This window comes from Bactrocera dorsalis, chromosome 1 (assembly GCF_023373825.1).
Source record: "Bactrocera dorsalis isolate Fly_Bdor chromosome 1, ASM2337382v1, whole genome shotgun sequence".
Lineage (NCBI taxonomy): Eukaryota > Metazoa > Arthropoda > Insecta > Diptera > Tephritidae > Bactrocera > Bactrocera dorsalis.
Window position 1 is genome coordinate 19259106 of NC_064303.1, and position 121801 is coordinate 19380906.

General features: G+C 38.5%; 8 protein-coding genes and 1 pseudogene across 8 annotated transcripts; all 9 read left to right on the forward strand.

Moving 5' to 3' along the window:
- Positions 1–25395: 25395 nt before the first annotated feature.
- Positions 25396–25950, forward strand: LOC125775857 (phospholipase A2 inhibitor-like). Its single transcript, XM_049446894.1, has one exon. The coding sequence runs from the start codon at positions 25396–25398 to the stop codon at positions 25948–25950; it is 555 nt and encodes a 184-aa protein (XP_049302851.1).
- Positions 25951–25986: 36 nt separating this feature from the next.
- LOC125775858 (protein toll-like) lies at positions 25987–35609 on the forward strand (the record flags this gene model as incomplete). Its single annotated transcript, XM_049446896.1, has 2 exons — positions 25987–27507; positions 35184–35609. Coding segments are annotated over exons 1-2 (1947 nt in total), but the record flags the coding sequence as incomplete, so codon positions are not given.
- Positions 35610–35616: 7 nt separating this feature from the next.
- Positions 35617–37070, forward strand: LOC125775859 (protein toll-like; annotated as a pseudogene).
- Positions 37071–47099: 10029 nt separating this feature from the next.
- Positions 47100–48375, forward strand: LOC125775860 (leucine-rich repeat-containing protein 15-like). Its single transcript, XM_049446901.1, has 2 exons — positions 47100–48272; positions 48364–48375. The coding sequence occupies exons 1-2, from the start codon at positions 47100–47102 to the stop codon at positions 48373–48375; spliced, it is 1185 nt and encodes a 394-aa protein (XP_049302858.1).
- Positions 48376–48414: 39 nt separating this feature from the next.
- LOC125778725 (protein toll-like) lies at positions 48415–49849 on the forward strand. The gene has a single exon (XM_049457861.1). It carries the CDS (start codon positions 48441–48443, stop codon positions 49806–49808), a length of 1368 nt encoding a protein of 455 aa, XP_049313818.1. The 5' UTR covers positions 48415–48440; the 3' UTR covers positions 49809–49849.
- Positions 49850–52045: 2196 nt separating this feature from the next.
- On the forward strand, positions 52046–60379 carry LOC125775862 (uncharacterized). Its single transcript, XM_049446902.1, has 2 exons — positions 52046–53137; positions 60373–60379. Exons 1-2 carry the CDS (start codon positions 52197–52199, stop codon positions 60377–60379), a joined length of 948 nt encoding a protein of 315 aa, XP_049302859.1. The 5' UTR covers positions 52046–52196.
- A 9250-nt stretch (positions 60380–69629) lies between these two features.
- On the forward strand, positions 69630–71742 carry LOC125775863 (leucine-rich repeat-containing protein 15-like). The gene is made up of 2 exons (XM_049446905.1): positions 69630–71694; positions 71738–71742. The coding sequence occupies exons 1-2, from the start codon at positions 70092–70094 to the stop codon at positions 71740–71742; spliced, it is 1608 nt and encodes a 535-aa protein (XP_049302862.1). The 5' UTR covers positions 69630–70091.
- On the forward strand, positions 71681–72964 carry LOC125778735 (protein toll-like). Its single transcript, XM_049457882.1, has 2 exons — positions 71681–72766; positions 72832–72964. Exon 1 carries the CDS (start codon positions 71745–71747, stop codon positions 72720–72722), a length of 978 nt encoding a protein of 325 aa, XP_049313839.1. The 5' UTR covers positions 71681–71744; the 3' UTR covers positions 72723–72766; positions 72832–72964.
- A 14932-nt stretch (positions 72965–87896) lies between these two features.
- Positions 87897–112037, forward strand: LOC125777905 (uncharacterized). Its single transcript, XM_049454188.1, is given in 5 exon segments — positions 87897–89325; positions 89327–89549; positions 100339–102545; positions 110086–111714; positions 111716–112037. Coding segments are annotated over 5 exon segments (5562 nt in total). The 5' UTR covers positions 87897–88059; the 3' UTR covers positions 111953–112037.
- The last annotated feature ends 9764 nt before the right edge of the window (positions 112038–121801 follow it).

The window sequence follows — 121801 nt, forward strand, 5'->3', positions numbered from 1 at the left end:
TTCTTTAGAACTTGTCAAGTTTTCTGCTTAGAGTGCCTTCCTCAAAATAGTAGATAAGACAATTTCAGCTGATGATGGGAAATTTTTAGGATCATCATAGTTTCGAAAGCCTTAACTGCTTTTGAAGTCTCTAATATATGGAAATGTATTTTTTTATTTGACATACCTCAGTGAGTTTCTTTAGATATAGTTATCAGTGACGGATTCAGACGGGGGAACTATCTGGCAAAGGCATTAAATATGATAGATGCGCTGCTTGTAACATTCCGAAATCGAAGACCATATTTTCAATCCATTTACTCAGACACGAAAAAAGGCAGCAGAACTGAAAGTTGACGAAGAAAATCCAAATATCTGCGGTCGACAAACAAAACGCGAAGATTTTTGCGTGAGAATTTGTGAAGAATACTAGAGGGTTTCAGCGTACATTCCTCTGTTGGATACAATCGGCGAAGATTTGAAGACGCGCTTTTCTAGAGAAGTATTGGATGGATTTCAACTGAGTTTGCTGCTTCCAGAAAAGGTATGTGCTTTGAAAACCAAAGAAATGGAAAATCTTATTGATAGATAGATTCAAAGGACTTTTGGATAATGACAACGTCGTGCGGCGTTTGAATCTCAAAGGTGAACTTGATCACTGGCAGTGCAATGGAAGCAGAAGACAACAAGTTACCGACTAATGCGTTGGAAGAACTGCAATGTAGACCCATATCCCATTATTCATAGTTTTCTTCGCTTATTCTGCACACCTCCTGTGACTGTGAGTGCGAGCTTTGAATGCTCTTTTTCGACACCTCGCCGCATGAAAACGTGGCCGAGGGCGAACATGCTACAAGATATATTGCTCAGCCAGACGCTGCTGCACAGGCATTAGGACATTGAAGTCACTGCAAAACAAGTTCTCGGAAGATTCTCAAATCTTGGTCCATCTCGTGTGTCAAATAAATGTTTATTTCCGCCCTCAAAAAACTATTTCTGGATCAGCCCCTGTAATTATGTAAAATTAATCATCAGGGCTTATGGTGTGGAAGCCGGGATCTATTACGCGAAGCTAGATCTCGGGCGATACTTCAAGCGAAATACAATACTCAAGTATGTATATTCCAGGCGGAAGAGATGCTGAGATTGTTAATAACGCAGGAAACGGAAAAAGAACTTCAATTTATAATCAATAATCTCACATCATATTGCTTCAGATAATGTTTGTAGAAGCAGGGAAGCAATAGATATGGTGGCTGCCGGAGAGCGGCTGCATTTATAATGGATTCCGGACCAGAAGAGAATTCAAGGAGCTAAATAGCTGATCAGATTGCCAAAAGCGCCATCTGCTTAGGTTGACAAAGTGGGATGAAATTCCTAAAGGACATGCAAGGTTTACAAGGAAGGGTTCGGAAGAAAAATACGCATTTTACTCACTTTCGAAAAAATTGAAAGCCTAGTCACAATATACTGGCATCACATGCACTAGTAACAACGACACATGTAAGAAGTGCAGGGAAGATATCTATGTGCTTCGCAGTTCAGGGTATTTGATGAAGTATCAAAATTAGATATACAGACTCTTTTAACTTTGCAAGAAGTGCTGACTTCCTGTACGACGTAAACTTCAACTTGTATTAAACTAACCCTCCATATGGCATTATCAGACCTACGTATGAATTTCCAAACCTCAGAAAATCTAAAACAACCTCTACAATGATGTTGAGCAAATCACAAATCAAGAGTCAAGTACCCAAAAATTTCTCTTCCGTTTGACGTAATCAAAATAAACTCGAAAATTTGTTGTTTTAAATTTTAGATAAACATAATTACTCAACAAGTAACTTAAAATAGACTCATCATCATTGCCTTCTTCCATAGTTTGTTTACTCACTGGCGGCGTATAAGTGCTTAAAAAAGGAAGGAAGCCGTTATTACGCCTAAAAGCGCACTAAAGTTTTTGGTAAACAATAAATAGCGACTGTTGTTGATTTTATTTATTTACGCTGTAGAGAATCTCGCACACAAAACAAAAATTTTTAAGTAAATAAATATTTGCAGCTTTGCAGACGAAGTAATTGTTAGACTGATTACTTATTTAGCATTATTTGTTGGGGAGTAATAGAGGCGGCTTTGGGGTATTATGACTGAGTAAAGTAGAATCGTCTATGATTTGATAATTATAAAAGAGCGATGGAATTTATTAGGTAATTGCATTGGTAATCTTATTTGTAATATTAATGTAATGATTATTGCAAAGTTAATGTAAAATATAATAGTACTTGTGTGTATTTTTTGGAATGGTAATGGTAAGGATAATGGTAATGATAGCGATAATGATAATCATAATGACAGTGATAATGAAAATTATAGTGATAATGGTAATGGTAATGATAATGATAATGACAATGATAATGATAATGATAATGATAATGATAATGATAATGATAATGATAATGATAATGATAATAACAATGATAATGATAATGATAATGATAATGATAATGGTAATGATAATGATAATAATAATGATAATGATAATGATAATGATAATGATAATGATAATGATATGATAATGATAATGATAATGATAATGATAATGATAATGATAATGATAAGATAATGATAATGATAATGATAATGATAATGATAATGATAATGATAATGATAATGATAATGATAATGATAATGATAATGATAATGATAATGATAATGATAATGATAATGATAATGATAATGATAATGATAATGATAATGATAATGATAATGATAATGATAATGATAATGATAATGATAATGATAATGATAATGATAATTATAATGATAATGATAATGATAATGATAATAATGATAATGATAATGATAATGATAATGATAATGATAAGATAATGATAATTATAATGATAATGATAATGATATTGATAATGATAATGATAATGATAATGATAATGATAATGATAATGATAATGATAATGATAATGATAATGATAATGATAATGATAATGATAATGATAATGATAATGATAATGATAATGATAATGATAATGATAATAACAATGATAATGATAATGATATTGATAATGATAATGATAATGATAATAACAATGATAATGATATTGATAATGATAATGATAATGATAATGATAATGATAATGATAATGATAATGACAATGATAATGATAGTGATAATGATAATGATAATGATAATGATAATGATAATGATAATAACAATATTTAAAAACTTGAACAATGAGAGCCCTATAGCAAATATTGATGAAAAGTATGTATGGGATAAAAACTGGGATCGAAAACATCAAAATAATGGGATGTAGTTGTTCTTCTGAGTTACGGGTATAGGATTACACCCAATTCCCACTCTTTCGTCCTCGCCGCACACCCAGGAAACGTGTGTATCCTTATATAAGATACGGTAGCCAACCTCTGCAGAGCCTGGTGTCACGGCTAAAAAAGAGGAACGGAGCTACTTCGATATATTCAGATTTAGAGTTCATTGGCGTCGATCTTGACACAAGCGACTCGCTATATAAATGTGTAGAAAACTCTATACTATTCATCACGAAGTCACCGCTACCAAGAAAATTAAAACAATAGCTTCGGATGAAAGACCCCACTTTTGCTGACGACCCCAGGAAACGTAATAAGGAGTATGATTTAAGGACATGTACCTGAAATGTTCTTTCCTTAAATTGGGAAAGTGCCGAAGCTCAGCTGGTTGATGTACTCGTAAATGTTTAGGCTGACATCACCGCCGTCCACAAAATGCAATAGACTAGACCAGGACGGAGACGACTAGGTTCTTGTGACGTTTACCAGAGTGGCCATATACGAGTCAAGGAGCACAAATTCAGTGTGGGATTCGTGGTGGGTGAAGGATTCTGTCTTAGAATCCTGGCATTCACTCCGGTGGATAAACGTCTAACCAAAATTCGCATCAAAGCAAAGTTCTTCAACGTATGGCTGATTTGCGTCTGCGCCCCAACGGAAGAGAAGAACGATATGACTAAAGATGTCTTCTATAAGCGCTTCTATGACAGCTCCCCCACCACGATGTCAAAATCGACGGGCGTCCTTAACGCCAGGGTGAGCAGAGAAGGTATGCTTGGTACAATAGTCGGAAAATTCAGTTTCCATGGTGAAACCTCTCCAAATGTGTTGAGGTTGATCGAATTCACCGGAGCCCGAAATATAGTTATCTGTAGTACATGAAAATTCATCAAGCTACTTGGCTGTCTCCGGATTGAAAATTTCGTAACCAGAACGATCTAACATCAACTCGGACCACTATCTTCTACAGCAAAGCTCGCCCGTCGACAAACACAGGGAAGGTACGACATCGAGAAGCTAGTAATAAATACTGTAATTAATATAACGGGTGATTTTTTTGAGGTTAGGATTTTCATGCATTAGTATTTGACAGATCACGTGGGATTTCAGACATGGTGTCAAAGAGAAAGATGCTCAGTATGCTTTGACATTTCATCATGAATAGACTTACTAACGAGCAACGCTTGCAAATCATTGAATTTTATTACCAAAATCAGTGTTCGGTTCGAAATGTGTTTATCGACAAATTTTGTTCAGCGATGAGGCTCATTTCTGGTTGAATGGCTACGTAAATAAGCAAAATTGCCGCATTTGGGGTGAAGAGCAACCAGAAGCCGTTCAAGAACTGCCCATGCATCCCGAAAAAAAAAAAATGCACTGTTTGGTGTGGTTTGTACGCTGGTGGAAATCATTGGACCGTATTTTTTTCAAAGAGCTGTTGGACGCAACGTTACGGTGAATGGCGATCGCTATCGTTCGATGCTAACAAACTTTTTGTTGCCAAAAATGGAAGAACTGAACTTGGTTGACATGTGGTTTCAACAAGATGGCGCTACATGCCACACAGCTCGCGATTCTATGGCCATTTTGAGGGAAAACTTCGGACAACAATTCATCTCAAGAAATGGACCCGTAAGTTGGCCACCAAAGACCATGCGATTTAACGCCTTTAGACTATTTTTTTGTGGGGCTACGTCAAGTCTAAAGTCTACAGAAATAAGCCAGCAACTATTCCAGCTTTGGAAGACAACATTTCCGAAGAAATTCGGGCTATTCCGGCCGAAATGCTCGAAAAAGTTGCCCAAAATTGGACTTTCCGAATGGACCACCTAAGACGCAGCCGCGGTCAACATTTAAATGAAATTATCTTCAAAAAGTAAATGTCATGAACCAATCTAACGTTTCAAATAAAGAACCGATGAGATTTTGCAAATTTTATGCGTTTTTTTTTTAAAAAAAGTTATCAAGCTCTTAAAAAATCACCCTTTAGTAATCATAATGGTAATCGTAATTAGTGTAATGAGAATATTTGAAAAATTAAAGTAGTTATGATAATAAATACTGTAATGGATATAGTAATCATAATGGTAATCGTAATTAGTATAGTGAAAAAACTTGTGAAATGAAAGTAGTTATGGTAATAAATACTGTAATTAATATAGTAATCATAACGGTAATGGTAATTAGTGTAATGACAATATTTGAAATGTGTAAGTAGTTATTGTAATAAATACTGTAATGAAAATAGTAATCGTAATGGTAATTAGAATAATGAAAAAACTTGCAAAATGAAAGTAGTTATGGTAATAAATACTGTAATGAATATAATAATCGCAATTGTAATCGTAATTAGAATAATGAAAAACTTGCAATATGAAAGTAGTTATGGTAATAAATACTGTAATGAATATAATAATCGCAATTGTAATCGTAATTAGAATAATGAAAAACTTGCAATATGAAAGTAGTTATGGTAATAAATACTGTAATGAATATATAGGGTGATTTTTTAAGAGCTTGATAACTTTTTTTAAAAAAAAACCCATAAAATTTGCAAAATCTCATCGGTTCTTTATTTGAAACGTTAGATTGGTTCATGACATTTACTTTTTGAAGATAATTTCATTTAAATGTTGACCGCGGCTGCGTCTTAGGTGGTCCATTCGGAAAGTCCAATGTTGGGCAACTTTTTCGAGCATTTCGGCCGGAATAGCCCGAATTTCTTCGGAAATGTTGTCTTCCAAAGCTGGAATAGTTGCTGGCTTATTTCTGTAGACTTTAGACTTGACGTAGGCCCACAAAAAATAGTCTAAAGGCGTTAAATCGCATGATCTTGGTGGCCAACTTACGGGTCCATTTCTTGAGATGAATTGTTGTCCGAAGTTTTCCCTCAAAATGGCCATAGAATCGCGTGTGCGAGCTGTGTGGCATGTAGCGCCATCTTGTTGAAACCACATGTCAACCAAAGTTCAGTTCTTCCATTTTTGGCAACAAAAAGTTTGTTAGCATCGAACGATAGCGATCGCCCATTCACCGTAAACGTTGCGTCCAACAGCATCTTTGAAAAAATACGGTCCAATGATTCCACCAGCGTACAAACCACACCCAAACAGTGCATTTTTCGGGATGCATGGGCAGTTCTTGAACGGCTTCTGGTTGCTCTTCACCCCAAATGCGGCAATTTTGCTTATTTACGTAGCCATTTCAACCAGAAATGAGGCCTCATCGCTTGAACAAAATTTTGTCGATAAACACATTTCGAAACCGAAACACTGATTTTGGTAATAAAATTCAATGATTTGCAAGCGTTGCTCGTTATAGTAAGAGTCTATTCATGATGAAAATGTCAAAGCATACTGAGCATCTTTCTCTTTGACACCATGTCTGAAATCCCACGTGATCTGTCAAATACTAATGCATGAAAATCCTAACCTCAAAAAAATCACCCGTTATAATAGTAATCACATTGGTGGTCGAAATTAGTATGATGAAAAAACTTGCAATATGTCTGGGTTTTTTCACCCTTCCCTTTTTACAGAGTACTATAGGTATAGTCATGTCGTGTATTTAAGTAATGTCATTTTATATAGTAGGGGGGCGCTTGTAGTGAACTTTTGTGCGTGATTTGTTAGAGTGACTTTATATAATATTACAATATCTAATCAAATTTTCAAATTTAGATATTTTATTTGCATTACAATTTATTACACCTCATTAAAATGCTTTCTAAAAGTTGCGTACGTTTTTGTTTCAATCATCAAATGGCCAATCAATTTCACAGGCATGACTAAGCTGCCAAAAAGTCAAGCATTCTGAAAAATTACTGTAGGCAATAAAAAAAATATACAGACAGCCCGCAAATACTAAAAAAAACGAACAAATTGAGCAAAGAAATCTACTTAGTAAAATAAAAATGCTCGTAAAAAACTGTTTACAACATGCCGACAACATCATTATCCCTTGTCAGTACAAATCACGGCCACTAAACGCACACACTTACAAATACCCTTTCTTACACCACTCTTTCACGGCCGCTTAGTCAATCCTTTTCACGCCCACTCACCAGCGCTAATAGTCCAATGCAGTACAGTTCAACCCATTCACTTACACTCCTCACTAACGCAATCATAACAATTTGTTTGTTTATGTTTTACCCAATGTTTTACCCATTCTCAACTCTCTCAAATTATTATTCCACTCAAACGCTTCACTCACCATTTGCTTCGACTCTGACGTCCATAAAAATGACGCACTTCATTGCCGATGCGTTCGAGCGGAAACAATTGACTATAGTATTACAATAAGGCAAAGTAACAGTATTAATTTACAAGTAACAACAACAAAAACAATATGTTCATATGAAAACGAAACGTACAAGATAAGAAGAGACAACAACGGCGATTATTGGAAGACTACGCTACGGCACGCGGTGAGTGCGGCGTATGGTGTGAATTGTTTGTTAGCCGGCTATTGGAGGCACGTGCTCGGCATTATGAAACATTGTTTTTTTTAACTTTGCGGGTTCTTTTTCAAATTTGCCTCGCTGCGCTTTTTTCAATCGGATGTTTAGTTGTTGTTGGTTTAATATTTTTCATATCTCTTACAACTCTTTTTTATTTTGTTTACATCTTTGTTACTTTCACGGATTGTAGTGTTACTTATATAAAGCCATTATATAGTGAGCATATTTGTCGCATACTCTTAATAACTAGATAGGACTCTTAAATTACCCAGCAGCGAAATGCCACAGGAGGAGTCATAACTTCAGCTTATGTATCTTCTTATTAATACAAAAAAATGTTGAGGACAAGTTTTTTGGAAATATCTGGGGTGAACCCTAGATACTTGACCCTATGATGTCACTCGTTCTTCCTTTTCGCTGTTTGGTTTCGAGATTTCAGGTCCTTTTCCACTTGGCCTTTCGAATGGATTGGAGGTCTTTCACTTTCTCTGCTTCCCCCGGCGGTAGGTATATATTTTTGAAATGAGTTAAGAGTTGGCGTTGTTTCTGGCCAACCTATGACGTGAAGGAAAGAAGAAGAGAAGAATTTTCCAAATTATTTAAATGCTAATGATAGCAGCGATGATGTTGATGGGGGAAGAGAATCTAAATTTGGTGGTGACTATGAAACGATACCCAGTGACCAATCGGACTACGGAGATGATAATGCTTAGCCCATTAGACATCCACGTTTCGACGACTATATCCACGAGGAAGCTGCTATAGATATGGACCCTGACGAAAGCAGATTTGATTTGTCAAATACGGCTATTGTAGGTAATCGTGGAGCAAACTATTGTGATCAGGGAAGGTACAATGAAACTATTTGGTGGTCAAAGCCAAACCAAACAGAAAAACGGCAAACGGAACTGGCATTGGAAATGCGCAGACAATCAACGTCACTATGCACGTAAAGGTTTGAATCTAAAAGCGATACCTTCATACGCGTTTTTCCAGTGTCACTTGTTGAAGGTACAGCTCCAAAAAAATAAGATATTGGCAAGATACAAATGGGGATGAACTACATATATGTATGCTTCTATTGGAATAATTATATACTCGGGAGCTGATAAGGCAAACTTTAATCATGTTTTTCACAAAACGAACATGCCCTTTATAGAGCAGTGATGTCACCGCATCGGTTTGAGCAATTATGTCGTTTTATACTCTTTGACAATTCCCGGATTCGCAAATATTAATTTGGCGCCTATAAGTCATTTTCACAAGCTACATATAACTTGGCGGAAGATTTGCTAGTGCAGAGAATACCACCTTGGTGGGTACAATACGAGGCAATAAGCTTGTAAGTGGCGAGCTCGCGTCCAGCAATACAGATAAGCTTTCATAATTCATTCAATTTCACATATTTTTCAGCATTTTCTTTTCTTGCCACAGATTAACACTTTGAGCCGGCGGTGCAAAATTGATAAGATGTCGTTTATTAGATTTTTTTTTAATTAATCTTTGGGATACTCAAAAGAGGGTTGGCATAGTGAAGCATCGTGCTTTGCAGTTCAGATGAGATTTTGGTGGCATTCCCACGAGAATGGAGGCGATTATGAGGTTGGTAAACAAACGTTTGCCGAAAAAGACCGTACCACCGAGATCCGTAGGTGGGTGTTCAAGAAACAACCGCGGCTATTTGCATCGTCAACTCAGGCAAAATCAACGCAACTTATCGACGGAACTTAGAAGTAGCACACAGTCATCGTCAAAAGGATAGTTCGTGATGACTTGAACTTGAACAAGCCGGTTAAACCGTTTAGATTTGCCTATTCGTCTGGAATTTCGCCAAAAATGATTGACATGGCCGAAGAAGACAATAACTTGTTAAAATGTTACTTTTTGTTCGATGAGCTCCATTTTGATCTACACGGAAATTTAAGTAAGCAAAATTGTCATGAATCAAATCCAGAGATAATCCACCAGGCGGAACTTCGTACAGAACGAGCCACTATGTGCTGCTCAGTTTCATCGAGCTGTATTTTCAGGCCTTACTCCTTTTTGGGAAAATGTTGTAACGGCAACTGTCAATGAGCTGGTTATTTAAAGATTTTAAAAGAGTTTTTTTTTACCCAGCGACTTTCAATAGCGTTTGGTTCCAGCAAGATGGAGCAACTACACCCAGAGCCAGACCGGTTATTGTGGAGCTCCAATGAAATTTTGAAAACAAATTAATACCTAGAAATTCGAATTACCGCTGTCTCTAACGGCACCTGACCTGACGGCACCAGGCTTTGTTTTGTGGGGTTATGTCAAGCCAAACAAAACCCGGAAGTCTGATTGAATTGAAGCATATGTGTGTTAGAGCATGGAGGGCATTTTTGGTCCATAATTTTCAAAAATAATTGATTATATAAAATTAAATAAAATTTGCATTGATTTATAGAATAGTTATAATGGTTTGGGTTTGTAACACATTATATTTTCTAACTCCTTAGATTTTAATTTTAAAAGGAATTCATCTGGAACCTCAGATTTTATGAAGGAACCGCTTTGTTAGAATATTTTTTTACGAAAGTTACATTTAATTTTTGAACATTTTGGGAAAATAATATCTAATATTTTCTTACATAATTTTCTCACACAAAAACAATACGCGGTTACAAACAAACCAGTTACTCCGTAGTTACAAACACACTAGTTTGCGTCAAGTTAGTTCTACTGCATAATCATTTTAATAATAATTTATGTTTTATAAAACGCACAAAAACATTTCCATTTCCAACTCTTTTGTAAGCATCATAAACAAATATTTACGCTATTTTTCAATATCGGAATTGATATTGTCTGTATGTATTTACATACATAAATCCATATTGCTTCCAACTAGTGAGAGTTTTCAACAGCCACTATACAAGTTCCCGATAAGCAGCGTTGCATACGAGTAGCTTTCAATTTACTTCCAGCCGATTGAGTGGATAAACCAAGGCTTTATGGTTATGTGTGTGTATGTATATGCATTTTGTTACATCCAGGTATGAATGGGCTTAGAAAAAGATTTATGTGTTTATGTAACTCTTTTGCATTTTGGGCATTTTGATTTAATAAGTGCTGATTGCTTTTATGTATAGATGGCGATGGAGATGGATGAGCACAAAATTTTCATCACTTTATTTGATTTTAGTTTATGTACCTTTTTCCAATTTGCTACACTTTCTGTCCTATAAAGTATTAGTTTAAGGCGTTTATGGTTTTGCTTTCATATTGATCATGTGTCAATATTAATGGGGGAGGATTTGGTGTTATTCTATTATAATAAGCCTCAATTGCTAAGGGAATATATTTATCATTGCTAAAGTGGAGCAGAAGTGGTATAAATTTTCGAGGATAACCTTGCTTCAGAAGCCTGCAGGAGATTTCGAAAGTTATATCAGTTGATATATATATATTTAAGGAATAAGCTAAATAGATATAGATTATATAGATTTTTGTTCAGAAGAGACAACAGAATCAGATTGAAAGTTCTCATTTCTACAGGCCAATATGCGTAGATGTAAAGCTGCTGAGGCTCAATTCTCTTAGTTGGCGATGAAGAACTAATTATCGTAATACAACAATAAAAAAAAAGAGAGCGAAACCTGGCTAGAAGATAGCAGTTCAACCGCCGCTATATATGGCTACCTCCAAGAAGTAACTCCATCATTACAGATAAAAGGAGTAGGAACGGTTTCTTATGGGCCAGATGCGATCTTTTCTCAATAATTTGACGCCAAAGTGACCACATATAAGATTTTCAAGAAAAGCTCGACAATATAGAATATACAGCCATGACTATAGAAGTTCAAATTATCATTTTCGGAGATCTTAATTCGAAAGCCAAAGAGTGGGGCATGTCAAACACGGATTCGGGAGGAAAGCGCATTGTAGAAATGGCTGTGTAGCTTGGTCTAAAAGTTCTCAATATGGGGAACGCAACCACTTTCAGAAGACCGGGATACGAGGAAACTACACCAGATGTTACTTTAGCATCAGAAATATAGGGAATAAGTCAAGTATGTATATGGGGGCTAATAGAAGTATTAGCCCCATTCAAACAATTTTTGACATAAAGACAAACTATTGACAGAAAAGGATTCGGTCTGAACTGCAATTGTATATCTCAGAAATTTACCAATATTTTCGGTCAAATGTCAACTATGGGTACTGGTGTTTACATATTCGGCACCTAGGGGCTTGAACAGTTTTGGTTGGATTTGGACAGTTTTTAGTCATTCTTTAAAAACTTTCAAAATAAGCTGCTTCTGCGTCGATGCAGCGCTGCCAGAGCGATTTGCAAGCATTGAAGCCTTCCCCAAAATAGCCTTGAAAGCCGGAGAGCATGCTGCTTGGATCCCCTCTGTCGTCTCAAAATGTTTGCCCTTCATTAGCCTTCTCAGGCAAGAAAACCAAAAACAGACCGGAGGCCACATATGGAACATATGAGCTGTAGAGCGACTATGAAAGCATTGGGATGCCGGCCTTGGTTAGGTAGCTCTTCACAAGAAAGGCGATGAGAGCCGGGGCGTTGTCGTGATGCAACTTCCAATGTCATATGCAACGTCAAAAAGTCATGAACCACAGATTTTGATAAATTTTTGTATGGTTTTCATCAGCAACCTCTTCTCGGCCCTCCAAAAAGGCCTGGTGCCACCGAAACACACCACTTCGCGCTAAAGCAATATTTGGGTAAGTCTGCTTGATCATATCAAACGTCTCTGTCGCAGATTGAGCGAATTTCACAAAGAATTTAATCGCGTACCTCTGCTCTAACAAACGCTGCTTTTTCGGCTTGCATCAAAGAAACACCTCGCGCAAAAATGTTTATCCTGACTCTCCAGGTTCTCGGAGACAACTAATCAGCCGCTCGTTCGTTAGCTAGGAATGCCCTCTACCGAATCCAGTCGGTGCGTATACGCTCCGAAGTACAGTCGCTACTGAAGAAAGTCAGCTCTATTACATACTGGACAAGCCTTGTAAAATGGCATACTTTAAACAAATTATTGGTGCAAAATTATATTCCGTTATACTAATTACTTCTTGATTTGTGTGAAAGATTTAAATGGAATTTAAAATTATGTTATATGGGAAATAGACGTGGTTGTAGTCCGATTTTCATTTTTACAACGTGATATAGGAATATGAAAAAAATGCCACATACGAAATTTTGTCGAAATCGGTTGGTCGGATCCCGAGATATGGGAATTCACCAAAAAGAGGGCGGTACTATGCCCATCGTCCAATTTTCACACCGGCTCTCATAAATCTGTCGTGTACCATCTTGAAGGTAAAATTTATTGTCTCTGGCGTATTTTGTTGTTGATTTATCGCGATTTTTGTAGTTTTAACAGTACCGTTATATTGAGAGAGAGCGGTGTTATCATTCGATTTTATTCATTTTCACACTATCGGTAAGAGTTATTATAGTATTTGTAGTATACTCTATGTTTTAGGAAATATGTACCACTGTTGCTAAACCATAGAACTTAAAGCATAGAGAAGGTGCAAATTGAGTTAAAAATGTGACAACTTGTGACAAGGACGGGGGGAGGGGTTAAAAAGTCCTTAAATTCGTGTGACGTAATTTATGGATGGCCCCCTACTACAAATTTGTTTCTAAAAATTTTTTCAAAAGTAAGTATTTCATATAATTTAATCAGCTGTTTTGAAGCAAACTTTACACCCACTACTGATGTACAGAAAAGAGTATGTTCACAGTTGAGTGTTTTAACGAAGTATCAACTAACGAACTACCAAATTAACAAGTTCGGTCTGAATACCCCAATTATAAATCGACAACAGCTATGTTGCCACTTTTTTCTTAGAACAAACACCCGAAAGTTGTGCAATTTATGATTTTTAGCTTTTGCCATCGTCGCGAAAAGACGCTGGCTGGGTTACGGCGTCTGTTTTTATGAATGAAGCGAGGTCGCTTGTGGAATATGCGCCTGCGTTTATGAGTGAAATCGTTTTTGTTGTCAAATTCACTACAGATGCTTCTGCTATTTGAGACAATTGTTGTTTTTGTAGAACAATCTTTCAATTTTTTGTTGGTGGCATATTTACATGTGTACGCATATGTATGTATGTTTGTATGCTTGTGCATTATTTCTTCGGCAATGTATACAAATATACGTATGTACATGTAAGTTTATATGAATGTGTCAACACGCACATTTACCTATACATACACACATACATTGATAAGTGATAACATCAAAACTTGAATTTCTGAACGCGCACATGCGTTTACAATACATACATTCATATGAGCATGTGCAGAGACATACGATTAATATGACAGAAGATGTACATATTTATAAGTACATATGTATGTATGTAAATTGTTGTGATAAATATAATTTCTATTAGTAAGAAATATGTACGAGTATAATACAAAAACATTTATTAGTAGAGTATACTATATAAAAACCAAATAAAAAAATAAAATTATTAAATATGCAAGTCCAAATTGACTAAAAATATTACAATGCATGCATTCATACAAAATTATACTCATATCATAAAACGGCAAAACGAATTTCCTTACATTCGTACATTGCGTATGAAGGGAATTCCCTGGTTGAAAGCTAACATGAAGCATGAAAACATGATAATGGTGTTAATGTTATTTCTCTTCAAATTCACTGATTGAGTACGTGAGAGAACTGTAAGCAATGTCAATATTTCACAGCGAGAATTCTGTGGTTGTGAGGTGAATTCCGTACTTCAATTCTAACAAATGTTCGATATCGAACCTGCACCTTCTCTACATTTTAAGTTCTCTGGCAAAACTTATTAGAGGGCGAGGCCAAGCCCACATGTCCTGAGTCTGATTTTATTACTTAATTAAGTGCTAAGCTATGGCACTTTAAACTTTTTCCATTAATTCCGATTTGCGGGCGTGCCAGTGGTCCAGTTACCCCTAGCTTCGAACTCGTAATTTTTTTGTACTTAGAAATCCGTATACCAAGCGTTGCGTCAAGCGACATCCTTTGAACATAAATACTAAATTTTTGAAATATAATACTTAACTAATGTAAATGCATTAATTTTATATTAAATATTTGAGTTAAAATGTTAAAGTTCAGTTTATATAAAATACTCACCCTAATAATATGGTTTTATATACTCACCATATCTTTCTACCACAATGTAACGAAATGTATTCTACTTCCCCTTTTTGTAAATACATACTTACGCGTCCCGTTAGATCATAAAATTTCTATAATAAACAATTCAATTGTGTAAGAAGAGCAAACGCGATCGGTCGTTTATATTTTTCGGTGCAGGCAATCTAGTTTTCCCGCATTCTCAAGTGACTAATTTTTCTCAAAAAAGCTTGATATTTTTCATGGCGCCCGAGTAGGGACTCAATGCGTGATAAAAGTTTAACAAATAATACTAACAATTTTTGTGCATATCGTATTTTCGTAAATAAAATTTTAGGTTTTAATTAATCGACTATTGTCGGTTGTCGTCGGCTAACTAAAAGTGAAAAATATTTAAACAAATTCAAAGGTAAATTCATAAACAAGGTCTATACAAACAAAAAAAAGTGTACAAAACTTATTTAAAGGTCCGTATCTAGCTCTTAAGTAATTGCTCAAAAAAACATTATTTTCTCAAGTAATTTTGTCAACTGTTTACGCAGTGTGAATGATCCACATTAGAAGAGCGAGAGAGAATAAACAAAGAAAATTAACTTTGTGTGTCATATATGTATATCTATGTATGTATGTACGTGTGTAGTAACATAAATATTTTCCTTGCGATTTAAGGAATGATGTTGATGATTGGTAAGTTTTATACAACTTTTCAGAATGAAATATGCCTCATAATAATGATTTTAACTAAGATGAATTTAACGATTACTTTGAATTTCCTTCAAGAAACAATTATTGCTTTCATGTTTCTTCGCAAAACCATATTCGCATTTTATTGAAAAAAATAGGGGTATTCGCTTGCTCTTGCAAAACCCTTGCACGGTGCAAGAATTGCTTATGTTTCCTCTTGGTGCGCCGGCACAACAACAAACACACGCAGAAAATTATTTGCAATGGCAGTAAAATATGTCAGACCAAAACCCATGTATGTATATTTGCTTGCAATGTCACGCAAAAATATAATTGCAACCCTGTTTTAGCTGTAATTTTACATAAAGACATACTGTGTCGGTAAATTGTTGAGGGCGGTAAGTTTTAAAGAAATTATATAATTTTTATTTAAATTATGAAGATTTGTTACAGTTTTTTTGTTAAAAATGTATGCAGAAGGTGCGCCAATTCACAATAGCCATGCATAATAGTCATTCACAATAAATTGACCGAATCAGCCGTTCATATATCACTAGATTCTGCAATGGGTGCTCTCGTGCCCTTGTATATTTCGGTATAGTATTTTTGCAATCTGCAATCTTGCAAGAGCAAGCGAATACCCCTAATGTATTAAAAATTAGTACTAGATTTCTGTAGAGCTGCATACTAGCACAAGAAAATTTCCTGCGGTAAATTTTCTTGACCATTTCTTATGCGTTTTTTGTATGAAGTTGTTACACTTCTTGAGAGCTGGATACTAAGCTTAAGTTTACAAAAAGTTGTATTACAAATTATTGCTGTGCAAGTGAAAAGATTCACAGAGCGTACCCAGCAAAATTTGCGTGACTTTTACACAATTTTTACTTGTCACTAATTGTCGAATTTGACGTTTGCTTGTTCGTTGTGACAGATTGAATTCGAAGAAAAAAAATTTCGGTTAGACCCGCGTCGTGAAAAGAATTGGCATATTTTTGAAAAATTATTTAAAGTAAATATTTAAATCTCTTCGAATTGTGTTTTGTTTAACATTTGTGAACATTTTGTTCCTGCAATAATATTTGGAAAAGGGGTGAGTAGAAGAAATAATAATTCAATATGAAGAAAAATGCATTTAGTGCATATAACGGGTGATTTTTTTGAGGTTAGGATTTTCATGCATTAGTATTTGACAGATCACGTGGGATTTCAGACATGGTGTCAAAGAGAAAGATGCTCAGTATGCTTTGACATTTCATCATGAATAGACTTACTAACGAGCAAACGCTTGCAAATCATTGAATTTTATTACCAAAATCAGTGTTCGGTTCGAAATGTGTTTCGAAAATCCGCTTTTTTATCGACAAATTTTGTTCAGCGATGAGGCTCATTTCTGGTTGAATGGCTACGTAAATAAGCAAAATTGCCGCATTTGGGGTGAAGAGCAACCAGAAGCCGTTCAAGAACTGCCCATGCATCCCGAAAAATGCACTGTTTGGTGTGGTTTGTACGCTGGTGGAATCATTGGACCGTATTTTTTCAAAGATGCTGTTGGACGCAACGTTACGGTGAATGGCGATCGCTATCGTTCGATGCTAACAAACTTTTTGTTGCCAAAAATGGAAGAACTGAACTTGGTTGACATGTGGTTTCAACAAGATGGCGCTACATGCCACACAGCTCGCGATTCTATGGCCATTTTGAGGGAAAACTTCGGACAACAATTCATCTCAAGAAATGGACCCGTAAGTTGGCCACCAAGATCATGCGATTTAACGCCTTTAGACTATTTTTTGTGGGGCTACGTCAAGTCTAAAGTCTACAGAAATAAGCCAGCAACTATTCCAGCTTTGGAAGACAACATTTCCGAAGAAATTCGGGCTATTCCGGCCGAAATGCTCGAAAAAGTTGCCCAAAACTGGCTATTCCGGCCGAAATGCTCGAAAAGTTGCCCAAAATTGGACTTTCCGAATGGACCACCTAAGACGCAGCCGCGGTCAACATTTAAATGAAATTATCTTCAAAAAGTAAATGTCATGAACCAATCTAACGTTTCAAATAAAGAACCGATGAGATTTTGCAAATTTTATGCGTTTTTTTTTAAAAAAGTTATCAAGCTCTTAAAAAATCACCCTTTACATAAAAGTATGTATGAGCCGGGAAAAAGGCTTATAATCTAAGTGTCATCTAAATTTGAGAAAATTTATAAAATAGATGTAGATTTTGATTGTGATCTTTATTTTTGAATCAGATGGATTCACCAGCGCTATTCGATAAAACCTATTTGGATAAATGCCCAACTTCGACTTCGACTCCCGTAAAAGATACATGTAAAATTGTCATTATACTCTCGCAACAAAGTTGCTAAAGAGAGTATTATAGTTTTGTTCACATAACGGTTGTTTGTAAGTCCTAAAACTAAAAGAGTCAGATATAGGGTTATATATACCAAAGTGATCAGGGTGACGAGTAGAGTTGAAATCCGGATGTCTGTCTGTCCGTGCGTCCGTCTGTCCGTCCGTCCGTGCAAACTGTAACTTGCGTAAAAATTGAGATATCATGATGAAACTTGGTACACGTATTTCCTGACTCCATAAGAAGGTTAAGTTCGAAGATGGGCAAAACTGTCACGTCCACAAAATGGCGGAAACCGAAAACCTATAAAGTGTCATAACTAAGCCATAAATAAAGATATTAAAGTGAAATTTGGCACAAAGGATCGCATTAGGGAGGGGCATATTTGGACGTAATTTTTTTGGAAAGCTACTAAGTTGTTTGTACATATCTCGGAAACTACTATAAACTCTATACAGTCGTTTCCTTCAGGCATTTCCATATACAGTTCAAAAATGGAAGAAATCGGATAATAACCACGCCCACCTCCCATACAAAGGTTATGTTGAAAATCACTAAAAGTGCGTTAACCGACTAACAAAAAATGTCAGAAACACTAAATTTTACGGAAGAGATGGCAGAAGGACGTTGCGCCCAGACTTTTTTAAAAACTGAAAATGGGCGTGGCGTCGCCCACTTATGGACCAAAAACCATATCTCAGGAACTACTCGACCGATTTCAGTGAAACTCGGTTTATAATATTTTTTTAACACCCTGATGACATGTACGAAATATGGGCAAAATCGGTTCACAACCACGCCTTCTTCCAATATAACGTTATTTTGAAATCCATCTGATGCCTTCTCTGTATAATACGAGTATGTATATACATTAGGAACCAAAATGAAAAAAATTTGTAAATGACGGATAATGAAATCTCGATTATCACCTTATCATGCGAGAGTATAAAATGTTCGGTGACACCCGAACTTAGCCCTTCCTTACTTGTTTTAGTTTTCAATTTATTTTTACACATTTGTTATTGTAGAACAATTGACATCAAAACGGAAGAAGTTCAACATTTCTAGTTGCTACAACTCAGAGCCAAGCTTCTCAAAGCAACAAGTAAAAAATTATCCTGTTCTTTTTAGAAATTTTAATTTAAACAAATAAAAATGAGCAAGCCAAAGCAAACCATCACCAACCTCTCTCAAAGTAAGGAGTTGATCGACTTAAAATCATTAAAGCGTCAAAGAACGGTGCCGAAAAGAAGCATTTTGCGTGTAAAGACGGGCCTTCTGGAAGAAGCCATGTCGTTAGATCCAATTGAGTTGGAATGTCGTCTCGATGTATTGAAGTCGCACAGTGAAAAGTTGCTGGAATGTCATCTAAAATTGTAGAGATTGATGAAGACGACATGGCCCGAGGGTAGTTAGAGGACATATTGTAGAAACAAAATCTATAATTAAAACAATTTAGCGTCTATTGTGGACACATCTTTCGTAACATCTCATAGCTCAAGGCTCCCAAAAATGAATCTGCTGAAATTCAAGAAAGAATATACCGAATCTAAAAATTTCATTAGTTTGTTTGAGAGTTTGGTTCACAATGATCCAAACATATTAGATAATGAAAAATTTAACCATCTGGTTAATAGTCTATCTGGAGAGGCTTTGGGTACGGTAAGAGCGTTTCAAATGTCGGATGAAAATTATCCGAAGGCGTTGGCAAGTCTCAAAAAAGTCTACGATAATAAATTGTTGATATTTTTCAATACAATTTCGAAACTTTTTGAGTTGCCAACTATACAAAAGCCATTGGAACCCTCATTGCGAGCGATGATGGACAAAGTGTCGGCTGCGTATGACCCATTGCTATCGCTGGGTGATGAGAAATCAATTACAATTGCGATAATCATACACATAGGTTAGGTTAGGTTAGATGGCTGATCAAAGATCGCACGTGGATTAATAGATGTAGTCCTTTGTGATGCCATAGAAAATAGAACTCCCGTGCATGTACTTACAGATCGGCAAAACGCTTACTAGTCAATGCAAATTTGCAAAGGCAAATATATGTAATATCTACATCCACCGGCAGGATATCTGAAGGTATGTGCCCCCAAGTAGTCTTGACCTCCCAAATGCAGAAAAGTATAGAACGAAGTGCTGGCTAGTTTCTGCCGCATCTTCTTCTAAGCAGCTTCTGCATACGGCGTCCGGTAAGATTCCCAGTCTTACAGCATGGTGTCCAATAGGGCAGTGGCCCGTCAAGAGCCCAACTACTAAAGAGAGGTTAGCCTTACTGAGGGCAAAGAGATCGCTAGATCTCCTGCGATCTATCTTGGGCCAGAATGCTTTTGCGACCGCGCAAGTACCAGTGCTGGCCCAGCGTTGACCAAGCATCTGCGAGGCCCAACTATCCAGTAGTAGAACACAAGAGGACACAGGAGCACCGACCCTTTCCCATTCTACCGATAGCGACTCTAGGGTGCCTTTCCTTGCTAGCTCATCAGCTTTGCATTTACCTGCTATTCCACTGTGGCCCGGCACCAATACAAGTTTTACAATAAATACTGTCGCCGCCAGGGACAGTGACGCCAGACACTCCTCAAACAGCTCAATCATACACATGGTCATAACAAAAGTTGACTTTGCCACCCGATCAAAGTGGGAGGAACAACTGGATTACGACAAGCTACCATTGTGAAGCCACTCTGAATAGAAGATTTCATCAATTATCAGCAGAACGGGCTTCATGTTCGAGAACGAAACCCGGAGCTACAATCAGCACGAGTCATATGACAGGAACCAAATCGGACAGAACCAAACCGTCGTTAGTAGCTGCAAATACAAAGAAGCCTCTTTGTCAACAGTGTAAATAAAAGGACCACTACAACTTTAAAACTTTCTCTGTGCAACAAAGATTTGAGTATGTCAAATTGGGGCTTCGTATGCATAAATTTTTTGCGTAAGGGACATACGGTCTCCAAGTGCAGAGCGGATCGATGTCGTGTGTGCAACACATCCCATCATACGTTACTGCACCAGTATCCCGTTTCCTTTACTGCGGAATCTCATCAGCAACCAACAACAACTACACACTTATCGTCTAAAGATTCAGTAGTCCGAAAATTCTGAGCTCTGGAGGAGCTTCCTTTATAAATAAATGGCAAAAAGTTCACACCAGAACAAAGTAGTGTGAACAATTTTTCGTTAACACAACTGAAGTATTGCCTTCAAAACGGCTTCAAGTCAGAATGCCCTTTAAATCTGACCGTAAGTTACACTGTCACTCCTATGAAACCGCAGTTCAGCGGCTTCAGGCCCTGAAGAGGAAAACATTGAAGGATCGAGAACTTCGTAAAATGTATCTGGACTTTATGAATGAGTATAGAGCACTGGGTTACATGAGCCCAACGAGCATTTAGATCCCGAGTGAGCTACACTACTTCATTATTAAATTAGATGCTGTCTTTAATGCTTCGAGTCTATCTCCAACTCAAATAGTATTAAATGAACTTTTGATGGTGGGTCCAACCATCCAAGGAGAGTTATACTCAACGCTCGCTCGTTTTCGCTTACATACATAAGTATGTACTAACAGCGGACATTACTAAAATGTATCGCCAAATAATTATGCATGAAGAAGATAGAAATTGTCAACCTATTGTGTGGAGAGAGCTCCTTCAGAGCAAATACAAATTTTTTTATTTAACACCGTAACTTACGGCACTGCGCCTGCACCATTTCTCGCAACACGGTGTTTGCAAATGCTCAGTGATGCCAATACAATGAAATATCCACTCGGTTCTTTGGCCATTAAAAGAGACTTTTATGTTCATGATTTATTAAAGAGATCCGATAATTTCGAGTCTCTAGATCTTTTGAGAAGTGAGGTAATTAAAATGTTAAACTCGGCCGGATACACCTTAAGGAAATGACATTGAACAGTCATTAAGCTTCAATGACAAAAATTCCACTAAAACGTTGGGAATCCATTGGTTTCCGAAAGAACATTTGTTTCGATTTCGTTTTAGATGACAATTTTAGTGATCTGCGAGCAACTAAACGAAACATATTGTCAGTTTCTCCTCGCCTTTTCGATCCTCTTGGACTATTAGCCCTACCAGTTACCACAGCAAAAATCGTATTACAAGAGTTTTGGTTTCAAAAATTGGGATGAGTCAATTTCATTGCGCCTCGACACTGGTTGGCAGAATTTTAAACCCAACCCAATGGTTTCGTTACGTAAACGTAGAGTCGAGTACCATCTGCCAAATACATGGCTTCAATAAGGGCGTACGGTTGCTGATTATATGTACGAAGCCAATCTACTAGTGGTATTAAATGTAGGCCGCTTACTTCAAAGTCTAGGGTGGGTCCGCTGAAGACCAAATCTCTTCCGCGTCTTGAGCTCTCGGCAGCACAACTTCTTTCAGAATTATGGTCAAGGGTTGCGCCTATGTTGAATCAACATTTCGATAAAATTACATTTTGGACAGACTCTGAAATAGTTTTACATTGAATGAAAACACATCCTTCCTCACCACAAAGTTTCGGCGCAATTAGAGTTGATTGACAAAGCGCATTGGCGGCATGTGCCAATAAAACAAAATTCTGTGGATCAAGTATCTTGGGGTTGTAAAGTGGACGAATTGAATAATTCGATAGGTTTTGGCGGTTCACAGTTCCTCATAGAAGACCTGAAGATACTCACTTCCAGCTCTCCCTAAAAGACGAAGCATTAGAGAAGAAGAAAACTAATTTTACACTAACTATAAATGTGAAAGATAACACAAAGATAATCAGAAATTGCTTTGTGTGGTCGCATATTTACTACAGTGGTTCCGACGACCAGGGTAGGGATCTGACATCTGACGAATTACACTTGTATTTTTTGAAAATTGTTCCGGTGATTCAACATTCGGAATTTGCGAATGAAATCCAAAAACTGACCTAGGACACCACGGTACCCGCAACCTTGCAAAAACTCAATCCGTTCTTGCATGAGTACTCGGATATGTCGCTTTCATCCAAATTAATCCGAGTAGGAGATGAAAGCACACACTGCTTTCATTACAAGCCGAAGCTGCAAACCCAAATACTGGGAAACATGCTAGTTGAAAGACTTCGAGCGCTACGCCCTTTCCTTATATTTAGCGTAGATTTTTGGTCGACCACCCGTGAAAACTTATATCGCAGTTTTTGTGTGCCTTTACCTCGAATTATTTTCTGACTTATCGACTAATTCATTTACATATTTTCGCCCTAAAGAGGTTCACTCGTCGCCGAGGGATGCCGTTGAAGAAATTCAGCGACAGCGAAGGCATTCGCTGTAGAAGAAGGATTCAGCTCCGCACTTCGGCGCATTATGGGAGGCCGCGGTGAAATCCGCCAAACATCTAGTTGTTCGCGCACTCGAAAACGCTCTTCTCGCCGCAGAAGAGCTGTCAACGGTACTAGCCGAAATGGAAGTCATTCTCTATTTGTATCCACTAGCACCGTTGAGCCAGGACAGTAACGATGGAGAAGCCCTACCTCCAGCACAACTACTGATCGGTTGCCCGCTTCGAGCACTGCCACCAGCTCAAGTGCCAGCGGACCTAATTCGTTTTCTCAAGCAACAGTTTTGGCAGCAGTGGTCCAAAACATATCACATGAGTTTTCAGGAACGCAAAAAATGGCTACATCTGGAGCGGAATCTGCAGGCCAGCGATCCCGTCATCAAACGAAGACAACACAACACCGCAGCACTGGGTACTAGGAGGTGTCGTCGCAATCGCTGAAGAGCAAGACGGCAAGATGCGAGCCATAAGCTCGCCCTGCTAGCCATCATTGAAGGATCATGATCCTGTCAAGGTGGCCGCTGCTGCGTCAAGCGACATCCTTTAAATATAAGTACTAATTTTTTTAAGTATAATTCTAAATTAATGTAAATGAATTAATTTAATATTAAATATTTGCTTTAAAATCCTAAAATTTAGTTTAAATTAAATACTCACCCTAATAATACTGTTTTACTCGTATTTACTCACTATAATTTTCTGCCATAATGTAACGAAATGTATTCTACTTACCCCTTTTTGTAAATACATACTTACGCGTCCCGTTAGGTTCAGGTTTAGGGTAAGCCATAAAATTCCTGGAATAAAGAATTCAATTGGTTAGAAGAGCAATCGCGATCGGTGCAGGCAATTTAGTTTTCACACATTCTCAAATGACTAATTTTTCTCAAAAAAGTTTGAGATTTTTCACCAAGTTTCATCGAAAATTTTACTCAAGTTTCAGCTTTCACGGACGGAAAGACGAACAGAGACATCCTGTTGTATTTGTATTATTCTCGTCATCCTGATCGTTTTTGTATAACCCTATATCTATCTCGGTTAGTTTTAATTGTTACGTACAACCGCTAGGTGAACTAAACTATCATATTCTCTAGCAACATATTGCGAGAGTATTCAAACGAATAAAATTAGAGAACAAATTGCAAAAGCGCATATGGCTGATCTTCTGAAATTTTGATATTAAAAATAAATATTTTCTAAAAATAACATTTATTGCGAAACGTCGTTAGCTAGTTATTTTATAACATTCTTGCTTTATATCTCAAATATTTGTATTATATTGAAATCATTCTAATAAAATTCTATCTTAATTTTTAGCGATTTGACTGGTGTTTAAAAAGTTTTTAACCAAAAATATCCACCTCCTTACGAGAGAGTAAATTCTTCTTATAAGTATTACTAGAGCAACAAACAAATTATCGCACAAGGGCGAGTGCACAGAGACAAGTGCTTGCTTGATAAGGAATTAAAACACAATTTAAGTTTCTTAAAGCGTACCAGTTCGATATTATATTTTAGTATTTCAGTAAGTGTAAGTGAGTTGGTCTGCAAGCCGGGTTTGTTGTGGAGGAAATATAAAAACAATAACCGCAAATTAATAAATATGAACAAACTAAAAGTACGCAATTTGTGTGTAATACTCACCTATATAATAAGTCAATTGATCATATATAACAAATTTCTGTTGGCGCACACTACCGAAATGGAGTTAATCAAAACTACTGTTGAACAAGTCTCCACTTGGCCCCCCGATTGCTTTAAGGATGAGAAGACTACTTGTAAGTGCCATGGAGATGGCAATTTATATTGTAATATTGAGGACGGACGCAATTATATTTACATCAGTTTTAATTCCCACTTGCGGAGACTGTATGTAAGTTGTTCTATGAACACAATAACTAATATAGATTATTTACTTCAGCGCAAGTTTCAGTCAATTACACTTAAAACCCATTATTTCCAAGTGATATATTGCAAGAATTTTATACACGAAATCTATATGAATGACAAAGTGCGGGCAATTCTTATACAAATGCGTGAGTTGAATAAAGTAATACTAGTCTATAACACTGATCTTGATGCAGGAACAATGAGACTTTTTGGGTCAGTCATGAAGATGCACTTGCAATTGATTATTAAATCAAATCGTAATGAAATCGGGGAAGCAGATGTTATAAGCATACCTGTAATATTTTCTGGGCTGAAACAATTGGAAACGCTAACGCTTAGCGTACACAGTCTACGAAATCAGTACTTATCGCTGCAAAACTTGACGCAAACACACTTTAAGAACCTCACTGCTCTCAGACAGCTTGACTTAGCCGGAAACAATATGAGAATGTTGGACGCCAACATGTTTGCAGCGCTAACGCAATTAAATTGGCTGAATTTGAGCCGTAATGAAATCCGGGAATTGCCCGAAGATCTGTTTGCATATCAGCGTGAACTTCTCATACTGGATCTGAGTCACAATTTATTGGAATATTTAACGCCACACATTTTCGATCACACTCCTCGGCTATGGCAGTTGATACTTGGTGGCAATCAACTGCACGACACCACAAATATTATGGAAAATCTGAAACCGTTGTATTATCTACATAGGCTAGACGTAAGCCAGAATCAACTGCAAACTATTTGGAGCACCGACACTTCCGTCAATAGAACATAGAGGTTACTGGCAAATTTTCGATACAGCTATGAGTGCATGAGTTTCGCTTTAGCCGACGGTCTTAATTATATTATCAAGTTGCAACCAGAAAATTACGAAGGTGGCAAGATTAACTCAACGGTAATCAATTTAAGTGGCAATCGTCTGCGCGAATTTACTTTGGATTGGCTTGTAGCAGCGAACATTTCATGCCCTTTTGAAATAAACCTAGAACACAATCTGATTGAAAACATTTTTTCTTTACAAAATTTCTTCAGTGCAACTGCCGATTGTGCGCCCGAAATCAAAATGACTGGTAATCCGATCGTGTGCGATTGTAAATTGGCTTGGATTTACAGTGAAAACTGTCGTTCGCTGTTCAATGGTTTGCAGTGCGTTCAGACGTCAACCAAACTAGTAAAAGATCTCGCGCAGCTGGAACGTAAAGAACTGTGTGCTTGGGAACCAGTAATGTGCCCCAGCGAATGCAATTGTTACACACAATTTGAATTCCTGCACATCATTTGCAACGGTGCGCAATATATCAAAGAGCTCCCACGCCCCGAGCAAGTTGGGCTCAAGAGTTCGGTACTCGATATTAGCAATAACAATTTCATTGTATTGCCGCTAAACACCACCTTCGGCTATGGCAACGTTTCGCAACTCAACGCGTCGTCCAATAAAATCACGAGCATAAATATCAGTCAACTGCCAGCCAATTTGACGGTTTTGGACTTACGAAATAATCGCTTAAGTTCTTTAAATGATGATTTTTTACGTACATACCTCAATGAGAGCACAAAACTACAATTTCTCTATCTAAGTGAAAATCCTTGGTTTTGCAACTGTTCCAAGCTGCAATTGCTGTACACCATACGAACACATCGGACACGAATACCCGATGCCGACCAGTTACTCTGTGTTAATCAGCCGAACGATACACTCCTAATTGCAAATGTGAGAGAATTGTGTCCAACTCCTGTTGCTGTTGAACATAATCAGTACTTTATTGCAACTTTGATTAGTGTAGGGTTAACAATTATTATTTTACTTTTCATTGTCGTACTCTTCTATAAATATAAATTAGAAGTGAAAGTCTGGTTATATAGCCATAACATATTGAGATTTTGCATTCGCGAATGTGAGCTGGATAAGCATAAAGCATTCGATGCGTTTATTTCATATGCTCACCAGGATGCAGACTTCGTCAACCATACATTGCTGCCGCGACTCGAACAGTGCGAACCACCATTTCGTGTATGCACGCACGAACGAAATTGGCTGGCTGGCGCTTATATACCTGAACAAATCATCGAATCGGTGGAACAGTCGCGTCGGACGATCATTGTGCTCTCGCAGCACTTCATCGAGTCGGATTGGGCGCGCATGGAATTTCGCACAGCGCATCAGTGCTCGTTGAACGAGGGTCGTGCGCGCATAGTAATTATTAAATATGGAGAAATCTTGAAAAGTGAGTTACTGGATAGAGAACTAAAGGCATATTTGGATATGAATACATATCTGGATTGGCAAGATGTCAGATTTTGGGACAAATTACGCTACGCCATGCCACATAAGGTGGGTGTAGAGAGGAATTGCGATATGCTAAAAACTAGCGGCAGAATGTATGTTATGGGACATGTTGAGATGAATCGTTTGGCTGACGACATTGTTTAAATTTATCACGGTTGGTTTGTGGTAAAGCAATTGATTGCAGAATGGTAAGATTTATCACAAATACATTTACACATATTTATGAAAATACATATACATATATTGCAGTTATTTCATCAATATGCAAAATGTCGTTACTAAGAGAAAGATGGAGATAATCTTGGCCAACGCTTGCCAAGCAGTGGTAATCGCACAAACTCTTCAATTCCATTTTATTATATTGTATTTCAAGTAACTATTTAATAAATTATCCTGCATATTTAATTAAAAAACACACAATGATATCTGTTTATATAATTCTGCAAAAATTATTTACTTAAATACATACTTAATCAGACCGTCGCTGGGAAACTGCTGCAACAAGACCAAGGCTCTCTCTAGGGAGAAAGCTGAAGTCAGAACGCCGCTTGGCGGCCAAAATTGTGGAACGCTACGGTGATAAGCATGCTAAGCAGCATGCTAAAACACTCAGATCGGAAACTAATAAAGTTGAACCGGCGGTTAAGCGGCAAAGGTCGAGTGAGGGAGAAAACTCCCTTGATAAAAAACTGCGAATAGGGGCTGCAACAACCTTTAGCAAAATCGCTAAAAGCGCTGGCTCAATAGAACTTGGCGTGTTCGATAGAAGAAGGAAGAGAAGAAGGAAGGTCAAAAGAAACTCTGACCCTCCCCGAAAATTTGAAAGTGCCGGATGGCACCATTGGCAATCTCTCAGGTGGGGGAGCTAGATTGGAGGCGGTGGAGAAAGTGTATCTTCCACACTTTGTAGCCCGTCACTATCCAAGCAAGGCTGGAAGGTGATAAAGCTGGAGAAACCCGAGGAACCATATCGGAAAGTGCTGATATTGCTAAATGCGGAGTCCACATGTCCTCTCATCAAAACTAAGGGAGCTATAAGCTATAGGTTCCAAAGTCGAGCACGACATGGACGGTGAACTATCGCTACTGGAGGAGAGTCTGGAAGATGAAATTTTTCCAGATTAACCTCCATCCGCTAATTTACTGCTTCGTGTAGAGCAAGACGGACCCGACGTCATCCAGATCCAGGAATCCCTACTGAATAATAACGGCATCTCTCGATTGTGGACGAGGAGCTATAAGCTGCTGGTGACCAACCATGCAGGTAGAAACAGAGTCTGTATGATGGTCCGAAAAGAATTAACGGTATTTCTTTTACCTAATTTCAGCAACGTACTGACGGCAGATTTGGAGTGTGACGCCGAAGATGCCTGATTTCTGTGTACATTCCTCATGACGATGAAGTGGAGCTCCCTTACGAGCTGTTGAAAAAGACCTTGGCTGAAGCATAACGAAGAGGAACCAGTGTTTTCATCGGTTCCGACGCCACTCGCCGCATTCAATCTGGGGTAGCTAGAATTCTAACAATAGAATTGAGACGCTTTTTGATGTCATTGTTTTACGAAAAGCTTTTCATCTGTAACAGAGGAAACTGTCCTACTTTCGTGACTGTAGGCAGGGAGGAGGTTCTTGACTTCACCTTGGTCTCATACGAGTTTACCCCGCTTATCTCAAGCTAGGGGGATTTTACGATTACTGCTTTTTTGATAATATCAATTATATTGGGTTAGGCTAGTCGGAGAATGTCTGCCTAAAAATACGTTTAGAAACTCCAGGAATACAAACTGGGAGGAATGCAGCAAGAGGCTCCGCCAAACTCTCCCACGCGTACCGGAGGTGGACTCATTCGTCGTGCAAAACTACATTGGAGAGCTTTTGTCCGCAGAAAATACCAAAGGGCAGAGGGAAACTCCTTCGGATATCAAGGGATCCTGTAGGTGTTTCTTTCCGGTCCCTGTCTTTTCCACTCAATATGAACATTTCGAGTTCAACCGAATGCCATTTGGACTAAAAAACCCGCCTGCCACATTTCAAAAAATTATTAACAAACTACTGAAAGATTTTATTAATAAAATATTTGTGTCTATTTATACGATATTTTGATATTCTCTACAAGTCTCTACGAGCACTTTAATGATATAAACCGAGTTCTAACAAAACTTCGTAAATGCAAGTTCTTTTCAAAAGAAAGTTTGTACTTAGGTGATATAGTAACCCCTGAAAGAGTTAGGCCAAATACTAGTAAAATCGATGAAATTTTGAAATTGGAATTGCCAACATCTGTGAAACAGATTAAGCCGTTTCCTAGTGTTACTGGTTACTACCGAAAATTTATAAAATATTTTTCAAAAAAAGGTGTTAATTTTAACGTAAACGACCCAAATTATATTAATTCATTTGAAAAGCTTAAGAGAGTAGTAAGAGACTGCCCGGTACTTAAGTACTCAGATTTTGAAAAACAGTTTCTGCGACTATGCAAGTTCAGATGCTCTCGCCGCTGTTTTACAACAGGATAATCATCAACTATGTTATGCGACTAGAACGTTAAATGATCACGAAAAAAATTATTAATTATTATTGGGCTACTAATTTGATATTCTATCCGAGCATTAGCCCTTAAAAAGGCTTTTTATTAAATCGCAGGGGAAATGAGTCCAAGGTTACATCATTAGTTAAATAGTCAAGCGAATTTAATATTTCCTACATTAAAGGTAAGGAATATTGCAGGATGGAGTCATGTGTAGAAGTTCACGCAAGTGAGGAAAGTTCTCTGATCGCGATGGGTTTCGGGCCCGCCACCTAAAAAACGCCTCCAATGAAAAGGAAGTAGGTATGCACGAAAACACTCAGCTCTGAAAATATTCGACGCTATACCCGGCGGGGGAAGCAGAGGAAGACCTCCGCTCCGTTGAAAAGACCAGGTGGAGAAGGACCTGGCTTTGCTTGGCATTTCCAATGGGCGCCACGTTGCGAAAAGAAAAAACGACTGGCGCGCGGTTGTTAACTCGGCTATAATCGCGTAAGCGGTGAAACTGGTTCCTAAATAGACGAAATTATCTACAACTTCAAAGTTATGACTGTCAACAGTGACGTGAGAGCCAAGTCGCGAGTGCGACGACTGTTTGTTTGATGACAGGAGATATTTCGTCTTGCTCTCGTTCACTGCCAGACCCATTTGCTTTGCTTCCTTATTCAGTCTGGAGAAAGCAGAACTAACGGCGCGGGTGTTGAGGCCAATGATATCAATACGAGTATCATCGGCATACGCCAGCAGCTGTACACTCTTATAAAAGATTGTACCTGCTCGATTAAGTTCTGCAGCCCGAATAATTTTCTCCAGCAGCAGATTAAAGAAATCGCACGATAGGGAGTCGCCTTGTCTGAAGCCTCGTTTGGTATCGAACGGCTCGGAGAGGTCCTTCCCGATTCTGACAGAGCTTTTAGTGTTGTTCAACGTCAGTTTACACAGCCGTATTAGTTTTGCGGGGATACCAAATTCAGGCATCGCGGCATAGAGGCAGCTCCTTTTCGTGCTGTCGAAAACAGCCTTAAAATCGACGAAGAGGTGGTGAGTGTCGATTCTCCTTTCACGGGTCTTTTCCAAGATTTGGCGCATGGTGAATATCTGGTCGGTTGTTGATTTACCAGGTCTAAAGCTACACTGATAAGGTCCAATCAGTTTGTTGACGGTGGGCTTTAATCTTTCACACAATACGCTCGATAGAACCTTGTACGCGATGTTGAGTAGACTTATCCCACGGTAGTTGGCGCAGATGTGGGGATGGAGTCATGTGTAGAAGTTCACGCAAGTGAGGAAAGTTCTCTGATCGCCATTCACTTGGGAGTGGCCAGAAGCGATTATTTTACATATGACTCAAACAGCTCACGACTTCCGGTCTTTGACCAAGTATCCTCTGAGTAGCCTAAGAACATCCATTTGAAGGCGAGTTAAAGTGAGAAGGCGAAACATCCCCTGCATAGGGTTGTGCGCTGGGTTTGGAACCCGCTACGTAAAAAAACACCCCCAATGAAAAAGTGTAAACGGCCTCGAATGAGAGAATCAATAATTACCATAAAAATTAAACTGGTCATACCGGTAACCATAAAAAGTTTAATTTATATTTATTTATAATTTGAATTTTTTAATCCAAAAATACATTAATAATTGCTCCACTTGTACCAGATCTAGGATTAAAGCCAAATTCCATTGAACTGAAACTCCAAAAGACATAAAACAAATAAAACCTATGGATGTCTAAGCAAATACAAAATTTGCTGTTGGTTATTACCTTGAAGACAATACCAATCAAACTATAATAGAAAAACTTAGCCTTATAAATCTCAAAAGGGATATTTTAAAAAATTAATTTGCGATAGTGAATTCAAAAGTGAAAACATTAAACATTGTTTAAAAACCGAAAATATAAGTCTTCATTTAGTGGAGCCTAACAGCCACACAAGCAATGTAATGTTAGTGGAGGGGTTTACTGTCGGAAACTATTTATTAACTTCAGTTGTAGACTTTTTAACTATAACAGTTTCTTCCAGGCTGAGGTAGCAGTAGATTTGCTGCTCCGGAGAGTGGCCTCCTTTAGGGAGGTGACCATTCACTCAGACAGAAGAGCGGCCATACTAGCCTTGAACCCATTTACAGTGCATTAAGGGCGGTCGAGGAGTTCCTAACCTCGCTATCAATAGCATCGAGTGTCTTCGTAATAAGACTGGTATGGGTGCCGGGCCATAGCGATGTAGCAGGTAATTGCAAGGAAAGGCACCCTAGAACCATTATCGCCGGAATGGAAGCGGGTCAGTGTTCCCGCATGCACTTGTGTTCTACTACTGGATCGCTGGGCTTAGCGGTAGTTTGGCCAACACTGGGCCTCCATCGTTATTTGCGCAGTCGCTAAAGCCTTTTGGCCCAGTATGGCTATCCTCTCTATAGTTGTGGGGCATTTAACAGGTCATTGCCGTATTGGCGTTCATCCTGTAAAGATGGGAATCTTACCAGTCGCCGTCTGCAGAAGCTGTTTGGAAGAAGATGAAGTAGAAACACCTCAACTCTTGCTTCTTGACTATCCCACGTTTCGGAGGTCAAGACTTAAACAGCACAGCACCTTCGGACATCCCATCGAACTGACGGGTATTGAAATTAAGCGACTTTGCAAATTCGTGTTGGCTACTAAGCGTTTTTACAATATGTACTCGTAATTCCGAAAAGAGGAGTTCTTATTTTCTATGGCTTCACAACCAATCATATAAAGCAAAGTCAGCCGGATGTTCGAAAATGCTGATATTAGTTATATGGGGCCTATGTCAAGTTTTCGCTCTCATTTATCTATTTTTGACACAAATATACTATTGAGATGGTCGATATATGCGGTACAAAGTCATTGGAAGTTTGAAAATCCATGCATTAGGTATAAGATATTAAACTAATTTTTGACATACTAACAAATTATTGACAGAAAAGGATTCTGTCTGAATTTAAACTGTATATCTCACACATTAACCGATAATTTCAGTCAAAAGTCAACTATAAATACTGGGGTTTATACATTCGGTATAAGCCCCTACATAGCTAGGAGCTTGAGCAGTTTTGGTTGGATTTGGACAACTTGTTGTCATAAGGTGACGTACTTTGAACAAATTATTGGTGCAAAATTTTATTCCGTTATTTTAAATACTTCTTGATTTGTGTGATGGACGATATACTTTACGTCATATAGGAAGTAAGCGTGGTTGTAGTCGGATTTCGCACTATGGTAAGTAATATGAGAAGAATATCACGTACTAAATTTAGTCGATGTCGGCCGGTTGAGTGCCGACACATGTGATTTCACAAAAGTGGGCGATGCCACGCCCATTGTCAAATTTTTACACCGACTCCCATAAAGCCATCTGACATCATCTTGGAGGTAAAATGTAATGTCTCTGGCGTATTTAGTTATTGATTTATCGCGATTTTTTTAGTTTTTAACAATACCGTTATATGGGGAGAGAGCGGTGTTATCATCCTATTTCATTCATTTTCACACTGTCGGTAGGAGTTCTTATAAGATTAGAATTGGGTTATTGTAGCTATACAGTTTAGGAGATATGTATATTAAATTTATTAGAGGTCGTGGCGACACAATTGCTACCGCAATCCCCTGTAAAAATTACAGTTTTATATTTTAATAAAGTGCTTCGTTATGGCACTTTATAGGTTTACGCTTTATGGCGATTTGTATTTTTTTATACTTAGAAACCCATTTACCAAGTTTCATCGAGATATCTCAATTTTTACTGAAGTTACAGCTTGCACGGACGGTCGGAGAGACAGACAGCCACCCGGATTTCAACTTTTCTCGTCATCCTGATCATTTGTATATATATAATCCTATATATATCGCTAAGTTTTAGGTGAGACGTACAACCGTTAGGTGAACACAACTATAATAATATGCAGCAACATATTGCGTGAGTATTCAAACGAATAAAATTAGAGAACAAATTGCAAAAGCGCATATGGCTGATCTCCTGAAATCTTGATTTTAAAAATAAATATTTAAATACATAACATTTATTACGAAACGACGTTAGCTAGTTATCTTATATGTAACATATGTTTTATATCTCAAATATTGGTATTATATTAAAATCATTCTAACTAAACTGCTATCTTAATTTTAAGTGATTTGACCGGTGGTTAATGTAGCTTTAATATGGTCACGCCAACCTTTTAAAAAATGTTAACCACAAATATCCAAATTTGTTGTGATATACTACTTTAATGGCTTTGCTATAGTCTTAGTTAGCTTACGAAAGAGAAAATAATTATGGGAAAAAGTTTGGATTTCTTACATTACTAAAACGACAAACGAATTATCGCACAGCAGCGAGTGTTAAGAGAGTTTGCGGTTTCCACAAATATTTTGCTTGATAAGGGGTTAGAACACAATTTAAGTTTCTTAAAGCTTACCAATTCGATATTATATTTTATTATTTCAGTAAGTGCAAGTGACTTGGTCTGCAAACCCGATTTATCGTGGAGGTAATATAAGAACAATAACAGAAAACTAATAAATATGAACAAGTTAAAAGTACGCAATTTGTGTATAACACTCTCCTACATACTAAGTCAACTGATCATAAACAACAAATTTCTGTTGGCTCACACTACAGAAATGGAGTTAATCAAAACTACTTATGAACCATTCCCCACTTGGCCCCGTGATTGCTTTAAGGATGGGAAGACAACTTACTACGGTGACGGGTATTTTCAATGTAATATTGTCGACGGACTCAATTATATTTACATCCGTTTTAATTCAACCTCGCGGAGTCTGTTTATAATGTGTACCATAGCCACAGAAACTAATTTCAATTATCTACTCGAGCGCAAATTTCCGTCAATTTTACTTAAAACCCGTTATTTCGAAGTGATAGATTGCAAGAATTTTACACCCGAAATCTACATGAATGACAAAGTGCGGGAAATTCTACTAGAAATGAGTGAGCTGAATAAAGTAACACTAGTCTATAACATTGACCTTGCTGCAGAACCAACGAAATATTTTGGTCCAATCAAGGATGTGTTTCACCTAAAATTGATTATTAAAACAAATCGTAATGAAATCCGGGAAGCAGATATTATTAGCATATCAACTGACTTCTTTTCGGAGCAGGACCAACTGGAAACGCTTACGCTTAGCGTACAAGGTCTAAGAAACCAGTACTGATCGCTGCAAAACTTGACGCAAACATTCTTTAAAAACTTCACTGCGCTCAGACAGCTTGACTTAGCCGGCAATAATATGAGAATGCTGGAGGCCAACATCTTTACAGCGCAAACAAAATTGAATAGTCTGAACTTGAGCCGTAATGAAATTCGTGAATTGCCCGAAAATCTGTTTGCATATCAGCGGAGACTTTTCATACTGGATCTGAGTCATAATTCATTGACATATTTAACACCACACATTTTCGATCACACTCCTTGGCTATGGCAGTTGAAACTTGGTGGCAATCAACTGCACGACACCACAAATATTATGGAAAATCTGAAACCGTTGTATTATCTACATAGGCTAGACGTAAGTCAGAATCAACTGCAAACTATTTGGAGCACCGAGACATCCGTCAATAGAACGCTAATTCTACTGGCCCTTTTGAAATAAACCTAGAGCACAATCTGATTGAAAACATTTTTGCTTTACAAAATTTCTTCAGTGCAACTGCCGATTGTGCGCCCGAAATCAAAATGACTGGTAATCCGATCGTGTGCGATTGTAAATTGGCTTGGATTTACAGTGAAAACTATCGTTCGCTGTTCAACGGCTTGCAGTGCGTTCAGATGTCAACCAAACTAGTAAAAGATCTCGCACAGCTGGAACGTAAAGAACTGTGTGCTTGGGAACCAGTAATGTGCCCCAGCGAATGCAATTGTTACACACAATTTGAATTCCTGCACATCAATTGCAAGGGTGCGCAACATATCGAACAGCTCCCACGCCCCGAGCAAGTTGGGCTCAAGAGTTCGGTACTCGACATTAGCAACAACAATTTCATTGCATTGCCGCTACACCACCTTCGGCTATGGTAACGTTTCGCAACTCAACGCGTCGCACAATAAAATCACGAGCATTAATATCAGTCAACTGCCAACCATTTTGACGGTTTTGGATCTACGAAATAATCGCTTAAATTCTTTAAATGATGAATTTTTGCGGACATACCTCAATGAGAGCACAAAACTACAATTTCTCTATCTAAGTGAAAATCCTTGGATTTGCGACTGTTCCACGCTGCAATTGTTGTACACCATACGAACACATCGGACACGCATACCCGATGCCGACCAGTTACTCTGTGTTAATCAGCCGAACGATACACTCCTTATGGAAAATGTGGAAGAATTGTGTTCAACTCCTGTTAATGTTGAATATTATCAGTACTTGATTACAACTCTGATTAGTGTGGGGTTAACAATAATTATTTCACTTTGCATTATCGCACTCTTCTATAAATATAAATTAGAAGTGAAGATCTGGTTATATAGCCACAACATATTGAGATTTTGCATTCGCGAATGTGAGCTGGATAAGCATAAAACATTCGATGCGTTTATTTCATATGCACACCAGGATGCAAACTTCGTCAACCATACATTACTGCCGCAACTCGAAAAGTGCGAACCACCATTTCGTGTATGCACGCACGAACGCAATTGGCTGGCTGGCGCTTATATACCTGAACAAATCATCGAATCGGTGGAGCAGTCGCGTCGGACGATCATTGTGCTCTCGCAGCACTTCATCGAGTCGGATTGGGCGCGAATGGAGTTTCGCACAGCGCATCAGTGCTCGTTGAACGAAGGTCGTGCGCGCATAATAATAACTAAATATGGAGAAAACTCGAAAAGCGAGTTGCTGGATAGAGAACTAAAGGCATATTTGGATATGAATACATATCTCGATTGGCAAGATGTCAGATTTTGGGACAAATTACGCTACGCTATGCCACATAAAGTGGGTGTAGAGAGGAGTTCCGATGTGCTAAAAACTAACGGCAGAATGTATGTTATGGGACAAGTTGAGGTGAATCGTTTGCGTGAGGAAATTGTTTAAATTTGACACAGTTGGTTTTTGGTCAAGCAATTGTTTGCAGGATGGTAAGCGCTTTCACAAATATACATATATATATATACGAAAATACAAATATGTTCCATATAATTGCAGCTACTTAGTGAAATCTTCCGATTTTTTTGCGACTGAAAAGTTATTCATAATGTCGCTACTAAGAGAAAGAAGGCCAACCTACTTACCAAGCAGTGATGATCGCACAAACCCTTCAATTGCATTTTATTATATTTCAAGTAACTATTTAATGATTTTTCCTGTAAAATTAATTAAAAAATACACACCGATATCTGTTAATATATGTATTTTAACAAACATAATTTACTTAAATATTTCAACAAGAAGAAAACGTAAGTTCTCGAAAGGTGCAGTGCTTAGATGCACTGAGGAATGGTACTGTCTGGTGCTGACATGTTTAGGTTAAACAAGTAATGAGGGTGCATAAAATTCCATCTAATCCAAAACAAACAACGACGATACAGACGTTTGTTCTTACTGTGGACCAACTGAGGTGATGGAACTATTTCGATCTTTGTATTAGCGCCCTTGTATACAGAATACAATAGTTTTGTTCACCCAGCGGTTAAATGTGTCACCTAAAACTAATCGAGATAAATATAGCGTTCTAAACATATAAGTAAATAGTCAGTCCCTTCCGTACGACCATACATGCTGTAACTTGATTATAAATGAAGATGTCTTGATGAAAATACACATGTTCCTTGGCAAGAAAGTAAGGCGGAGTGGGCGTAATCGGACTACTGCGACGCTCACAAAACGCTATTAAAGGAAAACATATAAAGGACCTTAACTAATTACAAAACTAAGATATAGAACTGTATAGAAGATTACAGTAGTAGGAGTTATGTGATCTAAAAATTTTGAAAAAGTGGGTTTGGCCGACTTTGCTTTAATGTACATAGAAAGCTCTGTGGGAACCGGGAACCCGTGGCGATGGCATTCTGGCCTCATCAGAAATGTATGACGGATTAATGTCGCAATCGCCTGTTCAAACCCTGGAAGGCCTCAGAGTACGTCTGGTAAACTGCAGCAACAAGACCAAAATCCCAGTAGGAGTCTTCACATCAGGCAATATAATGGAAGAAGCCGGTGCAATCCCGGCGGCAGGTGAAGTGATGAAAGGGGCAGTCTTCACACGTGCGGAATCGCCAGCACTAGCACAGGAACCTCTAATGGAATTACTAAAGGCTCTACTATGGGCAGAAGTAGAGCAGCTCTCGCGATAAAGCTGAAGTCAGGCCGTCGCTTGGCGTCCAAAATTTTGGAACGCTATGGTAATATGCGTGCGGAGCAGCATGCTAAAACACTCAAGTGGGCCAAGAAGGTGCTGAGCGAGAGCGAAACTAAAAGGAAGGACCAGACGCGAACAAAATTAGCGGTTAAGCGGCAAAGGTCGCATGAGGGTGAAAACTCCTTTGTGAGAGTGCCGGATGGTACCATGGGCTTCATAAGCTAATTAGATGTGCCGATGAAAGATCTGCTCTACTATATAACGAGACAATCTCTCAGGTGGAGGAAATATGGACGAGAGCTAAATTGGAGGCGGTTGACAAAGTGGATCTTCCACTTCGAACCTAGGGCTCGCGTCTGGTTGCAAGCTGAATCTTCCTCTACGAGTGATATTGAGGAAATCCTCAGGTATTGTAACCTCTCCCAATCCCCGCAAGACTGGCGGGTAATAAGACTGGAGAAAACCGAAGAACCATATCATTGGTTCCGACGTCAACTCGCCAGATTCAATCTAGGGTAGCTCTGTCGCTAATAATAGAAGTGAGTCGCTCTTTGATTTCATTGTTAGCGAAAATCTTTTCATCTGTAATAGAGGAAACTGTCCTACTTTCGTGACTGTAGGCAGGGAGGAGTTCTTGACCTCACCCTGGCCTCATACGGGATTGCCGCGCTGATCTGAAGCTAGAGAGTCTTTCATGATCATTCCTTTAGTCGGAGAATGTCCGCCCTCTAAGAATGGGTCAACAATACGTCCTCTGCGGGGATATCTCTCGGAGTGCTGCTTGACGACTGTACGGCTTTTGTCGACCTTCTGTATGAACGACACTTGACGTCAAATCGTTTAAACCGTTCAATTTCCCGGGACCAGGCGGCATCAATCCAATGCAGATAAAACAGGCTGTTAAGATGTTATACAGCTGGTTGGCACCAGTCTATGCGAGCTGCATCAGAATGGGGTACATCCCATGATCCGGGTGACGAGTCAGAGTTACGTTAACCCTCGAAGACTGGCAAGGGCTTCCATGTTACGGATCAGGATTTCAGGCCCATCAGCCTCTCCTCGTTCTTACTTAAAACTTTGGAGAGACTGATAAACTGGTACATAAGGAGGCGCATTCCGAGAGACTATCTATCAGGAGCGCAACATGCTTATCTTAAAGACAAGTCAGTGAATACTGCCCTGCAGGAAGTTGGAATAATGCCTGAGTATCCTACTTCGATTTTATGGAAAAACAATATTTGTATCTTTAATTTCTATTCATTATATACATCGATATCTTTGACAAAGTTTGTACAATTTACAAAGGAAACATCTTGATTGTCTAGGTATTTAAAAGAATTTGTTTTACTTCATTATGTTCCTTTTTGTTAAGTTCAGAATACATGGCAATCTTACCTTTTTCGAAATGTTTAAATATAATATTAATAACGTTATGGGCGTTAATATCTCTTATATGAATAAAAACGCCGCAAATGGCAAACGAAATAAGGTCTACGATTTTAGGGCATGCACCTGGAATGTCCGGTTTCTTAAATGCGAAGGTGCCGCTGCTCAAATGGTTGATGTGGCATTTACTACAGTGGCCATATAAAGCCCCCGCCACGATATTAAAATCGTGTTGGTGACTTTAACGCCAGGGTGGGCAAAGAAGCTATCTTTGGCACTACGGTCGGTAAATTCAGCCTCCACGAAGAAACATCTCCAAATGGGTTGAGGCTGATCGACTTTGCCGGGGCCCGAAATGAGTTATCTGTATTACTAGAGTCCAGCATAAGAAAAGTCAACAAGCCACCTGGCTGTCTCCGGATCGAAAAACCACCGACCAGATCGATAATGTTGTGATAGACGGAGGACACGTCTCCAGTGTTTTAGATGTGCGTGCGCTCCGAGGTCCTTACATCGACTCAGACCACTATCTTGTTGCAGCAAAGATACAGACCCGCCTCTGTGCTGTAAAACGCGCACATCAAAAAACACAGGGAAGTTTCGACGTCGAGAAGCTGCAATCACAACTGACAGCAGAACAATTTTCTACTCGACTTAAGTGCCCTGGAGACGATCAAATAATTGCGTCAAACAGTGCATATGTGTTAGTGATGTTCAATCGTGTGTTGCCCGCAAACGTTCAAATTAACACGTCAAACATCACTTTACTTTTGATCTTGTAGCGAACGGTCGTCATGTCATCGTCGGATGATGATTATCTTTTATTGGCATGTGCTGCAATTCTTATGAAAAAAAAAAATGAAAAATTTTATTATTTTAATTTATTTGATTTGTTTTGATTTTATTTTATTTTAGTTTATTTATTTTATTTTATTTTATTTTATTTTATTTATTTTATTTTATTTGATTTTACTTTAATTATTTTATTATTGTAATTTATTTGATTTGATTTTATTTTATTTATTTTATTTTATTTGATTTTACTTTAATTATTTTAATTTATTTGATTTGATTTTATTTATTTTAAAATTTTACGCTTATTTCACTTAACTTTTTTCTTCTTCACTTCACTCTTTTTCGCTTCACTTCACTTTTCCGCAAGTATGTATGTCCTCTTCGCTTGAAGTCTTCACTGCAAATGAGTCATGCTTGTCAAACATGAGTGGAGACGATCAAATTATCGTCCGTCAAATAGAAATATCAAAAATTTTTGATTTTCATCAAACAGAGCCGACAACAAGTCGGTGTAGCGTACGTGTAGCCGACGAGAGCCGACGACACCAACACAATTAAAGTGTTTGACGCAATTATTTGATCGTCTCCAGGGCACTTTAAACTCTTGCTCTCTGAGCGCACTCGTCAACAACTCGGTATAAGGAAACTGTGGGACTTACGTACAGCTGCAACTGAAACCATTGGAAAAGAACAGCTTTAACGATGAGGAGTGCCGTGTCGCAACGGAGAGGAAACACACTGACTACCTCACAACGTTACGATCGACTACAACACGTGCGGGATGGGATAGATACCGAGAGTTGAAGAGGGAAGCGAGAGGCATTTGCAGAAAGAAAAAGAATAAGGCCGAAATGATTGAGTATGAAGAGCTTGATAAGCTGGCCAACCGGGGGAAATGCTCGAAAATTCTACGAAAAAATTTAGTGGCTAACTGAAGGTTTCAACACCGGAGCATACTCTTGTAGAACCCCCAAAGGTGATCTAATCACCGATGCCCAGAGCATACTATGAACGCTTTTGGGTTTTGGTGGTCATCTAGTGGCTTCATTCTCCGAAATGTTTACTTCTGTTGTTTACTTCGTTTTCTTCACCATTGCCAATTTCCATCAGATTCGAATTATTGGATAAACGACATTGTACTTGGGTTGTAATCAACCCTCATATGAGAACTTTTAGTTTGTCTCGGTAAATTTGGTTGTATTTTGTTCGTAAAATTGTTGTACCCGTAATAGTAATTATTCCGATTGTTGTAATTGTTTCGATTAATGTTTGTACTGCGTATGTACTATAATGGTTGTTCCCACTTTGTTCTCTATTTGCTTGTTTATTATCGATATTGTTTTGTCTATTATGTTCATAAAATCTATAATTTTTCTTGTAACCTCCGTGATTTGCTCTGTTTTTATCGACATATTTTTGAGGTCTAAAATCCATCGCTCTTTTGTCTTGCAGCACTTTTAATTTTGAATACTTTATGATAATATCATTGAATGTTTCGTTCTGTTATATGTGCTCTTATAGGCCCTTCGATTTTCTCTAATTATATGTCGACTAGGTCCCTATCTACATTTTAGGGTTTGTAAATGCCCATTTCGGATTTAGATTTTTCAAAAACTTCAAATAGTTCGTTGCATGCCTCTGCGTAAGATTTCTTTTGACGAGATCATTGTAAAATTTTCGCGTTAATGATTTCCCAAGATGAGTTGTCCTCCAATTCTCTCGTCCTTTTTCCAGCACTGCCCAGTACGAGGTGTGTTCAAAAAGTATCGCGAATTTTGAATTTTCGCGGGTTACGTACATATATTCGAATTTCGATTTTTTTGTGGCGTTATGTTGATACTCATGTCTCTCACTTATGCCGACAAGCTCGGTCATTTTGAATGTTCATTTAATTGTTGACAGCTGCTTTGCTTGCACGTGTTTTGGATCGTCTCGATTTTTACCTATCAAAAAAAATCTCATAGGGATTACTTTGAAGGGGACAAAATAGATATTCATGAATAAATAAATAATTTTTGAAAAAACATAAAATTCGCGATACTTTTTGAACACACCTCGTATTTTCTCATTGGTTATAATATTGGTGAAATGTTGGATTAGTCCATGGTCCGTGCCGTAGAGAAATGTTAGTTTCGACAGCTCTGATGAACGCTTTTGGGTTTTGGAGGTCATCTAGTGGCTTCATTCTCCGAAATTTGCCAATTTAAACTGTTTGCACTTTCGTTTGATCTATTTTTCCGCTAATTTCATTTCGGTTTGATTCCTATGACCTTCTGATCAAAGACGACCCGACTGCGCCAGTTATTTGGTTGATATTTAAAAAAGTTTTTATTTCGAATTAAATAAGCTAGTTTTATAAAAATGGTCGTTGCCAAGAAAAAAGAAGTGGTCGCGGTGCCATCGTTTTATAGAAAAAGAGCCATTGCAAAAAGATTTTATCTTATGTTATTATGCATAGACTAAGCAATATAATTATGGTGCGTTTAAGTCGTTGCACTTACATCGAGATAATTTATTCGTCTAATAATTATGGTGGCTTACATTGTAAGATGTAACTCGGGCGCCTCGTCATCCTGATCATTCGTATATATATAATCCTATATATATATCGCTTAATTTTAGGTAAAACGTACAACCGTTAGGTGAACAAAACTATCATACTCTCTAGCAACATATTGCGAGAGTATTCAAACGAAAAAAATTAGAGAACAAATTGCAAAAGCGCATATGGCTGATCTCCTGAAATTTTGATTTTAAAAATTAATATTTGCTAAAAATAACATTTATTGCGAAACAACGTTTGCTAGTTAACTTATAACATTCTTGCTTTATATCTCGAATATTTGTATTATATCAAAATCATTAATTATTAGCGACTTCAACGCCGGTTAATGTAGTTTTAACGCGTTCACGGCAACTTTTTAAAAAGTTTTTAACCACAAATGTCCAAATTTATTGTTATACACTACTTTAGTCGCCTGGCTAAAGATTTAGTCAGCTTAAGAAAGAGTAAATTCTTTTGGAAAAAGTTTGGGTTTCTTTTATTACTAGTAGTTAATTGGCTGCCCAACTTAGCATTTAAATTTTATGATAAGTCACTTACACTAGCAGATTTAATTGTATCCAACTACTGCTTTAATTAAAATAAAAAACACTTTATACCCTTAGGTTTTTAACCACTTTATTTACAAAATAAATTTATATCTTATAAAGATTTTGTAATAACAACGTTTTGCCGGAACTGGCGATCGGGGTTCCGCGAATCGAGGTCGAACCGGGTAGTCGCGGTTGAGCAGCGAGATGTTGAGGTGTATATGTAAGGGTATCTCCTGTAGACGAAAGTTAATGTGCGAATGTCGATGTGCGCAGTGTGTCGAACGAATGTATGTAAAAGTGCGGCTTGTAAAGCATTGTATAAACCTACAAGTAACCAATCCTTCATTTTTCACTAACACACACGCAAAAATATACTACAATTTAGGCACTTGGTACGGGTTGCCCCTAAATATTCTACTACAAATTAGGCACTTGGTTCGGGTTGCCCCCAAATATTCTGCTACTAATTAGTCACTTGGTACGGGTTGTCCCCAAATATTCTACTACTAAAACGTTCAAATGCCTCAAATCTGCTATAGTGTGTTGCCGTGTTAGGTTTTAAAATTTATAACTTTAACAATATTTTTATAAATATTCAAATATTTTTCGATTATTTAAATTCCTAAATATTAAATTTAATCAGTTTGGTCCAAAATATTAATTACTGTATCAATATACAGGGTAGGCCATTTAAAGTTGACCCATCTGGCAACGCTGTAACTTTTAACAGCGCTGACAAATCGGCTAATGTCATACCGCGTTAGAAGCGTCATTCGAAGACAATTTATACCATGGAACAGTACACTCCAAAAGAACGCGCTGAAATTGTTCAGCTTTATATTCAAAATAACTTTTCAATTGTGTTAACTCAACGTGCGTTTCGCAAAAAAAATAAAGTAAAAAGTGCTCCAGTTAAGAACACAATTAAGTCTTTATACGCAAAATTTGTGAACACCGGTAATCTCAGTAATGCCAGTCATGCATCCAGACAACGCACAAGACGTTCTGATGAAAATATCGAAGCTGTACGAGCCAGTATTGAGGAGACTCCATCGACATCGAGTTATCGCCGCTCTCAGGAATTAGACATCTCTCGCACCACTCTCCGACGCATAATTCATAAAGATTTGAAGATGTTTCCATATAAAATTCAAATGGCACAAAAACTAAACCCAGCTAATTATCCGCGACGCCTTAATTTTGGCAAATGGGCCATCGAAATGGCTGAAAACGAACTTGACTTTTGGCGAAAACTCATCATGTCAGACGAGGCACATTTCTCGTTGAATGGAGGCGTAAACAAGCAAAATTGCCGATTTTATGCCACCGAAAATCCTCAATTAATTGAAGAACAGCCTCTTTACGACCAAAAAGTAACAGTTTGGTGCGGTGTTTGCGCGAATATGATCATCGGACCGTATTTTTTCGAAGACGATGATGGAGCCACGACAACAGTCAATGGTGAGCGTTATCGAGCCATGATAACGGATTTTGTGATACCCATTATTCGCGAAAATGACATGGATAACTTCTGGTTTCAACAGGACGGGGCTACATGCCATACAGCTCGACCAACAATCAATTTATTGCGACCATTTTTCCCCGGGCGATTGATATCGAAAAATGGTGATGTTGACTGGCCACCGAGATCACCAGATTTGACGCCACCAGACTTTTATTTGTGGGGTTATTTGAAATCCAAGGTATACGCTAATAAGCCAAAGACCTTAGCTCAACTGAAAGCCAACATTCGACGTGAAACAGCCGCCATATCATCCGAAACATTGGCCAAAGTCATGGAAAATGTCGAAAAAAGAGTGCATTTGGCTGTCAAAGCTAAAGGTGCCCATTTACGCGATCTAATTTTTAAATATTAGCTGAAACAAATCCCCTTGGACCAAAATAAATTATTTTTGAAATGAACAAAAAACATTGTTTTCTTTTGTTCTTTTTTTTTAGAAACAAATGGGTCAACTTTAATTGGCCTACCCTGTATTATTAAATGTTTCCAATTTTATAAAAAAATATTTATATAACTTTTCAAAGTTTACCAAGACCTACCAATTCTACCTCATTTCAAAATATACATATCGAGGTAAATGTGGACGTAGATGAAAGCAGCATAAAAATGCTTTTGTGTATTTTTGCGGTTATTTGTACTTGCCAAGATTTGATGGTGGTATTACTGAAGAAGATTTTTTCTTCACTTCAGAAAAGCAATATAGTAATTGCCAAATAGTAAATCCACCCCTTGAATTTATAGATTTTCTATCGAAAATCGAAGATATTTATACACATTTTGATTCTACATGCCATAGGATCGGATTTTCCCAAATATTATTTGAAAAAATGGTTAACGTAGAACCGTACTATTGTTGTGAAAATTATAATTTTGATATTATAAAATGTCTATTCATTAGAATTAGAACATATTTCCTAGTAAACGCTTTTAATAAAAAACTAAAACAAAGTGATTTCAAAAACGTAAAGTTCTTGTGTGTTACACATAAATAGTAATCACGTCCGTTTGTCTGTCTATATGAGTCGGAATTTATATGTAAATATATATGTCTGTCAGTCTGAATTATTTTATATTTGTCAAAAAGTTTGTCTGTCGAAGGCCGTATTTCCATAGTTACCTTGATCTGTGATTTTGAAATGAGAATTTTAGCGATTAGGTTTGTACGCTTATTATCAATATTTTTTTTTTGTTTTTTAAGTGTTTTCGTGTACCAGGTATAGGACCCTTCTTTCCACCACTATTCCTTTGATAGGGTTTTTAATAGGTATTTCGCTGTGGGTGATTTAAAATTTTTTGTAAATATTATTTATTACTTAGTAGATTGTTTTGAATATTATTGTTTTTGTTCCTGAATTGTACCTGATTTTTTATATTTATTTTAGTTTTTGTTTAAATAATTACAAGTTGATTGTTATGACTTGTATTGTTAATGTTTACAATGGAAAAAGTTGATCTACCAATGTCTTTTAATTACATCTCTGTGCCTAAAAAAGGCAGATTTCGATCAGGTGATCTCAGCTGTGAAAAATTCTTGGAAAACAGCTGATTCTTTGGTTACTTGTAGGTTTATACAATGTTGTAAAGATCGAATGTGTCCGCTATCCTTTTTCCCAGCCTTTTTGTTATGTGAGTTGATTGATGTGGATGTGTGTTGAGTTGTGTTGAGTGGTATCAACTGTGGTGAATTGCGCTGTAGCATTAGGATCCGCCAGTTTTACCGGGTAGAGGGGGCGGATGCTTAACTCATTTAAACAAACAAATTATCGCACAATGGCGAGTGTTAAGAGAGTTTGCGGTTTTCACAAATATTTTTCTTGATAAGGAATTACGAAAAACACGATTTAAGTTTCTTAAAGCTTTCCAATTCGATATTATATTTTAGTATTTCAGTAAGTGTAAGTGACTTGGTCTGCAAGCCGGATTTGTTGTGGAGAAATATAAAAACAATAAGAGCAAATTAATAAATATGAACGAACTGAAAGTACGCAATTTGTGTATAATACTCGCCTACATACTAAGTCAACTGATCATAAACAACAAATTTTCATTGGCGCAAAATACCGAAATGAAGTTAATCAAAACTACTGTTGAACCAGTCTCCACTTGGCCTCCCGATTGCTTTAAGGATGAGAAGACTAATTGTGAGTGCTCTGGCAAACATTTTCATTGCAATATTGTCGACGGACTCAATTATATTTACATCACTTTTGGTTCAGACTTGCGGCGTCTGATTGTAACTTGCCCCATAAACACAAAAACGAATATAAATTATCTACTTCAGCACAAATTTCAGTCAATTTTACTTAAAACACGTTATTTCCAAGTGATAAATTGCAAGAATTTTTTACACGATAACTACATGAATGACAAAGTGCAGAGAATTCAAATAAAAATGCGTAAGCCGAATAAAATAACACTAGTCTATAACACTGACCTTGCTGCAGAACCAACGTTATATATTGGTGATGTGCTTCACCTACAACTGATTTTTAAATCAAATCGTAATGAAATCCGGGAAACAGATATTATGAACAACATAATTTTTATGCTGAACAAACTGGAAACACTTACGCTTAACGTACAAGGTCTAACAAACCAGTACTTATCGCTGCAAAACTTGACGCAAACATTCTTTGAAAAATTCACTGCGCTCAGACAGCTTGACTTAGCCGGAAATAATATGGAAATGTTGGGCGCCAACATCTTTGCAGAGCTAACAAAATTGAATTGTCTGAATTTGAGCCGTAATGAAGTCCGGGAATTGCCCGAAGGTCTGTTTGAATATCAGCCTCAACTTCTCATACTGGATCTGAGTGACAATTTATTGACATATTTAACGCCACACATTTTCGATCACACTCCTTGGCTATGGCAGTTGAAACTTGGTGGCAATCAACTGCACGACACCACAAATCTTATGGAAAATCTGAAACCGCTGCATTATCTACATAGGCTAGACGTAAGTCAGAATCAACTGCAAACTATTTGGAGCACCGAGACTTCTGTCAATAGAACACCTAGGTTACTGGCAAAATTTCAATACACCCATAAGAGCATGAGTTTGGCTTTAGCCAGCGCACTTAAATATATTACCAAGTTGCACCCAGAAAATTACGAAGGTGGCAAGACTAACTTAATAGTAATCAATTTTAGTGGCAATCGTTTGCGCGAATTTACTTTGGATTGGCTTGAGGCAGTGAAAATTCCATGCCCTTTTGAAATAAACCTAGAACACAATCTGATTGAAAACATTTTTGCTTTACAAAATTCCGACGGTTCGAGTGCCGGTTGCGCTCCCGAAATCAAAATGACTGGTAATCCGATCGTGTGCGATTGTAAATTTGCTTGGATTTACAGTGAAAACTATCGTTCGCTGTTCAATGGTTCACAGTGCGTTCAGACGTCAACCAAACTAGTAAAAGATCTCGCGCAACTGGAACGTAAAGAACTGTGTGCTTGGGAACCAGTAATGTGCCCCAGCGAATGCAATTGTTACACACAATTTGAATTTCTGCACATCGATTGCAAGGGTGCGCAACATATCGAACAGCTCCCACGCCCCGAGCAAGTTGGGCTCAAGAGTTCGGTACTCGATATTAGCAATAACAATTTCATTGAATTGCCGTTAAACACCGCCTTCGGCTTTGGTAACGTTTCGCAAATCAACGCGTCGTACAATAAAATCACGAGCATAAATATAAGTCAACTGCCAACCAATTTGACGGTTTTGGATCTACGAAATAATCGTTTAAAATCTTTAAATGATGAATTTTTGCGGACATACCTCAATGAGAGCACAAAACTACAATTTCTCTATCTAAGTGAAAATCCTTGGTTTTGCAACTGTTCCACGCTACAACTCCTGTACACCATACGAACACATCGGAACCGCATACCCGATGCTGACCAGTTACTCTGTGTTAATCAGCCGAACGATACACTCCTTATGGAAAATGTGAGAGAACTGTGTCTAAGTCCTGTTAATGTTGAATATTATCAGTACTTGAATACAACTCTGATTAGCGTAGGGTTAACCATTATTATTTTACTTTGCATTATCGCACTCTTCTATAAATATAAATTAGAAGTGAAAGTCTGGTTATATAATCACAACATATTGAGATCTTGCATTCGCGAATGTGAGCTGGATAAGCATAAAACATTCGATGCGTTTATTTCATATGCACACCAGGATGCAAACTTCGTCAACCATACATTACTGCCGCAACTCGAACAGTGCGAACCACCATTTCGTGTATGCACGCACGAACGCAATTGGCTGGCTGGCGCTTATATACCTGAACAAATCATCGAATCGGTGGAACAGTCGCGTCGGACGATCATTGTGCTCTCGCAGCACTTCATCGAGTCGGATTGGGCGCGCATGGAGTTTCGCACAGCGCATCAGTGCTCGTTGAACGAGGGTCGTGCGCGCATAATAATGATTAAATATGGAGAAATCTCGAAAAGCGAGTTACTAGACAGAGAACTAAAGGCATATTTGGATATGAATACATATCTCGATTGGCAAGACGTCAGATTTTGGGACAAATTACGCTACGCCATGCCACATAAAGTGGGTGTAGAGAGAAATACCGATATGCTAAAAATTAACGGCAGAATGTATGTTATGGGACAAGTTGAGATGAATCGTTTTGGTAACGAAATTGTTTAAATTTGTCATAGTTCGCTTGTGATAAAGCAATTGGCTGCAGGATGGTAAGATTTATAACAAATATATATATTTATGAAAATACAAATATATTACATTTAATTGCAGTTACTATGTGAAATCTTCCGATTCTTCTGTGACACAAAGAGTTATTCGAAATGTTGCTACTAAGAGAAAGATGGAGATAATCTGGGCCAACCTTCTTACAAAGCAGTGGTGATCGAACAAACTCTTCAATTCCATTTTATTATATTTCAAGTAACTTTTTAATGAATTTTCTTGTATAATTAATTCAAAACTACACAATGATATCTGTTTATATATTTCTGAAAACGTATTTACCTAAATAATTTAACTAGAAAGAAAGAAAGCGTAAGTTCGAGTGCAATGGGATATTTTATGAATGGTCTTGAAAGGTGCAATGAGGAATAGTGCTGTCAGGTGCTTACCAAAATTTCGGTAAAACAAGTACTGAGGGCACCTACTGAGGTAATGGAACTATTTATTCCTTTTTACATTTGTATAAGGTACCGTAACTAAATACAAAACTAATATATAGAACTGTATTTTGGCACAGATGTAACCTCATTAGTGTGAGGTATCTAAGAACTAAAATTTTTGAAAAACTTGTCGTGGCCCCGACCTGTGTTTGCTTTAATGTACCGCCCACTTTTCGGTGACACCACTTATCTTGGGACTCAATTGACTGATTTCAATCAAAATCAAGATTCTTATGTACTATAAAAATGGGCGAAATCGGACAACAACCACGCCTACTTCACATATAAATACACATACATTTTAATTCCATTTTATTCTTTCACTTTCCAGTGTAATACACATAAACCGCAATTAAAGTAACAGGATAAAACTTCGCTGGAATAATGGCTTAAGGAGCTATAATAGTGTAACGCATGAAAAATTAGGCGATTTTCGTGAATTTTTTTAAGAGAAAGTATTCTCTTTTAAGTCGCCCCATATACTTTCTGCCCTTCCTGATGGGAAACCATTTGTTTTTTCACTAATTTCACTTTCAAATAGGCGTTTCATACCTTCGTCTCTCAAATTATCAAGATTTGGCTTAATTTTAGGCTTACTTTTTTTAATTACGGCTGGTCTATCAGATTTCGGCACAAATCCGATGACAGATCTTGCAATGTTTTCTTTAACTATAATGCCTACACCATTGCGGTGATTTTTAGTTTGGTTGCCAGAGAAAAAGAACTGTGTACTATCATTGTCATATGATATGCTGGGAAGTATACTTCAGTGGTTTCCCTTTGTCTTCTGAAGGGTTTACTGTTTTCCATCCTTACACATTTATATAGCGAACCGCTTGATATAAGTACAGACGTCCGCTTTCAGCCGTACTTATAGTCACAGACGCTGATATACATATTGTGGATTGCTTTTAGCTTCGATATTCATCAGCGACCTTACCGGCATGGGTGGCCCTACTGGTAGCTACGCTACCGCCAGCATCGCTCTTTGGATCATTATATCTACTGAGCCCCCTCATCACGTCAAAATAGCAATTCCCCGAGGGGGTATAAGTACATGCATACATATGTATATTATTTCCTTGGCACATTTTTCTGTATATTTACGAAAGCAAAAACGAGCTATATAAGGGACGCATCTTTTCGCATCTCCGTTGTCACGGGCAACCAATGGTCAAAGCTCACGTTTTGTCAAAGAATAAATGTATCGAAACACGGTCGCGACGACAAAGGGTCACAACATTGTATTGTTGGTAGAAAATCGGAGCTGTGCCGAAAAACTCAAACGAAGGAACGCCGATTGTCACAGCTTCCCTTGCCGCTGTAACAGCTTCGTCTACAAATGTGCATAAATATGTATGTATGTATGTGTATGAGCGTGAATACATATTGACGCAGATTTTTGCGAGTCACGGGAAAATATTTTAGAATTGACAAATATTATAAATCGACAACAGCTATGTTGCCACTTTTTCACTTCTTTCTTAGAACAAAAACCCGAAAGTTGTTCAATTTATGATTGTTAGCTTTTGCCATCGTCGCGAAAAGACGCTTGCTGGCAAAGGCATGCTCGGGGAGATGTTACGGCGTTTTTTGTTTTATGAATGAAGCGATGTCGCTTGTGGAATATGCGCCTGCGTTTATGAATGAAATCGTTTTTTGTTTTCAAATTTTCTTTATCTTCAAGTGTTCAAGGTGTACGGACGTATTTTAATTCGATCCGTGAATTAAAACGCAAACAAGCAAAAGAAATTAAAAAAACCAAAAAATCGAATAAATAGAAAATAAACAAATAGAAAACAGTGCACACAAATTGTTATAAGTAAACATAAACAAATTGTGCACGAAACAAAAAGTAAAAACAAAAAAAGAAAAATAATCAAATAAAAAAATGAGTGCTACTCAGCCTCACCAGCAAGGCCGTAGGCATTCTTTAAATGCCTACTTTAGCTTTGTCGAGCCAACAACAGTAACTCCTGGCAAAAACAAAATTAACGGCGATGACTCATCATCGCAGCGATCAGCTGAAAGAGCATGTAAGCAAGCGGAGCCAGCAGAAGCAGCAGAGAACAGCAAAAGGGCAACAACAAATGCGTTGACAGCAAACAGTACGCAGGTACCAGCAAGCACCCGGTCAGCGAAGGAAAACAAAAAGCAAGGTGAGAATGTACCAAGCAAAAAAGGACCGTCTGTTCAGACTGGTATTGATCGCTATATTAACGTAAAAAGGAAACTAAGTCCAGTTAAATCAGCCGTCAATACCAAAAAATTTCAACCAGGCACGCCAAATGGTAAAAAGCCAGAAATTCTTAATGGCAACAGATTTGCCTTATTAAGCAAGGAGCCTAACGACGAAGCAAAGGGTACCACAACGGTCGTGAATGCCAAACCCCCTCCAATCTATTTGCGTGAGTGTAGCTCAAATGCGCTTGTTTCCAAAATGAGCAATTTAATAGGCACAAACAATTTTCACATTGTGCCCTTGAAAAAAGGTAACATAGATGAAACAAAAATTCAAACATACACTGAAAAAAGTTTCATGGATACTGTAAAATTCCTATCAGATAATAACAAGAATTACTACTCTTACCAACTGAAGAGCTCAAAAGGCCTAGTTGTTGTAATAAAAGGTATAGAGTCTTCGGTAGACTCTAACGACGTTAAAGAAGCACTAGAAGAAGGTGGTTTTAGCATTAAATCAGTAGTAAATATTTTTAACAGGAACAAAGTCCCACAACCAATGTTCAAAATAGAATTTATGCCAGATTCTAACAAATTAAAGAAAAATGAAATACACCCGATTTACAATTTAAAATATCTTCTCCATCGCAGAATCACTGTTGAGGAACCACACAAGAGAAATGGTCCAGTACAATGTACAAACTGCCAAGAATATGGACACACGAAAGCATATTGCACTCTACGAAGTGTCGATGTAGTATGTGGTGACCTACATCCCACTTCAAAATGTACTCTTAAAAAAGAGGATTTAAATAAAAGATGCAGCAATTGTGGAGGAAATCATACTGCTAACTACAGGGGTTGCCCTGTATACAAAGATTTAAAATCGAAATTGTCACAGGGTATCCAAGCACGTCGTAATCAAATGATGAATATTCCATCTAATGAAAATATTAAAATCCCCGTCCATATTTCAAAACCAGTAAATCTTAAAGACAATGCTACACAAGGGAGTTATGCAAACGTTGTGAAAGGCAATACTACACAAATGCAATTACCCCAAAACCAACCAAATGGAAGCGTTGAAACTATGATTTTAAACCTTACCCAATGTATGACACAATTTATGGCTTCAATGCAAAATATGATTCAAGAGATAATCAACTTTCAAAACCAAATGTTGCAAACTTTTTTAAGTAAAAAATGAGTGTATTGAACATTTGTTTACGGAATGCTAACGGTGTTAACCAACATAAATTGGAACTTATTAGATTTCTGGATGAAAATAGCATCGATGTAATGCTATTGTCAGAAACTCATCTTACGAACAAAAACAATTTTTTTATACCGGGATTTAGACTCTATGTTACAAACCATCCAGATGGAAAGGCACATGGAGGAACAGCAGTGTTGGTTAGAAAACGGTTAAATCACCACACATCAGAATCTTATGCCACAGCGCAATTACAAGCTACAACAATAACTATAAAAAATCGCTGCGGGGACTTAAATCTGACGGCCATATACTGCCCACCTCGGTTTAAAATTACAGACATCCAATTCAAAGACTTTTTTGAAACACTAGGCCATAGATTTATAGCAGGTGGAGATTACAATGCAAAGCACACGTATTGGGGCTCACGGCTAATTAATCCGAAAGGACGACAGTTGTACTACACTATTATGAATAAGCATAATAAGCTGGATATAATATCTCCTGGTAAGCCGACATACTGGCCCAGTGATAGAAGAAAAATACCAGATTTAATAGATTTTGCTGTCGTCAAAAATATAGATAGATCGCTTATGACAGCTGAAACATGTACAGACTTATCATCTGATCATTCTCCTGTACTAATAAAGTTATACGAACAGCCCATGATATTTGAGCCGAAAGTTTCTCTAACATCACATAAAACTAACTGGTTGAAATATAGAAAGTATGTCAGCACCCACATCAATATTGATTGCAAAATAAATACAGGAAGAGACATTGATGAAAATATAAGAGAAATTAATGAAGTAATAATTAATGCAGCTGTATTGGCAACACCGAAAAAAAACAACAAACCAGTAGGTTTTAGAAAGATCACTAATAATGAAATAGAGAAACTTGTAAATGAGAAAAGGCGAGCTAGGCGGGAATGGCAGCTAAATCGATCCCCTTCAACTCTGCTTCAACTGAAATCTGCTGTACGAAAGTTAAAAAAAGCGCTTAAACGCGAAGAGGAACACAACACTGAAAATTATATAAAGAAACTGTGTCCAAATTCTCGCAAGCAAAACTCTCTTTGGAGAGCACAAAAGTCTTTCAAGCCACCAGTAGATTCCAACATGCCTCTAAGACAGTTGAATGGTAATTGGGCACGTAGTGATGAGGATAAGGCAAATTGCTTTGCAAATCACCTAGAAAAGGTATTTCAACCCAATTGCCCAAAGAACAACTTTGAGTTGCCAACCTTGCCCAATGCCGCAAACGATTCGCATGTGTCTATTAGGACTTCTACTTCTGAAGTTACTAGAATAATAAAAGAACTTAACCCCAAAAAATCACCAGGACATGATAATATTACCCCAAAAATGCTAATTGAGTTACCAAAGATTGCCGTAAAGGTGCTCTCTTTGCTCTTCAATGCAATTCTTAATCTCGGACACTATCCAAATTCATGGAAAAAGTCGCAGATCATCTTGATAGACAAACCTGGGAAAGACTTAACACAGCCGTCTTCATACAGACCAATCAGTCTTCTACCCTGTCTTTCTAAGATATTTGAAAAATTGTTACTATCAAAGATGACTCCTTTCCTCCACGAAAATAATATTATAAAAACGCACCAATTTGGCTTTCGTGAAAAACATGGCACGATTGAGCAAGTAAATAGAATTACTAACGAAATAAGAAAAGCATTTGAGCACAGAGAGTACTGTTCAACTATATTTCTAGACGTGGCTCAGGCGTTTGATAAGGTATGGCATGAGGGCCTTTTATACAAGATTAAAAATATTCTACCTTCAGAATTATATAAAACATTGGAATCGTATTTAAAAAATAGAAAATTTATGGTAAAAGTGGGAAATTTCATATCTGATGAAAGACAGATAAGGGCTGGTGTACCCCAAGGCAGTGTTCTAGGCCCAACACTTTACATCATATATACAGCAGATCTTCCAACAGCTAACAATGTATTAACTTCTACTTTTGCGGACGACACAGCTATAGTGAGCCGTAACAAATGCCACATAATAGCATCAAGAATATTAGCCGAGCACTTAAGGTTTGTCGAAGAATGGCTAGCCAACTGGCGTATAAAGGTAAATGAACAAAAGTGTAAGCATGTTACATTTTCGCTTAGACCAAAAATGTGTCCGGCAGTAAAAATTAACAATATTTTAGTACCCCAAGCGAATGAAGTAACTTATCTTGGTATTCACCTAGATAGAAGACTTACGTGGAAAAAACATATATCTAGTAAAATAACTTGCATGAAGATAAGAGCTGCAAATTTAAATTGGCTATTAAATAAAAACTCCAAACTTAGCCTAGACAACAAAGTGCTTTTATATAATGCGGTCATAAAGCCGATTTGGATGTATGGCATTCAACTGTGGGGTACGACCTGTGCAACTAATATAGACATAATACAAAGGTTCCAATCAAAAATGCTTAGATCAATCACGTGTTCACCATGGTACATGCGTAATGAAAATATCCATAAAGACCTTGGTATTTCTATGGTAAGAAAAGAAGTAGAAGACAGCAGAATTAAATAACGGGTGATTTTTTTGAGGTTAGGATTTTCATGCATTAGTATTTGACAGATCACGTGGGATTTCAGACATGGTGTCAAAGAGAAAGATGCTCAGTATGCTTTGACATTTCATCATGAATAGACTTACTAACGAGCAACGCTTGCAAATCATTGAATTTTATTACCAAAATCAGTGTTCGGTTCGAAATGTGTTTCGCGCGACAAATTTTGTTCAGCGATGAGGCTCATTTCTGGTTGAATGGCTACGTAAATAAGCAAAATTGCCGCATTTGGGGTGAAGAGCAACCAGAAGCCGTTCAAGAACTGCCCATGCATCCCGAAAAATGCACTGTTTGGTGTGGTTTGTACGCTGGTGGAATCATTGGACCGTATTTTTTCAAAGATGCTGTTGGACGCAACGTTACGGTGAATGGCGATCGCTATCGTTCGATGCTAACAAACTTTTTGTTGCCAAAAATGGAAGAACTGAACTTGGTTGACATGTGGTTTCAACAAGATGGCGCTACATGCCACACAGCTCGCGATTCTATGGCCATTTTGAGGGAAAACTTCGGACAACAATTCATCTCAAGAAATGGACCCGTAAGTTGGCCACCAAGATCATGCGATTTAACGCCTTTGGACTATTTTTTGTGGGGCTACGTCAAGTCTAAAGTCTACAGAAATAAGCCAGCAACTATTCCAGCTTTGGAAGACAACATTTCCGAAGAAATTCGGGCTATTCCGGCCGAAATGCTCGAAAAAGTTGCCCAAAATTGGACTTTCCGAATGGACCACCTAAGACGCAGCCGCGGTCAACATTTAAATGAAATTATCTTCAAAAAGTAAATGTCATGAACCAATCTAACGTTTCAAATAAAGAACCGATGAGATTTTGCAAATTTTATGCGTTTTTTTTTAAAAAAAAGTTATCAAGCTCTTAAAAAATCACCCTATATATATCTAAACTCCGTGATCACCCAAACCCTTTGGCTAATGCTTTGGTACATTCCTGTGATCAAACACGCCTTAAAAGAAGAGATATGCCCGCCTACTGAGGAGCAATGTATCACCAAAACAGCTCAATCACTTGCTTGAGCGTGTCTAGTTTTTAAATAGGTTTAAGCTTTTATTACTTATTGTTAGGCTTTCAAAACAAAAAGCAGATTCAATAAACAAAAAGATATTGAAACAAAAAAAAAAAAAAAAAAATTTCTACAGATGCTTCTGGTATTTGAGACAAGTGTTGTTTTTGTAGAACAATCTTTCAATTTTTTTTGATGGCATATTTACATGTGTACGCATATGTATGTTTGTATGCTTGTGCATTATTTGTTCGGCAATGTATACAAATATACGTATGTACATGTAAGTATATATGAATGTATCAACACGCACATTTACATATACATATGTATGTACATATATATTGATAAGTGATAACATCATGACTTGAATTTCTGAAAACGCACATGCGTATACAATACATACATTCATATGAGCATATGCAGAGACATACGAATAATATGATAGAAGATGTACATATTTATAAGTACATATGTATGTATGTAAATTGTTGTGATAAATATAATTTCTATTAGTAAGAAATATGTACGAGTATAATACAAAAACATTTATTAGTAAGTATACTATATAAAAATCAAATAATGTTATTAAATATGCAAGTCCAAATTGACTAAAAATATTACAATACTTGCATTCATACAAAATTATATCATAAAACGGCAAAACGAATTTCCTTACATTCGTACATTGCGTATGAAGGGAATTCCCTGGTTGTAAGCTAACATGAAGCATGAAAACATGATAATGGTGTTAATGTTATTTCTCTTCATATTCAGTGATTGAGTATGTGAGAGAACTGTAAACAATGTTAATATTGTATTTCACAGCGTGAATTCTGTGGTTGTGAGGTGAATTCCGTACTTCAATTCTAACAAATGTTCGATATAGAACCTGCACCTTCTCTATGTTTTAAGTTCTCTGCCTAAACTTATTAGAGGGCGGGGCCAAGTCCACTTTTTCGAAACTTTTTTCCCACAGTTGCCAATGGCTACAGCGATGTCCTGTGTCTGATTTTATTACTTAATTAAGTGCTAAGATATGGCACTTTAAACTTTTTCCGTTAATGCCGATTTGTGGGCGTGGCAGTGGTCCAGTTACCCCCAGCTTCGAACTCGTAATTTTTTTGTACTTAGAATTCCGTATACCAAGCGTCAAGCGACATCCTTTAAACATAAATACTAAATTTTGGAAGTATAATACTTAACTAATGTAAATGCATTAATTTTATATTAAATATTTGAGTTAAAATGTTAAAGTTTAGCGTATATCAAATACTCACCCTAATAATATTGTTTTATATACTCACCATAACTTTCTACTATAATGTAACGAAATGTATTCTATTTACCCCTTTTTGTAAATACATACTTACGCGTCCCGTTAGATCATAAAATTTCTATAATGAACAATTCAATTGTGTAAGAAGAGCAAACGCGATCGGTCGTTTATATTTTTCGGTGCAGGCAATCTAGTTTTCACGCATTCTCAAGTGACTAATTTTTCTCAAAAAAGCCTGAAATTTTTCATGGCGCCCGAGTAGGGACTCAATGCGCGATAAAAGTTTAACAAATAATAATAACAATTTTTGTGCATATCGTATTTTCGTAAATAAAATTTTCGGTTTCAATTGCCTGTGCGCGTCTCGCGTCTCGCTTCTCGACTATTGTCGGTTGTCGTCGGCTAACTAAAAGTGAATAATATTTAAATAAATTCAAACGTAAATTCATAAACAGGGTATATACAAACAAAAAAAAAAAGTGTACAAAACATATTTAAAGGTCCGTATCCAGCCCTTAAGAAATTGCTCAAAAAAAATACATATTTTCTTCAAGTAATTTTGTCAGCTGGTTACGCATTGTGAATGATCCACATTAGAAGAGCGAGAGAGAATAAACAAAGAAAATAAACTTTGTGTGTCATATACATATATCTATGTATTTATGTATGTATGTACGTGTGTAGTAACATAAATATTTTCCTTGCGATTTAAGGAATGTTGTCGATGATTGGTAAGTTTTATACAACATTTCAGAATGAAATATGCTTCATAATAATGATTTTAACTAAGATGAATTTAACGATTACTTTGAATTTCCTTCAAGAAACAGTTGTTGGTTTCATGTTTCTTCGCAAAACCAGGTTTGCCGTATTCGCATTTTATTGAAAAAACGTATTAAAAATTAGTACTAGATTTCTGTAGAGCTGCATACTAGCACAAGAAAATTGACCACTTCTTAAGCGTTTTTTGTATGAAGTTTTTACACTTCTTGAGAGCTGGATACTAAGCTTAAGTTTACAAAAAGTTTTATTACAAATTATTGCTGTGCAAGTGAAAAGATTCACAGAGTGTACTCAGCTAAATTTGCGTGACCGAAGCTCCAATACTTTTACGCAATTTTTACTTGTCAGTAACACTTCCTCACAAATCTTGAAAATGAGTAAGATATTTAGCGGGATTCTGTAACCAGTCTCTAGTCTCTATTTGAGACATTTTGAGGTAAAGTCTCAATTTGTGACTAGTTACTATTCACTAAACAGTCTCTAGCGTTAGTCTCAAAACATTGCCTCAAATTTGAGACCTGATAGTTAGCGGGCCACAAAACTAAAAAGAGCTCTTGTCTGCTATTTTGAATATACTGAATAGAGGTTATCATAGATATTAATCGATTGTCGTTTTTTTTATATGTTGTAAACAGCTCAAACACGAAAAGGTTAAAAATAAATAAATTTTACATAAATTTCGTAAATATTATGAAACAAGGTGAACATATATTTACATTTTTATTGGTAATTATGTTTTTTGACTATGTTAAAGAAAATTTAATATTTGCTGTCGATACTTATTTTCATTCAAGTGTAAAAACATCTCTGAATGATGAAATGTAATAGATTTTGTGACTGTCACTTACAGAATAGCAAAATCGTCTCAAGTCTCAAAAATTGTCTCTAACTAAAAATCTTAAATTTAGAGACTTGAGACTGTCTCACGTTGCAGAATCCCACGGATTGTGTATTTTGTTTGTTTTATATTATATACGCTTTACTCAACAGATGTTAGGCAAAAACAAAGCAAAATAAGACAAACAAATTGTTTAGCTGTCACCGCGTAGTGAGAACGATGGATGTGAAAGCCTACAGCATGATACCGTGAATTTGACGTTTGCTTACTCGTTGTAACAAATTGAATTCGAAGAAAAAAAATTTCGGTTAGACACGCGTCGTGAAAAGAATTAGCATATTTATGCAAAATTATTTAAAATAAATATTTAAATCTCTTCGAATTGTGTTTCGTTTAATATTTGTGAACACTTTGTGACTGCAATAATATTTGGAAAAAGGGTCAGTAGAGAAAATAATAATTCAATGTGAAAAAAATATATTTAGTGCATATACATACATACAAGTATGTATGAGCCGGGAAAAAGGCTTTTAATATAAGTGCATCTAAATTTGAGAAAATTTATGAAAAATATGTAGACTTTGATTGTGATCGTTATTTCTGAATCAGCTGGATTCACCAGCGCTATTCGATGAAACCTATTTGGAGGAATGCCCAACAATTCATTAGTTGTTTGAGAGTTTGGTTCACAATGATCCAAATATCTGATATATTGAAAAATTTAACCATCTGGTTAATTGTCTATCTGGAGAGGCTTTGGGTACGGTAAAAGCGTTTCAAATGTCGGATGAAAATTATCCGAAGGCGTTGGCAAGTCTCAAAAAAGTTTACGATAATAAATTGTTGATATTTTTCAATATAATTTCGAATCTTTTTGAGTTGCCAACTACATATACAAAAGCCATCGGCACCCTCATTGCGAGCGAGGATCTATGAAGTGTCGGTTGCGTATGACCCATTGCTATCGCTGGGCGATGAGAAATCAATTACAATTGCGATAATCATACACATAGGTTAGGTTAGGTTAGATGACTGATCAAAGATCGCACGTGGCCTAATAGATGTAGTCCTTTGTGATGCCATAGAAAATAGAACTCCTGTGTTCGTACTTACAGATCGGCAAAACGCTTAGTTGTCAATACAAATTTGCAAAGGCGCTTAATATCTACACCCACCGGTAGGATATCTGAAGGTATGTGCCCCCAAGTATCTAAGTCTTGACCTCCCAAATACGGGCAGTCAAGAAGGAAGTGCTGGCTAGTTTCTGCCATATCTTCTTCCAAGCAGCTTCTGCATACGGCGTCCGGTAAGATTTCCAGTCTTACAGCATGTGTGCCAATAGGGCAGTGACCCGTCAAGGGCCCCACTATTAAAGAGAGGCTAGCCTTACAGAGGGCAAAGAGATCGCTAGATCTCCTACGATCTATCTTGGGCCAGAATGCTTTCGCGACCGCGCAAGTACCAATGCTGGCCCAGCATTGACCAAGCATCCGCGAGGCCCAACTATTCAGTAGTAGAACACAAGAGGACACAGGAGCACCAACCCGTTCCCATTCTACAGAAAGCGACTCCAGGGTGCCTTTCCTTGCTAGCTCATCAGCTTTGCATTTACCTGCTATTCCGCTGTGGCCGGCACCAATACACGTCTTATAATAAATACTGTCGCCGCCAGGGACAGTAACGCCAGACACTCCTCAAACAGCTCAATCATACACATGGTCATAACAAAAGTTGACTTTGCCACGCGATCAAAGTGGGAGGAGCAGCTGGGTTACGACAAGCTACCATTGTGAAGCCACTCTGAATAGAAGATTTCAGCAATTATCAGCAGAAGGAGCGTCATGTTCGAGAAGCTGCAATCAGCACGAGTCATATGACAGGAACTAAATCGGAAAGAACCAAACCGTCGTTAGTAGCTGCAAATACAAAGCAGCCTCTTTGTCAGCAAGGTAAATCAAAGGACTACTACACCTTTAAAACCTTCTCTGTGCAACAGAGATTTGAGTATGTCAAATTGGGGCTTCGTATGCATAAATTGTTTGCGTAAGGGACATACGGTCTCCAAGTGCAGAGCGGATCGATGTCGTGTGTGCAATCGATCCCATCTTACGTTACTGCACCAGTATCCCGTTTCCTTTACTGTGGAATTTCATCAGCAACCAACAACAACTGCACACTTATCGTCTAAAGATTCAGTAGTCCGAAAGTTCTGAGCTCTGGAGGAACTTCCTTTAGAAATAAATGGCAACAAGTTCACACCAGAACAAAATAGTGTGAACAATTTTTCGTTAACACAACTGAAGTATTGCCTTCAGGACGGCTTCAAGTCAGAATGCCCTTTAAATCTGACCGCAAGTTACACGGTCACTCCTATGAAACCGCAGTTCGGCGGTTTCAGGCCCTGAAGAGGAAAGCATTGAAGGATCCAGAACTTCGTAAAATGTATATGGAGTTTATGAATGAATATATAACATTGTGCTACATGAGTCCAACGAGCACTAAGATCCCGAGTGAGCCACGCTACTTCAATATTAAATTACATGCTGTCTTTAATGCTTCGAGTCGATCTTCAACTCAAATAGCATTGAATGAACTTTTGATGGTAGGTCCAACCATCCAAGGAGAGTTATACTCAACGCTCGCTCGTTTTCGCTTACATACATAAGTGTGTACTAACATCGGACATTACTAAAATGTATCGCCAAATAATTATGCATGAAGAAGATAGAAATTGTCAACCTATTGTGTGGAGAGTGCTCCTTCAGCGCAAATACAAATTTTTCGATTTTACACCGTAGCTTAGGGCACTGCGCCTGCACCGTTTCTCGTAACACGGTGTTTGCAAATGCTCAGTGATGCCAAAACAATGAAATATCCACTCGGTTCATTGGCCATTAAGAGAGACTTTTATGTTGATGATTTATTAACAAGATCCGATAATTTCGAGTCTCTAGATCTTTTGAGAAGTGAGGTAATTAAAATGTTAAACTCGGCCGGATTCACCTTAAGGAAATGGCACTGAACAGTCATTAAGCTTCAATGACAAAAATTCCACTAAATTGTTGGGAATCCATTGGTTGCCGAAAGAGGATTTGTTTCGACTTCGTTTTAGATGACAATTTTTGTGATCTGCGAGCCACTAAACGAAACATATTGTCAGTTTCTCTTCACCTTTTCGATCCTCTTGGATTATTAGCCCTACTAGGTACCAAAGAAAAAATCTTATTGCAAGAGCTTTGGATTCAAAAACTAGATTGGGATGAGTCAATTTCATTGAGCCTCGACACCAGTTGGCAGAATTTTAAACCCAACCCAATGCAGCTTTCAACAATTATCATTTCTCGTTACATAAACGTATAGTCGAGTACCATCTGCCAAATACATGGCTTCAATAAGGGCGTGCGGATGCTGAATATATATACGAAGCTAATCTACTAGTGGTATTAAATGTAGGCTGCTTACTGCAAAGTCTAGTGGGGTCCGCAGAAGACCAAATCTCTTCCGCGTCTTGAGGTCTCGGCAGCACAACTTCTTTCAGAATTATGGTCAAGGGTTGCGGCTATGTTGAATCGACATTTCGAAAAAATTACACTTTGGGCAGATTCTGAAATAGTTTTATATTGAATGAAAACACATCCTTCCTCACCACAAAGCTTCGGCGCAATTAGAGTTGATTGACAAATCGCATTGACGGCATGTGCCAATAAAACAAAATCTTGCGGATCAAGTATAGCGGGGTTGTAACGTGGACGAATTGAATAATTCGATAGGTTTTGGCGGTTTACGAAGCATTAGAGAAGAAGAAAACTAATTTTACACTAACTATAAATGTGAAAGATAAACCAAACATAATCAGAAATTGCTTCGTGTGGTCGCATATTTACTACAATGGTTCCGACGACCAGGGTTGGGATCTGACATCTAACGTATTACACTTTTTGAAAATTGTTCCGATGATTCGGAATTTGCGAAGGAAATCCAAAAACTGACTTAGGGCACCACGCTATCCGCAACCTTGCAAAACCTCAATCCGTTCTTGCATGAGTACTCGGATATGTCGCTTTCATCCAAATTAATCCGAGTAGGAGATGAAAGCACACACTGCTTTCATTACAAGCCGAAGCTGTAAACCCAAATACTGGGAAACTTGCTAGTTGAAAGACTTCGAGCGCTACGCCCTTTCCTTATATTTAGCGTAGATTTTTGGTCGACCACCCGTGAAAACTTATATCGCAGTTTTTGTGGGCCTTTACTTCGAATTAGTTTCTGACTTATCGACTAATTCATTTACATATTTTCGCCCTAAAGGGGTTCACTAGTCGCCGAGGGATTCCGCAGAAAAAATTCAACTTCGTCGGCGCCGACCGCAAGCTGCACGGGGTGAAGGAGGCATTTGTAGCTCAGTAGTGAAGGCATTCGCTGCAGAAGAATGGTTCAGGGGCACTTCACTTCGACGCATTATGGGAGGCCGCGATGAAATCCGCCAAACATCTAGTAGTTGGCGCACTCGACAATGCTCTTCTCACCGCAGAACAGCTGTCAACAGTACTAACCGAAGTGGAAGCCATTCTCTATTCGCGTCCACTAGCACCCTTGAGCCAGGACACGAACGACGGAGAAGCCCTACCTCCAGCACAACTACTGATCGGTTGCCCGCTTCGGGCACTGCCACCAGCTCAAGTGTCAGCGAACCTTAATCGTTTTCTCAAGAACAGTTTTGGCAGCAGTGGTCCAAACATATCCCACGAGCCTTCAGCAGCGCAACAAATGGCTACATCCGGAGCGGAATCTGCGGCCGGCGATCCCGTCATCAAACACGAAGACAACACAACACCGCAGCAGTAGGTACTGGAATAGAATAGAATATTAATTGAGGTTCTGCACTTAGGGTCTATTGTGCCTTCCCCCATATCACATGACCTCCCAGAGCGCCAGCAGCCTGAACAGTTCCAGTAGTTTGCCGGGCGCCGTTGAGGTGATGTGATCCCTGCTGATATAAACAGAATACAGGGCCGTGAACCTTTTTCCACAGATTGCTGTGCAATCCAGGATTAGGTGTGCTGCTGTTTCCAGCTCGAGGTCGCAGAACCGGCAGTTAGCACAGGAGACCATGCCCATGTTGGACAGGTGCTTCCTGAGCTTACAGTGTCCTGTGTAGACTGCGACTAGGAGACGGAATTTCTCACGGGGAAGGTTCATTAATTCTTTGAACCTGGAGAGGTTATATCCTCCTAGAAGCAGCTTGGCGTGACGCATACTTGCTACCTGCCGCCAGTGCCGCTCCCTATCCTCTCTCTCCTCCATGCGAAACAGCTCCTTAAGAGTGTGGGGTCCTACTGCTATATACGACTCTGGTCCCAATATCTTGGACGCTGCCGCCTTGCGTGCCAGTTCGTCGGCCTTCTCGTTTCCTTCTACTCCCTTGTGCCATGGTTCCCAAATCAGGTGCACCCGGTTGCACAAGGATAGGCGGTTTAGCCTTTCTATGCATTCCTCGACTAAAAGCGATTTGGTCTCGTATGACAAGATCGCTTTTAGTGCCGCTTGACTATCGCTGAGGATAGCTATGCGCTGGTTGCGATAGTTGCGGCTGAGGTTAACTTCGGCGCACTGACTAATGGCAAAAACTTCAGCCTGGAACATGCTTGGGAAGCAGCCCATAGGAATGGACAGCTTAGTATGCGGACCCGCAATACCTGCCCCAATGCCTTCCGATGTTTTTGAGCCATCAGTGTACCACTGAATGGTACTGTCCTCCAGCAGCTTTTCCAGAGTGGAATCATTCTACTACGTCTTGCTGCCTAGAGTTACTTTGAAGTTCTTCTTGAGATTTATTTTCTTCGATGTGCCGTCTCTTGGGAGGAGGGCCAGCGGTGTGCTTTCCGCTAGAGCGTCCATCTGTTTAGAGGACACTATCTTCCCTCTTCCACAGCCTTCTGCTGACATTAGCAGCATGGTGTGCTTTGCTGCTAGCTTGATCACCTGATGCAGCGGTGTGAGCTCTAGTATGACTTCCAGTGCCACCGTGGGGCATGTGCGCATTGCCCCCGAAGCACAGACACATGCAAGTCTCTGCAGCTTTGATAGTCTCTGAATCACAGAGGACTGTGCTGCTTTGTTGGCCCAGGCAACCGCTCCATAGGTGACGATAGGCCTTACTATCATGGTATACAGCCATCTAATGATATTTGGCTTGCATCCCCATGATCTGCCGGCCAGGCGTCTGCATATCATGAGCGCTCTAGTTGCTTTGGACAACGTTAAGCAAATGCCTGCTCCATCTCAACGTTGAGTCTAAGGAGCAACCAAGGAATTTGACCTCCTTTGACATTTCCACCTCTGTGCCTCCAATTGTTAGGGACCTCAGGCCCGGAAGAGATCTCCGCCTAGTGAGTGGGATCACGGTGGTTTTTGCTGGGTTGATGTTTAGCCCTACCGTTTAGCCGCACCATCCTTTCGCCAAGCTTAGGCCCCTTTGAACAATGTCACAGAGAGTGTTCTCAAATCTGCCTCTCGCCATTATGACAATGTCGTCCGCGTAACACTGACAGCGGATTCCATTGCTGGTGAGCAGCTCGAGTAGTTCGTCTGCTATCAGTCTCCATAGCAGAGGGGACAGTACTCCACCCTGTGGGCAGCCCCTCGTGGTGCCAAGACGAATCTTGCTATCTCCAATGATGTTTCTGCAACCCTCGTGCTCAGAAGGGCTTCTATCCATCTGCGTATCGTGGGGTTGACGTTCCTTCTCTCGAGTGCCTTGATCACGCTAGTGTGGGACGCATTATCAAAGGCACCCTCAATATCAAGGAAGGCGCAGATCGCAACCTCGCCATTTTCAAGCGAATCCTGCAGCTCAGACGTGAGTTGCAGAGCAGTGTTCGTGGATCTATTCGCTCTGAACGCGTGTTGTCTGGCATGTAGGGGTGCGATCCTTAGCGCTTCCGATCTAATATGATTGTCTAGTACTTTTCCCATCCCTTTCAGCATAAAGGATGTGAGACTTATAGGCCGGAACGGTTTGGCTAGCGAATAGTCTCTCTTCCCTATCTTGGGGATGAAAATTACTTTTGCAGTTCTCTATGGTTCAGAGATACACGATAACGCCAGGCTGTCTCTCATCAGCCCTAGCGGGTGTGGTAGGAGGATATCCATACCCTGCTGCAAGAGAGCCGGGAAGACGCCGTCCACTCCCGGTGACTTGTAGCTCGAAAAGGAGGCCAGTGCCTACCCGACTAAGTCTGCAGTGAACAACTTCCTTGTAGTCAACCAGTCTGAGCGATCCGACCTACGCGTGATCGAGGGTGGAATTAGGTCCGCTTGAACTGTCCCCGGGAAGTGCGTTTGTAGGAGTGTTTCTGCCCTCTCCTCCGCGCTTGTCGCATAAGTCCCGTCTTGTCTTTTTAGGGGTAATACTGCGTCCGTCTTACCCTTCGACAACGCCTTATGCAGTCTAGCTGCCTCCGGGGTCGAGGAGGTTGTAGACTGTTAGGTGCGGTTTGTAGTCCTCCCAGCTGCCTGTGCGCTTGGCTTTGTTGAACAGCCTGCGCACCTTAAGTCTGAGGGCCCAGAGTTTACTGGACCACCAGGGGCAGCTTTGTTTGCTGGTGGTCGCTTTCAATGAACAGGCACAATGATAGGCGTCCACAATGGACTGGTTTATGGCCCTCAGTCTGCTCTCCAGTCCATCTGCGGTGGACCTACCATCCGCCTGCCTCACTACACTTATGATTATATTATTATTTAGAGTTTATCTGAAAGTACCCCAGTTCGTATTTCGCGGGGTACGAGTCGGAGGTCGGTCTCCGACTACCACTCCCAGAACGAAACGAAGATTATGTGATCTGACAGTGAGGGCTCTCTTGACACCCGCCACTATGAGATCAGCCCGCTAGAGAGATCACAGATTACCTTTCTCTTTCTCGTGTTGAGGCCTCTTACCTCTCCTCTGAAAACCCAAGGTTCCTGGATTAGAAGGATGCCCAGGTTATCCGAGATGAATCTCCTTACGATGACCGCCGAGGCTGCCGATGCGTGATGCAGGTTCACCTGAGCTACTTCTATGCCGGTTCTGGAGCTTATAATATGGCTTCGGTGAGAGACAGGCCTTCGTCCACGATCTCTTTATCAACCTGCATCTCCAGCCCTTCCAGAAGCTCTTGGGTTGATGGCAGCGTGCCTCCTTGCTTGTTGGGGGGCTCGTTGCTACTGTCTACATCCGCGGCAGGGGTCTCAACCTCTCCAGCCGGGATGGGTTCGTTGGGGGACTCGTTTTGCTCTCCCGAAACCACAGACGCAGTCGCCTCATGCTCTGCTGGGCGGGGTACGGGTGGAGCCGGTGCTTCGGTCATCCCCGTCGTAGTTCCTTGGCTTGTTGACGTGGCCTTTTGCCTCCATGGCCTCACAACGATCTTGCCGAAGCGAAAATTCAACCTGAATCCCTTCTGCCTGATGTACTTATAGGATTCATCGTCCATCGTGATGTTGAGGTTCCACCCAGAACCCTCAACACTGCTTGCTACGACCTTCCACGCCGAGGTACTTAAACCTTCATTCTGGTTTCTCACCAGATTGAGCGCGATGTCGTAGCTTTTGTCTGCACTTCTAGGGAAGAAAGCCACCATGCTGTGTAGTTGTGGAATTTCGTCACCCGCCGGTGAAGCCTTCGCCGACAGATAGGGCATCTACAATGCAGTTCTGGAGAGCCGTCAATTGTTCGGACCCCAGGGCCTCCGCCGGGTAGTTGCGGGGCAACACTGCCATCTGGATGCTGCTCACAGCCTCTGAGTATTTGCGGCTTGCGGTTCTCATCGCTTGCTGGTTAAGGTTGGAGCGCTTTCCACTGGCCTCCTGTGGTTTGTCTTCTCTTACCCCCTTTGGTCTAGGTGGCTCCTGAGGCGTTATTTGGCCACTCTTCCATTTTTCCATTCTAGGTGCCTCTTGGGGCGCCGGCCTTGCTTCGCTCCGTCCCTCCAGCGAGGCTGCGTGAGCTCGGCGACGCCTTCGATTTCTGCGTATAGTTGCCGCCGATCCACCATTTGCACCTGTGCGTTGTGCGTTATTAGGAGAGGGGTTGCTCGCACTGCTCCTACTCAGAGCCCGCTTTTCAGCTGCCTCTGGTGTCATGCCGTCCTACAGGAATCTAAGGTACCACTTAAGAGTGGCTCCGCTCATTCCCGCTCAGGCGCAGGCAATTTAGTTTTCACACATTCTCAAGTAATTTTTCTCAAAAACGTTTGAGATTTTTCACCAAGTTTCATCGAAAATTTTACTGAAGTTTCAGTTTGCAAAACGCATATGGCTGATCTTCTGAAATTTTGATTTTAAAAATAAATATTTTCTAAGAATAACATTTATTGGGAAACGTCGTTAGCTAGTTATTTTATAACATTCATGATTTGTATCTCAAATATTTGTATTATATTGAAATCATTCTAATAAAATTCTATCTTAATTTTTAGCGATTTGACTGGTGTTTAATGTAGCTTTAAAGGGTCATGGCAACTTTTTAAAAAGTTTTTAACCAAAAATATCCACCACCTTACGAGAGAGTAAATTCTTCTTATATTACTAGAGCAACAAACAAATTATCGCACAAGGGCGAGTGCATAGAGATAAGTGCTTGCTTGATAAGGAATTAAAACACAATTTAAGCTTATTAAAGCGTCTGAATTCGATATTATATTTTAGTATTTCAGTAAGTGCAAGTAACTTGGTCTGCAAACCCGATTTATTGTAGAGGAAATATAAGAACAATAACAGAAAATTAATAAATAAGAACAAACTAAAAGTACGCAAATTGTGTGTAATATTCGCCTATATACTAAGTCAACTGATCATAAAAAACAAATTTCTGTTGGCGCAAAATACCGAAATGAAGTTTATCAAAACTACTTTTGAATCAATCTCCACTTGGCCTCCCGATTGCTATAGCGATGAGGAGATTACTTGTGATTGTTCTGAAAATAGTGATTTTATTTGTAATATTGACGACGGACTCAATTATATTTACATCGAATTTTCTTCAAACTTACGGAATCTGGTTGTATTGTGTTCCATATTCTCAGAAATTAATATAAATTTTCTACTCGATCACAAATTTCAGTCAATTTTTTTTAAAACACGTTATTTAAATGTGATAGATTGCAAGAATTTTACACACGAAATCTATATGAATGGCGATGTGCAGGAAATTATAGTAGAAATGCATGAGCTGAATAAAATAATTCTAATAAATAACAATGACCTTGATGCAGGAACAATGGAATATTATGGGTCAGTCATGAATATAGTTCACTTACAATTGAATATTAAATCAAATCATAATGAAATCCGGGAAGCAGATGTTATAAGCATACCAGCTGACACATTTTCTACGCTGAACAAACTGGAAACGCTTAAGCTTAGCGTACACAGCCTACGAAGTCAGTACTTATCGCTGCAAAACTTGACGCAAACACACTTTAAGAACCTAACTGCGCTCAGACAGCTTGACTTAGCCGGAAACAATATGAGAATGTTGGGCGCCAACAACTTTGCAGGGCTAACGCAATTGAATTGTCTGAATTTGAGCCGTAATGAAATCCGGGAATTGCCCGAAAGTCTGTTTGAATATCAGCCTCAACTTCTCGTACTGGATCTGAGTCACAATTTATTGGAATATTTACCGCCACACATTTTCGATCACACTCCTTGGCTATGGCAGCTGATACTTGGTGGTAATCAACTGCACGACACCACAAATCTTATAGAAAATCTGAAACCGTTGCATTATCTACATAGGCTAGATGTGAGTCAGAATCACCTGCAAAGTATTTGGAGCACCGAGACTGCCGTCAATAGAACGCCAAGTTTACTAACAAATTTTCGATACAGCCACAAGCGCATGAGTTTGGTTTTAGCCAACGGTCTTAATTATATTACCAAGTTGCAACCAGAAAACTACGAAGGTGGCAGGATTAATTCAACAGTAATCAATTTAAGTGGCAATCGTCTGCGCGAAATCACTTTGGATTGGCTTGTAGCAGCGAACATTTCATGCCCTTTTGAAATAAACCTAGAGCACAATCGGATTGAAAACATTTTTGCTTTACAAAATTTCTTCAGTGCAACTGCCGATTGTGCGCCCGAAATCAAAATGACTGGTAATCCGATCGTGTGCGATTGTAAATTGGCTTGGATTTACAGTGAAAACTGTCGTTCGCTGTTCAATGGTTTGCAGTGCGTTCAGACATCAACCAAACTAGTAAAGGATCTCGCGCAGCTGGAACGTAAAGAACTGTGTGCTTGGGAACCAGTAATGTGCCCCAGCAAATGCAATTGTTACACACAATTTGAATTTGTGCACATCAGTTGCAATGGTGCGCAACATATCGAAGAGCTCCCTCGCCCCGAGCAAGTTGGACTCAAGAGTTCGGTACTCGATTTAAGCAATAACAATTTCATTGTATTGCCGCTAAACACCACCTTCGGCTATGGTAACGTTTCGCAACTCAACGCGTCGTACAATAAAATCACGAGCATAAATATGAGTCAACTGCCAACCAATTTGACGGTTTTGGATCTACGAAATAATCGCTTAAATTCCTTAAATGATGAATTTTCGCGTACATACCTCAATGACAGCACAAAACTAAAATTTCTCTATCTAAGTGAAAATCCTTGGTTTTGCAACTGTTCCACGCTTCAACTGCTGTACACCATACGTACACATCGGACACGCATACCCGATGCCGACCAGTTACTCTGTGTTAATCAGCCGAACGATACACTCCTAATGGCAAATGTGAGAGAATTGTGTTCAACTCCTGCCACTGTTGAATATTATCAGTACTTGAATACAACTCTGTTTAGTGTAGCGTTAACCATTATTATTTTTCTTTGCATTATCTCACTCTTCTATAAATATAAATTAGAAGTGGAAGTCTGGTTATATAACCACAACATATTGAGATGTTGCATTCGCGAATGTGAGCTGGATAGGCATAAAACATTCGATGCCTTTATTTCGTATGCACACCAGGATGCTGACTTCGTCAACCATACATTGCTGCCGCAACTCGAACAGTGCGAACCACCATTTCGTGTATGCACGCACGAACGCAATTGGCTGGCTGGCGCTTATATACCTGAACAAATCATCGAATCGGTGGAACAGTCGCGTCGGACGATCATTGTGCTCTCGCAGCACTTCATCGAGTCGGATTGGGCGCGCATGGAGTTTCGCACAGCGCATCAGTGCTCGTTGAACGAGGGTCGTGCGCGCATAATAATTATTAAATATGGAGAAATCTCGAAAAGTGAGTTACTGGATAGAGAGCTAAAGGCATATTTGGATATGAATACATATCTGGATTGGCAAGACATCAGATTTTGGGACAAATTACGTTACGCCATGCCACATAAAGTGGGTGTAGAGAGGAATACCGATATGCTAAAAATTAACAGCAGAATGTATGTTATGGGACAAGTTGAGATGAATCGTTTGGCTGACGACATTGTTTAAATTTGTCACTGTTGGTTTGTGGTCTAGCAATTGGTTGCAGAATGGTAAGATTTATCACAAATATATATTCATATATATGAAATTACAAATATGTTCCATTTAATTGCAGTTACTGCGTGAAATTCCGATTCTACTGTGACACAAAGAGTTATTCAAAATGTTGCTACTAAGAGAAAGATGGAGATAATCTTGGCCAACCTACTTATCAAGCAATGATGATCGAACAAACTCTTCAATTCCATTTTATTATATTTCATGAATTTTCTTGTATAATTAATTAAAAAATACGCAACGATATCTGTTTATATAATTCTGCAAAACGTATTTACCTAAATAATTTAACTAGAAAGAAAGCGTAAGTTCGAGTGCAATGGGATATTTTATGAATGGTCTTGAAAGGTGCATTGAGGAATAGTGCTGTCAGGTGCTGATCAAAATTTAGGTAAAACAAGTAATGAGGGCACCTACTGAGGTAACGGAGATATTTACTATTTACTACTTTTTACATTTGTATAAAGTACCATAACTAAATACAAAACTAATAGATAGAACTAATTTAAGAACTAAAATTTTTGAAAAACTGGTCGTGGCCCGATCTCTGTTTGCTTTAATATACCGCCCACTTTTCGGTGACACCACTTATCTTGGGGCTCAACTGACCGATTTCAATCAAAAACAAGATTCTTATGTACTATAAAAATGGGCGAAATCGGACAACAACCACGCCTACTTCACATATAAATACACATACAGTTTAATTCCATTTGATTCCTTCACTTTCCAGTATAATACACATAAAAAGCAATTAAAGTAACAGGATAAAACTTTGCTGGAATAATGGCTTAAGGAGCTATAATAGTGTAATAGTGTAGTGCATGAAAAATTAAGCGATTTTCGTGAATTTTTTGAAAAGAAAGTATTCTCTTTTAAGTCGCTCCATATACTTTCTGCCCTTCCTGATGGGATATCATTTATTACATTCTCGCAACAAAGTTGCTAAGGAGAGTATTATAGTTTTGTTTACATAACGGTTGTTTGTAAGTCCCAAAACTCAAAGAGTCAGATATAGGGTTAAATATACAAAAGTGATCAGGGTGACGAGTAGAGTTGAAATCCGGATGTCCGGAATTGAGATATCATGATGAAACTTGGTACACGTATCTCTTGGCTTCATAAGAAGGTTAAGTTCGAAGATGGGCAAAATCGGTTCACTGCCAAGCCCACAAAATGGCGGAAACCGAAAACCTATAAAGTGTCATAACTAAGCCATAAATAAAGATATTAAAGTGAAATTTGGCACAAAGGATCGCATTAGGGAGGGGCATATTTGGACGTAATTTTTTTGGAAAGCTACTAAGTTGTTTGTACATATCTCGGAAACTACTATAAACTCTATACAGTCGTTTCCTTCAGGCATTTCCATATACAGTTCAAAAATGGAAGAAATCGGATATTAACCACGCCCACCTCCCATACAAAGGTTATGTTGAAAATCACTAAAAGTGCGTTAACCGACTAACAAAAAATGTCAGAAGCACTAAATTTTACGGAAGAGATGGCAGAAGGACGTTGCGCCCAGACTTTTTTAAAAACTGAAAATGGGCGTGGCGTCGCCCACTTATGGACCAAAAACCATATCTCAGGAACTACTCGACCGATTTCAATAAAATTCGATATATAATATTTTCTTAACACCTTGATGACATGTACGAAATATGGGTGAAATCGGTTCACAACCACGCCTTCTTCCAATATAACGCTATTTTGAATTCCATCTGATGCCTTCTCTGTATAATATATACATTAGGGACCAATGATGATAGGTAAATGACGGATAATGAAATCTCGATTATCACTGCGAGAGTATAAAATGTTCGGTTACACCCGAACTTAGCCCTTCCTTACTTGTTTTTTCTTTAATTTTACTTTCAAATAGGCGTTTCACACTTTCGTCTCCCAACTTATCAAGATTTTAGGCTTACTTTTTATACTCTCGCAACAAAGTTGCTAAAGAGAGTATTATAGTTTTGTTCACATAACGGTTGTTTGTAAGTCCTAAAACTAAAAGAGTCAGATATAGGGTTATATATACCAAAGTGATCAGGGTGACGAGTAGAGTTGAAATCCGGATGTCTGTCTGTCCGTCCGTCCGTATGTCCGTCCGTCCGTGCAAGCTGTAACTTGAGTAAAAATAGAGATATCATGATGAAACTTGGTACACGTATTTCTTGGCTCCATAAGAAGGTTAAGTTCGAAGATGGGCAAAATCGGCCCACTGCCACGCCCACAAGATGGCGGAAACCGAAAACCTATAAAGTGTCATAACTAAGCCATAAATAAAGATATTAAAATGAAATTTGGCACAAAGGATCGCATTAGGGAGGAGCATATTTGGAAGTAATTCTTTTGGAAAAGTGGGCGTGGCCCCGCCCCCTACTAAGTTTTTTGTACATATCTCGGAAACTACTATAGCTATGTCAACCAAACTCTACAGAGTCGTTTCCTTCAGGTATTTCCATATACAGTTCAAAAATGGAAGAAATCGGATAATAACCACGCCCACCTCCCATACAAAGGTTATGTTGAAAATCACTAAAAGTGCGTTAACCGACTAACAAAAAACGTCAGAAACACAAAATTTTACGGAAAAAATGGCAGAAGGAAGCTGCACCCAGACTTTTTTTAAAAATTGAAAATGGGCGTGGCGTCGCCCACTTATGGACCAAAAAGCATATCTCAGGAACCGCTCGACCGATTTCGATGAAATTCGGTATGTAATATTTTCTTAACACCCTGATGACATATACGAAATATGGGTGAAATCGGTTCACAACCACGCCTTCTTCCCTTGTGGAAAAATTGTCGTGATTGGACTATAAACTTTTCAAGGTCCCTGATATTGAACACGAAGAACTCAGTGCCTAACCTAACCTAACCTAATTTTTCACCGAAAATATCGGCAAATCTCTCAAGATTTAATTATAATTAATTTTACAGCAAAATAAAAAAATATGTAAATGACGGATAATGAAATCTCGATTATCACTTTATCATGCGAGAGTATAAAATGTTCGGTGTCACCCGAACTTAGCCCTTCCTTACTTGTTTTAATTACGGCTGGTTCAGTGGTTTTGCAAATAACTTTAGCATCATTGATCTATCAGATTTCGGCACAAATCCGATGACAGATTTTGCAATGTTTTCTTTAACTACAATGCCTACACCATTGCGATGATTTTTAGTTTGGTTGCCAGAGAAAAAGAACAGTGTACTATCATTGTCAAATGACATGCTGGGAAGCATACTTCAATGGTTTCCCCTTGCCTTCTGAAGGGTTTACTGTTTTCCATCCTTACACATTTATATAGCGAACCGCTTGATACAAGTACAGACGTCCGCTTTCAGCCGTACTTATAGTCACAGACGCTGATATATTGTGGATTGCTTTTAGCTTCGATATTCACCATCGACCTTACCGGCATGGGTGGCCCTACTGGTAGCTACGCTACCGCCAGCATCGCTCTTTGGATCATTATATCTACTGAGCCCCTTCATCCCGTCAAATCCCCGAGGGGGTATAAATACATACATACATATGTATATTATTTCCTTCGCACATTTGTCTGTATATTTACGAAAGCAAATACGAGCTATATAAGGAACGCATCTCCGTTGTCACGGGCAACCAATGGCCGAAGCTCACGTTTTGTCAAAGAGTTAATGTATCGAAACACTGTCGGGACGACAAAGCGTCACAACATTGTATTGTTGGTAGAAAATCGGAGCTGTGCCGAAAAACTCAAACGAAGGAACGCCGATTGTCACAGCTTCCCTTGCCGCTGTAACAGCTTCGTCTACAAATGTGCATAAATATGTATGTATGTATGTGTATGAGCGTGAATACATATTGACGCAGTTTTTTGCGAGTCACGGAAAAATATTTTAGAATTGACAAATATAAATCGACAACAGCTATGTTGCCACTTCTTCACTTCTTTCTTAGAACAAAAACCCGAAAGTTGTTCAATTTATGATTGTTAGCTTTTGCCAACGTCGCGAAAAGACGCTTTCCGGCAAAGGCATGTTCGGGGAGATGTTACAACGTTTTTTGTTTTATGAATGAAGCGATGTCGCTTGTAGAATATGCGCCTGCGTTTATGAATGAAATCGTTTTTGTTGTCATATTCACTAAAGATGCTTCTGATAATTGAGACAATTGTTGTTTTTGCAAATGTAAATGTTTTTTTTTGTCCGTTGGATTTGGCTCGTCTTGGAAGACCCACACGGTCGATTACTGTTTTGTTTCGGGCTCATACGCATAGATCAATGATTCGTCACCTGTGACGATCTTATAAACGTCTTTTGAAGCACCTTTTCTTGAGCGATTGTCAAATTGTGCGGGATTCAGCGAGAACAAACCTTTTTTACGGCCAGGTGTTTATGCAATATCGAGTGTGTGCTGGTGGGAGAAATGCTTAGGCATGCCTCTATCTGAAGGTATGTTACATGACGGTCTTGCATTATCAGTTCACGTATGGCATCGATGTTTTCTGGCACAACGGCTGTTTTTGGACGACCTTCACGGAATTCGTCTTTGAGCGAGCGTCGGCCACGATTGAATTCGTTGTAGTAGTTTTTCACAGTGCTATAGGATGGTGCTTCATAGCCATACAAAGATTTTAGTTCATCGATGCACTCTTGTCGTGATAATCCACGTCGAAAGTTGTGAAAAATGATCGCACGAAAATGTTCACGAGTTAATTCCATTTTTTGGCCGAGATGAATTTTTTAATTCCCTGTAAATAAAACAATTCACGATTAAATGACAAAACGTTCTGAGTGATGTTATGCTAAAAAATGTCAAACTTTCCAATGGAAATGTCAGATTGCATCTGGCAACACTTAGTGTTGCCTAGTCCAGAAATATATATAGCAGCCTATGTACATGCATCATATGTATGTTTGTATGCTTGAACATTATTTGTTCGGCAATGTATACAAATATATGTGGAAGTTTTAAATAAAAGACGGGTTTTTAATATTAATTAACTTAGTTGAATACAAATTGATGTTGCTTTATTAAGGTTTAAAATTCAACTCTCCTGTTCGTCTCTAGTCAAGCGCACGCTTTGTTCAATTCGTCAAGTTAGTATTCTGTGTGTCAAGTAAGTAGAGTTGTGTTTTAAGTACTCAGTAGTTACGTCCACTACGTGTCGTTCTTCCGTAAGCCATTCCTACATATATGTATGTACATATAAGTATATATAAATGCATCAACACGCACATTTACATATATATTGATAAGTGATAACATCATGAATTTCTGAACGCGCACATGCGTATACAATACATACATTCATATGAGAGTGTGCAGAGACATACGATTAATATGATAGAAGATCGATTTATAAATACTTACATACTTATGTATATTGTTGTGATAAATATAATTTCTATTAGTAAGAAATATAATACAAAAATATTTATTAGTAAGTATACTATATAAAAATCAAATAAAATTATTAAATATGCAAGTCCAAATTAACTATAAATATTACAATGCTTGCATTCATACAAAATTATAATCATATCATAAAACGGCAGAACGAATTTCCTTACATTCGTACATTGCGTATGAAGGGAATTCCCTGGTTGAAAGCTAACATGAAGCATGAAAACATGATAATGGTGTTAATGTTATTTCTCTTCATATTCGCTGGTTGAGTATGTGAGAGAACTGTAAACAATGTTAGTATTGTATTTCACAGCGAGAATTCTGTGGTTGTGAGGTGAATTCCGTACTTCAATTCTAACAAATGTTCGATATCGAACCTGCACCTTCTCTACATTTTAAGTTCTCTGGCTAAACTTATTAGAGGGCGGGGCCAAGTGCACTTTTTCGAAACTTTTTTTCCACAGTTGCTAATTGCTACAGCGATGTCCTGAGTCTGATTTTATTACTTAATTAAGTGCTAAGATATGGCACTTTAAAGGTCTTCCGTTAATGCCGACTTGTGGGCGTGGCAGTGGTCCAGTTACCCCCAGCTTCGAACTCGTAATTTTTTTTTACTTAGAAATCCGTATACCAAGCGTTGCGTCAAGCGACAACCTTTAAACATAAATACTAAATTTTTGAAATATAGGGTGATTTTTTAAGAGCTTGATAACTTTTTTAAAAAAAAAAACGCATAAAATTTGCAAAATCTCATCGGTTCTTTATTTGAAACGTTAGATTGGTTCATGACATTTACTTTTTGAAGATAATTTCATTTAAATGTTGACCGCGGCTGCGTCTTAGGTGGTCCATTCGGAAAGTCCAATTTTGGGCAACTTTTTCGAGCATTTCGGCCGGAATAGCCCGAATTTCTTCGGAAATGTTGTCTTCCAAAGCTGGAATAGTTGCTGGCTTATTTCTGTAGACTTTAGACTTGACGTAGCCCCACAAAAAATAGTCTAAAGGCGTTAAATCGCATGATCTTGGTGGCCAACTTACGGGTCCATTTCTTGAGATGAATTGTTGTCCGAAGTTTTCCCTCAAAATGGCCATAGAATCGCGAGCTGTGTGGCATGTAGCGCCATCTTGTTGAAACCACATGTCAACCAAGTTCAGTTCTTCCATTTTTGGCAACAAAAAGTTTGTTAGCATCGAACGATAGCGATCGCCATTCACCGTAACGTTGCGTCCAACAGCATCTTTGAAAAAATACGGTCCAATGATTCCACCAGCGTACAAACCACACCAAACAGTGCATTTTTCGGGATGCATGGGCAGTTCTTGAACGGCTTCTGGTTGCTCTTCACCCCAAATGCGGCAATTTTGCTTATTTACGTAGCCATTCAACCAGAAATGAGCCTCATCGCTGAACAAAATTTGTCGATAAACACATTTCGAACCGAACACTGATTTTGGTAATAAAATTCAATGATTTGCAAGCGTTGCTCGTTAGTAAGTCTATTCATGATGAAATGTCAAAGCATACTGAGCATCTTTCTCTTTGACACCATGTCTGAAATCCCACGTGATCTGTCAAATACTAATGCATGAAAATCCTAACCTCAAAAAAATCACCCGTTATAATACTTAACTAATGTAAATGCATTAATTTTATATTAAATATTTGAATTAAAATGTTCAAGTTTAGTTTATATAAAATACTCACCCTAATAATACTGTTTTATATACTCACCATAATATTCTACCATAATATAACGAAAAGTATTCTACTTCCCCCTTTTTGTAAATACATACTTACGCGTCCCGTTACATCATAAAATTTCTATAAGAAACAATTCAATTGTGTAAGAAGAGCAAACGCGATCGGTCGTTTATATTTTTCGTTGCAGGCAGTCTAGTTTTCACGCATTCTCAAGTGACTAATTTTTCTCAAAAAAGCCTGAAATTTTTCATGGTGCCCGAGTAGGGACTCAATACGTGATAAAAGTTTAACAAATAATAATAACAATTTTTGTGCATGTCGTATTTTCGTAAATAAAATTTTAGGTTTTCAATTGCCCGTGCGCGTCTCGCTTCTCGACTATTGTCGGTTGTCGTCGGCTAACTAAAAGTGAAAAATATTTAAACAAATTCAAACGTAAATTCATAAACGGTGTATATACAAACAAAAAAAAGTGTACAAAACTTATTTAAAGGTCCGTATCTAGCTCTTAAGTAATTGCTCAAAAAAAAAAAAAAATAATTTCTTCAAGTAATTTTGACAGCTGGTTACGTATTGTGAATGATTCACATTAGAAGAGCAAGGGAGAATAAACTTTGTGTGTCATATATATATGTGTGTATGTACGTGTGTAATAACATAAATACAATTATTGCTTTCATGTTTCTTCGCAAAACCATATTCGCATTTTATTGAAAAAATAGGGGTATTCGCTTGCTCTTGCAAAACCCTTGCACGGTGCAAGAATTGCTTATATTTCCTCTTGGTGCGCCGGCACAACAACAAACACACGCAAAAATTATTTGCAATGGCAGTAAAATATGTTAGACCAAAACCCATGTATATTTGCGTGCAATGTTACGCAAAAATAATTGCAACCCTGTTTTAACTGTCATTTTACATAAAGACATATTACGTCGGTAAATTGTTGAGGACGTTAAGTTTTAAATAGATTTTATAATTTTAATTTAAATTACAAAGATTTTTTACAGTTTTTTTTGTTAAAATGTATGCAGAAGGTGCGCCAATTCACAATAGCCATGCACAATAGTCATTTACAATAAATTGACTGAATCAGTCGCCATATATCACTAGATTCTGCAATGGGTGCTCTCGTGCCCTTGTATCTTTCGGTGTAGTATTTTTGCAATCTGCAATCTTGCAAGAGCAAGAAAATGCCCCTGTTTATTTTCATTCAAGTGTAAAAACATCTCTGAATGATGAAATGTAATAGATTTTGTGACTGTCACTTACAGAATAGCAAAATCGTCTCAAGTCTCAAAAATTGTCTCTAACTTAAAATCTCAAATTTAGAGACTTGAGACTGTCTCACGTTACAGAATCGCACGGATTGTGTATTTTGTTTATTTTATATTATATACGCTTTACTCAACAGATGTTAGGCAAAAATAAAGCAAAATAAGACAAACAAATTGTTTAGCTGTCACCGCGTATTGAGAACGATGGATGTGAAAGCCTACAGCATGATACCGTGAATTTGACGTTTGCTTACTCGTTGTAACAAATTGAATTCGAAGAAAAAAAATTTCGGTTAGACCCGCGTCGTGAAAGGAATTGTGCAGATTTATGCAAAATTATTTAAAATAAATATTTAAATCTCTTCGAATTATGTTTCGTTTAATATTTGTGAACATTTTGTGACTGCAATAATATGTGGAAAAAGAGTGAGTAGAGGAAATAACAATTCAATATGAAGAAAAATATATTTAGTGCATATACATACATACAAGTATGTATGAGCCGGGAAAAAGGCTTTTAATATAAGTGCATCTAAATTTGAGAAAATTTATGAAAAATATGTAGACTTTGATTGTGATCGTTATTTCTGAATCAGCTGGATTCACCAGCGCTATTCGATGAAACCTATTTGGAGGAATGCCCAACAACAACTTGTTTGAAAGATACAATGTAAAATTGTCATTTTAGTTTTCAATTTATTTTTACGCATTTGTTATTGTAGAACAATTGACATTAAAACGGAAGAATTTCAACATTTCTGGTTGCTACAACTCAGAGCCAAGCTTCTCAAAGCAACAAGTAAAAAATTTGCCTGTTCTTTTTAGAAATTTTAATTTAAACAAATAAAAATGAGCAAGCCAAAGCAAACCATCACCAAACTCTCTCAAAGTAAGGCGTTGATCGACTTAAAATCATTAAAGCGTCAAAGAACGGTGCCGAAAAGTAGCATTTTGCGTATAAAGACGGGCCTTCTGGAAGAAGCCATGTCGTTAGATCCAATTGTGTTGGAATGTCGTCTCGACATATTAAACTCCCAAATGCGGGAAAGTCAAGAAGGAAGTGCTGGCTAGTTTTTGCCATATCTTCTTCCAAGCAGCTTCTGCATACGGTGTCCGGTAGGATTCTCAGTCTTACAGCATGTGTGTCAATAAGGCAGAGACCCGTCAAGAGCCCCACTATTAAAGAAAGGCTAGCCTTACTGAGGGCAAAGAGAACGCTAGATCTCCTACGATCTATCTTGGGCCAGAATGCTTTTGCGACCGCGCAAGTACCAATGCTGGCCCAGCATTGACCAAGAATCCGCGAGGCCCAACTATCCAGTAGTAGAATACAAGAGGACACAGGAGCACCCACCCATTCCCATTCTACCCACATCGACTCTAGGGTACCTTTCCTTGCTAGCTCATAAGCTTTGCAGTTACCTGCTATTCCGCTGTGGCCCGGCACCCATACATGTCTTATTATAAATACTGTCGCCGCCAGGGACAGTGACGCCAGACACTCCTCAAACAGCTCAATCATACACATGGTCATGACAAAATTGACTTTGCCACCCGATCAAAGTGGGAGGAACAGCTGGATTACGACAAGCTACCATTGTGGAAGGACTGCGAAGCTACTCTGAATAGAAGATTTCATCAATTATCAGCATAACGTGCGTCATGTTCGAGAACTAAACCCGGAGCTGCAAACAGTATGAGTCATATGACAGAAACCAAATCGGACAGAACCAAACCGTCGTTAGTAGCTGCAAATACAAAGCAGCCTCTTTGTCAGCAGTGTAAATCAAAGGACCACTACACCTTTAAAACTTTCTCTGTGCAACAGAGATTTGAGTATGTCAAATTGGGACTTCGTATGCATAAATTGTTTGCGTAAGGGACATACGGTCTCCAAGTGCAGAGCGGATCGATGTCGTGTGTGCAATCGATCCCATCATACGTTACTGCACCAATACTCGTATCCCGTTTCCTTTACTGCGGAATCTCATCAGCAACCAACAACAACTGCACACTTATCGTCTAAAGATTCAGTAGTCCGAAAGTTCTGAGCTCTGGAGGAACTTCCTTTAGAAATAAATGACAACAAGTTCACACCAGAACAAAATAGTGTGAACAATTTTTCGTTAACACAACTGAAGTATTGCCTTCAGGACGGCTTCAAGTCAGAATGCCCTTTAAATCTGACCGTAAGTTACACGGTCACTCCTATGAAACCGCAGTTCGGCGGTTTCAGGCCCTGAAGAGGAAAACATTCGTAAAATGTATATGGACTTTATGAATGAATATAGAGCACTGTGTTACATGAGCCCAACGAGCATTTAGATCCCGAATGAGCCACACTACTTCATTATTAAATTAGATGCTGTCTTTAATGCTTCGAGTCTATCTCCAACTCAAATAGTATTAAATGAACTTTTGATGGTGGGTCCAACCATCCAAGGAGAGTTATACTCAACGCTCCTCCGTTTTCGCGTAAGTATGCACTAACATCGGACATTACTAAACTGTATCGCCAAATAATTATGCATGAAGAAGATAGATATTGTCAACCTATTGTGTGGAGAGAGCTCCTTCAGAGCAAATACAAATTTTTCGATTTTACACCGTAGCTTAGGGCACTGCGCCTGCACCATTTCTCGTAACACGGTGTTTGCAAATGCTCAGTGATGCCAATACAATGAAATATCCACTCGGTTCATTGGCCATTAAAAGAGACTTTTGTGTTGATGATTTATTAACAAGATCCTATAATTTCGAGTCTCTAGATCTTTTGAGAAGTGACTTAATTAAAATGTTAAACTCGGCCGGATTCACCTTAAGGAAATGACACTGAACAGTCATTAAGCTTCAATGACAAAAATTCCACTAAAACGTTGGGAATCCATTGGTTGCTGAAAGAGGATTTGTTTCGTTTTAGATGACAATTTTAGTGATCTGCGAGCCACTAAACGAAACATACATATTGTCACGTTTTCCTCGCCTTTTCGATACTCTTGGACTATTAGCCCTCTAGTTACCAAAGCAAAAATATTATTGCAAGAGCTTTGGATTCAAAAACTAAATTGGGATGAGTCAATTTCATTGCGCCTCGACACTAGGTGGCAGAATTTTAAACCGAACCCAATGCAGCTTTCAACAATTATCATTCCTCGTTACGTAAACTTAGAGTCGAGTACCATCTGCCAAATACATGGCTTCAGGGCGTACGAATGATGAATATATATACGAAGGCAATCTACTAGTGGTATTAAATGTAGGCTGCTTACTGCAAAGTGTAGAGGGGGTCCGCAGAAGACCAAATCTCTTTTGCCTTAAATAACTCGCATCTTGAGCTCTCGGCAGCACAGTTTCTTTCAAAATTTTGGTCAAGGGTTGCGCCTATGTTGAATCAACATTTCGATAAAATTACATTTTGGACAGACTCTGTAATAGTTTTACATTGAATGAAAACACATCCTTCCTCACCACAAAGCTTCGGCACAATTAGAGTGTCCAAAATCCAAGAGTTGATTGACAGAGCGCATTGGCGGCATGTGCCAATAAAACAAAATCCTGCGGATCAAGTATTTCGGGTTGTAACGTGGACGAATTGAATAATTCTATAGGTTTTGGCGGTTTACAGTTCCTCATAGAAGACCTTAAGATACTCACTTCCAGCTCTCCCTAGAAGACGAAGCATTAGAGAAGAAGAAAACTAATTTTACACTAACTAAAAATGTGAAAGATAACACAATATTGAACTTTATCGAAAAATTTTCTTCTCATCAGAAATTGCTTTGTGTGGACGCATATTTACTAGAATGGATCAGACGACCAGGGTAGGGATTGGACATCTAACGAATTGCACTTGTATTTTTTGAAAATTGTTGCGGTGATTCAACATTCGGAATTTGCGAATGAAATCCAAAAACTGACTTGGGGCACCACGCTACCCACTACCTTGCAAAATCTCAATCCGTTCTTGCGTGAGTACTCGGATATGTCGCTTTCATCCAAATTAATCCGAGTAGGAGATGAAAGCACACACTGCTTTAATTACAAGCCGAAGCTGCAAACCCAAATACTGGGAAACTTGCTAGTTGAAAGACTTCGAGCGCTACGCCCTTTCCTTATATTTAGCGTAGATTTTTGGTCGACCACCCGTAAAAACTAATATCGTAGTTTTTGTGTGCCTTTACCTCGAATTATTTTCTGACTTATCGACTAATTCATTTACATATTTTCGCCCTAAAGAGGTTCACTGGTCGCCGACGGATTCCGCTGAAGAAATTTAGCGACAACGCAAACAACTTCGTCGGCGCCGACCGCAAGCTGCACGAGGTAAAGGAAGCATTTGTAGCTCAGTAGTGAAGGCATTCGCTGTAGAAGAAGGATTCAGCTTCACCTTTATACCACCCAGGGCACCGCACTTCGGCGCATTATGGGAGGCCGCCAAATATATAGTTGTTCGCGCACTCGGCAACGCTCTTCTCACCGCAGAAGAGCTGTCAACAGTACTAGCCGAAGTGGAAGCCATTCTCTATTCGCGTCCACTAGCACCCTTGAGCCAGGACACTAACGATGGAGAAGCCCTACCTCCAGCACAACTACTGATCGGTTGCCCGCTTCGAGCACTGCCACCAGCTCAAGTGCCAGCGGACCTAATTCGTTTTCTCAAGCAACAGTTTTGGCAGCAGTGGTCGAAAACATATCCGACGAGCCTTCAGGAGCGCAACAAATGGCTACATCTGGAGCGGAATCTGCGGCCGGCGATCCAGTCATCAAACACGAAGACAACACAACACCGCAGCAGCGGGTACTATGAGGTGTCGTCGCAATCGCAGAAGAGCAAGACGACAAGGTGCGAGCCATAAGCTCGCCCTGCTACCCATCAACGTTGAAGGATCATGATCCTGTCAAGGTGGCCGGTGTTGCGTCAAGCGACATCCTTTAAACTACTACTACTATTACAAAATTTTTGAAGGATAATAGTATTAATATTTGAAATAAAATGTAAAATTTTAATTTATATAAAATACTCACCATAATGTAACGAAATGTATTCTACTTACCCCTTTTTGTAAATACATACTTACGCGTCCTGGAATAAAGAATTCAATTGGTTAGAAGAGCAATCGCGATCGGTCAGTTATACTTTTCGGTGCAGGCAATTAAGTTTTCACGCATTCTCAAGGGACTAATTTTTCTCAAAAAGTTTGAGATTTTTCACCAAGTTTCATCGAAAATTTTACTCAAGTTACAGCTTTCACGGACGAAAGGGCGAACTGAGACATCCTGCCGGATTTCTATTATTCTCGTCATACTGATTATTTGTATAACTCTATATCTATCTCGGTTAGTTTTACGTGTTACGTACAACCGTTATGTGAACTAAACTATCATACTCTCTAGCAACATATTGCGAGAGTATTCAAACGAATAAAATTAGAGAACAAATTGCAAAAACGCATATGGCTGATCTCCTGAAATTTTGATTTTAAAAATAAATATTTTCTAAAAATAATATTTATTGCAAAACAACGCTTGCTAATTAACTTATAACAGTCTTGTTTATATCTCAAATATTTGTAGTTTATTAAAATCATTCTAATTAAAATTCTATCTTAATTTTTAGCGATTTGACCAATGGTTAATGTAGCATTAACACGGTCATGAAAACTTTTTAAAAAGTTTTAACCAAAAATATCCACCTCCTTACGAGAGAGTAAATTCTTCTTATATTACTAGAGCAACAATCAAATTATCGCACAAGGCCGAGTGCATCGAGATAAGTGCTTGCTTGATAAGGAATTAAAACACGATTTAAGTCTCATAAGGCGTACAAAAGCGATATTATATTTTAGTATTTCAGTAAGTGTAAGTGACTTGGTCTGCAAGCCCGATTTATTGTGGAGGAAATATAAAAACAATAACAGCAAATTAATAAATATGAACAAACTAAAAGTACGCAGTTTGTGTGTAATACTCGCCTACATACTAAGCCAACTGATCATAAACAACAAATTTCTGTTGGCGCACACTATGGAAATAGAGTTAATCAAAACTACTGTTGAACCAGTCTTCACTTGGTCCCCCGATTGCTATAGCGACGAGAAGACTACTTGTAAGTGCTATGGTGATGCCGATTTTTCTTGTAGAATTGAGGACGGACTCAATGATATTAACATCAGTTTTAATTCCCACTTGCGGAGACTGTATGTATTGTGCTCCAGAAACACAGAAACTAATATCAATTTTCTACTCGAGCGCAAATTTCAGTCAATTTTACTTAAACGACGTTCTTAATATGTGATAGATTGCAAGAATTTTATACACGATAACTACATGAATGACAAAATGCAGGAAATTCAAATAAGAATGAATGAGCTGAATAAAGTAACACTAGTCTATAACACTGATCTTACTGCAGAACTAAAAGGATTTATGGGTCCAACCGAGTAAATGGTTCACCTTCAACTGATTATTAAATCAAATCGTAATGAAATCCAGGAAGCAGATATTATAATAATACCAACTGTAATATTTTCTAGGGTGAACAAATTGGAAACGCTAACGCTAAGCGTACAAGGTTTAACAAATCAGTACTTATTGCTGCAAAACTTGACGCAAACATTCTTTAAAAAATTCACTGCACTCAGACAGCTTGACTTAGCCGGAAATAATATGAAAATGTTAGGCGCCAACATCTTTGCAGGGCTAACGCAATTGAATTGTCTGAATTTGAGCCGTAATGAAATCCGGGAATTGCCCGAAAGTCTGTTTGCATATCAGCGTGAACTTCTCATACTGGATCTGAGTCACAATTTATTGGAATATTTAACGCCACACATTTTCGATCACACTCCTTGGCTATGGCAGTTGAAACTTGGTGGCAATCAACTGCACGACACCACAAATCTTATGGAAAATCTGAAATCACTGAATTGTCTACATAGGCTAGACGTAAGCCAGAACCAACTGCAAACTATTTATAGCACCGAGACTTCCGTCAATAGAGCACCAAGATTACTAACAAATTTTCGATACAACTATAAGTGCATGAGTTTCGCTTTAGCTGACGGTCTTAAATATATTATCAAGGTGCAACCAGAAAATTACAATGGTGGCAAGATGAACTCAACAGTAATCAATTTTAGTGGCAATCGTCTGCGCGAATTCACTTTGGATTGGCTTGTAGAAGCGAACATTTCATGCCCTTATGAAATAAACCTAGAGCACAATCAGATTGAAAACATTTTTGCTTTACAAAATTTCTTCAGTGCAACTGCCGATTGTGCGCCCGAAATCAAAATGACTGGTAATCCGATCGTGTGCGATTGTAAATTGGCTTGGACTTACAGTGAAAACTATCGTTCGCTATTCAACGGCTTGCAGTGCGTTCAGACGTCAACCAAACTAGTAAAGGATCTCGCGCAGCTGGAACGTAAAGAACTGTGTGCTTGGGAACCAGTAATGTGTCCCAGCGAATGCAAATGTTACACACAATTTGAATTCTTGCACATCAATTGCAAGGGTGCGCAACATATCGAACAACTCCCACGCCCCGAGCAAGTTGGGCTCAAGAGTTCGGTACTCGATATTAGCAATAACAATTTCATTGTATTGCCGCTAAACACCACCTTCGGCTATGGTAACGTTTCACAACTCAACGCGTCGTACAATAAAATCACGAGCATAAATATCAGTCAACTGCCAACCAATTTGACGGTTTTGGATCTACGAAATAATCGCTTAAAATCTTTAAATGATGAATTTTTACGTACATACCTCAATGAGAGCACAAAACTACAATTTCTCTATCTAAGTGAAAATCCTTGGATTTGCAACTGTTCCGAACTGCAATTTCTGTACACCATACGTACACATCGGACACGCATACCCGATGCCGACCAGTTACTCTGTGTTAATCAGCCGAACGATACACTCCTAATATCAAATGTGAGAGAATTGTGTCCAACTCCTGTCACTGTTGAATATTATCAGTACTTGAATACAACTCTGATTAGTGTGTGGTTAACAATTATTATTTCACTTTGCATTATCGCACTCTTCTATAAATATAAATTAGAAGTGAGAGTCTGGTTATATAACCACAACATATTGAGATGTTGCATTCGCGAATGTGAGCTGGATAAGCATAAAACATTCGATGCGTTTATTTCATATGCTCACCAGGATGCAGACTTCGTCAACCATACATTGCTGCCGCGACTCGAACAGTGCGAACCACCATTTCGTGTATGCACGCACGAACGCAATTGGCTGGCTGGCGCTTATATACCCGAACAAATCATCGAATCGGTGGAACAGTCGCGTCGGACGATCATTGTGCTCTCGCAGCACTTCATCGAGTCGGATTGGGCGCGCATGGAGTTTCGCACAGCGCATCAGTGCTCGTTGAACGAAGGTCGTGCGCGCATAATAATGATTAAATATGGAGAAATCTCGAAAAGCGAGTTACTGGATAGAGAGCTAAAGGCATATTTGGATATGAATACATATCTGGATTGGCAAGACGTCAGATTTTGGGACAAATTACGCTACGCCATGCCACATAAGGTGGTTGTAGAGAGGAATACCGATATGCTAAAAATTAACGGCAGAATGTATGTTATGGGACAAGTTGAGATGAATCGTTTGGGTGACGACATTGTTTAAACTTGTCACAGTTGGTTTGTGGTAAAGCAATTGGTTGCAGAATGGTAAGAGTTTTCACAAGTACATATATATAGTATATTTATGAAAATACAAATATATTACATTTAATTGCAGTTACTTAGTGAAATCTTCCGATTCTTCTGTGACACAAAGAATTATTCAAAATATCGCTACTAAGAGAAAGATGGAGATAATCTTGGCCAACCGGCTTATCAGGCAGTGATGATCTCACAAACTCTTCAATTCCATTTTTTTATACTTCAAGTAACTATTTAATGAATTTTCCTGTATAATTAATTAAAAAATACACAATGATATCTTATTACATATTTCTGCAAAACATATTTACCTAAATACTTTAACTAGAAAGAAAGCGTAAGTTCGAGTGCAATGGGATATTTTGTGAATGGTCTTGAAAGGTGCAATGAGGAATGGTGCTGTCAGGTGCTGACCAAAATTTAGGTTAAACAAGTAATGAGGGCACTAACTGAGGTAACGGAACTATTTACTATTTACTACTTTTTACATTTGTATAAAGTACCGTAACTTAATACAAAACTAATATATAGAACTGTATTTTGGCACAGGTGTAATCTCACTAATATGAGGTATCTAAGAACTAAATTTTTTGAAAAACTGGTCGTGGCCCCGACCTCTGTTTGCTTTAATGTACCGCCCACTTTTCGGTGACACCACTTATCTTGGGACTCAACTGACCGATTTCAATCAAAAACAAGATTCTTATGTACTATAAAAATGGGCGAAATCGGAAAACAACCACGCCTACTTCACATATAAATACACATACATTTTAATTCCGTTTTATTCTTTCAATTTCCAGTGGAATACACTTAAAAAGCAATTAAAGAAACAGGATAAAACTTTGCTGGAATAATGACTTAAGGAGCTATAATAGTGTAACGCATGAAAAATTAGGCGATTTTCGTGAATTTTTTGAAAAGAAAGTATTCTCTTTCAAGTCGCTCCATATACTTTCTGCCCTTCCTGATGGGATATCATTTATTTTTTAATTAATTTCACTTTCAAATAGGCGTTTCACACTTTCGTCGAGAAAAAGAACTGTGTACTATCATTGTCATATGACATGCTGTGAAGTATACTTCCCCTTGACTTCTGGAGGGTTTACTCTTTTCCATCCTTACACATTTATATAGCGAACCGCTTGATATAAGTACAGACGTCCTCTTTCATCCGTACTTATAGTAACAGACGCTGATATGTTGTGGATTGCTTTTAGCTTCGATTGCTTTTACCATCGACCTTACCGGCATGGGTGGCACTACTGGTAGCTACGCTACCGCCAGCATCGCTCTTTGGATCATTATATCTACTGAGCCCCCTCATCACGTCAAGATAGCAAATCCCCGAGGGGGTATAAGTACATACATAAATATGTATATTATTTCCTTGGCACATTTGTCTGTATATTTACGAAAGCAAATACGAGCTACATAAGGGACGCATCTTTTCGCATCTCCGTTGTCACGGGCAACCAATGGCCGAAGCTCACGTTTTGTCAAAGAGTCGTGCTCTGAACACATAACGACGACAGACGACAAACGAAATCTGTCAAATATTACACACGTTCTTATGGACACTTATTTTGACGACGACACGAAAACACGACTGTAGGCCGACAGTTGTCATTCTTGCTAACTCCTATTTGCCAAATACAGTAGAACGACAGTAGAATGGAAGAAGAGAGATGAGGAGGAGTGGTGATGCCACTAATATGTAAAATGTAAAATTATTCACAGCTCTTACAAACTTGACGTTATTTTACAAATAAAAGCATAAAATAGCTGTATTATATCATTTGTAATAACAATTGATAAGTTAAAACAAAAATATATACCTATTTACTTATTTTTTGCATAAAAAATTTAACTTTGAACAAAATATTAAAATTTCATTGAAGTGCAAGGTATTAGTATGGCCACAACGTTGTGTACATGCAAAATGGACAGCTGTGTTGTTTTGTTTTCATTTCACTTTCGTACTCTCGTTTGTCGTTTGTCGTTTGTCGTCTGTCATCGTTTTGTGTTCAGTAGGTCAATGTATCGAAACACTGTCGCGACGACAAAGCGTCACAACATTGTGTTGTTGGTAGAAAATCGGAGCTGTGCCGAAAAACTCAAACGAAGGAACGCCGATTGTCACTGCTTCCCTTGCCACTGTAACAGTTTCGCCTACAAACATGCGTAAATATGTATGTATGTATGTATATATATGAGCGTGAATACATATTGACGCAGATTTTTGCGAGTCACGGAAAAATATTTTAGAATTGACAAATATTATAAATTGACAACAACTATGTTGGCATTTTTTCACTTCTTTGACTAATTTTTCCCAAAAACGCTTGAAATTTTTCATGGCGCCCGAGTAGGGACTCAATGCGTGATAAAAGTTTAACAAATAATACTAACAATTTTTGTGCATATCGTATTTTCGTAAATAAAATTTTAGGTTTAAAGGTTGATACGCAGCTCTCAAGTAATTGCTCAAGAAAAAAAATACATTATTTCTCAAGTAATTTTGACAGCTGGTTACGCATTGTGAATGATCCACATTAGAAGAGCAAGAGAGAATAAACAAACAAACTTTGTGCGTATGTATGTATGTATGTATGTACAAGTGTAGTAACACAAATATTTTCATTGAGATTTAAGGAATGATGTTGATGATTGGTAAGTTTTATACTACATTTCAGAATGAAATACCCTTCATAATAATGATTTTAACTAGGATGAATTTTACGATTACTTTGAATTTCCTTGAAGAAACAGTTCTTGATTTCATGTCTCTTCGCAAAACCAGGTTTGCCATATTCGCATTTTATTGAAAAAAAATAGGGGTATTCGCTTGCTCTTGCAAAACCCCCGGTGCAAGAATTGCTTATGTTTCCTCTTGGTGCGCCGGCACAACAACAAACACACGCAGAAAATTATTTGCAATGGCAGTAAAATATGTCAGACCAAAACCCATGTATGTATATTTGCGTGCAATGTCATGCAAAAATATAATTGCAACCCTGTTTTAACTGTCATTTTACATAAAGACATATTACGTCGGTAAATTGTTGAGGACCGTAAGTTTTAAATGGATTTTATGATTTTTATTTAAATTATGAAGATTTGTTACAGTTCTTTTGTTAAAAATGTATGCAGAAGGTGCGCCAATTCACAATAGCAATGCATAATAGTCATTCACACTAAATTGACCGAATCAGCCGTTTATATACCACTAGATTCTGCAATGGGTGCTCTCGTGCCCTTGTATATATCGGTATAGTATTTTTGCAATCTGCAATCTTGCAAGAGCAAGCGAATACCCCTAATGTATTGAGAATTAGTACTAGATTTCTTTAGAGCTGCATACTAGCACAAGAAAATTTCCTGCGGTAAATTTTCTTTACCATTTCTTAAGCTTTTTTTGTATGAAGTTTTTACATTTCTTGAGAGCTGGATACTAAGCTTAGGTTTACAAAAATTTTTAGTACAAATTATTGCTGTGCAAGTGAAAAGATTCACAGAGTGTACCCAGCAAAATTTTCGTGACTTTTACACAATTTTTACTTGTCACTAATTGTCGAATTTGACGTTTGCTTGTTCGTTGTGACAGATTGAATTCGAAGAAAAAAAATTTCGGTTAGACCCGCGTCGTGAAAAGAATTGGCATATTTATGCAAAATTATTTAAAATAAATATTTAAATCTCTTCGAATTGTGTTTCGTTTAATATTTGTGACTGCAATAATACTTGGAAAAAGGGGTGAGTAGAGGAAATAACAATACAATATGAAGAAAAATACATTTAGTGCATATACATAAAAGTATGTATGAGCCGGGAAGAAGGCTTTTAATCTAAGTGCATCTAAATTTGAGAAAATTTATGAAAAATATGTAGACTTTGATTGTGATTTTTATTTCTGAATCAGATGGATTCACCAGCGCTATGCGATGAAACCTATTTGAAGGAATGCCCAACAACGACTTCAACTCCCGTAAAAGATACATTTAAAATTGTCATTTTAGTTTTCAATTTATTTTTACGCATTTGTTACTGTAGAACAATTGACATTAAAGCGGAAGAAGTTCAACATTTCCAGTTGCTACAACTCAGAGCCAAACTTCTCAAAGCAACAAGTAAAAAATTTGCCTGTTCTTTTTAGAAATTTTAATTTATACAATTAAAAATGAGCAAGCCAAAGCAAACCATCACCAACCTCTCTCAAAGTAAGGAGTTGATCCACTTAAAATCATTAAAGCGTCAAAGAACGGTGCCGAAAAGTAGACGAACCTTCTGGAAGAAGCCATGTCGTTAAATCCAATTGTGTTGGAATGTCGTCTCGACATATTAAACTCGCACAATAAAAAGTTGCTGGAATGTAATCTAAAATTGTAGAGATTGATGAAGACAACATGGCCCGAGGGGAGTTAGAGGACACATTGTAGAAACAAAATCTATAATTAAAACAATTTAGCGTGTATTGCGGACACATCTTTCGTAACATCTCATAGCTCAAGGCTCCAAAAAATGAATCTGCCGAAATTCAAGAAAGAATATATCGAGTCTAAAAATTTCATTAGTTTGTTTGACAGTTTGGTTCACAATGATCCAAATATATCAGATATTGAAAAATTTAACCATCTGGTTAATTGTCTATCTGGAGAGGCTCTCCGAAGGCGTTGGCAAGTCTCAAAAAAGCTTACGATAATAAATTGTTGATATTTTTCAATATAATTTCGAATCTTTTTGAGTTGCCAACTACATATACAAAAAGCCATCGGCACCCTCATTGCGAGCGAAGATCGATGAAGTGTCGGTTTCGTATGACCCATTGCTATTGCTGGGCGATGACAAACCAATTACAAATGCGATAATCATACACATAGGTTAGGTTAGGTTAGAAGGCTGATCAAAGATGGCACGTGGACTAATAGATGTAGTCCTTTGTGATGCCATAGAAAATAGAACTCCCGTGTTCGTACTTACAGATCGGCAAAACGCTTAGTAGTCAATACAATTTTGCGCTTAATATCTACACCCACCGGTAGGATATCTGAAGGTATGTGTCCCCAAGTATCTAAGTCTTGACCTCCCAAATGCGGGAAAGTCAAGAAGGAAGTGGTGGCTAGTTTTTGCCATATCTTCTTCCAAGCAGCTTCTGCATACGGCGTCCAAGTCTTCCCAGTCTTACAGCATGTGTGCCAATAGGGCAGTGACCCGTCAAGAGCCCCACTATTAAAGAGAGGCTAGCCTTACTGAGGGCAAAGAGATCCTACGATCTATCTTGGGCTAGAATGCTTTCGCGACCGCACAAGTACCAATGCTGGCCCAGCATTGACCAAGCATCCGCGAGGCCAAACTATCCAGTAGTAGAACACAGGGGCACCGACCCGTTCCCATTCTACCGATAGCGACTCTAGGGTACCTTTCCTTGTTAGCTCATAAGCTTCGAAATGACCTGCTATTCCGCTGTGGCCCGGCACCCATACAAGGGTTGTAATAAATACTGTCGCCGCCAGGGGCAGTGACGACAGACACTCCTCAAACAGCTCAATCATACACATGGTCATGACAAAAGTTGACTTTGCCACCCGATCAAATTGGGAGGAATAGCTGGATGACGACAAGCTACCATTGTGGAAGGACTGTGAAGCTACTCTGAATAGAAGATTTCATCAATTATCAGCAGAACGGGAGTCATGTTCGAGAACGAAACCCGGAGCTGCAATCAGCACGAGTCATATGACAGGAACCAAATCGGACAGAACCAAACCATAGTTAGTAGCTGCAAATACAAAGCAGCCTCTTTGTCAACAGTGTAAATCAAAGGGCCACTACACCTTTAAAACTTTCTCTGTGCAACAGAGATTTGAGTATGTCACATTTGGGGCTAAATTGATTGCGTAAGGAACATACGGTCTCCAAGTCCAGAGCGGATCGATGTCGTGTGTGCAATCGATCCCATCATACGTTACTGCACCAGTATCCCGTTTCCTTTACTGCGGAATCTCATAAGCAACCAACAACAACTACACACTTATCGTCTATGGATTAAGTAGTCCGAAAATTCTGAGCTCTGGAGGAACTTCCTTTAGAAATAAATGACAACAAGTTCACACCAGAACAAAATAGTGTGAACAATTTTTCGTTAACACAACTGAAGTATTGCCTTCAAAACGGCTTCAAGTCAGAATGCCCTTTAAATCTGACCGTAAGTTACACGGTCACTCCTATAACACCGCAGTTCGGCGGTTTCAGACCCTGAAGAGGAAAACAATGAAGGATCCAGAACTTCGTAAAATGTATATGGACTTTATGAATGAATATGGAGCACTGTGTTACATGAGCCCAACGAGCATTTAGATACCGAGTGAGCCACACTACTTTATTATTAAATTACATGCTGTCTTTAATGCATCGAGTCGATCTTCAACTCAAATAGTCTTGAATGAACTTTTGATGGTGGGTCCAACCATCCAAGGAGAGTTATACTCAACGCTCCTCCGTTTTCGCTTACATACATAAATATGTACTAACATCGGACATTACTAAAATGTATCGCCAAATAATTATGCATGAAGAAGATAGAAGTTGTCAACCTATTGTGTGGAGAGTGCTCCTTCAGAGCAAATACAAACTTTTCGATTTTACACCGTAACTTACGGCACTGCGCCTGCACCGTTTCTCGTAACACGGTGTTTGCAAATGCTCAGTGATGCCAATACAATGAAATATCCACTCGGTTCATTGGCCATTAAAAGAGACTTTTATATTAATGATTTACTAACAAGATCCTATAATTTCGAGTCTCTAGATCTTTTGAGAAGTGAGGTAATTAAAATGTTAAACTCGGCCGGATTCACCTTAAGGAAATGACATTGAACAGTCATTAAGCTTCAATGACAAAAATTCCACTAAAACGTTGGGAATCCATTGGTTGCCGATAGAGCAATTGTTTCGATTTCGTTTTAGATGACAATTCTAGTGATCTGCGAGCCACTAAACGAAACATACATATTGTCATTTTCTCCTCGCCTTTTCGATCCTCTTGGACTATTAGCCCTACTAGTTACCAAAGCAAAAATCTTATTACAAGAGCTTTGGTTTCAAAAACTAGATTGGGATGAGTCAATTCCATTGCGCCTCGACACTAGTTGGCAGAATTTTAAACCCAACCCAATGCAGCTTTCAACAATTATCATTCCTCGTTACGTAAACTTAGAGTCGAGTACCATCTGCCAAATACATGGCTTCAGTAAGGGCGTACGGTTGCTGAATATATATACGAAGCCAATCTACTAGTGGTATTAAATGTAGGCCGCTTACTGCAAAGTCTAGTGGGGTCCGCAGAAGACCAAATTTTTTTTGCCTTAAATAATTCGCATCTTGAGCTCTCGGCAGCACATTTTCTTTCAAAATTTTGGTCAAGTGTTACGCCTATGTTGAATCAACCTTTCGATAAAATTACATTTTGGACAGACTCTGTAATAGTTTTACATTGAATGAAAACACATCCTTCCTCACCACAAAGCTTCGGCGCAACTAGAGTTGATTGACAGAGCGCATTGGCGGCATGTGCCAATAAAACAAAATCCTGCGGATCAAGTATTTCGGGTTGTAACGTGGACGAATTGAATAATTCGATAGGTTTTGGCGGCTTACATTTCCTCATAGAAGACCTGAAAGCACCCACTTCTAGCTCTCCCTAGAAGATGAAGCAATAGAGAAGAAGAAAACTAATTTTACACTAACTATAAATGTGAAAGATAACACAATATTGAACTTTATCGAAAAATTTTCTTCTCATCAGAAAATGCTTTGTGTGGTCGCATATTTACTACAATGGATCAGACGACCAGGGTAGGGAACTGACATCTAACGAATTACACTTGTATTTTTTGAAAATTTGCGAATAAAATCCAAAAACTGACTTAAGGCACCACGCTACCCGCAACCTTGCATAATCTCAATCCGTTCTTGCATGAGTACTCGGATATGTCGCTTTCATCCAAATTAATCCGAGTAGGAGATGAAAGCACACACTGCTTTCATTACAAGCCGAAGCTGCAAACCCAAATACTGGGAAATTTGCTCGTTGAAAGACTTCGAGCGCTACGCCCTTTCCTTATATTTAGCGTAGATTTTTGGTCGAGCACCCGTGAAAACTAATATCGCAGTTTTTGTGTGCCTTTACTCCGAAAGCAGTACATTTAGAATTAGTTTCTGATTTATGGACTAATTCATTTATTTTCACCATAAAAAGGTTCATTGGTCGCCGAGGAATTCCGCTGAAGAAATTCAGTGACAACGCAAACAACTTCGTCGGCGCCGACCGCAAGCTGCACGAGGTGAAGGAGGCATTTGTAGCTCAGTAATGAAAGCATTCGCCGCAGAAGAAGGATACAGCTTCACCTTTATACCACCTAGGGCACCGCACTTCGGCGCATTATGGGAGGCCGCGGTGAAATCCGCCAAACATCTAGTAGTTCGCGCACTCGACAACGCTCTTCTCACCGCAGAAGAGCTGTCAACAGTACTAGCCGAAGTGGAAGCCATTCTCTATTCGCGTCCACTAGCACCGTTGAGCCAGGACACTAACGATGGAGAAGCCCTACCTCCAGCACAACTACTGATCGGTTGCCCGCTTCGAGCACTGCCACCAACTCAAGTGCCAGCGGACCTAATTCGTTTTCGCAAGCAACAGTTTTGACAGCAGTGCTCCAAAACATATCCCATGAGTTTCCAGGAGCGCAACAAATGGCTACATCCGGAGCGGAATCTGCAGGCCGGCGAACCCGTCCTCAAACACGAAGACAACACAACCGCAGCACTGGGTACTAGGAGGTGTCGTCGCAATCGCAGAAGAGCAAGACGACAAGGTGCGAGCCATAAGCTCGCCCTGCTACCCATCAACGTTGAAGGATCATGATCCTGTCAAGGTGGCCGGTGTTGCGTCACGCGACATCCTTTAAACTACTACCACTATTACAAAATTTTTGTATTATAATAGTATTAATATTTGAATTAAAAGGTTAAAGTTTAATTTATATAAAATACTCACCATAATGTAACGAAATGTATTCTACTTACCCCTTTTTGTAAATACATACTTACGCGTCCCGTTAGGTTAAGGTTTAGGCTAAGTCATAAAATTCCTGGAATAAAGAATTCAATTGGTTAGAAGAGCAATCGCGATGGGTCAGTTATATTTTTCGGTGCAAGCAATTTAGTTTTCACGCATCCTCAAATGACTAATTTTACTCAAAAAAGTTTGAGATTTTTCACCAAGTTTCATCGAAAATTTTACTCAAGTTTCATTTTGCACGGGAGGAAGGATGAACAGAGACATCCTGCCGGATATCTATTATTCTCGTCATCCTGATTATTTGTATATATATAACCCTATATCTATCTCGCTAAGTTTTAGGTGTTACGTACAACCGTTATGTGAACTAAACTATCATACTCTCTAGCAACATATTGCGAGAGTATTCAAACGAATAAAATTAGAGAACAAATTGCAAAAGCGCATATGGCTGATCTTCTGAAATTTTGATTTTAAAAATAAATATTTTCTAAAAATAACATTTATTGCGAAACGTCGTTAGCTAGTTATTTTATAACATTCATGATTTGTATCTCAAATATTTGTATTATATTGAAATCATTCTAATAAAATTCTATCTTAATTTTTAGCGATTTGACTGGTGTTTAAAAAGTTTTTAACCAAAAATATCCACCTCCTTACGAGAGAGTAAATTCTTCTTATATTACTAGAGCAACAAACAAATTATCGCACAAGGGCGAGTGCATAGAGATAAGTGCTTGCTTGATAAGGAATTAAAACACAATTTAAGTTTCTTAAAGCGTATCAATTCGATATTATATTTTAGTATTTCAGTAAGTGTAAGTGAGTTGGTCTGCAAGCCCGATTTATTGTGGAGGAAATATAAAAACAATAACAGCAAATTAATAAATATGAACAAACTAAAAGTACGCAATTTGTGTGTAATACTCGCCTATATACTAAGTCAACTGATCATAAACAACAAATTTCTGTTGGCGCACACTACCGAAATGGAGTTAATCAAAACTACTGTTGAACCAGTCTCCACTTGGCCCCCCGATTGCTACAGCGATGATAAGACTACTTGTGACTGCTATGGTGATGGCGATATTCGTTGTACAATTTTAGACGGACTCAATGATATTTCGATATATTTTTCTTCAAACTTACGGAACCTGTATGTAAGGTGTTCCATAAACACAATAACTAATATCGATTATATACTCGAGCGCAAATTTCAGTCAATTTACTTAAAACCCATTATTTCTTAGTGATAAATTGCAAAAATTTTTCACACGAAATCTATATGAATGACAAAGTGCAGGAAATTCTAACAAAAATGTATGAGATGAATAAAGTAACACGAATCTATAACATTGACCTTGCTCCAGAACCAAAGGAATATTATGGTCCAATCATGAGATGTGCTTCACCTGCAATTGATTATTAAATCAAATCGTAATGAAATCGGGGAAGCAGCTATTATAAGCATACCCACACATTATAAGCAGGACCAACTGGAAACACTTACGCTTAGCGTACAAGGCCTAAGAAACCAGTACACATCGCTGCAAAACTTGACGCAAACATTCTTTAAAAACTTCGCTACGCTCAGACAGCTTGACTTAGCTGGAAATAATATGAGAACGTTGAACGCCAACATGTTTGCAGCGCTAACGCAATTGAATAGTCTTAATTTGAGCCATAATGAAATCCGAGAATTGCCCGAAAATCTGTTTGCATATCAGCGTCAACTTTTCATACTGGATCTGAGTCACAATTCATTGACATATTTAACGCCACATCTTTTCGATCAAACTCCTTGGCTAAGGCAGTTGAAACTTGGTGGCAATCAACTGCACGACACCACAAATCTTATGGAAAGGCTGAAACCACTGCGTTATCTACATAGGCTAGATGTGAGCCAGAACCAACTGCAAACTATTTGGAGCACCGAGACTTCCGTCAATAGAACGCCAAGGCTACTGACAAATTTTCTATACAGCTATAAGGGCATGACTTTGGATTTAGCTGCCAGTATTAAATATATTATCAAGTTGCAACCAGATATTTACGAAGGTGGCAAGATTAACTCAACAGTAATCAATTTAAGTGGCAATCGTTTGCGCGAATTCACTTTGGATTGGCTTGTAGCAGGGAACATTTCATGCCCTTTTGAAATAAACCTAGAGCACAATCTGATTGAAAACATTTTTGCTTTACAAAATTTCTTCAGTGCAACTGCCGATTGTGTGCCCGAAATCAAAATGACTGGAAATCCGATCGTGTGCGATTGTAAATTGGCTTGGATTTACAGTGAAAACTATCGTTCGCTGTTCAATAGTTTGCAGTGCGTTCAGACGTCAACCAAACTAGTAAAGGATCTCGCGCAGCTGGAACGAAATGAGCTGTGTGCTTGGGAACCAGTAATGTGCCCCAGCGAATGCAATTGTTACACACAATTTGAATTCCTGCACATCAGTTGCAAGGGTGTGCAACATATCGAACAGCTCCCACGCCCCGAGCAAGTTGGGCTCAAGAGTTCGGTACTCGATATTAGCAATAACAATTTCATTGCATTGCCGCTAAACACCACCTTCGGCTATGGTAACGTTTCGCAACTCAACGCGTCGCACAATAAAATCACGAGCATAAATATCAGTCAACTGCCAAACAATTTGACGGTTTTGGATCTACGAAATAATCGTTTAAAATCTTTAAATGATGAATTTTTGCGGACATACCTCAATGACAGCTCAAAACTACAATTTCTCTATCTAAGTGAAAATCCTTGGTTTTGCCACTGTTCCACGCAGAAATTGCTGTACACCATACGTACACATCGGAGACGCATACCCGATGCCGACCAGTTACTCTGTGTTAATAGGCCGAACGATACACTCCTAATGGCAAATGTGAGAGAATTGTGTCCAACTCCTGTTACGGTTGAACATAATCAGTACATGATTGCAACTGTGATTAGTGTATTGTTAACCGTTATTATTTTTCTTTTCATTATCGCACTCTTCTATAAATATAAATTAGAAGTGAATGTCTGGTTATATAGCCACAACATATTGAGATGTTGCATTCGCGAATGTGAGCTGGATAAGCATAAAACATTCGATGCGTTTATTTCATATGCTCACCAGGATGCAGACTTCGTCAACCATACATTGCTGCCGCGACTCGAACAGTGCGAACCACCATTTCGTGTATGCACGCACGAACGCAATTGGCTGGCTGGCGCTTATATACCTGAACAAATCATCGAATCGGTGGAACAGTCGCGTCGGACGATCATTGTGCTCTCGCAGCACTTCATCGAGTCGGATTGGGCGCGCATGGAGTTTCGCACAGCGCATCAGTGCTCGTTGAACGAGGGTCGTGCGCGCATAATAATGATTAAATATGGAGAAATCTCGAAAAGCGAGTTATTGGACCGAGAACTAAAGGCATATTTGGATATGAATACATATCTGGATTGGCAAGACGTCCGATTTTGGGACAAATTACGCTACGCCATGCCACATAAAGTGGGTGTAGAGAGGAATTCCGATATGCTAAAAATTAACGGTAGAATGTATGTTATGGGACAAGTTGAGGTGAATTGTTTGGCTGACGACATTGTTTAAATTTGTCACAGTTGGTTTGTGGTCTAGCAATTGGTTGCAGAATGGTAAGATTTATCACAAATACATTTACATATATTTATGAAAATACAAATATATTACAATTTATTGCAGTTACTTCATCAATATTCAATACTAAGAGAAAGATGGAGATAATCTTGGCCAACCTACTTATTAAGCAGTTGTGATCGCACAAACTCTTCAATCCCATTTTATTATATTGCAAGTAACTATTTAATCAATTTTCCTGTTGAATACATTAAAAAGCACACAATGATATCTGTTTATATAATTCTGCAAAAATTATTTACTTAAATACTTAATCAAACCGTCGCTGGGAAACTGCTGCAACAAGACCAAGACTTTTTCTAGGGAGAAAGCTGAAGTCAGACCGCCGCTTGGCGGCCAAAATTGTGGAACGCTACGGTGATAAGCATGCTAAGCAACATGCCAAAACACTCGGATCGGACGCGAACAAAGTTAAAACAGTGATTAAGCGACAAAGGTCCAATGAGGGAGAAAACTCCCTTGATAAAAAACTGCGAATAGGGGCTGCAACAACTTTTAGCTTGGACTTGGCGTGTTCGATCGAAGAAGGAAAAGAGTAGCGGTGGCTGTCTCTTCAGTCTTTTTGAAGGTGATCAAAGGAAACTCTGGCCCTCCCCAAAAATTGGAAAGTGCCGGATGGCACCATTGGCAATCTCTCAGGTGGGGGAGCTAGATTGGAAGTGGTGGACAAAGTGTATCTTCCACTTCGCTCTGATTGGCAGTCGAGCCTTCCTCTACGAGTGATGTTGAGGAAATCCTCAGGTTTTGTAGCCCCTTACTATCCACGCAAGACTGGAAGGTGATAAGTCTGGTGAGAACCGAGAAACCATATCGGCAAGTGCTGATACTGCTAAATGCAGAGTTCAATGGCCCTCTCATCAAAACCAAGGGAGCTATAAGCTATAGGTTCGAAAGAGTAGTTTCTAAAGTACTGCCGACGTCGCGGTTTTGGAGGAGAGACTAGAAGATGCAATTTTTCCAGATTAAGCTCCATCCGCTAATTTACTGTTTCGTTTAGAGCAAGACGGAGCCGACGTCGGCCAGATCCAGGAACCGTGACTGACTAGTAGCGACATCTCTGGTCTAAGGACGAAGAGCTACAAATAACTGGTGACCAACGATGTAGGTAGAAACAGAGCCTGTATGATGGTCCGAAATGAATTAACGGTATTTCTTTTACCTAATTTCAGCAACGTACTAACGGCAGCATTGGAGTGTGACGCTGGAGATGTCTGGCTAATTTCTGTGCACTTTACGCATGACGATGAAATGGAGCCACCTCCCGAACTGTTGAAGAAGACCTTGGCTGAAGCATAATGACGAGGAATCAGTGTCATCATCGGTTCCCACGCCAACTCGCTGCATTTAATCTGGGGTAGTTCGGAACTAATATTAGAGGTGAGTCCATCTTTGATTTCATTGTTAACGAATGGGTGCATCGAAGTCTTCAGCTCGTCGTGCAAAACTACATTGGAGAGCTTTTGTCCGCAGAAAATACCGAAGGGCGGAGGAAACCTCTCTGGTAGACTATGAAACGCAGACGTTTATTTAAGAGGGCCCCTGCCTTTTCCACTCAATATAAACATTTCGAATTCAACCGAATGCCGTTTGGACTAAAAAACCCGCCTGCAACATTTCAAAAATTTACTAACAAACTACTGAAAGATTTTATTAATAAAATATTTGTGTCTATTTATACGATAGTTTGATATTCTCTACAAGTCTCTACAAGCACTTTAATGATATAAACCGAGTTCTAACAAAACTTCGTAAATGCAAGTTCTTTTCAAAAGAAACTTTGTACTTAAGTGATATAGTGACCCCTGAAAGAGTTAGGCCAAATACTAGTAAAATCGATGAAATTTTGAAATTGGAATTGCCAACATCTGTGAAACAGATTAAGCCGTTTCCTAGTGTTACTGGTTACTACCGAAAATTTATAAAATATTTTTCAAAAAAAGGTGTAAACGACCCAAATTATATTAATTCATTCGAAAAGCTTAAGAGAGTAGTAAGAGACTGCCCGGTACTTAAGTACCCAGATTTTGAAAAACAGTTTCTGCGACTATGCAAGTTCAGATGCTCTCGCCGCTGTTCTACAACAGGATAATCATCAACTATGTTATGCGGCTAGAACGTTAAATGATCACGAAAAAAATTATGGATTATTATAGGGCTGCTAGTTTTATATTCTATCCGATCATTAACAACTAAAATGACTTTTTATTAAGTCGCAGTAGAAATGAGTCTGTTTAAATGAGTTTAAGCCTCCCCCCACTCTACCCGGGAGAAACTGGCGCACCCTAAGGACGAACTCACATACACCACATCCGATGGCACCATACACTCACATCACCACACAACACTAACACAACTCACCACAACTCACCACACATGTACCCACTCAACAAAAAGGATGGACATCGGGATGGAAGGCTCAATTCGACATTAACAATTCGCTGATACACATTCGCTGACACACTGCGCCCCGTCACCATCACCCGGTCCAATTCGATATCAACATTCGTTCGACACGGTGCGCACATTAACATACGTTTTTCCCGTCACCCTCCTCGCGCGCTGGAGTTAACTATTAACTACCCAGTTCGACCTCGATTCGCGGAGCCCCGATCGCCAGTTTCCGGCAAAGCATTATTGTTATAAAATCCTTATAAAATATAAATTTTATTTTATAAATAAAGTGGTTAAGGAACCTAAGTGTATAAAGTGTTTCTTTATTTTAATTAAAGCGGTAATTAAATCTGCTAATGTGGGTGTTTTATCACAAAATTTAAATACTAAATTGGGCAACCAAATAAACAGAGTCAAAGGTTACATCGTTAATTAAAAAATCAAACGAATTTAATATAAATATTTCCTACATTAAAGATAAGGAACATTTGAGGATGGAGCCATGTGTAGAAGTTCAAGCAAGTGAGGAAAGTTCTCTAGTCGCCATTCACTTGAGAGTGGCCAGAAACAATTATTTTACATATGGCTCAAGCAGCTCACGACTTCCGGTCTTTGACCAAGTATCCTCTGGGTAGCCTAAGAACAAGAAGGTTTGGGGCTCGCCATGTAAACAACGCCTCCAATGAAAAGGTCGTACGTATGCACGAAAACACTCCAGCTCTGAAAGTATTCGACGCAATGTCCGACGGGGAAGCAGAGGAAGAGGAAGACCTCCAATCCGTTGGAAAGACCAGGTGGAGAAGGACCTGGCTTCGCTTGGCATTTTCAATTGGCGTCACGTTGCGTAAGGAAAAAACAATTGGGGCGCGGTTGTTAACTCGGCTATAATCGCGTAAGCGGTGTCTACGCCAGTAAAGAATAAGAAGGAAGGTAAGGACAAGTTAGCAGTGGACTTTCTTAGCAGAATTAATGCAGACACTAACGAAATTTTTTATATAATAATGTATCAGGATGATTTATATACCGTTCACTCACAGTCTGAAGATTTTCATGACTACATCCCAATTATGGAAACCGTTGTAAATAGATCTAAAACTCAAATTATTTTTACAAAATATTAAACTAAAGATATAGATTTAAAACATAAAAATAAAATAATTTATATAAACACTTTCGACTTAGAAAATAATTTAGAATCAATTCTAAAAGAATATTTAACAAAGGAAATGTTGGAATATATACAGAGTTAGATGACAATCAATATAATATGTATTTTACAAAATAAATTAATAGAATTATTTTCAGGATTTATATGTAGAAATATCAGATTCGTTCGTTGTTCATGTCATGCAAAAGATATTGACACAGAAGAAGAAGCTCTTAAACTAATCAATAATTACCATAAAATCAAACTGGTTATACCGGTAACCATAAAAAATATAATTTATATTTATTTATAATTTGAAGTTATTAATCCAAAAATACATTAATAATTGCTCCACTTGTACCAGATCTAGGATTAAAGCCAAATTCTATTGAACTGAAACTCCAAAAGACATAAAACAAATAAAACAAATGGATGTCTAAACAAACACAAAATCAAATTTTCTGACATTTATTGACAGAACCAATCAAACTATACTATAGAAAAACTAAGACTTTATAAATCTCAAAAGGGACATTTTAAAAATTTAATTTACGATAGTGAATTCAAAAGTGTAAACATTAAACATTGTTCAAAAACCGAAAATATAAGTCTTCATTTAGTGAAGCCTAATAATCAAACTGGCAATGCCAATTTTGAAAGATTGCATAACACTATTTCACAGTTCGAGTATTTATGATTGAACAACAGTTCGAGTTTTTATGATTGAACAAAAATCCCTTAGTATAAAAGAAAAAACTATTAAAGCATAAGAATATTATAAGAATTTTTATCATTCGGTGGCAAAAGAAAAACCAATAAATATTGAACTAGGAAATTGTAATAAATGAAAAATTTATAAAAACATTTTAATAAAAAAAAAATAAATGTATAAATAACAGAAATGAAAAGAGAGAACCTTACAAAGAACAAAGGTATAATGAATACTTAAAAAATTAAAAAAAAAGATTTATAATCTTATAATAAAGAACAACCAAAGTATAAAAATTCTAATTTAGAAAATATTCATAGCTCTAATATTAAGAGCACACTGAAATTCTGAAAATCTTATTAGAATTTAATAAATTTCTTCAGTTCTAGCGATGGAGGAGTTACATATTGTAATATTCGCCCTATTATTATACCCCTATTATTATACCCTATGTGTAAGTATAAATGATTAGGATGGCGAGAAAATTGACGGTTGACAGTCTGTCTGTCCGTTCGTCCGTGCCAGCTGTAACTTGAGTAAAAATTGAGATATCTCAATGAAAATTGGTATGGAGATTTCTTAGTGCAAAAAAAAAAAACAAATTAAGAAAACTAAATTAAGATATGAAAATTTTGAAAATTTATTTTATCTCCCACACCAGGGTAATATGGACCTGTTTTTTTTTGACATTTTTTTCATAGAAATGTTTATACTACAATAGAACTTTTTTCACACATCATGAGGTATATCGTGGAGTGTATTCGTATAAACAAAAATTTTCGGAATTTTTAAATGACATCTGTCTGAGGAATGGCTGGCTGAATAAGATGTGTCTTTTCACTGGCGGACACGATTTCTCATGTTTGGATCATCTGAAACACAAAAGCCAATGTATTCTTAAAAAGTACGTGAATGGTTATTGTCCCCACTATAATCATGGAAAAATGTTGATAAATAAAAAGGTAATTAACGTTTTTTTTAATTTTCGCGTTTAAAGTTTGAGTTGTGCCCTCCGAGCGCTCCGATCGTCGAGCTGTATTATATAGCTGAAAATATACCTTATTACGTTCAAAGAAGTTCCAAATATTCAATCGCATACTTTTCCTTTAAAAAATTCACGAAAATCGCCTAATTTTTCATGCGTTACACTGGTATAGCCTCTTATGCTATAAATTCGCTCAGTGCGAATATTATAGGAACTACTCTACTCTACTCTTTTTGGTAACTAGAGGAATCAACAGTTTTGGTTGGACTTACATAGACAACTCATGAGATGGTATATTTTAAACAAATTATTGGTGAAGAATTTTGTTCCGTTATATTAATTACTTCTATACTTATGTGATAGAATTAAATAGAATTTAAAATTGTGTTGCATGGGAAGTAGTCGTGGTTGTAGTCCGATTTCGCCCGTTTTCGCACTTGGACATAGGAATATGAGAAGAATGCCAAGTGCTAAATTTAGTCGAAATCGGCCGGTTGAGTCCCGTATGTGTATGTGATTTCACCAAAAGGTGGGAGTGCCACGCCCATTATTTAATTTTTACACAGCCTCACACAAAGCCTTCTTATGCCATCTTGGGCGTACAATTTAATGTCTTTGCGTACTTGGTTATTGAGTCATCGCGATTTTTGTAGCTTTTTACAATACCGTTATATGGGGAGAGAGCGGTCTTATCATCCGATTTCATTATTTTCACACTGTCGGTAAGAGTTCTTATAGTATTTGAACTGGGAAAATTTGGCTATTGTAGCTTTGAGGTTAAGGAGATATGTATATTAAATTCATTCGAGGGCGTGGCCGTACAATTTCTACCGCAATTCCCTGTAAAAATGACATCTTATCTTAATTAAGTGCTAATTTATGGTACTTTATAGGTTTTCGCTTTATGGCGATTTGTGAGCTTGACAGGGGTCCAGTAACCCTCATCTAAGAACTCGTATATTTTTGTACTTAGAAACCCATATACCAAGTCTTATCAAGATATCTCAATTTTTACTCAAGTCACAGCTTGCACGGATGGACGGACGCATATGGCTGATCTTCTGAAATTTTGATTTAAAAAATAAATATTTTCTAAAAATAACATTTATTGCGAAACAACGTTTTCTAGTTTTAACTTATAACATTTTTGCTTTATACCTCAAATATTTGTATTATATTAAAATTATTCTAATTAAAATTTTATAGTATATTAATTTTTAGCGATTTGACTGGTGGTTAATGTAGCTTTAACGCGTTCACGGCAGTTTTTTAGAAAGTTTTTAACCACAAATATTCAAATTTATCGTGATATACTACGTCGGTATGACCTCGCTTACGCCTTTCAGTGGCCTGGCTAAAGATTTAGTCATCTTACGAAAGAATAAATTCTTTTGAAAAAAGTTTGTTTTTCTTATATTACTAGAGCAACAAACAAAGTATTGCACAATGGCGAGTGCTAAGAGAGTTTGCGGTTTCCACAAATATTTTCCTTGATAAGGAATCAAAATACGATTTAAGTTTCTTAAAGCTTACCAATTCGATATTTTATTTTAGTATTTCAGTGAGCATAAGTAACTTGGTCTGCAAAACCGATTTATTGTGGAGGCAATATAAAAGCAATAACAGCAAATTAATAAATATGAGCAAACTAAAAGTACGCAATTTGTGTGTAATACTCGCCTACATACTAAGCCTACTGATCATAAACAACAAATTTCTGTTGGCGCAAAATACCGAAATGAAGTTAATCAAAACTACTGTTGAACCAGTCTCCACTTGGCCTCCTGATTGCTATAGGGATGAGAAGACTACTTGTGAGTGCTATGGTGATGGCAGTTTTCGTTGTGCAATTTTAGACGGACTCAATGATATTGACATCCGTTTTTATTCAGACTTGTGGAATCTGGTTGTTACTTGTTCCACAAACACAAAAACTAATATCGATTATCTACTCCAGCGCAAATTTCAGTCAATTTTACTTAAAACCCGGTATTTCGAAGTGACAGATTGCAAGAATTTTACACACGAAATCTATATGAATGACAAAGTGCGGGCAATTCTAATAAAAATGCGTGAGCTGAATAAAATAACTCTAGTCTGTAACGTTGACCTTGCTCCAAAACCAGAAATTTATATTGGTTATCTGCTTCACCTACAACTGATTATTAAATCAAATCGTAAAGAAATCCGAGAAGCAGATATTATAAGCATACCAAATGACCTACTTTATAAGCAGAATCTACTGGAAACTCTTACGCTTAACGTCCAAGATCTACGAAATCAGTACTTATCGCTACAAAACTTAACGCAAACATTCTTTAAAAACTTCACTGCGCTCAAACATCTTGACTTAGCCGGCAATAATATGAGAATGTTGGACGCCAATATCTTTGCAGAGCTAACGCAATTGAATTCTCTGAATTTGAGCCGTAATGAAATCCAGGAGTTGCCCGAAGGTATGTTTGCATATCAGCCTCAACTTCTTATACTGGATCTGAGTCACAATTCATTGAAATATTTATCGCCACACCTTTTCGATCAGACTCCTTGGCTATGGCAGTTGAAACTTGGTGGCAATCAACTGCACGACACTATAAATCTTATAGAAAATCTGAAATTACTGAATTGTCTACATAGGTTAGACGTGAGTCAGAACCAACTGAAAACTATTTGGAGCACCGAGACTTCCGTTAATAGAGCACCAAGCTTACTAACAAATTTTCGACACAACTATGAGTGCATGAGTTGGGCTTTAGCCGACGGTCTTAATTATATTACCGAGTTGCAACCAGAAAATTACGAAGGTGGCAAGATTAACTCAACAGTAATCAATTTAAGTGGCAATCGTCTGCGCGAATTCACTTTGGATTGGCTTGTAGCAGGGAACATTTCATGCCCTTTTGAAATAAACCTAGAGCACAATCTGATTGAAAACATTTTTGCTTTACAAAATTTCTTCATTGCAACTGCCGATTGTGCACCCGAAATCAAAATAACTGCTAATCCGATCGTGTGCGATTGTAAATTGGCTTGGATTTACAGTGAAAACTATCGTTCGCTGTTCAATGGTGCACAGTGCGTTCAGACGTCAACCAAACTAGTAAAAGATCTCGCGGAGCTTGAACGTAAAGAACTGTGTGCTTGGGAACCAGTAATGTGCCCGAGCGAATGCAATTGTTACACACAATTTGAATTCCTGCACATCAATTGCAATGGTGCGCAACATATCGAACAGCTCCCACGCCCCGAGCAAGTTGGGCTCAAGAGTTCGGTACTCGATATTAGCAATAACAATTTCATTGTATTGCCGCTAAACACCACCTTCGGCTATGGTAACGTTTCGCAACTCAACGCGTCGTACAATAAAATCACAAGCATAAATATCAGTCAACTGCCAACCAATTTGACGGTTTTGGATCTACGAAATAATCGCTTAAATTCTTTAAATGATGAATTTTTACGTACATACCTCAATGAGAGCACAAAACTACAATTTCTCTATCTAAGTGAAAATCCTTGGTTTTGCGACTGTTCCACGCAGAAATTGCTGTACACCATACGAACACATCGGACACGCATACCCGATGCCGACCAGTTACTCTGTGTTAATCAGCCGAACGATAAACTGCTAATAGCAAATGTGAGAGAATTGTGTTCAATTCCTGCCACTGTTGAATATAATCAGTACTTGATTGCCACTCTGATTAGTCTAGGGTTAACCGTTATTATTTTACTTTGCATTATCGCACTCTTCTATAAATATAAATTAGAAGTGAAAGTCTGGTTATATAATCACAACATATTGAGATCTTGCATTCGCGAATGTGAGCTGGATAAGCATAAAACATTTGATGCGTTTATTTCGTATGCACACCAGGATGCAGACTTCGTCAACTATACATTGCTGCCGCGACTCGAACAGTGCGAACCACCATTTCGTGTATGCACGCACGAACGCAATTGGCTGGCTGGCGCTTATATACCCGAACAAATCATCGAATCGGTGGAACAGTCGCGTCGAACGATCATTGTGCTCTCGCAGCACTTCATCGAGTCGGATTGGGCGCGCATGGAGTTTCGCACAGCGCATCAGTGCTCATTGAACGAAGGTCGCGCGCGCATAATAATGATTAAATATGGAGAAATCTCGAAAAGCGAGTTATTGGATAGAGAACTAAAGGCATATTTGGATATGAATACATATCTCGATTGGCAAGACATAAGATTTTGGGACAAATTACGCTACGCCATGCCACATAAGATGGGTGTAGAGAGGAATACCGATATGCTAAAGATTAACGGCAGAATGTATGTTATGGGACAAGTTGAGATGAATCGTTTGGGTGACGAAATTGTTTAAATTTGTCATAGTTCGCTTGTGATAAAGCAATTAGCTGCAGGATGGTAAGATTTACAACAAATATATTTTTATATACATACATATATACATGAAATACAAATATGTTCCATTTAATTGCAGTTACTTAGTGAAATCTTCCGATTCTTCTGTGACACAAAGAGTTATTCAAAATGTCGCTACTAAGAGAAAGATGGAGATAATCTTGGCCAACCTTCTTACAAAGCAGTGATGATCGCACAAACTCTTCAATTCCATTTATTATAAGTATTTCAAGTAACTATTTAATGAATTTTCTTGTATAATCAATTAGAAAATACACAATAATATCTGTTTATATATTTCTGCAAAACGTATTTACCTAAATAATTTAACTAGAAAGAAAGCGTAAGTTCGAGTGCAATGGGATATTTTATGAATGGTCTTGAAAGGTGCAATGAGGAATAGTGCTGTCAGGTGCTGACCAAAATTTAGGTTAAACAAGTAATGAGGGCACCTACTGAGGTAATGGAATTATTTACTATTTACTACTTTTTACATTTGTAAACCGATTTCAATCAAAGTCAAGATTCTTATGTACGATATAAATGGGCGAAATCGGACAAAAACCACGCCTACTTCACATATAAATACACATACATTTTAATTCCATTTGATTCTTTCACTTTCCAGTGTAATACACATAAAAAGCAATTAAAGTAACAGGGTAAAACTTTGCTGGAATAATGGCTTAAGGAGCTATAATAGTGTAACGCATGAAAAATTAGGCGATTTTCGTGAATTTTTTGAAAAGAAAGTATTCTCTTTTAAGTCGGTCCATATACTTTCTGCCCTTCCTGATGGGATATCATTTATTTTTTCAATAATTTCACTTTGAAATAGGCGTTTCACACTTTCGTCTCTCAACTTATCAAGATTTGGCTTTTTTTAATTACGGCTAGTTCAGTGGTGTTGCAAATAACTTTAGCATCATTGATCTATCAGCTTTCGGCACAAATCCGATGACAGATTTTGGAATGTTTTCTTTAATTATAATGCCTACACCATTGCGGTGATTTTTAGTTTGGTTGTCAGAGAAAAAGAACTTTGTATTTTGGGAAATCTGGCCACCATGTTTCACTTATGCCAAGTAAATCGATTTGGTGGTTTCCCCTTGCCTTCTGAAGGGTTTACTGTTTTCCATCCTTACACATTTACATAGCGAACTTCTTGATACAAGTACAGACGTCCGCTTTCATCCGTATTTATAGTAACAGACTCTGATATATTGTGGATTGCTTTTACCATCATCTTACCGGCATGGGTGGCCCTACTGGTAGCTACGCTACCGCCAGCATCGCTCTTTTGATCATAATATCTATTGAGCCCCCTCATCACGTCAAGATAGCAAATCCCCAAGGGGAGATCACGGTTAGTGATTAGGAGTCGCTATTTAGGATTTGGTACAACCCTGGGCTGGTGGTGACGGCATTCTGGCACCTGAATATGATGAGGTGTTACTCATTAGAAATGGCTGACGGGCTAATGTCGCAACCGCCCCCGTCCCATTAAAACCGTGGCATGCCTCTGAGTACGTTCCCCTCCCGTCGTCGTTAAGTTAAATTGGTAAGTGTATGTTGAGATGACTCTTTCTTTACGCTGGTTGGCTCTGAACGTACTGCCTCATAACGTCGCACGTCAACCCACGGTTGGCCTTATCACTGATTTAGCCTTAGGACCATAAAAGATGACTACCTTTTCGGTGGACGAACAGCGGATCTGAGTGGGAACCCTTTTTACATGGACAAAAACACAAGAAACAACAACAAAAACACAAACGTTGCCAGAAAGGCGACGAAGGGAGGTGATGGGATGTCGAAACCGACACCCAGATCTATCCTGGGTGGGTCTGTGGCGGTCAGATTTAATTTAAATTTATTTGCAATTTTAATTTCATTCTGACTTCGATTTTAAAATTCGCGCCAATATCATATCGATATGACTTTTGTTTTGATCGTTAAGGCGCTGACAGCGCTAGTATTCCGTTAGATGACAGCTCACTTTCTTTACACATTACCGTACAGATAGCATAGAGTTCAGTTAGTCAGTCAAGTCGAGTTATTCATGTACAACATTTCTTAACAATTTTCAAATTAATAAATAAATTAGTGGAATTCATGCATTTAATTCATTTACAAACCCACAGGTCTGCTACTCATGGGGCGACGATGCCGTTTGTGGGAAACTGCAGCAACAATACCCAGACTCCAGTAGCTGATTAGAGGTGTCGATAGAAGATCGGCTCTCCTATGTAAGGAGACAGTCTTTCAGGTGTGGAAGGTGCGGAGGGGATCCGGATTGGAGGCGGTGGACAAAGTGGATCTTTTACTTCGCCCTAGGGCTCGCGTCTGGTTGCCAGCCGAATCTTTCTGAGTGATATTGAAGAAATCCTTAGGTATTGTAACTGCTCACTATCCACGCAAGACTGGAGGATAATAAGGCTGAAGAGAATTGAGAAACCATATCGGCAAACGCTGATACTGGTAAATGCGGAACTCATCGGTCCTCTCAGCAACAGCAAGGGAGCCATAAGTTGTGGGGTTGAAAGGATAGTCCTTAAAGTATTCTCGACGGGTGCCAAAGCTGATGGATAAGGCAGACGGCGATGGTGATGATCAAACGACCATGGATGACGACCCAAGTCTCTTGAACGTAGCGAGTGCTGGGGGCGGTTCGTCAATCGGCGACTCCGTCTTCAGTGTCGAACAACTGTTTGAGGAGGTGCGGATCGAGCACGACATGGGCGCTGAACAAACATTTCTGGAGGAGATTCTGAAAGATGAAATTCCTCCAAATTAACTTCCAATACGCAAAGGCGGCCCCGCCAATTTAATGCTTCGACCAGGCAAGACGGAGCTGGCGTCCTCCTGATCCAGGAACTGTGACTGACTAGTAACAGCATCTCTGGACTGAGGACGGAGAGCCATAAGCTTCTGGTGACAAACGAAGCAGGTAGAAACAGAGCCTGAATGATGGTCTGACGTAGTGACGGCAAAACTGGGGTGTGACACCGGAAATATCTGGCTTTTCTGACGCCAATTCACGACATTCAATCTGGGGTAACTCGGACACTAATAATAGAGATGAGTCGCTCTTTGATTACATTGTTAGCGAAAAACTTTTCATCTGTAATAAGGGAAACTCACCCATTTTCGTGACTGCAGGCAGGCAGGAGGTTCTTGACCTCACCTTGGCCTCTTACGGGATTGCCCCGCTGATCTCAAGCTGGAACATATTTGATGACCACTCCATTTCTGATCATATCAGGCTTAGTCTAGTCGGAGAATGTTCATCTAGAAAGTCGTTTGGAAATCCTAGGAATTCAAACTGGGAAGGATACCGCAAGAGGATCCGCCAAAATTTCCCACACTTACTTGCGGTCGACGTATTGATCACCACTGACTTGGTGGGCGGGTGAATCGAAGTCTTCAGCTCGGCGTGCATTGGCATTGGAGAGCTCCTGTCTACTGAAAACACTGAAGGGCAGAGAGAAACCTCCTGGAATACTATGAAACTCTTGGATATTAGGGCCTCCTGCAGACATTTATTTAACAGGGCCCACAGTAGAAGTGGGTCAACTGACGACTGGGTTTTGTATAAAACGGGACTTGCAATATACAAGTCCGAGTAAAGAAAGGCAAAGATGACTTCGGTGAGAAGCTTCTGCGAAAAATTGGAGAGCTGGCACGAGTCCTCTAGGTTCAGGCGTATTCACCCCAAACACCCCAGAAATTCTTGCAGTACGCCTTTGTCGACCTTCTGTAGGAACGACACATGACATGGGCGATCAATTCGTTCAAACCGTTCAAGACCGCGGGTCCAGATCGCATCATACGAGCGCGGGTGCAACAGTCTGATAAGGAGTCATACACCTATCCATGAGAACTGCATTAGACATCCCGAGGGCCGGGAGACGAGTCAGAGTTACGTTAATCTCGAAGGCTGGCAAGGGCTCCCACGTTACGGCCAAGAATTTCAGGCCCATCAGCCTCTCCTCCTTCTTGCTTAAAACTCTAGAGATACTTTGGCGGTACATAAGGTGGCGCATTCCGAGAGACTATCTATCAGAAGCGCAACATACTTATCGTAAAGGCTTTAATGGAAGCCGTGTATCTAAGAGAGTGCAAAAAGGCATCGATTGCCCTATACTGCTATAGAGGAGCCATTGGCAAGAGGTGGGGTCTCACACCGAAGGTTGTTCTCTGCCTCTATGACACCATAGTCAAGCCCATTATGTTCTCTGGAGTCTTTATGCGGGGGAGGGCTCTAGAAAAGATCACTGTTTAAAAGGATGCCCAATCATCATTTCTATTTTGTGATAAAGCACTTCACTAGCATGTTTAATTACATATATCCAATGTAATGTGGAGCACACATTACTGCTTTAATTCAAATAACAAACACTTTGTACACTTTGGGGTTTTTAACGAATTTATTTATAAAATATAAATTTATATAAAAGATGATGATTTGCCGGAGCTGGCGATCGAGATTCCGCGAATCGAGGACGAATAGGTTAATCGCGGTAGAGCAGCGAGAGGATGAGGCGGCGCCGTGTATATGCGAAGCTCCTGAAGACCGATGTTCGTGTGCCAAAGGTGATGTTGATGGGCGAACTTCAGCTGACGTATAAGGGTGACGAAAGTTGACGTGCGAAGTGTCAGTAAGCGATTATCCAATTCCTTTTTGTTAAGTTGATGGTGTATGGTGTCGTCGTGCGGTGATCGCTGGCTGAGCGTGGTGGTGTTGTCCTAGGGTGCGCCAGTTTTTCCCAGGCAGAGTGGTGTATATATGCGGGAAGATGATGAAGTCATTTAAACAATCACATTTGCAAAGAAACTCGAAGGCGTTCAACGGGATGAGCTCATCAGCATATGTCGTGCACTAAGGTCCACTCCAAACATGACACTTAACGCCATTTTGAACATAATGCTACTAAACTAGGAGAAACTGGTTTCTTAAAAGATCGCGTATTTGAATATTCTGATATCCTCACACCATTTGACTGCATACCGAGCCATCCGGATAATGGAGTCGCCAAAACTCGAACGAACTCTGGCGGCTCCTTGTCTTTCTAAGTACCAACGACAGAGTTATGAGTGGGAAGAAGTCTTTAGAAGAGTGGGGCAGTGAGCTTCTTTGTGCTTGGTCAAAGCTTGGGAGCTTTGTCGGGAGCTTTCTATCAACTCCAGTTTCAGACTTCTTGACTATTGCAGTGTCTTCTAGGCTGGGCCACCATCGGCACTTGCGCAGTCGCAAAAGCCGTTTGGCCCAAGATTGATCGCAGGAGATCTAGCGATATTTTTGCCCTCAGTAAAACTAGCCTCTCATTAGTAATGGGATTTTAAAAAGCCACTGCCTTATTGACATACATGCTATAAGATTGGGAACCTTACCGGACGTCGTCTGTAAAAGCTGTTCGGAAAACGATTAGGTAGAAACAAGTCAACACTTCCTTATTGACTCGAGGTTGGGAGTTCAACACTTAAGGGGTCAGTAGGGTAACCTGGCCTGCTTTTTTGAAATTTTTATTCTACAATAGAACATGTTTTACATATCATACCTGATCGTAGACCGTATAAACAATTTTTTTTCGGAATTTTTTGATGACTTCTGTCGGAGATTTCTCATGTTTGGATCACCTGAAACACAAAAAGCCAATTTATTCTTAAAAGGTCTGTGAATGGTTATCGTCTTTACTACAATTATGAAAAAATGTTGATAAATAAAAAAATAAGTTAACGTTTAAAGTTTGAGGTGTGCACTCCGTGCGCTCTGAACGTCGAGCGGTATTATTATTTCTGGGCCTTTTTCGAAACCTTCCAATGGTAAGGTGGGTTTCTACATTAATTCTTAGAGTACAAGGAAACAGAAAGTGCAAAAAACAAAAAAAAAAGTTTTGAAAAACGATTACCCCACTGCTCCCTTAAACACTTGGGATTGCACTCCTTCGGATATCTCACCGAACAGGCGTGTGTTCTATATAAGCGCCTTTACAAATTCGTGTTGGCTATTAAACGTTTTGCCAATCTGTAAGTCTGAACATAGGAGTTTTCCCTTTCTATGGCTTCACAAAGAATTATTTATACCAGTCCATGTGCGATCACTGATCAGCCATCTAACCTAACCTAACCTAGATATACTCTACATAACTGATGTAATGACCGACATATTCGGCATAAGGTTTGTTAGAACATTATATTTAGTACAGCCTGTCAAGTAAGAGCGTGGTCGACTTCTTCCGACAGTTAATGAAAGATTTCGCTCTAATTCCTTCGCGAGCCGATAGAGGGAAGCTTTGTCCTTGATGCATTATTAACAAAGGTTCAGTTGTTGTTGATCTTTTGAAAGCGAATCACGTTAAACGCCATGAGAGCTAAGTACACGTCCGTCGCGCTACGAGGCTGTGTTCCTTTGCACCACCCGAAAGATCCCAGAATGTCGCAATCAGCGGCTGCTAAATATATGAGAATGTCGAAGGCATTTGTATAGAAGTGGATACAGTGATATAAAGTGGCTAAAAATGTCGATGATTTACCAGAACGTGGTTTGACATTGCGGCAAGGGGAAGCAAAATTAGTGGCAAAAGGTTTAGATATATCCTAAGAAACTATCCGAACCCTTCTTCATACTCATGATCTGAAATGGCACAACACAATGAAGAAGCCTCTTTTGACTGAAAAACTTGTGACAAAGCGACTCGCTTGGGCGCATGAGAATATTGATTGAGATTTTGAAAATGTCATTTTTACTGATGAATGTTCTATACGGGCACGTTCTGTCCTCACACGAGCCTGGTCAACTTCCCCCAAAAGGCTTATTCAGCGGACCGTAAAACATGGAATAAAGGTGCATCTTTGGGACTGCTTCTCAAAGCAGGGATTCGGCACTTTGTACCCCTTTACCGACAACCTAAATGCCGAGAAAATGATAAAAATCTACAAAAATTCTTTACTGTTATCTGCCTAACGATGGTTCATCAGAAGAAATGAAGATTACAACGATCCTAAATATCGCAGCAAGCTCTGTACTTAGTGGAAAACTCAATCTGGCATCGTTAAATTTGATTGACCGTCGCAGTCGCCCGATGCAAATCCTATTGAAAATTTCTGGGCATATATGTATTAAACAGAAGCTTCGTGGAAGACGCACATACACTTTCAAGCAGTTGTCTTACGAAATTCGTCGGATCTGGAGATTTTTGCCACTAGAATACGCGTCAAATTAGTAGAAAGCATGCCTCGGAGATGCCAGGCAATTATCGACGCCGGTGGTGACTGGACACATTATTGACCAAATTGCATCATTGTTTGTAATGTGTACAATGTATGTATATACATATAAATATGAAAGTTTTATAAAATAATTTTTTTTATAAATTATACCGACCACGCTCTTACTTGACAGACTGTATATGAAAGCTGGGATGGTATTGACTCGAGTTTTATCTAATTTTTTGAATATCGCATATTATTAACATATTATACTAAAAAACCAATCATATAGAGTAAAGTCAGCCGGATGTTCGAAAATTGTGATATTAGTTATATGGGGGATAGGTCAAGTATCCGCTCAAATGTATCTAACGGGTGATTTTTTTGAGGTTAGGATTTTCATGCATTAGTATTTGACAGATCACGTGGGATTTCAGACATGGTGTCAAAGAGAAAGATGCTCAGTATGCTTTGACATTTCATCATGAATAGACTTACTAACGAGCAACGCTTGCAAATCATTGAATTTTATTACCAAAATCAGTGTTCGGTTCGAACTCCGCTTTCCGCTTTTTTATCGACAAATTTTGTTCAGCGATGAGGCTCATTTCTGGTTGAATGGCTACGTAAATAAGCAAAATTGCCGCATTTGGGGTGAAGAGCAACCAGAAGCCGTTCAAGAACTGCCCATGCATCCCGAAAAATGCACTGTTTGGTGTGGTTTGTACGCTGGTGGAATCATTGGACCGTATTTTTTCAAAGATGCTGTTGGACGCAACGTTACGGTGAATGGCGATCGCTATCGTTCGATGCTAACAAACTTTTTGTTGCCAAAAATGGAAGAACTGAACTTGGTTGACATGTGGTTTCAACAAGATGGCGCTACATGCCACACAGCTCGCGATTCTATGGCCATTTTGAGGGAAAACTTCGGACAACAATTCATCTCAAGAAATGGACCCGTAAGTTGGCCACCAAGATCATGCGATTTAACGCCTTTAGACTATTTTTTGTGGGGCTACGTCAAGTCTAAAGTCTACAGAAATAAGCCAGCAACTATTCCAGCTTTGGAAGACAACATTTCCGAAGAAATTCGGGCTATTCCGGCCGAAATGCTCGAAAAAGTTGCCCAAAATTGGACTTTCCGAATGGACCACCTAAGACGCAGCCACGGTCAACATTTAAATGAAATTATCTTCAAAAAGTAAATGTCATGAACCAATCTAACGTTTCAAATAAAGAACCGATGAGATTTTGCAAATTTTATGCGTTTTTTTTAAAAAAAAAGTTATCAAGCTCTTAAAAAATCACCCTTTATTTTAGACACAAATATACGATATTATGAGTAAAACGCGTTCTCCTAATTTTAATTAGATAACTCATATATTGGCCGATCATAGTCATCGAAAGTTCGAAAAATCTTTATATTAGGTATATGGGGGCTAAGGAAGAATTGATCCGATTCAACCAATTTTTGACATACAGACAAACTATTAATAGAGAAGAATTATGCCGATCAAAAGTCATCTATAAATACTGGGTCCAAATTGCGCTTGTAGTAGTTTTTAACAGTACCGTTATATGGAAAGAGAGAGAAGTGTTGTCATCCATTTTCAGTAAGAGTTCTTAGAGTATTTGAACTGGGTTATCGTAGCTTTACGGTTTAGCACAAATTATTATTAAGCTTATTAGAGGACGGGGCCAGGCCCACTTTTTCAAAACTTTTTGCCCACAGGTGCCACTTGTCACTGCGGTGTCCTGTGTCAAATTTCAGTTTTATATCTTAATTAAGTGCTTAGTTATGGCACTTTATAGATTTCGCTTAATGGCGATATGTGGGCGTGACAGAGGTCCCGTTACCTCCATCTAAGACTCGTATTTTTTTTTGTACTTAGAAAACCATATACCAAGTTTCATCGAGCTATCTCAATTTTTATTCAAGTTACAGCTTGCGTAGGCGACGTAAGGACGGTTAACTTAATTTTTAGTGATTTGACCGGCGTTTAATGTCGCTTTAACGCGTTCACGGCAACTTTTTAAAAAGTTTTTAACCGCAAATGTCCAAATTTGTTGTGATATACTACGTCGCTATGACTTCGCTTACCAGTTTCAGTTGCCTGACTATAGATTAGGTCAGCTTACGAGAGAGTAAATTCTTCTGGAAAAAAAGTTAGTTTTTCTTATATAACTAAAACAACAAACAAATTATCGCACAAGGGCGAGTGCTTAGAGAGTTTGCGGTTTTCACAAATATTTTTTTTTTTGATAAGGAATCAAAATACGATTTAAGTTTTTTAAAGCTTACCAATTCGATATTATATTTCAGTATTTCAGTAAGTGTA

Coding starts and splice junctions, on each gene's coding strand:
- LOC125775857 (XM_049446894.1), top strand. CDS start 25,396: ATGCACTTGCAATTGATTATTAAATCAAATCGTAATGAAATCGGGGAA.
- LOC125775860 (XM_049446901.1), top strand. CDS start 47,100: ATGAACGAACTGAAAGTACGCAATTTGTGTATAATACTCGCCTACATA.
- LOC125778725 (XM_049457861.1), top strand. CDS start 48,441: ATGACTGGTAATCCGATCGTGTGCGATTGTAAATTTGCTTGGATTTAC.
- LOC125775862 (XM_049446902.1), top strand. CDS start 52,197: ATGAGTGCTACTCAGCCTCACCAGCAAGGCCGTAGGCATTCTTTAAAT.
- LOC125775863 (XM_049446905.1), top strand. CDS start 70,092: ATGAAGTTTATCAAAACTACTTTTGAATCAATCTCCACTTGGCCTCCC.
- LOC125778735 (XM_049457882.1), top strand. CDS start 71,745: ATGAGTCAACTGCCAACCAATTTGACGGTTTTGGATCTACGAAATAAT.